Raw genomic sequence first — 144,179 nt, 5'->3', positions numbered from 1 at the left:
AATCAGACTGAGGAAGGGTGATGGGGAGTTCACAAGAAACGACCGAGAGGTATGTCAGGAGCTCAACACGAGATTTAAAGAAGTATTTACAGTGGAAACCAGTAGGACTCCAGGTAATCAGAACAGGGGGGTACACCAGCAAGTGCTGGATGAGGTACATATAACCAAGGAGGAGGTGAAGAAGCTGCTATGCGAACTTGACACCTCAAAGGCGGTGGGACCAGACAACATCTCTCCGTGGGTCATTAAAGAGGGAGCAGAGATACTGTGTGTGCCATTAACGAAGATCTTCAACACATCATTTGAAACTGGGCAACTCCCTGAGGTATGGAAGATGGCAAATGTAGTCCCAATTTTTAAAAAGGGAGACAGACATGAGGCACTAAACTACAGACATGTATTTTATGCAAGGTCATGGAGAAGATCATCAGGAGGAGAGTGGTGGGGCACCTGGAAAGAAACAAGTGTATAATTGACAACCAGCACGGTTTCAGGGAAGGAAAATCCTGTGTCACAAACCTACTAGAGTTTTATGACAAGGCGACAGAAGTAAGACAAGAGAGAGAGGGGTGGATCGACTGCATTTTTTTGGACTGCAAGAAGGCCTTCGACACAGTTCCTCACAAGAGGTTACTGCAAAAGCTAGAGGATCAGGCACACATAACAGGGAAGGCACTGCAGTGGATCAGTGAATACCTGACAGGGAGACAACAACGAGTCATGGTACGTGACGAGGTGTTAGAGTGGGCGCCTGTGACAAGCGGGGTTCCACAGGGGTCAGTCCTAGGACCTGTGCTGTTCGTGGTATATGTGAACGACATAACGGAAGGGATAGACTCAGAAGTGTCCTTGTTTGCAGATGATGTGAAGTTAATGAGAAAAATCAAATCGGATGAGGATCAGGCAGGGCTACAAAGAGACCTGGACAGGCTACAAGCCTGGTCCAGCAACTGGCTCCTTGAGTTTAACCCTGCCAAATGCAAAGTCATGAAGATTGGGGAAGGGCAAAGAAGACCGCAGACACAATATAGTTTAGATGGCCAAAGACTGCAAACCACCACTCAAGGAAAAAGATCTGGGGGTGAGTATAACACCGAGCATATCTCCTGAGGCGCACATCAATCAGATAACTGCTGCAGCATACTTGCGCCTGGCAAACTTACGGATAGCGTTCCGATACCTCAGTAAGGATTCGTTTAAGACTCTGTATACCATTTACGTCAGGCCCATACTGGAGTATGCAGCACCAGTTTGGAATCCACACCTAGTCAAGCACGTCAAGAAATTAGAGAAAGTGCAAAGGTTTGCAACAAGACTAGTCTCAGAGCCACGGGGATTGTCCTGCGAAGAAAGGTTAAGGGAAATCGGCCTGACGACACTGGAGGACAGGAGGGTCAGGGGAGACATGATAAAGACATATAAAATACTGCGCGGAATAGACAAGGTGGACAAAGACGGGATGTTCCCGAGAAGGGACACAGAAACAATGGGTCACAATTGGAAGTTGAAGACTCAGATGAATCAAGGGGATTTTAGGAAGTATTTCTTCAGTCACAGAGTTGTCAGGCCGTGGAATAGCCTAGAAAGTGACGTAGTGGAGGTGGGAACCATACATAGTTTTAAGGCGAGGTATGATAAAGCTCATGGGGCAGGGAGAGAGAGGACCTAGTAGCTACCAGTAAAGAGGCGGGGCCAGGAGCTGTGACTCGACGCTTGCAACCACAACTAGGTGAGTACACACACACACACACACACAGGAAGGAAACAACGAGTATTGGTAAGTGATGAAGTGTCAGAGTGGGCGCATATGTCGAGTGGGTCTCCACAAGGGTAACTCCTAGGTCAGCTGCTGTTTCTTGTATACGTGAATGACGTGATGGAAGGAATAGATTCAGAAGTGTCGCTGTTCGCTGATGTTGTGAAACAGATGAGAAAAATACAATCATACATGCTACAAGTTTGGTTTGACAACTGGCACCTGGAGTTTAACCACAGCTAGTGCAAAGTCATGAAGACTGGGGAAGGCCAAAGAAGACAGCAGACGAAGTACAGGTTAAGGGATCAAAGTCTGCAAACTTCACTTAAACAAAATGATCTTGGGGTAAGCATTATAACGAACATGTTCCCTGAGGCACATATCAATCAAATAACTCCTGCAGCACATGGGCGCTTGGCAAATCTGAGAATAGCCTTTCGACATCTGAGTAAGAAGTCATTCACGACATTGTACACCGTGAAGGTCAGGCCTATACTGGAGTATGCAGCACCAGTATGGAACCCACACTTAGTCAAACACGTCATGAAATTGGAGAAAGTGCAAAAGTTTGCAACAAGATTAGTCCCTGAACTGAGGGGTATGTCTTACGAGGAGAGGTTAAGGGAACTCAACCTGATGTCACTATAGGAGGGTTAGGGGGGACATGATAACGACGTATAAAACACTGATAGGAATTAACGAGGTGGACAGGGATCGAATGTTTCAGAGGTGGGACACAGGAAGAAGGAGTCACAATTGGAAATTGAAAACCAAGATAAGTCATAGGGATGTAAGGAAGTATTTCTTTAGCCTTAGGGTTGTCAGGAAGTGGAATAATCTGGAGAGTGAAGTAGTGGAGGCAAATTTCATACATAGCTTTAAGAAGAGGTATGATAAAGCTAGTGGAGCAGGGTGAGAATGAATTAGTGTCGACCAGAGAAGAGGTGGGGCCAGGAGCTATGAATCGATCCCTGAAACCTCATATAGGTGAGTACACACACACGCACACACACACAAGTCATGAAGATAGGAGAAAGGCAAAGAAGACCGCAGATAGAGTACAGACTAAGGGGCCAAAGATTGCAATACTCACTCAAGGAAAAGGATCTTGGGGTGAGTATAATACTGAGCATATCTCCTGAGGCGCACATTAACCAAATTAATATTGCTGCATATGGACGCCTGGACACACTAAGAATAGCGTTCCGACTTCCCAGTAAGGAATCGTTCAGGGCTCTGTACACCGTGTACGTCAGGCCCATATTGGAGTATGCAGCACCATTTTGGAACGCACACCTGGTCAAGCACGTCAAGAAACTAGAAAGAGTGCAAAGATTTGCAAGAAGACTGATACAGGAGCTAAGGGACATATCCTACGAGAAGTTAAGGAAATCGATCTGACAACACTAGTCTCATATATGCTTATTCTGAGTCTCATACAGTCTCACACAAACCCAAAAAAAAAAAAAAAAAAAAACGCACTCAGACAATAAGAAGAACTAGCAAACGTAAGAGTGTAAATTAGATGTCAAATAAACTGGACATCAATGCTGGTAACGTTGAATCAAAAAGTTTGTGGTCACAAAGGTATATATTGTTGGCTGGACTCTAAGATGAATGAAGTATTTAAGGCAGTCAGTGCACAGGAGAGAAGGACTACTGTTAATAAGAATGTTCATAAAATAAATAAAGATCTCAGAAAGTTGATAAATTAGACACATGTGCAACTCTTGGGTATCTTCATTAAGGAAACGTTTCGCCACACAGTGGCTTCATCAGTCCATAACAAAGGAGAACGGGGAAGAACACAGCAACATCTTGGGATCTTAATACTTGGGAATTCTTCACTTGCCTAACACTTGGACACGACCTTGGGCACGACCTACTTCCACATTGGACAAATGTGACACCACCTACGACTGCTGCACCTCTCCTGCCTACAGTATATAAGCTACTTCATCGCACATATGCTGTATTCTTTTCAACATTGATGGACTGACTACATCGACTCAAGGCTGAGGGACTGATTATCTCAAACTCCTCCTGTTCTTCCCCGTTCTCCTTTGTTATGGACTGATGAAGCCACTGTGTGGCGAAACGTTTCCTTAATAAAGATACCCAAGTGTTGCACATGTGTCTAATTCATCAACTTGTCGGTTCTGTGAACCATTCGTCTACATCTCAGAAAGATGAAGACGAATGGCAGGAAGTATCAGGGAAAGATATTTCCAAAAGAACAAGTGGAAAGTCATAACGAAGGAGGGGGAGGTTAAGGAAGACCTTCGTGGAAATGCTTTCAGTAAACCAGGAGATGAAGAAGGTAATATAGGGAGAATCAAAGTAAATGAAAACAAAGACAATAAACATCGAAGTGAAAGAAGGAGAAGAGGAGAACTTCGCTTATTATCTGTTGCCTAATGTGAGGATGAGGGGATGACAAGTGATGAGATATTGGAAACAAATTAACAGGAGATTCATAAAGTGATTCTTCAGACAGGTGGTGAGCCTGTGTGAAGATAAACAAATAATTCCTCTCTCTAAATATGTTCTCTTAATATCCATCTAAACATCTGCATATAATACCCATCTATAAAGATTCCCACTGAACCAGCTCATTGTCCGTAAGACTTTACACAAAACTAGTCAAGTACCGAGACAAATGTAACAAGGTACCATAATAATCCACCACCATTATCCAATCAGAAAACTAATAACTAAGCTGACTGTAAATTCATCTGAACAAAAACTCCGGTAGCGTGGCTTTTAAATCATATTTGCATAAAACCCTTAGTAATATGGAACAATAATTCCAAATTAATGTTCAAAGGTATGTGAAATACGCCTGTCCAGGCAATAATCACTGAGCAAAAATGTGATTTGTATAACAGTAACTTGGAAACAATGTAGTGTTGGCATGCAGAAGTGAGTATAACACCTCACAGGCTGCAGCTGCTGGGCGATGCCCTGAACACATGTGTCCATTAAGGAACAAAGTCTCTGTCACAAGCCCTGACTGACTCTCTAACGTGCAACGTGACCTCTTACATTGTTGGTGCTTGTGGATATTGTGCAGCAGAAACACCCCTGTTGTAGTGAGTGTAGGTGTATATTATGCAGCAGAAACACTCACTCTTGTTGTAGTGAGTGTAGATGTATATTATGAAGCAGAAACACTCACGCTTGTTGTAGTGAGTGTAGGTGTATATTATGCAGCAGAAACACTTACTCTTGTTGTAGTGAGTGTAGATGTACATTATGAAGCAAAAACACTCTTGTTGTAGTGAGTGTAGATGTATATTATGCAGCAGAAACACTCACTCCTGTTGTAGTGAGTGTAGGTGTATATTATGCAGCAGACACACTCGTTTTGGTGTTGTAGTGAGTGTAGGTGTATATTATGAGGCAGAAACACTCGTTCTGGTGTTGCAGTGAGTGTAGGTGTATATTATGAGGCAGAAACACTCGTGCTGGTGTTGTAGTGAGTGTAGGTGTACAATACAGCTGCAGAAGGACTTACTGATGCTGTTATCGAAGTGGGTATGGGTGTAAATTATACCATGTGGAACGCTCGTGATGCTGGTGTTGTTGTGGTGGGTAGAAAATGAATATCAACGCAGCAAAATAAACTCATGCTGGTGTTATTAACCATGAGTAATTCTTGCTCAGCACAGTTCAAGGCAACTCCCCACAGCAGAACTTTGATAAACAACAAACTCTTCACAGCAACAAAGCTGACACAGCAGACTGCGTCAGCTTAACACAGCATCACATGTCATTATATCTCCTCACGCCACAATGAAAATAATCGCATTATATGTCGTAAATTGGTTGCCTTAGGTTAGATTTTAACTAATTTACTAAATTATCCCACTGCACAATTTTAAAATAATATTAATCATTTACTAACACCTATGACCTGCACAACACACAGATGCACTCCAGTATATGGCACTCAAGACAAAGCTACAGAGATGATGATTACCACTATGGCACCTTACAAGGTGCTTTACAAGGACCTGAAATAGCATATATACCTCGTAAAACTCTTCTTAAATAAAAAGTTTATAGTTAAATAATTAAGAATGAAGTTTTTTTTTGTTTAATGGGAAAAAAGTCATTTATAGTTGAGTAATAATAAAAGATTTTAGGAGCATAATGCTCAAATTACCAGATAATGAATTTAAGAATTAAACTTAGATACATAAGTAGAGAGCTGTTACATTATACAGTAGTGCTTATATGCACAGAGTGATTGTCCTCACAGTGATTGCCTGTTTAGTGGGTCAGAGCTGCCAGGTTCCCAGGGGGCTCAGACTTCCCCACTCCCACTCCCACTCCCACTCCCACTCCCACTCCCACTCTGGGAGTGGGAGTGGGGAACTAACCCCCACATATACAGATTCACTCAGCCAGGATGAATTTCACTGTCCAGTGCTCACTCGGTCATCTCAGCATCATGTTTGCCAGGTCATCTCAGCGTCATGTTTGCCAGGTCATCTCAGCGTCATGTTTGCCCGGTCATCCCAGCATGATGCTCACCCCGTCATCTCAGCTTGATGCTCGTCAGGTCATCTCAGCTTGATGCTCATCAAGTCATCTCAGCTTGATGCTCGTCAGGTCATCTCAGCTTGATGCTCGCCAGGTCATCTCAGCTTGATGCTCGCCAGGTCATCTCAGCCAGCCAGCAGTTTGCTCAGGCGGCAGACATTTCCGCTGGTGATGCTGCCATTCCCTCTCCACTCCATTTACTTCTCTATCTTTATTATTTTTTTTTTTCATTTATTTGTGTTTATTTCTCCCTCATTTAATTCATTGTTGATATTTTGTAAATAATCATCCGCTACACACTCTCACCTCTCCACCACACACACTCTCACCTCTCCACCACACACACTCTCACCTCTCCACCACACACACTCTCACCTCTCCACCACACACACTCTCACCTCTCCACCACACACACTCTCACCTCTCCACCACACACACCATCACCTCTCCACCACACACACTCTCACCTCTCCACCACACACACTCTCACCTCTCCACCACACACACTCTCACCTCTCCACCACACACACTCTCACCTCTCCACCACACACCACACCTCTCCACCACACACACTCTCACCTCTCCACCACACACACTCTCACCTCTCCACCACACACACTCTCACCTCTCCACCACACACACCATCACCTCTCCACCACACACACTCTCACCTCTCCACCACACACACTCTCACCTCTCCACCACACACACTCTCACCTCTCCACCACACACACTCTCACCTCTCCACCACACACACTCTCACCTCTCCACCACACACACTCTCACCTCTCCACCACACACACTCTCACCTCTCCACCACACACACTCTCACCTCTCCACCACACACACTCTCACCTCTCCACCACACACACTCTCACCTCTCCACCACACACACTCTCACCTCTCCACCACACACACTCTCACCTCTCCACCACACACACTCTCACCTCTCCACCACACACACTCTCACCTCTCCACCACACACACTCTCACCTCTCCACCACACACACTCTCACCTCTCCACCACACACACTCTCACCTCTCCACCACACACACTCTCACCTCTCCACCACACACACTCTCACCTCTCCACCACACACACTCTCACCTCTCCACCACACACACTCTCACCTCTCCACCACACACACTCTCACCTCTCCACCACACACACTCTCACCTCTCCACCACACACACTCTCACCTCTCCACCACACACACTCTCACCTCTCCACCACACACACCATAACAACCACACGCTCTCACCTCTCCACCACACACACTCTCACCTCTCCACCACACACACCATCACAACCACACACTCTCACCTCTCCACCACACACACCATCACAACCACATACTCTCACCTCTCCACCACACACACCATCACAACCACACACTCTCACCTCTCCACCACACACACCATCACAACCACACACTCTCACCTCTCCACCACACACACCATCACAACCACACACTCTCACCTCCCCACCACACACCACCATCACAACCACACACTCTCACCTCTCCACCACACACACCATCACAACCACACACTCTCACCTCTCCACCACACACACCATCACAACCACACACTCTCACCTCTCCACCACACACACCATCACAACCACACACTCTCACCTCTCCACCACACACACCATCACAACCACACACTCTCACCTCTCCACCACACACACCATCACAACCACACACTCTCACCTCTCCACCACACACACCATCACAATCACACACTCTCACCTCTCCACCACACACACCATCACAACCACACACACCTCTCATCACCTCACCACTCCACACACACCACACCTCTCCCCTCTCCACCACACACACTCTCACCTCTCCACCACACACACTCTCACCTCTCCACCACACACACTCTCACCTCTCCACCACACACACTCTCACCTCTCCACCACACACACTCTCACCTCTCCACCACACACACTCTCACCTCTCCACCACACACACTCTCACCTCTCCACCACACACACTCTCACCTCTCCACCACACACACTCTCACCTCTCCACCACACACACTCTCACCTCTCCACCACACACACTCTCACCTCTCCACCACACACACTCTCACCTCTCCACCACACACACTCTCACCTCTCCACCACACACACTCTCACCTCTCCACCACACACACTCTCACCTCTCCACCACACACACTCTCACCTCTCCACCACACACACTCTCACCTCTCCACCACACACACTCTCACCTCTCCACCACACACACTCTCACCTCTCCACCACACACACTCTCACCTCTCCACCACACACACTCTCACCTCTCCACCACACACACTCTCACCTCTCCACCACACACACTCTCACCTCTCCACCACACACACTCTCACCTCTCCACCACACACACTCTCACCTCTCCACCACACACACTCTCACCTCTCCACCACACACACTCTCACCTCTCCACCACACACACTCTCACCTCTCCACCACACACACTCTCACCTCTCCACCACACACACTCTCACCTCTCCACCACACACACTCTCACCTCTCCACCACACACACTCTCACCTGTCCACCACACACACCATCACAACCACACACTCTCACCTCTCCACCACACACACCATCACAACCACACACTCTCACCTCTCCACCACACACACCATCACAACCACACACTTTCACCTCTCCAACACACACACCATCACAACCACACACTCTCACCTCTCCACCACACACACCATCACAACCACACACTCTCACCTCTCCACCACACACACCATCACAACCACACACTCTCACCTCTCCACCACACACACCATCACAACCACACACTCTCACCTCTCCACCACACACACCATCACAACCACACACTCTCACCTCTCCACCACACACACCATCACAACCACACACTCTCACCTCTCCACCACACACACCATCACAACCACACACTCTCACCTCTCCACCACACACACCATCACAACCACACACTCTCACCTCTCCACCACACACACCATCACAACCACACACTCTCACCTCTCCACCACACACACCATCACAACCAAACACTCTCACCTCCCCACCACACACACCATCACAACCACTCACTCTCACCTCTCCACCACACACACCATCACAACAACACACTCTCACCTCTCCACCACACACACCATCACAACCACACACTCTCACCTCTCCAACACACACACCATCACAACCACACACTCTCACCTCTCCACCACACACACCATCACAACCACACACTCTCACTTCACCACACACACCATCACAACCACACACTCTCACCTCTCCACCACACACACACCATCACAACCACACACTTTCACCTCTCCACCACACACACCATCACAACCACACACTCTCACCTCTCCACCACACACACACCATCACAACCACGCACTCTCACCTCCCCAACACACACACCATCACAACCACACACTCTCATCTCCCCAACACACACACCATCACAACCACACACTCTCACCTCTCCACCACACACACACACCATCACAACCACACACTCTTACCTCTCCAACACACACACCATCACAACCACACACTCTCACCTCTCCACCACACACACCATCACAACCACACACTCTCACCTCTCCACCACACACACCATCACAACCACACACTCTCACCTCTCCACCACACACACCATCACAACCACACACTCTCACCTCTCCACCACACACACCATCACAACCACACACTCTCACCTCTACACCACACACACCATCACAACCACACACTCTCACCTCTCCACCACACACAGCAACACCACTAGGTTACCACCCACGCTCCTTACTGAAGCTTCTCTCCCTCACAGCACTACGTCATCACCCACTGTAACATGCCACACACTCTCACCTACACACTGCTATCCCATCTCTCCACCACTACCCTTCCTTCTCACACCCTATGACATCCGTCTTTATCTTCCTGTTCCCTTTTCATTTTACTAATCCTCTTTTATATAATTTCTCATGCGTTTGTTCAAGGATGCTGGAGATATTGGATAGGCCATCCTGAGAGGTGGCACTTCCCAAGTGATAGTAACTGCAGCTCTGCTGGAAAGCCAACTTTGAAGGTGTTGTAAGCTGATAAACCCTCGCTAAAACGCTTGACGATATCTTCATTAGCCTTACCAGCCCTATCAGCTCATGCAGTCAGATTCAGCACCATCCTTGCGTGATGGAATAATGGCAGGGAAACACGGCTAACTTTTATTCCCGCTTGGTTGTTATTACATAGAAATGGTAGCAACACACTGCGGATGTATCCAACTTTGATGGAAAAGATATTGTCTCACACTGTCTCTCTCTATCTCTCTCTCTCTCTCTCTCTCTCTCTCTCTCTCTCTCTCTCTCTCTCTCTCTCTCTCTCTCTCTCTCTCTCTCTCTCTCTCTCTCTCTCTCTCTCTCTGTCTCTCTCTCTCTCTCTCTCTCTCTCTACGGTTTTCGTGTAGTTGTTAACATATATTGATGATGAGAAATATTTAATATTTCTCTGGGGTTAATATTCCTCTGGGGTTAATATTTTTCTGGGGCTAATATTCCTCTGGGGTTAATATTTCTCTGGTGTTAATATTCCTCTGGGGTTAATATTTCTCTGGTGTTAATATTCCTCTGGGGTTAATATTTCTCTGGTGTTAATATTCCTCTGGGGTTAATAATCCTCTGGAGTTAATATTCCTTTGGGGTTAATAATTCTCTGGAGTTAATATTTCTCTGGGGTTAATAATATTCTCCTGGGGTTAATATTTCTCTGGGATTAATAATCCTCTGGAGTTAATATTCCTCTGGGGTTAATAATCCTCTGGAGTTAATATTCCTCTGGGGTTAATAATCCTCTGGAGTTAATATTCCTCTGGGGTTAATAATACTCTGGAGTTAATATTTCTCTGGGGATAATATTCTTCTGGGATTAATATTTCTCTGGGGTTAATAATCCTCTGGAGTTAATATTCCTCTGGGGTTAATAATCCTCTGTAGTTAATATTTCTCTGGGGTTAATATTCTTCTTGGGTTAATATTCCTTTGTGGTTAACATTTCTCTGGGGTTAATATTCTTCTGGGGTTAATAATCCTCTGGAGTTAATATCCCTCTTGGGTTAATAATCCTCTGGAGTTAATATTTCTCTGGGGTTAAAATTCCTTTGGGGTTAATGTTTCTCTGGGGGTTAATACTTCTCTGGGGTTAATATTTCTCTGGGGTTAATATTTCTCTGGGGTTAATAATCCTCTGGAGTTAATATTCCTCTGGGGTTAATATTTCTCTGGAGTTAATATTTCTCTGGGGTTAATATTCTCCTGGGGTTAATATTTCTCTGGGGTTAATATTCCTCTGGGGTTAATATTTCTCTGGGGTTATTATTCCTCTGGGGTTAATATTTCTCCGGGGTTAATATTCCTCTGAGGTTAATAATCCTCTGGAGTTAATATTCCTCTGGGGTTAATAATCCTCTGGAGTTAATATTTATCTGGGGTTAATATTCTCCTGGGGTTAATATTTCTATGGGGTTAATATTTCTATGGGGTTAATATTTCTCTGGGGTTATTATTCCTCTGAGGTTAGCAATTCTTTGGGGTTAATATTCCTCTGGGGTCAATATTTCTCTGGGGTTAATACTTCTCTGGGGTTACATTTCTCTGGTGTTAATATTCCTCTGGGGTTAATAATCCTCTGGAGTTAATATTCCTCTGGGGTTAATAATCCTTTGGAGTTAATATTCCTCTGGGGTTAATAATTCTCTGGAGTTAATGTTTCTCTGGGGTTAATATTCTCCTGGGGTTAATATTTCTAAGGGGTTAATATTTCTCTGGGGTTATTATTCCTCTGGGGTTAATATTTCTCTGGGGATATTATCCCTATGGGAGTTAATATTTCTTTAGGATTAATATTCCTCTGAGGTTAACATTCCTCTGGGGTTAATATTTCTCTGGGGGTTAATATTCCACTGGGGATAATAATCCTCTGGGTTAATATTCCTCTGGGATGAGAAAATATTTTTCTCTACAACCTCTGTCATTACGTTTATGCAGCTCCAAGTCTACGAATATTACAAAAGAAATAAAGAGAATCTTCTGTATTTCCTATCAACTTGAACTGTATTTAATATCTCAGTAAATTTTCCAAAAACTTAAGTTTTCGGAAAACTTCCAATGTAATATTAGTTTCAGAGAAAATTTCTTCTATATATAAAAAAAATTGCTTTATAGAAGATATTATCTTAATTTAGATAGATCTCTCCCACCGAAAATAAATATTACTTAAATTTCGTAAGGTGGGATTTTTCCCAGTGTTATTGAAACAGTTTTTTGAAGAGATTATGTCAAGGTGGGTTTTATAAGACTCCAGAGTCCGTCCACCTGAAGACATTAATGGAGTATATACCAAGATAATATTTCTCTGGGAATGTTATCAAATTGTTGAGGAGGTTGATGACAAAGTCTCCAGGAACTGAATAAGAAGTTAGTGTCAGACTAGGTGTCCAAATTAATGTTTTAGGCAGTAAATGTTTCAGTGGAGAGTAACCATTACTGGTTGGTCATATATCCCGCCTCCCCCTCAACCCCCCATTCAAAAAAACGTGTTTTCGGAGAAATTTAAGCTTTGCAATGGTGTCGCGTTTTTTTTCACACATTAGCGATTAAGACAATGAGAATAGGATTGTCATTTAAAGAGAGATTACAATTATATTCTGTTATCTATTAACACACCGGCCGTCTCCCACCAAGGCAGGGTGGCTCGAAAAAGAAAAACTTTCACCATCATTCACTCCATCACTGTCTTGCCAGAGGTATGCTCCACACTACAGTTATAAAACTGCAACATTAACACCCCTCTTTCAAAGTGCAGACACTGCACTTCCCACCTCCAGGACTCAAGTCCGGCCTGCCGGTTTTCTTGCAAATAGTCCTAGAAGAACCACTCCTGCAAATAGTCCTTGGAGAACCACTCCTGCAAATAGTCCTAGAAGAACCGCTCCTGCATATAATCCTAGAAGAACCACTCCTGCAAATAGTCCTAGAAGAACCACTCCTGCAAATAGTCCCAGAAGAACCACTTCTGCAAATAGTCCTAGAAGACCCACTCCTGCAAATAGTCCTAGAAGAACCGCGCCTGCAAATAGTCCTAGAAGAACCACTCCCGCAAATAGTCCTAGAAGACCCACTCCTGCATATAGTCCTAGAAGAACCGCGCATGCAAATAGTCCTAGAAGAACCACTCCCGCAAATAGTCCTAGAAGAACCACGCCTGGAAATAGTCCTAGAAAAACCACTCCTGCAAATAGTCTTAGAAGAACCACTCCTGCAAATAGTCCTAGAAGAACCACTCCTGCAAATAGTCAAAGAAGAACAACTCCTGCAAATAGTCCCAGAAGAACCACTCCTGCAAATAGACCTAGAAGAACCAATCCTGCAAATAGTCCTAGAAGAACCACTCCTGCAAATAGTCCTAGAAGAACCACTCCTGCAAATAGTCCTAGAAGAACCACTCCTGCAAATAGTCCTAGAAGAACCACTCCTGCAAATAGTCCTAGAAGAACCACTCCTGCAAATAGTCCTAGAAGAACCACTCCTGCAAATAGTCCTAGGAGAACCACTCCTGCAAATAGTCCCAGAACAACCACTCCTACAAATAGTCCTTGAAGAACCACTCCTGCAAATAGTCCTAGAAGAAACACTCCTGCAAATAGTCCTTGAAGAACCACTCCTGCAGATAGTCCTAGAAGAACCACTCCTGCAAATAGTCCTTGAAGAACCACTCCTGCAAATAGTCCTTGAAGAACCACTCCTGAAAATATTCCTAGAAGAACCGCTCCTGCAAATAGTCCTAGAAGAAACGCTCCTGCAAATAGTCCAAGAAGAGCCACTCCTGCAAATAGTCCTTGAAGAACCACTCCTGCAGATAGCCCTAGAAGAACCACTCCTGCAAATAGTCCTTGAAGAACCACTCCTGCAAATAGTCCTTGGAGAACCACTCCTGCAAATATTCCTAGAAGAACCGCTCCTGCAAATAGTCCTAGAAGAACCACTCCTGCAAATATTCCTAGAAGAACCACTCCTGCAAATAGTCCCAGAAGAACCACTTCTGCAAATAGTCCTAGAAGACCCACTCCTGCAAATAGCCCTAGAAGAACCACGCCTGCAAATAGTCCTAGAAAAACCACTCCCGCAAATAGTCCCAGAAGAGCCACGCCTGCAAATAGTCCTAGAAGAACCACTCCTGCAAATAGTCTTAAAAGAACCACTCCTGCAAATAGTCCTAGAAGAACCACTCCTGCAAATAGTCCCAGAAGAACCACTCCTGCAAATAGTCCCAGAAGAACCACTCCTGCAAATAGACCTAGAAGAACCAATCCTGCAAATAGTTCTAGAAGAACCACTTCTGCAAACAGTCCTAGAAGAACCACTCCTGCAAATAGTCCTAGAAGAACCACTCCTGCAAATAGTCCTAGAAGAACCACTCCTGCAAATAGTCCTAGAAGAACCAATCCTGCAAATAGTTCTAGAAGAACCACTTCTGCAAACAGTCCTAGAAGAACCACTCCTGCAAATAGTCCTAGAAGAACCACTCCTGCAAATAGTCCTAGAAGAGCCACTCCTGCAAATAGTCCTAGAAGAACCACTCCTGCAAATAGTCCTAGAAGAACCACTCCTGCAAATAGTCCTAGAAGAACCACTCCTGCAAATAGTCCTAGGAGTCCTGCAAATAGTCCCAGAAGAACCACTCCTGCAAATAGTCCTAGAAGAACCACTCCTGCAAATAGTCCTAGAAGAACCACTCCTGCAAATAGTCCTAGAAGAACCACTCCTGCAAATAGTCCTAGGAGAACCACTCCTGCAAATAGTCCCAGAAGAACCACTCCTGCAAATAGTCCTTGAAGAACCACTCCTGCAAATAGTCCTAGAAGAACCACTCCTGAAAATAGTTCTTGAAGAACCACTCCTGCAAATAGTCCCAGAAGAACAACTCCTGCAAATAGTCCTTGAAGAACCACTCCTGCAAATAGTCCTTGAAGAACCACTCCTGAAAATATTCCTAGAAGAACCGCTCCTGCAAAAGTCCTACCGCTCCTGCAAATAGTCCTAGAAGAACCACTCCTGCAAATAGTCCCAAAAGAACCACTCCTGCAAATAGTCCTAGAAGAACCACTCCTGCAAATAGTCCTAGAAGAACCACTCCTGCAAATAGTCCAGAAGAACCACTCCTGCAAATAGTCCTAGAAGAACCACTCCTGCAAATAGTCCCAGAAGAACCACTCTTGCAAATAGTCCCAGAAGAACATAAGAACATAAGAAAGGAGGAACACTGCAGCAGGCCTGTTGGCCCATACTAGGCAGGTCCTTTACAATTCATCCCACTAACAACATTTGACCAACCCAATTTTCAATGCCACCCAAGAAACAAGCTCCGATGTGCAAGTCCCTCTCAAATCCAACCCCTCCCACTCATGTACTTATCCAACCTAAATTTGAAACTACCCAAAGTCCCAGCCTCAATAACCCAAAGAACCACTCCTGCAAATAGTCCCAGAAGAACCACTCCTCCAAATAGTCCCAGGAGAACCACTCCTGCAAATAATCCTAGAAGAACCACTCCTGCAAATAGTCCAGAAGAACCACTCCTGCAAATAGTCCTAGAAGAACCACTCCTGCAAATAGTCCCAGAAGAACCACTCCTGCAAATAATCCTAGAAGAATCACTCCTGCAAATAGTCCCAGAAGAACCACTCCTGCAAATAGTCCCAGGAGAACCACTCCTGCAAATAGTCCCAGGAGAACCACTCCTGCAAATAGTCCTAGAAGAACCACTCCTGCAAATAGTCCCAGGAGAACCACTCCTGCAAATAGTCCCAGGAGAACCACTCCTGCAAATAGTCCCAGGAGAACCACTCCTGCAAATAGTCCCAGAAGAACCACTCCTGCAAATAGTCCCAGAAGAACCACTCCTGCAAATAGTCCCAGAAGAACCACTCCTGCAAATAGTCCCAGAAGAACCACTCCTGCAAATAGTCCCAGAAGAACCACTCCTGCAAATAGTCCCAGAAGAACCACTCTTGCAAATAATCCTAGAAGAACCACTCCTGCAAATAGTCCTTGAAGAACTACTCCTGCAAATAGTCCCATAAGAACCACTCCTGCAAATAGTCCCAGGAGAACCACTCCTGCAAATAGTCCTAGAAGAACCACTCCTGCAAATAGTCCTTGGAGAACCACTCCTGCAAATAGTCCTAGAAGAACCACTCCTGCAAATAGTCCTTGAAGAACCACTCCTGCAAATAGTCCTAGAAGAACCACTCCTGCAAATAGTCCTTGAAGAACCACTCCTGCAAATAGTCCTAGAAGAACCACTCCTGCAAATAGTCCTAGAAGAACCACTCCTGCAAATAGTCCTAGAAGAACCACTCCTGCAAATAGTCCCAGAAGAACCACTCCTGCAAATAGTCCCAGAAGAACCACTCCTGCAAATAGTCCCAGGAGAACCACTCCTGCAAATAGTCCCTTGAATCTTGCTTAAAATACATTACACATTACACATTACATTTTAGGTTGATTTAACATGACGTTCTCGAGTGATAAACGAAAATTTGGGCTCAAGTAAGAGAAATATATTATGAAAAATGTTGTGAAAACTAGTTAAGTCTGTCCTCGTTAATAAACTTAAAACTAGTTACGTCTGTCCTCCTTATACTTAAAACTAGTTAAGTCTGTCCTCGTTAAACTTAAAACTTATTAAGTCTGTCCTCGTTAAACTTAAAGTAATTAAGTCTGTCCTCGTTAAACTTAAAACTAATTAAGTCTGTCCTCATTAAACTTAAAACTAATTAAGTCTGTCCTCCTTATACTTAAAACTAGTTAAGTCTGTCCTCGTTAAACTTAAAACTAATTAAGTCTGTCCTCGTTAAACTTAAAACTAATTAAGTCTGTCCTCGTTAAACTTGAAACTAATTAAGTCTGTCCTCGTTAAACTTAAAACTAATTAAGTCTGTCCTCATTAAACTTAAAACTAATTAAGTCTGTCCTCCTTATACTTAAAACTAGTTAAGTCTGTCCTCGTTAAACTTAAAACTAATTAAGTCTGTCCTCGTTAAACTTAAAACTAATTAAGTCTGTCCTCATTAAACTTAAAACTAATTAAGTCTGTCCTCGTTAAACTTAAAACAGCCACAAAACCAACTATATATATATATATATTTTTTTTTTTACTTTCTCATATTTACGTTTTATTTTAAATTATGTTCAGTCCTGTTTCGAGAAAATATTTTATTTAGATGTTTTGATGAACTTAATTTAAAAAAATTTTGAAAAAGATGGCAAATTGGCTCTCACACAGATCAGATTCAATATAAAAATATTTTTAATTAAGATACGCCATCGTTTATGGTTTGAAGCTGAGCTGAAGAGACATTCTCTAGTAATTATACGGGAAAATTATTAATAATATTGGAAATTAACACTGCTCAATAATATTAATATTAAGACCTGATTCCAAGGAGTTCAAGTTTTTGATTTTTTCATTAAAATTTGTAATTTGCGCTGTTCTGACTTAACTGTGAGTGTTATTATCGTTATTATAGACGACACCGTTAAGAAAAGTTTGAAGCCAGTCAGGAGAATCATTCCTTAGTTATTTAATTAATAATAATTATCTCTATATATTTAATAAAGTTAGCAAGTTAGGACTTGTGTTACCAAATGTTAGTATGAAACTTGTGTTCAGGAAACCATAACAGTTGTGAAAATTTGAAACCGATCGGATGTGTCATTCTCCAGTTATGGCGAGGATTCCAACGGCTACCTGTTTTGATTGTTTTATATTAACAAATTTACCAGCAGGTAAAGGAAAATTAACATTTACTAACCTGGTTTTAAGATGCATTAGCCATTAAATATGGTAACCTCAGATTTATTTAACGTGAGAATATTTAACGTGAGAATATAAATTCCACTTAAGAACATAAGAATATAAGAAAGAACACTGCAGCAGGCCTACTGTCCCATGCGGGACAGGTCTATGTCAACCCCCTGCTTAGACCATTGGCCCACCCAGTCAGGTCACCTCCACTTAAGGAAGGAGCACGGCTACTGACGAAGTAGCACCAGCTAGTCAGGTCCAACTCACACCCACCCACACCCACTCTCAGTTGTCGAACTTTTTGGCACCGTTTTTTGGACGTTTGAAACACCGCCACTCAGCGTGTGGAAGTTATCTGAGCCATTCCAGGATGTTGGGGATTGTTGAGCAGCTGTAGGGAACGTCTACATGAAAAGTTTTCCAAGCGTTTTCTTCTCTTTACCCTACACAAGTTTGGAAAATTTGAATGCTATTTTACGAGGCGTTCTTGAATTATGAGCAAAATACAATCGATAAGTTTGAGCAAGAAAAAATATCAGACAACCTCTTAAAGGTATCCATTCGGGGATACCTAAATCTGTATCCCTTCGGGGATACCTAACAATGAATATAATACAGGGTTATGCTAAGTTAACAATCACGTTTATGTTTCAAGATAATCTGTCCTAAAGATAAATAGTATATTATGTATCATATGGTTCAACATTATACTTTTTGGGAGCATTTCAAAGAATTCTCAGAATTACCTCTCGACACATATTTCATTGATCTATAATTTCATATGGAGGAAATTTCAAGATGATACAACCCAAAGTAAGATATTTGAGAACAGACGCCACATTTTGCACTAAATGATACTACTCTTAACACTGCATGAAGTTTTGTTAACTGCAACATTATGAAAAGATTCCAAAAAGCCTCTACATGACAAACATCAATATTTTGGAACATGCACATAAATACCTATAGATGCTTTGTTTATCCCGCGACATCTGACTCATGGGAAGATTTTTCGTTAATCCTTGAGAGACTCACACGTCTTGTCAGCATTTCAGAAATTCTTCTCTGGAAAGAAAAAAATCCTATTCCGCTCATTGAATCGCTCACATGCACCTCTCAAAGAAATTTTTATCTTATTAGTAGAAATACAACCTAAAATTAGAGACGTTTTTACTTAAAAATCGGGGGAGCGTGAAAAGGAATATTATGGTGTCACTTTTCTCTCTCTCTCTAACTCTAATTATTTTTCACGTCTCACAAAGCTGCAGATGTAAAAATAATTTAATTAGCGAAATTTTGGGTGATAACGATTACTTTAACGTAAGATCACTAGTATTATAATGTAAGGTCCGTGTACTTGACCTTCCATGTGTTGGACCTTCCATGTGTTGGACCTTCCATGTGTTGGACTTTCCATGTGTTGGACCTTCCATATGTTGGACCTTCCATGTGTTGGACCTTCCATGTGTTGGACTTTCCATGTGTTGGACCTTCCATGTGTTGGACCTTCCATGTGTTGGACCTTCCATGTGTTGGACCTTCCATGTGTTGGACCTTCCATGTGTTGGACCTTCCATGTGTTGGACTTTCCATGTGTTGGACCTTCCATGTGTTGGACCTTCCATGTGTTGGACCTTCCATGTGTTGGACCTTCCATGTGTTGGACCTTCCATGTGTTGGACCTTCCATGTGTTGGACCTTCCATGTGTTGGACTTTCCATGTGTTGGACCTTCCATGTGTTGGACCTTCCATGTGTTGGACCTTCCATGTGTTGGACCTTCCATGTGTTGGACCTTCCATGTGTTGGACCTTCCATGTGTTGGACCTTCCATATGTTGGACCTTCCATGTGTTGGACCTTCCATGTGTTTCACCTTCCATGTGTTGGACCTTCCATATGTTGGACCTTCCATGTGTTGGACCTTCCATGTGTTGGACCTTCCATGTGTTGGACCTTCCATGTGTTGGACCTTCCATGTGTTGGACCTTCCATGTGTTGGACCTTCCATGTGTTGGACCTTCCATGTGTTGGACCTTCCATATTTTGGACCTTCCATGTGTTGGACCTTCCATGTGTTGGACCTTCCATGTGTTGGACCTTCCATGTGTTGGACCTTCCATGTGTTGGACCTTCCATGTGTTGGACCTTCCATGTGACCTTCCATATTTTGGACCTTCCATGTGTTGGACCTTCCATGTGTTGGACCTTCCATGTGTTGGACCTTCCATGTGTTGGTGGACCTTCCATGGACCTTCCATGTGTTGGACCTTCCATGTGTTGGACCTTCCATGTGTTGGACCTTCCATGTGTTGGACCTTCCATGTGTTGGACCTTCCATATGTTGGACCTTCCATGTGTTGGACCTTCCATGTGTTGGACCTTCCATGTGTTGGACCTTCCATGTGTTGGACCTTCCATGTGTTTGACCTTCCATGTGTTTGACCTTCCATGTGTTGGACCTTCCATGTGTTGGACCTTCCATGTGTTGGACCTTCCATGTGTTGGACCTTCCATGTGTTGGACCTTCCATATGTTGGACCTTCCATGTGCTTGACCTTCCATGTTCTGGACCTTCCATGTGTTGGACCTTCCATGTGTTGGGCCTTCCATGTGTTGGACCTTCCATGTGTTGGACCTTCCATGTGTTGGACCTTCCATGTGTTGGACCTTCCATGTATTGGGCCTTCCATGTGTTGGACCTTCCATGTGTTGGACCTTCCATGTGTTGGACCTTCCATGTGTTGGACCTTCCATATGTTGGACCTTCCATGTGTTGGACCTTCCATGTGTTGGACCTTCCATATGTTGGACCTTCCATGTGTTGGACCTTCCATGTGTTGGACCTTCCATGTGTTGGACCTTCCATGTGTTGGACCTTCCATGTGTTGGACCTTCCATGTGTTGGACCTTCCATGTGTTGGACCTTCCATGTGTTGGACCTTCCATGTGTTGGACCTTCCATGTGTTGGACCTTCCATGTGTTGGACCTTCCATGTGTTGGACCTTCCATTCCATGTATTGGACCTTCCATGTGTTGGACCTTCCATGTATTGGACCTTCCATATGTTGGACCTTCCATGTGTTGGACCTTCCATGTGTTGGACCTTCCATGTATTGGACCTTCCATGTGTTGGACCTTCCATGTATTGGACCTTCCATGTGTTGGACCTTCCATGTATTGGACCTTCCATATGTTGGACCTTCCATGTGTTGGACCTTCCATGTGTTGGACCTTCCATATGTTGGACCTTCCATGTGTTGGACCTTCCATGTGTTGGACCTTCCATATGTTGGACCTTCCATGTGCTTGACCTTTCATGTTCTGGACCTTCCATGTGTCTGTTAAATATAACTTAATCAATTATGATGATTCATTAATTCATCTCTTAATATTCAAATATAATTTCACTTCCAGTAATTATTTCATTGTGTCAACCAACCAGTTATTGTAATTTACTTTGCAGGTTCTCTCACGATGGTCTATGTGATGAATTAGACACATGTGTCTAATTTATCAACATGTCGGTTCTCTGAACCATTCATCTACATGGTCTATGTGATGCAGGAGTGAGCCTTAGCTGTGCTTGTGTTGCAGACGTAGAACTCTACGCTCACACAAGTTCACTCTCACGGAAAAATAGTGAGGATTTTTATGCTCTGCACTATCCTACTTATTTCAGCCAGACAGCCAGCTTGTTCAGGTAGGCAGACAGTACTTCTCACTTCCATCTGTACTCCAATCTTTTCTCTGTCTTTAATTATCTTTGATTGCCACGTAAAATATACTCCTAAAAAGACTATACGCATGGCTTTAAGTTGGAATATATTATATGACATGTTATTTGTATCATGTTATAAATAACTAACTAAGAACTATATCTTATTTTTTATATCATGTATACTAGATATAATAAAGTGATAAATGATACAGTAAATTACATCTCATTTAATGGAAGTTTAATTCTATTTTTCTATTATTCTATTCTGAAATATTTTCTGTCTTGTCTCAACGAGACATTGGGCATTTCGCGTAGTGAATTTCTACGCCGGGAGAATAATGAAGATGGTGGGTTTCGGGGGCGAAAGACAGGTATGTATACACGAGAAAATGGTCTGGACGGAGGTGATCCAGGGCTATCAGTTATTTTCTTGATGAAAACTAGACACTTGTGCAACATCTGGGTATCTTTATTGTAGACGTTTCGCCCTCCAGTGGTTTCATCAATACAAATTCAATGACGTAATTGGAAGACAGTAGAACTATATACAAAAGTTGAGGTAATCAGTGAAGAGCACCGTAGTTATGATGAGTCTGGAGCACAGGCAGGAAGACTGGAGCTTATATAGTGGCGTCAGGCGGTGAGAGATGGGTAGCAAACGAAGACTTTGTCACTGGTAAGCGGGATTCCCTAGTGGAAGTAGGACATACCCGAGAGACGGGTTAGTAGTGATGAAGAAGGTTGTGGAGATGTTAACTGAATCATGTGTCTAATTTTTATCTTGAAGATCTTGTGTCTTCATCAATGTTCATCTCATCTTCTGTTCGCTGTTCATGTGCCCCATTGAAAAGTTTGGGTTTTTAAGATCACAGTTTTTGACATATTTATCAGGTCTCACACTCATCACCTACTGCCCTCGTTCAGACGATCCATCATTCATTTAAAACTGTCTTGAGATCCCTCTTGATCTTCCATTTGGTGGGGGGATGGAAGTGCGTCAACACTTGGAGATTTCTGTAGTAGCAGCCACCTGTTACAGCATCCAGGCTGCAGACTGAGATCTGAAGGTCGATACTTCATTTCCTGAACGGTAAAGTTAACCTTGCTCAACCTCACTACATCTTCGCCAAACTCGTGGGGAATACTTGGCGGCATATCGGATGTGGATGAGTTATTCCCCGAGTGTCCTGTGTCAGAGTGAGAGCACTCGGCGCTTCCTCTCACACTTCCTGCGTTAATTCATGTGGCTTGTCACTCACAAGAGAGTCATACGTCACTTCCTCTGTCACTGCAACAACGGGAGCTCTGTTAACTTGTGGTGGATCATTCCGTCTCATCACACTTATTAAAATATTGTGTGACAGTTCTACGTTGCTCACATTATGCAACATGATTTTTCAAAACTTGTAACATAACCAGTGTATTCCACACTTCCTGGAATATATATTAAACCCAACTTGTTTGTTATTACTCACTGTGGACACTAATTTATTCACTTTTCGCTCCTAGCGATTAATCCTGGTTGAGAGTGAGGGTAAGAATGGAGTTGAGGCATCAACTTGCACTTGCAATGAACTCCATTTATAAAAATATTAGTTTCATATATCAGTTTTATTTCTCTCACATACATGGAAACGTTCTTACTCCAAACTGCTGCAGGGAACCTTGAAGACGTACTGCTGCAGGGAACCTTGAAGACGTACTGCTGCAGGGAACCTTGAAGACGTACTGCTGCAGGGAACCTTGAAGACGTACTGCTGCAGGGAACCTTGAAGACGTACTGCTGCAGGGAACCTTGAAGACGTACTGCTGCAGGGAACCATGAAGACGTACTGCTGCAGGGAACCTTGAAGACGTACTGCTGCAGGGAACCTTGAAGACGTACTGCTGCAGGGAACCTTGAAGACGTACTGCTGCGGGGAACCTTGAAGACGTACTGCTGCAGGGAACCTTGAAGACGTACTGCTGCAGGGAACCTTGAAGACGTACTGCTGCAGGGAACCTTGAAGACGTACTGCTGCAGGGAACCTTGAAGACGTACTGCTGCAGGGAACCTTGAAGACGTACTGCTGCAGGGAACCTTGAAGACGTACTGCTGCAGGGAACCTTGAAGACGTACGGCTGCAGGGAACCTTGGTGGCTGTGGCGAGGCGTAGCACTCTTGAGTCTATGCGGGGAACCAACCAGTGTCAACAATTAACTCAGCAATCTTTTCACAGAATCCCTGAGCAGTAATGTTGAAGCTAACAGAATCCTCAACAAACCCAGGAGCAGTATAATTGACAGAGTTCATGGCAGTGGTGGTGTTGGTGGTAATGAGCATCTCATGAAAAGAATACACAGGACGCTATCACAGTTGTAATTCGTTTTCAGCTCCACCCACATCCATTACTCTCCAACACCGTCACAGATCTCCGGTCTCCAGCGGATATCCTGTCACCTCCGGCCTCCCGCGGGTATGACGTTACCTCCGGCCTCCCGCGGGTATGACGTTACCTCCGGCCTCCCGCGGGTATGACGTTACCTCTGGCCTCCCGCGGGTATGACGTCACCTCTGGCCTCCCGCGGGTATGACGTTACCTCCGGCCTCCCGCGGGTATGACGTTACCTCCGGCCTCCCGCGGGTATGACGTTACCTCCGGCCTCCCGCGGGTATGACGTTACCTCCGGCCTCCCGCGGGTATGACGTTACCTCCGGCCTCCCGCGGGTATGACGTTACTGAGAATTTAATGAATTTCCAATACATTAATCTTATTATGTCTATTAATAATAGAAATGTTCTTATGCAGAGTCGGCGGAATTCCTGACTTAAATCCTCATATTTGTAAGATAACATTGGTGGTTCTGGTGGCTTCTTGGAGGTCGCTGAGGAGGTTCCAGGGAGGTCACTGTAGATGTTCCATGGCTTCTTGGAGGTCGCTGAGGAGGTTCCAGGGAGGTCACTGTAGATGTTCCATGGCTTCTTGGAGGTCGCTGAGGAGGTTCTGGTGGCTTCTTGGAGGTCACTGAGAAGGTTCCAGGGAGGTCACTGTAGAGGTTCCATGGCTTCTTGGAGGTCGCTGAGGAGGTTCTGGTGGCTTCTTGGAGGTCACTGAGGAGGTTCCATGGAGTCACTGAGGAGGTTCCAGGGAGGTCACTGTGGAGGTTCCATGGAGGTCACTGAGGAGGTTCCAGGGAGGTCACTGTGGAGGTTCCATAGAGGTCACTGTAGAGGTTTCATGGAGGTCAGTGTGGAGGTTCTCTGAAGGTCACTGTAGAGGTTCCATGGAGTCACTGAGGAGGCTTCATGGAGGTCACTGAGGAGTTTTCATGGAGGTCACTGTGGAGGTTCTATGAAGGTCACTGCGGAGGTTCCATGAAGGTCACTGTAGAGGTTCCATGGAGGTCACTGTTGAGGTTCCATGGAGGTCACTGTGGAGGTTCCATGGAGGTCACTGTTGATGTTCCAGAGGTCACTGTTGAGGTTCCATGGAGTCATTGAGGAGGTTTCATGAGGGTCACTGTGGAGGTTCCATGGGGGTCATTGTGGAGGTTCCATGAGGGTCACTGTGGAGGTTCCATGAGGGTCACTGTGGAGGTTCCATGGGGGTCACTGTGGAGGTTCCATGAGGGTCATTGTGGAGGTTCCATGAGGGTCACTGTGGAGGTTCCATGGGGGTCACTGTGGAAGTTCCATGAGGGTCACTGTGGAAGTTCCATGAGGGTCACTGTGGTTCCATGAGGGTCACTGTGGAAGTTCCATGAGGGTCACTGTGGAGGTTCCATGAGGGTCACTGTGGAGGTTCCATGAGGGTCACTGCGGGTTTCACTCTATAGGTGTTCTGCCACTTTAATTGCTTCACATTTCATTCCTCCTGTCGTGTTTTCTTAATGGTTAACTTCCGGAACCTGGCAACACAAGTCTTAGGCATTCCACCGCCACGTTTGGTTATCTTCGGTATTCCACCCCCCACGTTTGGTTATCTTCGGTATTCCACCCCCCACGTTTGGTTATCTTAGGTATTCCACCCCCACGTTTGGTTATCTTAGGTATTCCACCGCCACGTTTGGCTATCTTAGGTATTCCACCGCCACGTTTGGTTATCTTAGGTATTCCACCGCCACGTTTGGTTATCTTAGGTATTCCACCGCCACGTTTGGTTATCTTAGGTATTCCACCCCCACGTTTGGTTATCTTAGGTATTCCACCGCCACGTTTGGTTATCTTAGGTATTCCACCGCCACGTTTGGTTATCTTCGGTATTCCACCCCCCACGTTTGGTTATTTTCGGTATTCCACCCCCCACGTTTGGTTATCTTAGGTATTCCACCCCCACGTTTGGTTATCTTAGGTATTCCACCGCCACGTTTGGCTATCTTAGGTATTCCACCGCCACGTTTGGTTATCTTAGGTATTCCACCGCCACGTTTGGTTATCTTAGGTATTCCACCGCCATGTTTGGTTATCTTAGGTATTCCACCCCCACGTTTGGTTATCTTAGGTATTCCACCGCCACGTTTGGTTATCTTAGGTATTCCACCGCCACGTTTGGTTATCTTAGGTATTCCACCCCCACGTTTGGGTATCTTAGGTATTCCACCCCCACGTGTGGTTATCTTAGGTATTCCACCCCCACGTTTGGTTATCTTAGGTATTCCACCGCCACGATTGGTTATCTTAGGTATTCCACCCCCACGTTTGGTTATCTTAGGTATTCCACCGCCACGTTTGGTTATCTTAGATATTCCACCCCCACGTTTGGTTATCTTAGGTATTCCACCGCCACGATTGGTTATCTTAGGTATTCCACCCCCACGTTTGGTTATCTTAGGTATTCCACCGCCACGTTTGGTTATCTTAGATATTCCACCCCCACGTTTGGTTATCTTAGGTATTCCACCGCCACGTTTGGCTATCTTAGGTATTCCACCCCCACGTTTGGATATCTTAGGTATTCCACTCCCACGTTTGGTTATCTTGGGTATTCCACCCCCACGTTTGGTTATCTTAGGTATTCCACCGCCACGTTTGGCTATCTTAGGTATTCCACCCCCACGTTTGGATATCTTAGGTATTCCACCCCCACGTTTGGTTATCTTGGGTATTCCACCCCCACGTTTGGTTATCTTAGGTATTCCACCGCCACGTTTGGTTATCTTCGGTATTCCACCGCCACGATTGGTTATCTTAGGTATTCCACCCCCACGTTTGGTTATCTTAGGTATTCCACCGCCACGTTTGGTTATCTTAGATATTCCACCCCCACGTTTGGTTATCTTAGGTATTCCACCGCCACGTTTGGCTATCTTAGGTATTCCACCCCCACGTTTGGTTATCTTAGGTATTCCACCCCCACGTTTGGATATCTTGGGTATTCCACCCCCACGTTTGGTTATCTTAGGTATTTCACCCCCACGTTTGGTTATCTTAGGTATTCCACCCCCACGTTTGGTTATCTTAGGTATTCCACCGCCACGTTTGGTTATCTTAGGTATTCCACCCCCACGTTTGGTTATCTTAGGTATTCCACCCCCACGTTTGGTTATCTTAGGTATTCCACCGCCACGTTTGGTTATCTTAGGTATTCCACCCCCACGTTTGGTTATCTTAGGTATTCCACCGCCACGTTTGGTTATCTTAGGTATTCCACCCCCACGTTTGGTTATCTTAGGTATTCCACCGCCACGTTTGGTTATCTTAGGTATTCCACCCCCACGTTTGGTTATCTTAGGTATTCCACCCCCACGTTTGGTTATCTTAGGTATTCCACCGCCACGTTTGGTTATCTTAGGTATTCCACCCCCACGTTTGGTTATCTTAGGTATTCCACCCCCACGTTTGGTTATCTTAGGTATTCCACCCCCACGTTTGGTTATCTTAGGTATTCCACCCCACGTTTGGTTATCTTAGGTATTCCACCCCCACGTTTGGTTATCTTAGGTATTCCACCGCCACGTTTGGTTATCTTAGGTATTCCACCCCCACGTTTGGTTATCTTAGGTATTCCACCCCCACGTTTGGTTATCTTAGGTATTCCACCCCCACGTTTGGTTATCTTAGGTATTCCACCCCCACGTTTGGTTATCTTAGGTATTCCAACCCCACGTTTGGTTATCTTAGGTATCCCACCCCCACGTTTGGTTATCTTAGGTATTCCACCCCCACGTTTGGGTATCTTAGGTATTCCACACCCCCACGTTTGGTTATCTTAGGTATTCCACCCCCACGTTTGGTTATCTTAGGTATTCCACCCCCACGTTTGGTTATCTTAGGTATTCCACCCCCACATTTGGTTATCTTAGGTATTCCACCCCCACGTTTGGTTATCTTAGGTATTCCACCCCCACGTTTGGTTATCTTAGGTATTCCACCCCCACGGTTGGTTATCTTAGGTATTACACCCCCACGTTTGGTTATCTTAGGTATTCCACCCCCACGTTTGGTTATCTTAGGTATTCCACCCCCACGTTTGGTTATCTTAGGTATTCCACCCCCACGTTTGGTTATCTTAGGTATTCCACCCCCACGTTTGGTTATCTTAGGTATTCCACCCCCACGTTTGGTTATCTTAGGTATTCCACCCCCACGTTTGGTTATCTTAGGTATTCCACCCCCACGTTTGGTTATCTTAGGTATTCCACCCCCACGTTTGGTTATCTTAGGTATTCCACCCCCACGTTTGGTTATCTTAGGTATTCCACCGCCACGTTTGGTTATCTTAGGTATTCCACCCCCACGTTTGGTTATCTTAGGTATTCCACCGCCACGTTTGGTTATCTTAGGTATTCCACCCCCACGTTTGGTTATCTTAGGTATTCCACCCCCACGTTTGGTTATCTTAGGTATCCCACCCCCACGTTTGGTTATCTTAGGTATTCCACCCCCACGTTTGGTTATCTTAGGCATTCCACCCCCACGTTTGGTTATCTTAGGTATTCCACCCCCACGTTTGGTTATCTTAGGTATTCCACCCCCACGTTTGGTTATCTTAGGTATTCCACCCCCACGTTTGGTTATCTTAGGTATTCCACCCCCACGTTTGGTTATCTTAGGTATTCCACCCCCACGTTTGGTTATCTTAGGTATTCCACCCCCACGTTTGGTTATCTTAGGTATTCCACCCCCACGTTTGGTTATCTTAGTTATTCCACCCCCACGTTTGGTTATCTTAGGTATTCCACCCCCACGTTTGGTTATCTTAGGTATTCCACCCCCACGTTTGGTTATCTTAGGTATTCCACCCCCACGTTTGGTTATCTTAGGTATTCCACCCCCACGTTTAGTTATCTTAGGTATTCCACCCCCACGTTTGGTTATCTTAGGTATTCCACCCCCACGTTTGGTTATCTTAGGTATTCCACCCCCACGTTTGGTTATCTTAGGTATTCCACCCCCACGTTTGGTTATCTTAGGTATTCCACCCCCACGTTTGGTTATCTTAGGTATTCCACCGCCACGTTTGGTTATCTTAGGTATTCCACCCCCACGTTTGGTTATCTTAGGTATCCCACCCCCACGTTTGGTTATCTTAGGTATTCCACCCCCACGTTTGGTTATCTTAGGTATTCCACCCACACGTTTGGTTATCTTAGGTATTCCACCCCCACGTTTGGTTATCTTAGGTATTCCACCCCCACGTTTGGTTATCTTAGGTATTCCACCCCCACGTTTGGTTATCTTAGGTATTCCACCCCCACGTTTGGTTATCTTAGGTATTCCACCCCCACGTTTGGTTATCTTAGGTATTCCACCCCCACGTTTGGTTATCTTAGGTATTCCACCGCCACGTTTGGTTATCTTAGGTATTCCACCCCCACGTTTGGTTATCTTAGGTATTCCACCGCCACGTTTGGTTATCTTAGGTATTCCACCCCCACGTTTGGTTATCTTAGGTATTCCTCCCCCACGTTTGGTTATCTTAGGTATTCCACCCCCACGTTTGGTTATCTTAGGTATTCCACCCCCACGTTTGGTTATCTTAGGTATTCCACCCCCACGTTTGGTTATCTTAGGTATTCCACCGCCACGTTTGGTTATCTTAGGTATTCCACCCCCACGTTTGGTTATCTTAGGTATTCCACCGCCACGTTTGGTTATCTTAGGTATTCCACCCCCACGTTTGGTTATCTTAGGTATTCCACCGCCACGTTTGGTTATCTTAGGTATTCCACCCCCACGTTTGGTTATCTTAGGTATTCCACCGCCACGTTTGGTTATCTTAGGTATTCCACCCCCACGTTTGGTTATCTTAGGTATTCCACCCCCACGTTTGGTTATCTTAGGTATTCCACCCCCACGTTTGGTTATCTTAGGTATTCCACCCCCACGTTTGGTTATCTTAGGTATTCCACCCCCACGTTTGGTTATCTTAGGTATTTCACCGCCACGTTTGGTTATCTTAGGTATTCCACCCCCACGTTTGGTTATCTTAGGTATTCCACCGCCACGTTTGGTTATCTTAGGTATTCCACCCACACGTTTGGTTATCTTAGGTATTCCACCGCCACGTTTGGTTATCTTAGGTATTCCACCCACACGTTTGGTTATCTTAGGTATTTCACCGCCACGTTTGGTTATCTTAGGTATTCCACCCCCACGTTTGGTTATCTTAGGTATTCCACCCCCACGTTTGGTTATCTTAGGTATTCCACCCCCACGTTTGGTTATCTTAGGTATTCCACCCCCCACGTTTGGTTATCTTAGGTATTCCACCCCCACGTTTGGTTATCTTAGGTATTCCACCCCCACGTTTGGTTATCTTAGGTATTCCTCCCCCACGTTTGGTTATCTTAGGTATTCCACCGCCACGTTTGGTTATCTTAGGTATTCCACCCCCACGTTTGGTTATCTTAGGTATTCCACCCCCACGTTTGGTTATCTTAGGTATTCTACCCCCACGTTTGGTTATCTTAGGTATTCCACCCCCACGTTTGGTTATCTTAGGTATTCCACCCCCACGTTTGGTTATCTTAGGTATTCCTCCCCCACGTTTGGTTATCTTAGGTATTCCACCCCCACGTTTGGTTATCTTAGGTATTCCACCGCCACGTTTGGTTATCTTAGGTATTCCACCGCCACGTTTGGTTATCTTAGGTATTCAATCGCCACGTTTAGTTATCTTAGGTATTCCACCCCCACGTTTGCTTATCTTAGGTATTCCACCCCCACGTTTGGTTATCTTAGGTATTCCACCCCCATGTTTGGTTATCTTAGGTATTCCTCCCCCACGTTTGGTTATCTTAGGTATTTCACCCCCACGTTTGGTTATCTTAGGTATTCCACCCCCACGTTTGGTTATCTTAGGTATTCCACCGCCACGTTTGGTTATCTTAGGTATTCCACCCCCACGTTTGGTTATCTTAGGTATTCCACCCCCACGTTTGGTTATCTTAGGTATTCCACCGCCACGTTTGGTTATCTTAGGTATTCCACCCCCAACGTTTGGTTATCTTAGGTATTCCACCCCCACGTTTGGTTATCTTAGGTATTCCACCGCAACGTTTGGTTATCTTAGGTATTCCACCGCAACGTTTGGTTATCTTAGGTATTCCACCGCAACGTTTGGTTATCTTAGGTATTCCACCCCCACGTTTGGTTATCTTAGGTATTCCACCGCCACGTTTGGTTATCTTAGGTATTCCACCGCCACGTTTGGTTATCTTAGGTATTCCACCGCCACGTTTGGTTATCTTAGGTATTCCACCGCCACGTTTGGTTATCTTAGGTATTCCACCGCAACGTTTGGTTATCTTAGGTATTCCACCCCCACGTTTGGTTATCTTAGGTATTCCACCGCCACGTTTGGTTATCTTAGGTATTCCACCGCCACGTTTGGTTATCTTAGGTATTCCACCGCCACGTTTGGTTATCTTAGGTATTCCACCGCAACGTTTGGTTATCTTAGGTATTCCACCCCCACGTTTGGTTATCTTAGGTATTCCACCGCCACGTTTGGTTATCTTAGGTATTCTACCCCCACGTTTGGTTATCTTAGGTATTCCACCCCCCACGTTTGGTTATCTTAGGTATTCCACCGCCACGTTTGGTTATCTTAGGTATTCCACCCCCACGTTTGGTTATCTTAGGTATTCCACCCCCCACGTTTGGTTATCTTAGGTATTCTACCCTCACGTTTGGTTATCTTAGGTATTCCACCCCCCACGTTTGGTTATCTTAGGTATTCCACCCACACGTTTGGTTATCTTAGGTATTCCACCCCCACGTTTGGTTATCTTAGGTATTCCTCCCCCACGTTTGGTTATCTTAGGTATTCCACCCCCACGTTTGGTTATCTTAGGTATTCCACCGCCACGTTTGGTTATCTTAGGTATTCCACCGCCACGTTTGGTTATCTTAGGTATTCCACCGCCACGTTTGGTTATCTTAGGTATTCCACCCCCACGTTTGGTTATCTTAGGTATTCCACCCCCACGTTTGGTTATCTTAGGTATTCCACCGCCACGTTTGGTTATCTTAGGTATTCAATCGCCACGTTTAGTTATCTTAGGTATTCCACCCCCACGTTTGGTTATCTTAGGTATTCCACCCCCACGTTTGGTTATCTTAGGTATTCAATCGCCACGTTTAGTTATCTTAGGTATTCCACCCCCACGTTTGGTTATCTTAGGTATTTCACCCCCACGTTTGGTTATCTTAGGTATTCCACCGCCACGTTTGGTTATCTTAGGTATTCCACCGCCACGTTTGGTTATCTTAGGTATTCCACCCCCACGTTTGGTTATCTTAGGTATTCGTTTGGTTATCACCCCCACGTTTGGTTACCTTAGGTATTCCACCCCCACGTTTGGTTATCTTAGGTATTCCACCCCCACGTTTGGTTATCTTAGGTATTCCACCCCCACGTTTGGTTATCTTAGGTATTCCACCCCCACGTTTGGTTATCTTAGGTATTCCACCCCCACGTTTGGTTATCTTAGGTATTCCACCCCCACGTTTGGTTATCTTAGGTATTCCACCGCCACGTTTGGTTATCTTAGGTATTCCACCCCCACGTTTGGTTATCTTAGGTATTCCACCGCCACGTTTGGTTATCTTAGGTATTCCACCCCCACGTTTGGTTATCTTAGGTATTCCACCGCCACGTTTGGTTATCTTAGGTATTCCACCGCCACGTTTGGTTATCTTAGGCCACGTTTGGTTATCTTAGGTACGTTTGGTTATCTTAGGTATTCCACCCCCACGTTTGGTTATCTTAGGTATTCCACCCCCACGTTTGGTTATCTTAGGTATTCCACCCCCACGTTTGGTTATCTTAGGTATTCCACCCCCACGTTTGGTTATCTTAGGTATTCCACCCCCACGTTTGGTTATCTTAGGTATTCCACCCCCACGTTTGGTTATCTTAGGTATTCCACCCCCACGTTTGGTTATCTTAGGTATTCCACCCCCACGTTTGGTTATCTTAGGTATTCCACCCCCACGTTTGGTTATCTTAGGTATTCCACCCCCACGTTTGGTTATCTTAGGTATTCCACCCCCACGTTTGGTTATCTTAGGTATTCCACCCCCACGTTTGGTTATCTTAGGTATTCCACCCCCACGTTTGGTTATCTTAGGTATTCCACCCCCACGTTTGGTTATCTTAGGTATTCCACCCCCACGTTTGGTTATCTTAGGTATTCCACCCCCACGTTTGGTTATCTTAGGTATTCCACCCCCACGTTTGGTTATCTTAGGTATTCCACCCCCACGTTTGGTTATCTTAGGTATTCCACCCCCACGTTTGGTTATCTTAGGTATTCCACCGCCACGTTTGGTTATCTTAGGTATTCCACCCCCACGTTTGGTTATCTTAGGTATTCCACCCCCACGTTTGGTTATCTTAGGTATTCCACCCCCACGTTTGGTTATCTTAGGTATTCCACCCCCACGTTTGGTTATCTTAGGTATTCCACCCCCACGTTTGGTTATCTTAGGTATTCCACCCTTACGTTTGGTTATCTTAGGTATTCCACCCCCACGTTTGGTTATCTTAGGTATTCCACCCCCACGTTTGGTTATCTTAGGTATTCCACCCCCACGTTTGGTTATCTTAGGTATTCCACCCCCACGTTTGGTTATCTTAGGTATTCCACCCCCACGTTTGGTTATCTTAGGTATTCAACCCCCACGTGTGGTTATCTTAGGTATTCCACCCCCACGTTTGGTTATCTTAGGTATTCCACCCCCACGTTTGGTTATCTTAGGTATTCCACCCCCACGTTTGGTTATCTTAGGTATTCCATCCCCACGTTTGGTTATCTTAGGTATTCCACCCCCACGTTTGGTTATCTTAGGTATTACGTTTGGTTATCCACCCCCACGTTTGGTTATCTTAGGTATTCCACCCCCCACGTTTGGTTATCTTAGGTATTCCACCGCCACGTTTGGTTATCTTAGGTATTCCACCCCCACGTTTGGTTATCTTAGGTATTCCACCCCCCACGTTTGGTTATCTTAGGTATTCTACCCTCACGTTTGGTTATCTTATTTATTCCACCCCCCACGTTTGGTTATCTTAGGTATTCCACCCACACGTTTGGTTATCTTAGGTATTCCACCCCCACGTTTGGTTATCTTAGGTATTCCTCCCCCACGTTTGGTTATCTTAGGTATTCCACCCCCACGTTTGGTTATCTTAGGTATTCCACCGCCACGTTTGGTTATCTTAGGTATTCCACCGCCACGTTTGGTTATCTTAGGTATTCCACCGCCACGTTTGGTTATCTTAGGTATTCCACCCCGACGTTTGGTTATCTTAGGTATTCCACCCCCACGTTTGGTTATCTTAGGTATTCCACCGCCACGTTTGGTTATCTTAGGTATTCAATCGCCACGTTTAGTTATCTTAGGTATTCCACCCCCACGTTTGGTTATCTTAGGTATTCCACCCCCACGTTTGGTTATCTTAGGTATTCAATCGCCACGTTTAGTTATCTTAGGTATTCCACCCCCACGTTTGGTTATCTTAGGTATTTCACCCCCACGTTTGGTTATCTTAGGTATTCCACCGCCACGTTTGGTTATCTTAGGTATTCCACCGCCACGTTTGGTTATCTTAGGTATTCCACCCCCACGTTTGGTTATCTTAGGTATTCCACCCCCACGTTTGGTTATCTTAGGTATTCCACCCCCACGTTTGGTTATCTTAGGTATTCCACCCCCACGTTTGGTTATCTTAGGTATTTCACCCCCACGTTTGGTTATCTTAGGTATTGCACCGCCACGTTTGGTTATCTTAGGTATTCCACCTCCACGTTTGGTTATCTTAGGTATTCCACCGCCACGTTTGGTTATCTTAGGTATTCCACCGCCACGTTTGGTTATCTTAGGTATTCCACCCCCACGTTTGGTTATCTTGGGTATTCCTCCCCCACGTTTGGTTATCTTAGGTATTCCACCCCCACGTTTGGTTATCTTAGGTATTCCACCGCCACGTTTGGTTATCTTAGGTATTCCACCGCCACGTTTGGTTATCTTAGGTATTCCACCCCCACGTTATGTTATCTTAGGTATTCCACCCCCACGTTCGGTTATCTTAGATATTCCACCCCCACGTTTGGTTATCTTAGGTATTCCACCCCCACGTTTGGTTATCTTAGGTATTCCACCCCCACGTTTGGTTATCTTAGGTATTCCACCCCCACGTTTGGTTATCTTAGGTATTCCACCCCCACGTTTGGTTATCTTAGGTATTCCACCCCCCACGTTTGGTTATCTTAGGTATTCCACCCCCACGTTTGGTTATCTTAGGTATTCCACCCCCACGTTTGGTTATCTTAGGTATTCCACCCCCACGTTTGGTTATCTTAGGTATTCCACCCCCACGTTTTGTTATCTTAGGTATTCCACCCCCACGTTTGGTTATCTTAGGTATTCCACCCCCACGTTTGGTTATCTTAGGTATTCCACCCCCACGTTTGGTTATCTTAGGTATTCCACCCCCACGTTTGGTTATCTTAGGTATTCCACCCCCACGTTTGGTTATCTTAGGTATTCCACCCCCACGTTTGGTTATCTTAGGTATTCCACCCCCACGTTTGGTTATCTTAGGTATTCCACCCCCACGTTTGGTTATCTTAGGTATTCCACCGCCACGTTTGGTTATCTTAGGTATTCCACCGCCACGTTTGGTTATCTTAGGTATTCCACCCCCCACGTTTGGTTATCTTAGGTATTCCACCCCCCACGTTTGGTTATCTTAGGTATTCCACCGCCACGTTTGGTTATCTTAGGTATTCCACCCCCACGTTTGGTTATCTTAGGTATTCCACCGCCACGTTTGGTTATCTTAGGTATTCCACCCCCACGTTTGGTTATCTTAGGTATTCCACCCCCACGGTTGGTTAGCTTAGGTATTCCACCGCCACGTTTGGTTATCTTAGGTATTCCACCCCCCACGTTTGGTTATCTTAGGTCACGTTTGGTTATCTTAGGTATTCCTCCGCCACGTTTGGTTATCTTAGGTATTCCACCCCCACGTTTGGTTATCTTAGGTATTCCACCCCCACGTTTGGTTATCTTAGGTATTCCACCCCCACGTTTGGTTATCTTAGGTATTCCATTCCCCCCACGTTTGGTTATCTTAGGTATTCCACCCCCACGTTTGGTTATCTTAGGTATTCCACCCCCCACGTTTGGTTATCTTAGGTATTCCACCCCCACGTTTGGTTATCTTAGGTATTCCACCCCCACGTTTGGTTATCTTAGGTATTCCACCGCCACGTTTGGTTATCTTAGGTATTCCACCCTTACGTTTGGTTATCTTAGGTATTCCACCGCCACGTTTGGTTATCTTAGGTATTCCACCGCCACGTTTGGTTATCTTAGGTATTCCACCCTTACGTTTGGTTATCTTAGGTATTCCACCGCCACGTTTGGTTATCTTAGGTATTCCACCCCCCACGTTTGGTTATCTTAGGTATTCCACCGCCACGTTTGGTTATCTTAGGTATTCCACCGCCACGTTTGGTTATCTTAGGTATTCCACCCCCACGTTTGGTTATCTTAGGTATTCCTCCCCCACGTTTGGTTATCTTAGGTATTCCACCCCCACGTTTGGTTATCTTAGGTATTCCACCCCCACGTTTGGTTATCTTAGGTATTCCACCGCCACGTTTGGTTATCTTAGGTATTCCACCTCCCACGTTTGGTTATCTTAGGTATTCCACCGCCACGTTTGGTTATCTTAGGTATTCCACCCCCCACGTTTGGTTATCTTAGGTATTCCACCCCCCACGTTTGGTTATCTTAGGTATTCCACCCCCCACGTTTGGTTATCTTAGGTATTCCACCGCCACGTTTGGTTATCTTAGGTATTCCACCCCCACGTTTGGTTATCTTAGGTATTCCACCCCCACGTTTGGTTATCTTAGGTATTCCACCCCCCACGTTTGGTTATCTTAGGTATTCCACCCCCACGTTTGGTTATCTCCACCAGTGACACTCGTGGGCTGGACTAAGGCAAAACATTGCTATGGATAATGGGTGCAAGAAAATGTTCTTTCATTTGTTCATATTTAAATCTGAAGTTGCAGCTATGGATAATGGGAAATTATAATACTTTTATTTTTCTCACTTGCAAAAATCTTTTTTTTTTTTTTTTTTTTTTTTTTGTCATCAGAAATATCTCTGGAAGCCAGTGATGTGATTCTTGATAAAATTAATTAATTTTTCTAATTGTGAAAGCTTTGAACATTAATTTCCTCCCTAGAAACTGAATTTATATATAGTTAATTAAATTTAATTAATAATGCATTTTAACCTAGCCAAGATTATTACTATTCCTTTTATGTATGTCAATTACTGGTCTCTTAATAATGTATGTAAATTATTTTTATTCAACGTCAAGTAATGAATTTTCCCGTTTTCTTTTGTCTACTCTATGACATTACTGATGAGATGAATGTTTCTAGAGGGGTGACTGATTTATCAGATCATTATTTAATGGTAACCACACTGTGAGTAAGAGGCAGATAAGGCGCAAGGAGAATGTCGTTGGTGACTAAGTGAAATTTAATACATTAAAGGAGATAATTGTGGTAAGATATAAGCAACTAGTGGGAGAAATGTGAGGTAGAGAGAGAACAGTTGGTGAAGATGGGGGTTGAGGAAATGTGGGTTAGATTCCCCTCAAGGAAGGTTCCTTGATGTTGGTGAGGGGCTCTTGATTTAGGGAATTGGATCTGTGCTCCAGTTCCCCGAATTAAGCCTGAATGCCTTCCACATCCCCCCCCCCCCCAGGGGCAGTATAATCCTCCGGGTTTAGCGCTTTCCCTTGATTATAATAATAATAATAACAATGTGGGTTAAATTTAAAAAGCAATGTTTGAGTGTGCCGCAAAAATTTGTGGGTATCGTTAGGCGGGTACAGAAGGAGAGAGGAGATAATGTAGTTTGATGAGGTGCAGGTAATGGAAAGACAGAAAGAGTTGGTATGAGATATTTTTACAATGTAAAGGTTATATACGAAGGGTGGAGCATATGGATACAAGAAGAAAGATTAAAGCAGTTGTGAAGGGGTGTCTAAAAGGAGAACTAATGACAGAGTGTGTTTTATCAACAAATTTTGTTAAGAATATGAAAAAGTTTTGGAGATCAATAAACTTAGAAAGCCTAAGGAACAAATGGATTTAACGGAAGAAACAAAAGATGGGAGCCATTAAATGGGGAGGTGAAGGTACTGGAAACATACTAGATGGAATGTTTTAAAGAGTTGTTGAAGACATGGAGGTGCGTGAGACTGGGTAGAATGAGAGTACAGCAGATTAGACAGATGGGATTAGGTCAGAAATGATAAAGCAGGTTGTGATATAGCTCTGGAGTTGTTGATGCCTCTGTTATTTATTTGCAAGAAAGAGGAAAATTATACCTTGGGATTGAGAGAGATGATGCATACTTTAGTTCCTATATGTAAGGGAAAATAGGACAAAAGAGAGTGTATACTGGGTAAAGTGAAAGAAATAATTATGAATGAAATATTTATGAGAATCACAGACAGTAGGATTGCAGAGGAACAAGAATGTTTTAGGACAAGTAGGGGATGTGTAGACCATGTGTTTAAAAATAAATAACAAAAAGGCACAATACCGTGACTGGAACAATACACAAATAACCCGCACATAAAAGAGAGAAGCTTACGACGACGTTTCGGTCCGACTTGGACCATTGACAAAGTCACACTAACAGAGGTGGAGCAGGACGGCTATATATAGGAAGGAAGAGGTGGAGGTAGTAGTAGTAGTGGTGGTAGTAGTAGTACAAGAATTGTTTACGTTGTAACACATAAGCGTACAATACTTATGTAATGGTAGGGAACTTTTCATTGCATCTGCGGATTTAGAAAAGGAGTATGATAAGGTGTATGGGGGATCAATTTGGCAAATGATGTACATGGAATAGGTGGAAGGTTACTTAAAGCAATAAATAATTTTATGTGGATTACGCGATTCAGAATAAGGTAAGTAGGAGAGAGGAAGATAATTTACCAGTAAAGATAGGTCTTTCACAAGTATGTATAATGTCACCAAGGTTGTCTAACTTAGTTATAGATGGTGCTGGGGAGAAGTGTGGGATTGAAAGATAGTGAATATAGTACAAAGTGAAAGCTATTTCAATTGACTTTTTTGCCAATCACGCTATTCTTTCGTAAGACTCTGAAGAAGAAGGGTAAAGGTTAATAGACGATTTTGGAAGGGTATGTATATCAAAAGTGAATATAGGAAAGAGCAAGGTGATGGGAGTAACTAAAACTATCGGCAGTGAGAGATTAGGTATCAGATTGGAGGGAGGAAATGTTCAGATATTTCGGTCCACACTGAATCAATGTAAAGTTCCAAGTTGACACTGACATTGATCATTGATTTGACAGTTATTGGTGAACTGGTAGTTTGTTGGATATGTTAATGGAGTATGTAGGTGACGTTCTCCAAGTTTCAATCCAGCAATGGTATATCCTTATTGCATATCTATGCATTATTTTACCTTGATGCTGGTGAACGGTACTAAATTATGATCTGAATACAACACTTTCCACAGGTGCTGTACATCACAACACTGAAAACTGTAATATATTATAGGTGCGCATTTTGTTGGATTCTGTGAAATAACTAGAGAATGCCTCTTCTGATAGGCTCTAAACTTTAAGTGCTATTTTATGTTCCTCAATAGAATCTTTGCCTTGATTTTAGATTATATAACCTTTAATATGCCAAATTTATTAGTCAAATTTGTTTCTGTACAAAAACTGGTTTATTCTTCGTTAACTCAATATAATGTGTGTTTAATAAATCTCACATAATTACTTATATATTTGAATAATTACTTAAACCTTAAATTCTGGTAAATCCTACTTAAAGAAAAGTTGGACATATTCTGGTGTGTGTCCGAATGTGTTTTTGTCACAGAAAAAACTGGCAAAAATAAAATACTGATTTTTAAGCGATAATTTCTAAGTGGGCGATCAAATTTCCCTTACTGTCAATGCATTTAGCTTGGTAACACAAATTCTGATCGGCTTCAAACTTATTGTGTTCAGGACATTGGTACCTCTAAGCTGGTACCTCTAAGCTTGACATACCATTTAATTTGGCTTTAAAGCTGGCGATTCCTAGTTCAAGCATTAAAATCATTTATATCCTAATTTGTTATTTTTATTGAAAAAAAAAAGAAAAATTAGAGTCAATGTGATAACCTGAGAATACTAAATCTGTTTCTCTTCGGATTTTCACCGATAATATTGAAATGCATTATAAACTTATGCCACACTCTGCACTAACATTTCTCATACATTAACGCACATGGGTCCGGTAATACGAGGTTTCCTTTCTCGGACTGCGTAGTTACCGAAATATCAGATTATTTATTATAGTTAGAACAGTTAAACTAGAAGAAAAACAGTTTCTAGGTTCTTTCCCGCCGAGCTGGAGATATAACTACTAAAGAAGGTGTTGTTATTATAATCATGGGGGAGCGCTAAACCCGTAAGATTATACAGCGCATGTGAGGGGGGGGGGGACGGAAGGTATTCAGGCTCAATTCAGGGAACCGGAGCACAGATCCAATTCCCTAGATCAAGAGCCCGTCACCAGCGTCAAGGAACCTTCCCAGAGGGGAAGGAAGGTGTTACAACTTACTCAAGGGACGGGGGGTATATGGAGAATATCATGTCATTATTATCATTGCATAATAAGAATTTTATGTGTTGTATTCACGTTTTGCTTACCAGTATATGGTAGATGTCTCAAGGAAGTCATACACGACTCGCTGATGTCTTATACATTGCAGTTAGTACTCAGGTTAAGCATTGTGACGAGATTGCGTTTTATGTGCCTTGAATTATAGTGTTATGAGAGTCGGCCTTCTGAAAAAAATCACGTTAAGGTCAGTCTTAATTCCATTTTATTTAACATAAACAAGGATAACTTATTGTATTAAATAAATTATAGAAGTCATCTAATCATGAATTGTTTTGCTTCATATAATGTTAAGTTTACGTTCTTCAGCACGGGTGGCCGGAGGTCCCCACCACACCAGACACATTGTTGTTCTTCAGCACGGGTGGCCGGAGGTCCCCACCACACCAGACACATTGTTGTTCTTCAGCACGGGTGGCCGGAGGTCCCCACCACACCAGACACATTGTTGTTCTTCAGCACGGGTGGCCGGAGGTCCCCACCACACCAGACACATTGTTGTTCTTCAGCACGGGTGGCCGGAGGTCCCCACCACACCAGACACATTGTTGTTCTTCAGCACGGGTGGCCGAAGGTCCCCACCACACCAGACACATTGTTGTTCTTCAGCACGGGTGGCCGAAGGTCCCCACCACACCAGTCACATTGTTGTTCTTCAGCACGGGTGGCCGGAGGTCCCCACCACACCAGTCACATTGTTGTTCTTCAGCACGGGTGGCCGGAGGTCCCCACCACACCAGTCACATTGTTGTTCTTCAGCACGGGTGGCCGGAGGTCCCCACCACACCAGTCACATTGTTGTTCTTCAGCACGGGTGGCCGGAGGTCCCCACCACACCAGTCACATTGTTGTTCTTCAGCACGGGTGGCCGGAGGTCCCCACCACACCAGTCACATTGTTGTTCTTCAGCACGGGTGGCCGGAGGTCCCCACCACACCAGTCACATTGTTGTTCTTCAGCACGGGTGGCCGGAGGTCCCCACCACACCAGACACATTGTTGTTCTTCAGCACGGGTGGCCGAAGGTCCCCAACACACCAGACACATTGTTGTTCTTCAGCACGGGTGGCCGGAGGTCCCCACCACACCAGTCACATTGTTGTTCTTCAGCACGGGTGGCCGGAGGTCCCCACCACACCAGTCACATTGTTGTTCTTCAGCACGGGTGGCCGGAGGTTCCCACCACACCAGACACATTGTTGTTCTTCAGCACGGGTGGCCGGAGGTCCCCACCACACCAGTCACATTGTTGTTCTTCAGCACGGGTGGCCGGAGGTCCCCACCACACCAGTCACATTGTTGTTCTTCAGCACGGGTGGCCGGAGGTCCCCACCACACCAGTCACATTGTTGTTCTTCAGCACGGGTGGCCGGAGGTCCCCACCACACCAGACACATTGTTGTTCTTCAGTACGGGTGGCCGGAGGTCCCCACCACACCAGACACATTGTTGTTCTCCAGCACGGGTGGCCGGAGGTCCCCAACACACCAGACACATTGTTGTTCTTCAGTACGGGTGGCCGGAGGTCCCCACCACACCAGACACATTGTTGTTCTTCAGCACGGGTGGTCGGAGGTCCCCACCACACCAGACACATTGTTGTTCTTCAGCACGGGTGGCCGGAGGTCCCCACCACACCAGACACATTGTTGTTCTCCAGCACGGGTGGCCGGAGGTCCCCAACACACCAGACACATTGTTGTTCTTCAGTACGGGTGGCCGGAGGTCCCCACCACACCAGACACATTGTTGTTCTTCAGCACGGGTGGTCGGAGGTCCCCACCACACCAGACACATTGTTGTTCTTCAGCACGGGTGGCCGGAGGTCCCCACCACACCAGACACATTGTTGTTCTTCAGCACGGGTGGCCGGAGGTCCCCACCACACCAGACACATTGTTGTTCTTCAGTACGGGTGGCCGGAGGTCCCCACCACACCAGACACATTGTTGTTCTCCAGCACGGGTGGCCGGAGGTCCCCAACACACCAGACACATTGTTGTTCTTCAGTACGGGTGGCCGGAGGTCCCCACCACACCAGACACATTGTTGTTCTTCAGTACGGGTGGCCGGAGGTCCCCACCACACCAGACACATTGTTGTTCTCCAGCACGGGTGGCCGGAGGTCCCCAACACACCAGACACATTGTTGTTCTTCAGTACGGGTGGCCGGAGGTCCCCACCACACCAGACACATTGTTGTTCTTCAGTACGGGTGGTCGGAGGTCCCCACCACACCAGACACATTGTTGTTCTTCAGCACGGGTGGCCGGAGGTCCCCACCACACCAGACACATTGTTGTTCTTCAGCACGGGTGGCCGGAGGTCCCCACCACACCAGACACATTGTTGTTCTTCAGCACGGGTGGCCGGAGGTCCCCACCACACCAGACACATTGTTGTTCTTCAGTACGGGTGGCCGGAGGTCCCCACCACACCAGACACATTGTTGTTCTCCAGCACGGGTGGCCGGAGGTCCTCAACACACCAGACACATTGTTGTTCTTCAGCACGGGTGGTCGGAGGTCCCCACCACACCAGACACATTGTTGTTCTTCAGCACGGGTGGCCGGAGGTCCCCACCACACCAGACACATTGTTGTTCTTCAGCACGGGTGGCCGGAGGTCCCCACCACACCAGACACAATGTTGTTCTTCAGTACGGGTGGTCGGAGGTCCCCACCACACCAGACACATTGTTGTTCTCCAGCACGGGTGGCCGGAGGTCCCCAACACACCAGACACATTGTTGTTCTTCAGTACGGGTGGCCGGAGGTCCCCACCACACCAGACACATTGTTGTTCTTCAGCACGGGTGGCCGGAGGTCCCCACCACACCAGACACATTGTTGTTCTTCAGCACGGGTGGCCGGAGGTCCCCACCACACCAGACACATTGTTGTTCTTCAGCACGGGTGGCCGGAGGTCCCCAACACACCAGACACATTGTTGTTCTTCAGCACGGGTGGCCGGAGGTCCCCAACACACCAGACACATTGTTGTTCTTCAGCACGGGTGGCCGGAGGTCCCCACCACACCAGACACATTGTTGTTCTTCAGCACGGGTGGCCGGAGGTCCCCACCACACCAGACACATTGTTGTTCTTCAGCACGGGTGGCCGGAGGTCCCCACCACACCAGACACATTGTTGTTCTTCAGCACGGGTGGCCGGAGGTCCCCACCACACCAGACACATTGTTGTTCTTCAGCACGGGTGGCCGGAGGTCCCCACCACACCAGACACATTGTTGTTCTTCAGCACGGGTGGCCGAAGGTCCCCAACACACCAGACACATTGTTGTTCTTCAGCACGGGTGGCCGGAGGTCCCCACCACACCAGACACATTGTTGTTCTTCAGCACGGGTGGCCGAAGGTCCCCAACACACCAGACACATTGTTGTTCTTCAGCACGGGTGGCCGGAGGTCCCCACCACACCAGACACATTGTTGTTCTTCAGCACGGGTGGCCGGAGGTCCCCACCACACCAGACACATTGTTGTTCTTCAGCACGGGTGGCCGGAGGTCCCCACCACACCAGACACATTGTTGTTCTTCAGCACGGGTGGCCGGAGGTCCCCACCACACCAGACACATTGTTGTTCTTCATCACGGGTGGCCGGAGGTCCCCACCACACCAGTCACATTGTTGTTCTTCAGCACGGGTGGCCGGAGGTCCCCACCACACCAGACACATTGATGTTCTTCAGCACGGGTGGCCGGAGGTCCCCACCACACCAGACACATTGTTGTTCTTCAGCACGGGTGGCCGGAGGTCCCCACCACACCAGTCACATTGTTGTTCTTCAGCACTGGTGGCCGGAGGTCCCCACCACACCAGACACATTGTTGTTCTTCAGCACGGGTGGCCGGAGGTCCCCACCACACCAGACACATTGTTGTTCTTCAGCACGGGTGGCCGGAGGTCCCCACCACACCAGTCACATTGTTGTTCTTCAGCACGGGTGGCCGGAGGTCCCCACCACACCAGACACATTGATGTTCTTCAGCACGGGTGGCCGGAGGTCCCCACCACACCAGACACATTGTTGTTCTTCAGCACGGGTGGCCGGAGGTCCCCACCACACCAGACACATTGATGTTCTTCAGCACGGGTGGCCGGAGGTCCCCACCACACCAGACACATTGATGTTCTTCAGCACGGGTGGTCGGAGGTCCCCAACACACCAGACACATTGATGTTCTTCAGCACGGGTGGCCGGAGGTCCCCAACACACCAGACACATTGATGTTCTTCAGCACGGGTGGCCGGAGGTCCCCAACACACCAGACACATTGATGTTCTTCAGCACGGGTGGTCGGAGGTCCCCAACACACCAGACACATTGATGTTCTTCAGCACGGGTGGTCGGAGGTCCCCAACACACCAGACACTTTGTTGTTCTTCAGCACGGGTGGCCGGAGGTCCCCAACACACCAGACACATTGATGTTCTTCAGCACGGGTGGTCGGAGGTCCCCACCTCACCAGACACATTGATGACTCCATGAATCCAATTGAGTTTCACAGCTAACACAGCTAACAAGGAGAAGCAGCGCCCTCATCACTTCAGAAAGTGACAAGTTATAGGGACGGTATTATTGCTTGTTACTGAGAAAAGTGCTAACATTGACATTGTCATTAACTTTGTCATCTGAATTATATTAGCATTGACATATGGAGATTATTATTACCTACTGCTAATTACCATAATTAATAAACCTTAAGCACTTAAATACATATGAATACATAAACGTAATTTCACCGAGGCTAAAAAAATATCTTATTTGCCAAGAACAAAAGACTGACAAATTTTTGAAAATAAGTCAATGAAAGTTCGCAGCCATTTTGGCATGACGTTACCTACGAATATTAGTCGAGAAATTATCTTCATTTCGTATTTATTGGTTACAAAATCCATATAGATTTTAAAGGCCGCAGAGAAAAAAAATTAGACAGGAGAGTGAATGCTGTCAAAATATAGAAGTCTGTCAAAACACAATTTTCCTGCCTCATGGCATGTCATGCAGTCATTAAAACCCAATAACAAAGGCATGGTGGACTTATTCATGACGTCTTCCATCCCAACTCAATACATAAAAGAAGGAATGTATGTATATATAGAATAAAAGTTCACGTAACGTCTGTCAAATCATCTGCCACAATGATTTTAATCAGAATAAACAAAAGGATGGAATAAAATTATGGCTATACCTACTCTTACAATCGTCAATATTTACCTCTCTCAAAATTGTTTATTGTTTAAGTACATTATGGAATATGGCGTAAGCAACGTTCAGGTCGTCCAAAAACTGCAACTTTTGCTTCATAAAAGTCGTTCAGCTGCACAGATGTTTGTGGAGGTAACGCCTGGAAGAAACCCTAAGCTTATTTAAACTTTTGGGTTAGATCTTTCGCTTCTGTGCCGAAGTTTTGGTACCATTTGATACTGACAATACTTGCTGCCTGACACCAGTCACTCAGGAAACACCGACTCTCTCCCAGAAGTTATTTTGTATGTTTTCCTGCGTTGGGAAGGTGGTATTGTTGACAACTTTGTGCAGACTCAGGAAGAACTCGTATATTATACCACCACACAACTAGCACTAACACTATCACAACCACCTGTCAAACTACCACAACCACCTGTCACACTACCACTCACAATACCACACAAGCAAAATTTATACCACCACACAACCACCACTCACACTACAAGACTACCACCACTCACATTACAAGACTACCACCACTCACACTTGTGAGTGTTGTATGTATCTTAGACTACTGGTATTACTGTCCCGCCACTCACAGAACCTAAACTAATTAAGTATGTAACTAAGTTTTTCAGGTATACACAAATACATAACAGCATATGTGTAGAGAACCTTTGGTTCTTTTCCTGGTTATCACCAGTTACGTCACAACATGTCACCCCGGAGGGACCATAGCAAGACATCCACATAGGACACAAGAAAAAGATGAGCGACACCCGCCACCCGAGGGACCAACGCTGGATTGCCGGGACAAGACAGACGAACCTTCTACAGTACAGTACCACAACCCTAGACGCTTATCATTACTGCTGTTTTTGACTCTGTTGCCTTCTTGTCAACAGACTGTCCTGCTGACTTGACAGTGCTCAGTCAACTGACTGTCCTGCTGACTTGACAGTGCTCAGTCAACTGACTGTCCTGCTGACTTGACAGTGCTCAGTCAATCGCATGTATATGATGATTTGCATGGGTTTAATGTTGAGTGACTGATGGTTTACATGGGTTTAGTGTTGGTTGAGTGACTGATGGTTTACATGGGTTTAGTGTTGGTTGAGTTACTGTTGGTTTACATGGGTTTAGTGTTGGTTGAGTTACTGTTGGTTTACATGGGTTTAGTGTTGGTTGAGTTACTGTTGGTTTACATGGGTTTAGTGTTGGTTGAGTTACTGTTGGTTTACATGGGTTTAGTGTTGGTTGAGTAACTACCGGTTTACATGGGTTTAGTGTTGGTTGAGTAACTGGGTGACAGCGAGAGTTTACAGCAACATCTGGCTCCTGTTCTCTCTCACTATTCCTCTCTACCTTCCTGGTCAATCTCACATTTATCACGTTTATTGGATTTGTGAAACATTTTGTTCTGACCCGACAATCTTGACTGATAGATATACACTGAACATTTGGCTTGACTGATAGATGTACACTGAACACTTGGCTCTGAGAGCTCCTGCAACTTCTCCCACTAGGAGATTATGTATCAAGTCTAATCTTACACTTACAAAGTTGCTGACCAGCTGGTGCTTCAATGGCAGTTTTGTCTTTTTACTTATAATGTTAACTGGGAGTTTGTGTCTTTCAGCTGCAATTCTTTTTTTCAAAGAAATGTTGCATACATTTGTGTTGTTCCCTCTGCCTTGTAGTTTCATTCCAGTGTTTCATGTTATGGATTCCTTAGCACTTCAAAGTGTTCTTCTCGTTTTAGTGTGTCGAAGCTATTTATTATCACTAAACCATGTGTGTGGTTTACTAACAGACGTTTGGTTTAGTGTTTCAAGATTTTTTCTTCATTAGGTTTGTTTCTGAATGCTGTTAATAGTTAGGAAAGTCTTGTCTGTACCCAGGAAAATGTTTTATTCTGATTGGTTTCAAATGTTCAATATTTGTAGTATTTATGTGGAGAAAATTTGACTTTTTCTGTGATGTATTTAAATTGCTAATTTACAGTTTTATAAAATTATTTTCTTATTTAATAAGTAACGTCTCTACTGATCAACTTCAAACATAAAACTCACATAAAACACTAAATAAACACAATAAACACAAAATAATATTAATCTTCTAAGTGGAACTTTTAAGTTGTTGTCCGAATGTCTTTTCTTAATTTTTTCCACAAGTTTTTATTGTTCTCTCGTTCATAACATTAGAAGATTTCAATTGATCTGCTTCAAATTATCGTGCTCCTGTGAATGGTAAATAGGAACCATTGGTAAGTGTAGGTGTTTTGTCACCAGAGTTCTTAAACCCATTCTCAACATTCTCAGCAATTGTTCCGATACCTTCCAAAACCCTCTGCAGTATATCTCCAAACATTATTAAAAGGATTCTAATTAGACAATGGGGAGAGTGAAAGTGAAATTGTGCAAATTTTCCAGGTTTTTGTGTAAAATGATGAAAAAAATTGATCCCTGTAATATCGTTTTCAATATATTTGAGTCTGGCTCTTCTGCATGGCTTCAGTATTTAATATATATTGCATCTTAAAGAGGATACCTGCCATAAGTTCAGTTTGTGTGTCGGCAGATTTTTCAAGACTAGACTTTTTATATAATAAATTTTGAAATCCTTGAAATCCATCCAATAACTGAAGAATGCCTCTTCTTATCGCCTTCAAACTTTCATTCCTGATGTTTCCTCGGTAGAACAAGACTGCCACTGTTACCGGCATGCAATAAGTCCCAATTTGCCAATTTTTATAATACTGTGATACTTATTTCCAGTCTTTTCGACTTGGCTACACTGAGGATGATGTATTCCATGAGGAGGACAAACTACATGTTTAAAATGTTCAGTTGATAATTGGAAATTTTTATGAAATTGTTACAAACATGGAATCATTGGACTCAGAGAAAACATTCTCTAGAATGCCGTCTCTAATGCTCTTCAGACTTTCAGTGTTGATTGGCATAATTTAAAAACAATTTGGCTTTCACTCAGCAATCTACTTTTTTTTTTTTTTTGTAATTTTCAATTTTTTTCAATAACTTTGTATGCTATAAAATACCTCTCCTAGTCAGCTTCACATAAACTTCACATAAACAATGAGCAAATATACCATGACACCATCTTTGATTGTGGAGAGAAGCTGATATTTACAGTCCAAGACACAGAACGGGTGGGGCTCGAACCCCATGGTAAGTAAGTACTAAAACTCACAGGGCAGTGTGTTAACACTGACCTGTTAGTTTTAGGATTCACTATGGAATCAAACCCCGCCTGTTCCGTGATTTGTTTGCAATTGTATTTCATGGGTCATTTACAGGCCTCTATATACAGCCTGGTTAGTTGACTGATAGCATTTCTAGGGAATGATGTAGGGAAATTATCAAGCTTCTCTTCAAGGTAAACTAATAATTCCGGGTGTGAGAGTAAACTATTCACCAGAGTCCACATCCCAGACTTATAAATGCACCATGAACACATACTTGATAATTATGCCTGGCGATTCCTACGAATATTATCAGTGAACCGATTACACTGTGCAGTGGATGGTAGATTTGTTTTCGGTGAGAAAGCAAGTTACACATTCACATACCTTGCTTTTGCCCGAAGCATAGTATGGAAATGTGTAATTTGCTTTCTCCTGTGTTGAGTAACTTGTATATGGGATTTTCAACCACTTTGCTACTGAAAGATAATCTCAGTAGTTTAGTTCAAAACCTGGACGATTTTACACCGAGAATCAATGATTTAATTTCTCAACTGAAACGATACAAGTTTTCTTTCTAAGATATCTTGATCATCTCAGATGATAGGAGCTTAAAATTTTTTTAGGTATCTGAAGGTTCAGACATCCACTACTGAAAGTACAGAGGAGAGTTTTTCTTAATATGACTTTACTTACTTGTTGCCCTGAGCTTTTGGATGATGTAATCGTGAAAGTTTTTTATATAGTCTCTTGATTACGGTTCCTTAGTGTTTGCGGATTATTATTATAATCATAACTATGTACTAAACTCATGAGGGTCATACACAGCTATAGAGTTTGTGGAAGAAGCGTTATTAGCTGCTTAAAAAAATATTACACAGATAAGCCTAATAAATCTAGCCACTCTTTCTCGAGTATTAAAAAGATTTAATATAATCACTGTGTTTAAGAATACTGGCATGATCAGGTTCTTATTAATCTGGAACACACCTGCCAGTGCATTTGGAAGTGTACAAAAAGTTCCAGGTGCAGAATGTGACTTGTTTTATGTTGGAAAGTTAGGGAAATCAACAGAAGATTGGCTGGCTCAGCACTAATATGTTATACAGACAACACAGCAATCAAGTTATTTTTCAGTTACGTTGAGTCAGCAGTCACCAGCAAATTGGACTGGAGCTTCGGTATACAACACCTGCAAGTTGATGAATTGGACACACACTGGCTTAATCAATACAAAATAGGGACATAAAACGGTAAACTGTCAAAGAGGAGTAATCAGACAATCAAGTTTACTGAAGCACTGTACACACAGAAGACGGTAGACGAAATTATCAGTCGCTGAGCCTAGGAGCAGCAGATGCTGAGCATAATGAACATAATGAAGCCAACGATACCATCAAGAGAACCCTTGATACAGCCCTGTGCTAGCCTTGATATACCTAGAAAATGGCCTACACACAATCAGACAATTTTATATACACCCAAAAGAGCCAGATATCTAGTATTTGTTAATCAGATGGTAGCAGATGAGAAAGTGGCCACCAAGGCTGTATCTAGTTACAAGTTAAGCTAGATTGGAACTAACCCCCCTCTTTCTGATTGCTTGACCTTAACAAATGGTAACTATCCAAGGGTGTGAACGAGGCTCCTACATTCACATCAGTAATAGGCTATCTTGCCTCATCCTGATAATGGATGGTAGGCAGGATATGTGATTTCATATGAAAAATGATATATACAAGACAAAAAGCCACTCCCACCTGTTATAATATTTCACTCATTATCTCATTTGGGCCAGCTGCTTCACCCTCATTCATTTTACTCATTTATACACTTTCCTTACACTAACCTCTGGCTCTTAAGTCATTTTCCTGACGAACGCTGGAAATCACTGCCTCTATTTCATCAACAACATTTAAGAAGTCCTTAAAATATTCTCTATCTAGTACCTCCATCTCTCCATTTAAAAATTTCCCTCTGTCGTTTTTAAAAGCCAAGGCCATTTGCTCTCATGTTTTCTCATTTTGTTAATAGCTCTCCAAAATCTTTTATTAGCCACAGAAAAAAGTGCTGATAAACGCTCACTCATTCTTTTGTTGACTCGCATTTTGCACTTATCTAGTTTAGCCTCTGTTTTTCTTCATATACTTTGCTTTTCATATATCATTTTATAATACAAAAACGTCTAATACTAACATTTTTTATCTCTTACTGCCCTCTGTACCTCATGAAGAACAAAGTCACAATACCGTGACTGGAACAATACATAAATAACCCGAGACAGGAGCTTACGACCAAATATTAGAGCACGAAACTGGGTTCGTAATGTGTTAATACAGTGCTACTGTTAACTTATAAGTGACTTCCATTAACTGAAGTTAATAAACAAAGCATAAGTTATAATAATAAACCTTTCCAAAATATTAACATGTCAGCTGACTGAATCTGATTAGGTTCTTCAATACCCGTAACTCAGCTGAGCAGTAAACAATGAATTACCAAACGATATTTAAAATATACAGCTGGACACATAAATATACAGCTGGACACATAAATATACAGCTGGACACATAAATATACAGCTGGACACATAAATATACAGCTGGACACATAAATATACAGCTGGACACATAAATATACAGCTGGACACATAAATATACAGCTGGACACATAAATATACAGCTGGACACATAAATATACAGCTGGACACATAAATATACAGCTGGACACATAAATATACAGCTGGACACATAAATATACAGCTGGACACATAAATATACAGCTGGACACATAAATATACAGCTGGACACATAAATATACAGCTGGACACATAAATATACAGCTGGACACATAAATATACAGCTGGACACATAAATATAAAGCTAGACACATAAATATACAGTTGGACACATAAATATACAGCTTGACATATATATACCTGGACACATAATTATACACCTGGACACATAAATATACACCTGGACATATAAATATGCAGCTGCATACTCAAATATACAGCAGGGCACACAAATATACAGCTGGACACACACACACACACACACACACACACACACACACACACACACACACACACACACACACACACACACACACACACACACACACACAGTCAAAGACCAGGTGATCAGATTAAGGACAGAAGGTGGAGAACTCACAAGAAATGATCAGGAGGTATGTGAGGAGCTGAACAGGAGATTTAAGGAAGTTTTTACAGTAGAGACAGGAAGGGCTGTGGGAAGACAGCACAGAAGGGAACATCAAGAGGGAATATACCAACAAGTGTTGGATGACATACGAACAACTGAGGAGGAGGTGAAGAAGCTCTTAAGTGACCTTGACACCTCAAAGGCGATGGGACCGGACAACATCTCCCCATGGGTCCTTAGAGAAGGAGCAGAGATGCTGTGTGTGCCTCTAACCACAATCTTCAACACATCCCTTGAAACTGGGCAACTACCTGAGAAATGGAAGACAGCTAATGTAGTCCCCATATTTAAGAAAGGAAACAGAAACGAGGCACTAAACTACAGACCTGTGTCTCTGACATGTATTGTGTGCAAAGTCATGGAGAAGATTATCAGGAGGAGAGTGGTCGAACACCTGGAAAGGAACAAGATTATAAATGAAAACCAGCATGGGTTCATGGAAGGCAAATCTTGTATCACAAACCTCCTGGAGTTTTATGACAAGGTAACAGAAGTAAGACACGAGAGAGAGGGTTGGGTAGATTGCGTTTTCCTAGACTGCAGGAAGGCCTTTGACACAGTTCCCCACAAGAGATTAGTGCAGAAGCTGGAGGATCAGGCACACATAAAAGGAAGGGCACTGCAATGGATAAGGGAATACCTGACAGGGAGGCAGCAACGAGTCATGGTACGTGAAGAGGTATCACAGTGGGCGCCTGTTACGAGCGGGGTCCCACAGGGGTCAGTTCTAGGACCAGTGCTATTTTTGATATATGTGAACGACATGATGGAAGGAATAGACTCTGAAGTGTCCCTGTTCGCAGATGACGTGAAGTTGATGAGAAGAATTAAATCGGACGAGGATGAGGCAGGACTGCAAAGAGACCTGGAGAGGCTGGACATGTGGTCCAGTAACTGGCTCCTCGAATTCAATCCAGCCAAATGCAAAGTCATGAAGATTGGGGAGGGGCAAAGAAGACCGCAGACAGAATATAGGCTAGGTGGACAAAGACTACAGACCTCACTCAGGGAGAAAGACCTTGGGGTGACCATAACACCGAGTACATCACCGGAGGCACACATCAACCAAATAACCGCTGCAGCATACGGGCGCCTGGCAAACCTGAGAATAGCGTTCCGATACCTCAATAAGGAATCGTTCAAGACACTGTACACTGTGTATGTTAGGCCCATACTGGAGTATGCAGCACCAGTCTGGAACCCACACCTGGTCAAGCACGTCAAGAAGTTAGAGAAAGTACAAAGGTTTGCAACAAGGCTAGTCCCAGAGCTCAAGGGAATGTCGTACGAGGAAAGGTTAAGGGAAATCGGACTGACGACACTGGAGGACAGAAGGGTCAGGGGAGACATGATAACGACATACAAGATACTGCGGGGAATAGACAAGGTGGACAGAGATAGGATGTTCCAGAGAGGGGACACAGGGACAAGGGGTCACAACTGGAAGCTGAAGACTCAGACGAGTCACAGGGACGTTAGGAAGTATTTCTTCAGTCATAGAGTTGTCAGCAAGTGGAATAGCCTAGCAAGTGAAGTAGTGGAGGCAGGAACCATACATAGTTTTAAGAAGAGGTATGACAAAGCTCAGGAAGCAGAGAGAGAGAGGATCCAGTTGCGATCAGTGAAGAGGCGGGGCCAGGAGCTGAGTCTCGACCCCTGCAACCACAATTAGGTGAGTACAATTAGGTGAGTACACATATATACATATATATATATATATATATATATATATATATATATATATATATATATACAGCTGGACACTCAGATCTACAACTGGGCACATAAATATACAACTGGGCACATAAATATACAGCTGAGCATAAAAATATACAGCTAGACACTCAAATATACAGATGAACACACATACAGCTGGATAAACAAATATGGCATATTACATTATATATACCTATATAAAATAAAAACTAAAATATATATTACACAGACTTGGGCAGACTAATGCTTAAATTATTTTGAGATTATCAGTAACTAGAAAGCTGTTTATTAGTCAAAACTATATTCCCTTAAAGCGTTACGTTACTTTACTGTATTGTCAATTCTTGAGTGATTTAAATTCACTCACTACAAAATATTAATAATCTGAAACTGCATCGTGATACTAAACAAAAATATTCACAAACCAAAACAAAAATATAGGAGAAAACAAGGAAAAACAATGTGCCTATGTAAATCAAGTGATGGTGGGAGAGTTGTGTTTACCTTTTTCCAGGCGGGTGAGTCGTCAAAGGTAAACAAAAGGTATAAATCTTGTTCTGTTAGCGTGTGCACTTCTTGGAGCAGTTAAAGGTGTGTTCTCAGTACTGTGCACAACAGACAGATCTTACATACACTCCTTGGACCAGTTAAAGGTGTGTTCTCAGTACTGTGCACAACAGACAGATCTTACATACACTCCTTGGACCAGTTAAAGGTGTGTTCTCAGTACTGTGCACAACAGACAGATCTTACATACACTCCTTGGACCAGTTAAAGGTGTGTTCTCAGTACTGTGCACAACAGACAGATCTTACATACACTCCTTGGACCAGTTAAAGGTGTGTTCTCAGTACTGTGCACAACAGACAGATCTTACATACACTCCTTGGACCAGTTAAAGGTGTGTTCTCAGTACTGTGCACAACAGACAGATCTTACATACACTCCTTGGACCAGTTAAAGGTGTGTTCTCAGTACTGTGCACAACAGACAGATCTTACATACACTCCTTGGACCAGTTAAAGGTGTGTTCTCAGTACTGTGCACAACAGACAGATCTTATATACACTCCTTGGACCAGTTAAAGGTGTGTTCTCAGTACTGTGCACAACAGACAGATCTTACATATACTCCTTGGACCAGTTAAACATGTGTTCTCAATACGCCAGAAAAAAAATTAACATACAGATCTTTAACAAGAGAAGAAAGGTAACAATTCACATGAATGAGAGAAAATGTAAAAGTTACCAATAAAATATATTGAGAAACCAACGTCAAAATGAGAGACCCAAAACTATTTAACCTTTCACCACAAAATACAAATAATTGTTTTAATTAAGTTACAGATCTTTATAAGGATCCTACAGGCAGAGTTTTACAGATATAAAGGGAACACCCAGGATGTGAAACCCCTGCGTACTACCAAGCTCCCTCAGACTTAACCATAAAGACTCTTGAAGTCCATCACACATGAAGCACAGCTGCTTCACCACTCTCTTATATTTACCACAATGTCTGTACATTTTCCAGTGAGAATATCCTGCAATTCTTTTTTTCCTGTACCTCAGATTTTTTCAGAACTTTCTTAAGGCATACAATAACTTAACTTTCTCAAACTTTAACTTTGTTAACCTGCTATGTGAAGAGCTGTGTATCTCATGATATATATATATATATATATATATATATATATATATATATATATATATATATATATATATATATATATATATATATATATATATATATATATATATATATATATATATATATATATATATATATATGTATATATATAGGTACCACCTCTTGAACTGTCCTAGGGACCCTCATCCTCAGAGAAAAGAATAAACTTTCTTCAGGGAAAACTCAAGGTTCTCCCTGAAGCTGTTTGAGAATTTTCTCCTACCACCCCCTATATTTAATGTATATTTTATTTAAAGACAAAATACATTAACACAACATTCACAAAAATACAATAGAAAGTAAAACAGCATAAGTAACTCAGAGCTACATCTCGAATAGTTCGTCCAGCTCCCCGGAGGTGGGCCGAGTGTCCAGAATGCTGCAGGCATTTCCTCTCAGGATCACAACGCTGAGTCTCTGAAAGAGGAAGCTGGTCGCCCTGTGGTCCTTGGTTTCTATGATGAGCTTTTCACCCAGCTCTTTGAGGAACTTATGTGGCGACACAGGTGTAGTCCCAGGCAATCTGCTTTCCATCCTTCCAGGGTAGCAGAGTGACTCCATCAGGACGCTTTTGACTTCCGTCAGACCTCTGCACTTGGGGTTCCCGTTGAACTGGGCAACGGGCTGTGGCGAGGCTTCTCTTTATGATGTCATTGACCTCCTCATGTCTAGCATACTTCCCTTCTGCTGTGTGACACACAAGACCATGAAGTCCGAATTGAAGTCCGAATTGATCAGCTGTCGCCCTGCCGCAAATACACCTATGTTCGGTGAGGATGGGGGCGGCTAGGCGAAGAGCAACACCAATCCGAATGGCCTGGGGGTCGAGACGGGTGCCCAGGGAGGAACTGGGATCAGCTAAAAGGAAATCTCCTGAGTGTGGTGCCTTCACTGCCAGGAGACGAGCTTTGTCCTTTCCTGAGGCGTTGGAGCATTGTGTTGGCGATTTTTTCCAAGATCGGTTTGTCCCAGTGGGACTCTACACAAGTCGGGAAGACTCAAACCCAGTTAACTGTTAACCTCCTCATTTATGAAAAAAAGCACATCCATATTCTGATATCTCATTATTAGTGCAACGCCTTAAAATCCCAAGATGCTGCTAAGATGTTCTTGAAACAGGACATTCGAGGTTGAGATAATTCACTGCCTAAATACGTCTTGCATTCTGTAACTTGCTCAACATTTCACTTCCACTGCCAAACTTTACCCACACATCAACAGTGAGCTACGGCACACCATCATGCTTCCTCTAATTACCATGTTGTGTTGCTGACCACCTCACTCAAAATACATATATCAATTTAACCGAAAAAAAATGATGTGGTTCCCGCTGTGATCTGAGTTTTTTGTTAAAAGTGTTTTTTGTAATACAGGAAAAACAAACTTATATTTATTTTGAATACATTTTACACCCCGACAGGAAATCTAATTCTTCCGGTCTGCCTCAGAAATATTATTATAAATGTTCTAACATTTAAATTTCCTCTTACATTTATCAAACATATATTTTGTCTCATTTCTTCAGTGCTCATAATTGTTTAATTTTTTAATTAAAATTCTCTGGCAAAAGCCATGAAAAATTTTCCTGGTGTCCTTGTACATGACACCTGAGGAACTTAACAAGAGATGTTTTTATAACGTCTCCGTACGTAATAATAACAGAAAAAGTGGAGGTATTTAAGTTAGAATATTTAGTGAGCAATGTTGGAGCAGCTGTAAAAATGCTGGGGCATCTGTATCAATGTTGGAGCATCTGTATCAATGTTGGAGCATCTGTATCAATGTTGGAGCGTCTGTATCAATGTTGGAGCGTCTGTATCAATGTTGGAGCGTCTGTATCAATGTTGGAGCGTCTGTATCAATGTTGGAGCGTCTGTATCAATGCTGGAGCCTCTGTATCAATGTTGGAGCATCTGTATCAATGTTGGAGCAGCTGTAAAAATGTTGCAGCATTTTTATCAATGTTGGAGCGTCTGTATCAATGTTGGAGCATTTGTATCAATGTTGGAGCATCTGTATCAATGTTGGAGCATCTGTATCAATGCTGGAGCATCTGTATCAATGTTGGAGCGCCTGTATCAATGTTGGAGCATGTGTATCAATGTTGGAGCATCTGTATCAATGTTGGAGCGTCTGTATTAATGATGGAGCATCTGTATCAATGTTGGAGCATCTGTATCAATGTTGGAGCATCTGTATCAATGTTGGAGCATCTGTATCAATGTTGGAGCATTTGTATCAATGTTGGAGCATCTGTATCAATGTTGGAGCGTCTGTATCAATGTTGGAGCATCTGTATCAATGTTGGAGCATCTGTATCAATGTTGGAGCGTCTGTATCAATGTTGGAGCGTCTGTATCAATGTTGGAGCATCTGTATCAATGTTGGAGCGTCTGTATCAATGTTGGAGCATCTGTATCAATGTTGGAGCATCTGTATCAATGTTGGAGCATCTGTATCAATGTTGGAGCATCTGTATCAATATTGGAGCATTTGTATCAATGTTGGAGCGTCTGTATCAATGTTGGAGCATGTGTATCAATGTTGGAGCATCTATATCAATGTTGGAGCGTCTGTATCAATGTTGGAGCATCTGTATCAATGTTGGAGCGTCTGTATCAATGTTGGGGCATCTGTATCAATGTTGGAGCATCTGTATCAATGTTGGAGCATCTGTATCAATATTGGAGCATTTGTATCAATGTTGGAGCGTCTGTATCAATGTTGGAGCATGTGTATCAATGTTGGAGCATCTATATCAATGTTGGAGCGTCTGTATCAATGTTGGAGCATCTGTATCAATGTTGGAGCGTCTGTATCAATGTTGGAGCATCTGCATCAATGTTGGAGCATCTGTATCAATGTTGGAGCATTTGTATCAATTTTGGAGCATCTGTATCAATGTTGGAGCATCTGTATCAATGTTGTAGCATCTGTACCAATGTTGGAGCATTTGTATCAATGTTGGAGCATCTGTATCAATGTTGGAGCATCTGTATCAATGTTGGAGCATCTGTATCAATGTTGGAGCATCTGTATCAATGTTGGAGCATCTGTATCAATGATGTAGCATCTGTATCAATGTTGGAGCATCTGTATCATGTTGGAGCATCTGTATCAATGTTGGAGCATCTGTATCAATGATGGAGCATCTGTATCAATGTTGGAGTATCTGTATCATGTTGGAGCATCTGTATCAATGTTGGAGCATCTATATCAATGTTGGAGCATCTGTATCAATGTTGGAGCATCTGTATCAATGTTGGAGCATCTGTATCATGTTGGAGCGTCTGTATCAATGTTGGAGCGTCTGTATCAGTGTTGGAGCATCTGTATTAATGTTGGAGCATCTGTATCAATGTTGGAGCATCTGTATCAATGTTGGAGCATCTGTATTAATGTTGGAGCATCTGTATCAATGTTGGAGCATCTGTATCAATGTTGGAGCATCTGTATCAATGTTGGAGCATCTGTATCAATGTTGGAGCATCTGTATCAATGTTGGTGGAGCGTCTGTATCAATGTTGGAGCATCTGTATCAATGTTGGAGTATCTGTATCAATGTTGGAGCATCTGTATCAATGTTGGTGTATCTGTATCAATGTTGGAGCATCTGTATCAATGTTGGAGTATCTGTATCAATGTTGGAGTATCTGTATCAATGTTGGAGTATCTGTATCAATGTTGGAGCATCTGTATCAATGTTGGAGTATCTGTATCTGTTAGCGTCTGTATCAATGTTGGAGCATCTGTATCAGTGTTGGAACATCTGTATCAATGTTGGAGCATCTGTATTGATGTTGGAGCATCTGTATAAATGTTGGAGCGTCTGTAACAATGTTGGAGTATCTGTATCAATGTTGGAGCATCTGTTTCAATGTTGGAGCATCTGTATCAATGTTAGAGCATCTGTATCAATGTTAGAGCATCTGTATCAATGTTAGAGCATCTGTATCAATGTTAGAGCGTCTACGAGAGTGTCAGCAACACTCTCTACATTTCTGCGAGTGTCAGCAACACTCTCTACATTTCTGCGAGTGTCAGCAACACTCTACATTTCTGCGAGTGTCAGCAACGCTCTCTACACTTCTGCGAGAGTGTCAGCAACACTGTCTACACTTCTGCGAGAGTGTCAGCAACACTTCCTACACTTCTGCGAGAGTGTCAGCAACACTTCCTACACTTCACTCCCAAGCCTTTGTCAGTAAATCTGCTGAAGAGGGGCTCTGTCTAAAGCCGAAATACACAGAGCACGGTTGTTCTGCGTCGATCAGTGTTTGTGAGAGTTTAAGTGAAGTTAGTGTGTACAGTCATTTGAGAATGTCAGACGTTTAGTGGTACCTTGTGTACTGGTTCATTGGTACCTTGTGTACCACTGTACCAATGGTCCAGGTCCAGTGATACTTAGTGTTCCTGGTTCAGTGGTACTTTTTGTACCTGGTCCAGTGGTACTTTGTGTACCTGGTCCAGTAATACTTTGTGTACCTGGTCCAGTAATACTTTGTGTACCTGGTCCAGTGGTACTTTGTGTACCTGGTCCAGTGGTACTTTGTGTACCTGGTCCAGTGGTACTTTGTGTACCTGGTCCAGTGGTACTTTGTGTACCTGGTCCAGTAGTACCTTCTGTGCCTGTGGGTTATTAAGAACAAAGTGTAGTGGAGCCTTGATCCATCGTTCGTTTATCAAAACCTGATTTTTGAACAGCCAGGCTGTTGGTGCTCCAGCGAGAAGCGTTCAAGAATGATCAAGACCCTGAAGTTCATACTTTTGCAGATAACTTCTGATGGAATAAATTTCAGTTTCGAGGCTTAACAACTCCATAATTGAAATTCGTTTATATTTGGTCCCATAAAAATTAATTTTAAGTATTACTTGCAAAATCTCATGTAATATTTGGATAATATTTGCTCTAACCGATATTACCTTTGAACAAGCTCAAATGTTATAATTAATATTTTTAAAGTGTATTTTGGTAGCGAATTAATGTTGACACTCGCCAGATTTAGCTGTATAGAGGAACATATTACTACTGTAATAACTGGTCATTATCACCGAAATTTAATATATATGTGATTTGATATTTTAATAACATAAATAGAACATAGGAAAAAGTTGATGATATTCAATGAAGACAAATTCCAACTACTCAGTTATGGAAAACTGAAGGAGATAATAACTGGAACTGAGTATACTACAAACTCTGGCCATACAATAGAGCGGAAAAGTAATGTAAGGGACCTGGGAGTAGTAATGTCTGAAGATCTCACTTTCAAGGATCACAACAGTGCCACGATCACAACTGCAGAGAAAATGATAGGATGGATAATGAGAACGTTAAAGACAAGGGATGCCAAGCCATTGATGATCCTTTTCAAATCAATTGTTCTCTATATGCTGGAATATTGCTGTACATTAACATCCCCATTCAAGGCAGGTGAAACTGCAGTTCTAGAGAATGTACAGAGAACCTTTACTGCACACATAAGTTCTATCAAACACCTCAATTACTGGGAATGCTTGGAAGTACTTGACTTGTACTCGCTGGAATTCAGGCGAAAGAGATACATCATAATCTGAGGAAATGCTATGATGATAACGACAAGATGTGGAAAAAGACACTTATGTCCTGAACTGTACATAAGTGACTTTTTTAAATCAAATCAAATCAAGTTTATTCTCTATAAGGGTTACAATGTGGGGTTTACAGGATTTGGGTATTGTGTGGCTTACATGTTATAAAATACTAATTACAGAGGGGGCCACTAGGACACCTAGCATGGCTAGGCATTTCTGGCAGACTTAGATTAATTCTTAACATTAAATCCTTACAGATTATGGTATTAAGGCTAAGTGACTACATCATAATTTGTGAGTTTAGCAACGTGAATGCTTTTGTTTTAACACAATACAAAGTGTCTATATTGGAGTATCATAGGCAAACTTATGACTAGTTAGGATTCATTATTTTAAGATTAAGATTAGTATTTCTGTGTTTATAGTCAGTGGGTGAGTGAGTGCAAGTGTGAACCACCAGGTGGTTATCATGTAGTTAGTTGTCGGGGTGGATCAGGGAGATAAGATGTTTTCTAACTGTAGTTTTGAAAGTGATGAATGTGTCTGCAGTTCTAGAGTTTTCAGGTAGGGTGTTCCAGATTTTAGGTCCTTTGAAATACATTGAATTTTTGTAAAGGTTTAGTCGAACACGGGGAATGTCATAGAGATGTTTGTGTCTGGTGTTATGCCTGTGGGTTCTGTCACAACTATCAAAAAAGTGTTTTAGGTCAAGGTTAATATTGGAATTTTAGGTCCTGTAGATGTAGACTGCACAGTAGTAAGTATGGATGTTCTGAACAGGGAGTAAGTTTAGATCTATGAAGAGTGGGGGGGGGGTGTTGGCAGGGATGGGATTTAGTGATTATTCTTACTGCGGCTTTTTGTTGGGTTATTATTGGCTTCAGGTGTGTTGCTGCAGTTAAACCCCAAGCACAGATAGCATAGGTGAGGTATGGATATATAAGTGAGTGGTATAGTGTGAGAAGGGCAGTTTGCGGCACGTAGTATCGTATCTTGGAGAGGATCCCCACCGTTTTGGATGCTTTTTTTGTTATGTGTTGGATATGGGTGCTGAATTTGCCCTCATTATGTCTGGCAATTAGAGGGTTGTCGATCTTAATGTTAAGTTGCGCAGCTCCTGCTCTGCTACCAAACATAATATAGTAGGTTTTGTCAGTGTTAAGTGTAAGTTTATTGGCTGTCATCCAAGTCGATATTTTGAGCAGCTCCTCGTTAACAATGGTTTTGAGGGTGGCAAGATTAGGGTGAGAGATGACGTAAGTCGTGTCGTCAGCAAAGAGAATGGGTTTCAGGTGTTGGGGTATGTTTGGAAGATCATTGATGTAAATGAGGAAGAGCAGGGGTCCAAGGACACTTCCCTGCGGAACTCCAGTATCAAGTGTCCGTATTGATGAGGCTGTGTCTTTAATGGTGACATACTGATACCTATTAGAAAGGTAGGATTTGAAATATGCAAGCTCGTGGCCTCTTATACCATAGTGGTCAAGTTTTTGGAGTAGGATGCCGTGGTCAACTGTGACAAACGCTTTTTTTAGGTCAATAAAAATTCCTAGCGGATATTCCTTGTTTCAATGTTGTGTAAAGCAGGTCTAGCATTTTTATAATTGCATCATTAGTGCTTTTATTTTTCCTGAATCCAAACTGGCAGGGGTTGAGTATGTGTTGTGCCGTTATAAACGAATACAGTCTCCTGTGCACGAGTTTCTCGAATATTTTGGATAGCAATTGTAAGTTTGATATTGGCCTATAGTTGTTTACATCTGTAGGGTCACCACCTTTATGTACTGGTGTAACCCTTGCTGTCTTGAGTAGTGTCGGGAAGGTGCTAGTTTCTAGTGACTTGTTAAAAAGTAATGTAATAGCATGCGAAATGACATGGGTCGCTCGCTTGTACAGTAATGGTGGGACGTGAGACAGATTCCCCGAGTTATTTTTAAGCAACTTTATGATCGCGGTGACTTCCGTGAGCTCAGTTGGTACAAAATAGAAGGAATTTGGGAAATTCCCATGTAGGTAGCCCACGGCACGGGCATTGGTACGTGGAATTTTACTGGTTAGATTAGATCCTATGTTTGAGAAGAAGTCGTTTGTCTTGTTAGCTGTATCAGTGGGATGCAGTGGTGTTTCATGAGGTTTAGTTAGAACAATATTCTTGGGCTTTTTCAGTTTGTGGGTCCCCAGAATCTGGGAAAGTGTTTTCCAGGTCTTTTTATATCTCCTCTAGTGTCAGTGAATCTACTGGAGTAGTATAGTTGTTTGGCTTTCTTTATTACTTTGGTGAGAACTGATGAATAGTGTTTAAGAATATCTTTGTGTATCAAGCCCTGTCTATACTGCTTTTCATATTGGTGTTTCTTATCAATGGATTTCAGAATGCTGCTGGTTAGCCATGGGCAACCGAGCCGTTTATTTGTGATCTATTTCGTTTTTATGGGACAATGTTTGTTGTATAGTCTAAGTATTTTGTTAAGAAAAATGTCTGTCCAATCGTCAATACCATTGGCATTGGAGAATTCTGTAGGCCAGTCAACAGTCTCTAGGTCTGCTGTGAAATTCCTTATTGAGGCCTCGTCATGGAGTCTAAATGAAACTTTGTTGTATTCGAGTAGTGGCTTACTAATGTTTGTTAAGAGGAAGGTTGGGTAGTGGTCTGTAGTGCTGTCTGTGATTATGCCTGATTTAAGGGGGGTCTAGTATATTGGTCCATATGTGGTCTGTTATGGTTGCACTTGTCTCAGTCAGCCTGGTTGGTTTAGTTACTGTTGGTATGAGAAGTGTGTTGTTCATATTGTTGATGAAATCAGTTACAGTCTGATCATCTGGTAGGCCAAGGTTGATATTAAAGTCTCCAGCTAAGAGAAGGTGGTGCTTATTCATTTGTCTGTTTGTTATTAGTGCCTTGAGATTATCACTAAAGTTTGGGATAAACCATACCACGGGCGGGGATAGAACCCGCGATCAGAGAGTTTGTTTGCAATCGTGTCATTACGATTTCGTGAGTCAAGTTTGGGATGTTTGTGTGGGGGATCCGGTAAATGGCACCGATTGTTATACGCGTCTTGAGGTTTTTTACAGTAAAATTAGCAAAAATGTATTCCCCATATTCATCACTAAAGCAAGTGGTGCTAATACAAGATAGTTGGTTAGAGTAATAGATTGCAATACCACCCCCAACTTGGTATGGTCTGCAGTTGTGGATTGCTGTGTATCCTGATAGAGGGTAGATATCTATTTTGTCCTGCTTAAGCCAGGTCTCTGTAAGAATATTGCAGGAGAAGGGTGTCTTTAGCGACTCAAGGAGTGCCAGGAGGTCATCATAGTGTTTGCTTAAGGACCTGATGTTGTAGTTAAGAACTGATAGACTTTGAGCAGTGTTCAGGATAGTGCTGACTTGTGATGCTGTGTAATAACGGCAGTTACTTTCCAATAAGTTTTGATTGTGTGTTAGATTATGGAGGTTTAGATCAGGGTCAACGTGATCATTCATCTTTTAAGCTTAAATAGTGGATGTTTATATCCTGTATTATGTGGTGAGTTCTAATACTCATTTCTGTAGGAAATGGGAAGTTTGGACAAGTATATAGCTAAAGCACTTTGGTCATATAGAGTATAGTCACAAATAAACATAATGAAGTTGATATTGTCAATGTGTTGTACTAGAATGAGCTAAAGTACAACTAGGTATAAACTAATACTATAAAAAAAAACTTAAAACAATTTACAAGTGCCACCAGACTCACTCTTGTAACTGCACTAAGGTCTAATATAATGAATTTAGTGTTGTCTAAGTATTGAGCTAGAATGAGCTAAAGTACAACTAGGTATAAACTTATAATATAAAAATACAAATTAAAATGGTACTTGCAATTGCACTAGGGTCTGGTATAGGTTGTTAACAAGAACAATTGCACTAGGGTCTGGTATAGGTTGTTAACAAGAACAATTGCACTAGGGTCTGGTATAGGTTGTTAACAAGAACAATTGCACTAGGGTCTGATATAGGTTGTTAACAAGAACAATTGCACTACGGTCTGGTATAGGTTGTTAACAAGAACAATTGCACTAGGGTCTGGTATAGGTTGTAAACAAGAACAATTGCACTAGGGTCTGATATAGGTTGTTAACAAGAACAATTGCACTAGGGTCTGGTATAGGTTGTTAACAAGAACAATTGCACTAGGGTCTGGTATAGGTTGTTAACAAGAACAATTGCACTAGGGTCTGGTATAGGTTGTTAACAAGAACAATTGCACTAGGGTCTGATATAGGTTGTTAACAAGAACAATTGCACTAGGGTCTGGTATAGGTTGTTAACAAGAACAATTGCACTAGGGTCTGATATAGGTTGTTAACAAGAACAATTGCACTAGGGTCTGGTATAGGTTGTTAACAAGAACAATTACACTAGGGTCTGGTATAGGTTGTTAACAAGAACAATTGCACTAGGGTCTGATATAAGTTGTTAACAAGAACAATTGCACTAGGGTGCACAGGTGCACAGGTACTCAGGTACACTGGTACACAGGTGCACAGGTGCACAGGTACTCAGGTACACTGGTACACAGGTGCACAGGTGCACAGGTACTCAGGTACACTGGTACACAGGTACACAGGTACACAGGTACACAGGCACACAGGTACACAGGTACACAGGTACACAGGTACACAGGCACACAGGTACACAGGTACACAGGCACACAGGTACACAGGTACACAGGCACACAGGTACACAGGTACACAGGTACACAGGTACACAGGATAATATACGGTTGGAGTTGCAAATATTATAATGTACACCTGGAAAATCCTAGAAGGAATGGTTCCGAATCTACACACAGAAATCAAACACTGCTAAAAGGTTGACGAGTCTTGGGCCCTTTACACTTACTGAGGGATGTGTTAGTATACTCTCCGTATTCTTGCTTTTTATTACAAAAATAATCCTCACATATGAGAACCAAATTTATGACGATGTTTCGGTCTGACTTGGACTATTATTAACTATTCCAAGCCAGTCCAAGTCGGAATGAAACGTCGTCATAAGTTTCCCTCTCTTGTTGAACCTGCCTCGCATGGGCCAGTAGGCCTGCTGCAGTGTTCCTTCTTTCTTAGGTTTTTATGTGCGGATTATTTGTGTATTTTTCCAGTCACGGTATTGTGCCTTTTTATTCTTATCTTGTCACTGAGGTCTACCATACCGTCTACCATACCGTCTACCATACCGTCTACCATACCGTCTACCATACCGTCTACCATACCGTCTACCATACCGTCTACCATACCATCTACCATACCGTCTACCATACCGTCTACCATACCGTCTACCATACCGTCTACCATACCATCTACCATACCGTCTACCATACCGTCTACCATACCGTCTACCATACCGTCTACCATACCGTCTACCATACCGTCTACCACACCGTCTACCATACCGTCTACCATACCGTCTACAATAGCATCTACCATACCGGCTACCATACCGTCTACCATACCGTCTACCATACCATCTACCACACCATCTATCATACCGTCTACCATACCGTCTACCATACCGTCTACCATACCGTCTACCATACCATCTACCATACCGTCTACCATACCGTCTACCATACCGTCTACCATACCATCTACCACACCGTCTATCATACCGTCTACCATACCGTCTACCATACCGTCTACCATACCGTCTACCATACCGTCTACCATACCGTCTACCATACCATCTACCATACCGTCTACCATACCGTCTACCATACCGTTTACCATACCGTCTACCATACCGTCTACCATACCGTCTACCATACCATCTACCATACCGTCTACCATACCGTCTACCATACCGTCTACCATACCGTCTACCATACCGTCTACCATACCGTCTACCATACCGTCTACCATACCGTCTACCATACCGTCTACCATACCGTCTACCATACCATCTACCATACCGTCTACCATACCATCTACCATACCGTCTACCATACCATCTACCATACCGTCTACCATACCATCTACCATACCGTCTACCATACCATCTACCATACCGTCTACCATACCGTCTACCATACCGTCTACCATACCATCTACCACACCGTCTATCATACGGTCTACTATACCGTCTACCATACCGTCTACCATACCATCTACCACACCGTCTATCATACCGTCTACTATACCGTCTACCATACCGTTTACCATACCGTCTACCATACCGTCTACCATACCGTCTACCATACCGTCTACCATACCGTCTACCATACCATCTACCATACCATCTACCATACCGTCTACCATACCGTCTACCATACCATCTACCATACCGTCTACCATACCGTCTACCATACCATCTACCATACCGTCTACCATACCGTCTACCATACCGTCTACCATACCATCTACCATACCGTCTACCATACCGTCTACCATACCGTCTACCATACCGTCTACCATACCATCTACCACACCGTCTATCATACCGTCCACTATACCGTCTACCATACCGTCTACCATACCGTCTACCATACCATCTACCACACCGTCTATCATACGGTCTACTATACCGTCTACCATACCGTCTACCATACCATCTACCACACCGTCTATCATACCGTCTACTATACCGTCTACCATACCGTCTACCATACCGTCTACTATACCGTCTACCATACCGTCTACCATACCGTCTACTGTACCGTCTACCATACCGTCTACCATACCGTCTACCATACCGTCTACCATACCATCTACCATACCATCTACCACACCGTCTATCATACCGTCTACCATACCGTCTACCATACCGTCTACCATACCGTCTACCATACAGTCTACCATACCGTCTACCATACCGTCTACCATACCGTCTACCATACCATCTACCATACCGTCTACCATACCATCTACCATACCGTCTACCATGCCGTCTACAATACCGTCTACCATACCGTCTACCATACCGTCTACCATACCGTCTACCATACCCCTTACTCTCACAGCCGCCACTTTCCACTTACTCAGTTGTCATGTGTCGCTACAGCAACACTGTCGCTACAGCAACACTGTCGCTACAGCAACACTGTCGCTACAGCAACACTGTCGCTACAGCAACACTGTCGCTACAGCAACACTGTCGCTACAGCAACACTGTCGCTACAGCAACACTGTCGCAACAGCAACACTGTCGCAACAGCAACACTGTCGCTACAGCAACACTGTCGCTACAGCAACACTGTCGCTACAGCAACACTGTCGCTACAGCAACACTGTCGCAACAGCAACACTGTCGCAACAGCAACACTGTCGCTACAGCAACACTGTCGCTACAGCAACACTGTCGCTACAGCAACACTGTCGCTACAGCAACACTGTCGCTACAGCAACACTGTCGCTACAGCAACACTGTCGCTACAGCAACACTGTCGCTACAGCAACACTGTCGCTACAGCAACACTGTCGCAACAGCAACACTGTCGCTACAGCAACACTGTCGCAACAGCAACACTGTCGCTACAGCAACACTGTCGCTACAGCAACTCTGTCGCTACAGCAACACTGTCGCTACAGCAACACTGTCGCTACAGCAACACTGTCGCTACAGCAACACTGTCGCTACAGCAACACTGTCGCTACAGCAACACTGTCGCTACAGCAACACTGTCGCTACAGCAACACTGTCGCTACAGCAACACTGTCGCTACAGCAACACTGTCGCTACAGCAACACTGTCGCTACAGCAACACTGTCGCAACAGCAACACTGTCGCTACAGCAACACTGTCGCAACAGCAACACTGTCGCTACAGCAACACTGTCGCTACAGCAACACTGTCGCTACAGCAACACTGTCGCTACAGCAACACTGTCGCTACAGCAACACTGTCGCTACAGCAACACTGTCGCTACAGCAACACTGTCGCTACAGCAACACTGTCGCTACAGCAACACTGTCGCTACAGCAACACTGTCGCTACAGCAACACTGTCGCAACAGCAACACTGTCGCTACAGCAACACTGTCGCAACAGCAACACTGTCGCTACAGCAACACTGTCGCTACAGCAACACTGTCGCTACAGCAACACTGTCGCTACAGCAACACTGTCGCTACAGCAACACTGTCGCTACAGCAACACTGTCGCTACAGCAACACTGTCGCTACAGCAACACTGTCGCTACAGCAACACTGTCGCTACAGCAACACTGTCGCTACAGCAACACTGTCGCAACAGCAACACTGTCGCTACAGCAACACTGTCGCAACAGCAACACTCGCTACAGCAACACTGTCGCTACAGCAACACTGTCGCTACAGCAACACTGTCGCTACAGCAACACTGTCGCTACAGCAACACTGTCGCTACAGCAACACTGTCGCTACAGCAACACTGTCGCTACAGCAACACTGTCGCTACAGCAACTCTGTCGCTACAGCAACACTGTCGCTACAGCAACACTGTCGCTACAGCAACACTGTCGCTACAGCAACACTGTCGCTACAGCAACACTGTCGCTACAGCAACACTGTCGCTACAGCAACACTGTCGCTACAGCAACACTGTCGCAACGGCAACACTGTCGCTACAGCAACACTGTCGCTACAGCAACACTGTCGCTACAGCAACACTGTCGCTACAGCAACACTGTCGCTACAGCAACACTGTCGCTACAGCAACACTCTCGCCAGTGTACCAGGAACTGTAGTCTGAGGGACAAGAGGCGTTACCAATAATTTAGGAGTTTGTTGTAAAAAATACATCACTTATATATAACATTCTCACTTACATGAACTGGCATATTGAACAACTGTTTACAATGTCACTTATAATACAGCTGATTTACAGTGTCACTGCCTTATAATACAACTGATTTACAATGTCACTGCCTTATAATACAGCTGATTTACAATGTCACTGCCTTATAATACAGCTGATTTACAATGTCACTGCCTTATAATACAGCTGATTTACAATGTCACTTATAATACAACTGATTTACAGTGTCACTGCCTTATAATACAACTGATTTACAATGTCACTGCCTTATAATACAGCTGATTTACAATGTCACTGCCTTATAATACTGCTGATTTACAATGTCACTTATAATACAGCTGATTTACAGTGTCACTGCCTTATAATACAACTGATTTACAATGTCACTGCCTTATAATACAGCTGATTTACAATGTCACTGCCTTATAATACAGCTGATTTACAATGTCACTGCCTTATAATACAGCTGATTTACAATGTCACTGCCTTATAATACAACTGATTTACAATGTCACTGCCTTATAATACAGCTGATTTACAATGTCACTTATAATACAACTGATTTACAATGTCACTGCCTTATAATACAGCTGATTTACAATGTCACTGCCTTATAATACAACTGATTTACAATGTCACTGCCTTATAATACAACTGATTTACAATGTCACTGCCTTATAATACAACTGATTTACAATGTCACTTATAATACAGCTGATTTACAATGTCACTTATAATACAGCTGATTTACAATGTCACTGCCTTATAATACAACTGATTTACAATGTCACTGCCTTATAATACAGCTGATTTACAATGTCACTTATAATACAGCTGATTTACAATGTAACTGCCTTATAATACAGCTGATTTACAATGTCACTTATAATACAACTGATTTACAATGTCACTTATAATACAACTGATTTACAATGTCACTGCCTTATAATACAGCTGATTTACAATGTCACTGCCTTATAATACAACTGATTTACAATGTCACTGCCTTATAATACAGCTGATTTACAATGTCACTTATGATACAGCTGATTTACAATGTCACTGCCTTATAATACAGCTGATTTACAATGTCACTTATAATACAACTGATTTACAATGTCACTGCCTTATAATACAGCTGATTTGCAATGTCACTTATAATACAGCTGATTTACAATGTCACTGCCTTATAATACAGCTGATTTACAATGTCACTTATAATACAACTGATTTACAATGTCACTGCCTTATAATACAACTGATTTACAATGTCACTGCCTTATAATACAGCTGATTTACAATGTCACTGCCTTATAATACAACTGATTTACAATGTCAATGCCTTATAATACAGCTGATTTACAATGTCACTTATAATACAACTGATTTACAATGTCACTGCCTTATAATACAACTGATTTTCAATGTCACTGCCTTATAATACAGCTGATTTACAATGTCACTTATAATACAGCTGATTTACAATGTCACTTATAATACAACTGATTTACAATGTCACTGCCTTATAATACAACTGATTTACAATGTCACTGCCTCATAATACAACTGATTTACAATGTCACTGTCTTTTAATACAACTGATTTACAATGTCACTTATAATACAACTGATTTACAATGTCACTGCCTTATAATACAACTGATTTACAATGTCACTGCCTTATAATACAGCTGATTTACAATGTCACTGCCTTATAATACAACTGATTTACAATAAAACTTCCTTATAATACAACTGATATACAACGTCAGTGTATTATGATACTGTCTTATAAAACAATTAGCGTACAGTATAACTTGTAGGAAATTCGATATATACTGTGAATCTGGCGGCTTGAAATACCACTGAATAACCATACCATTGGATTTTAAATGTAAATTTCCATATTGGTTATCATGCTGCAGGGTTACTGTAGAATACAACTGGCTTACAAAAAATATATATTTAAATTTGTCATTTACATATTTATTGAGCACAGATTAACATGTGCAGTTATTACTGTGTTCACAGATTAAATATGAGTGAATTCATCACTGAAGCTTCAGGATGACTCTTCACGTTATTAGTGATATTAAATCCTTAAGCAAATCGACTGTCCAGATAATGTGATTCTTGCCTCCTTAATTATTTTTCCTGTCAAACTTTTGACATTTTTCCCCAACGTCAAAAAACATTATACTGAGTAAATAACTAAGAGAATAAACTCCTGGAATAATTCCAAAAGTCGTAATAGTAGTAATAGTAGTAACAATAGTAGTAACAGTAAGTGTAACAGTAACAGTTGTTGAAATTGCAGCAGTACTAATGGAAGCAAAAATAGTAGTGGTGGTAATAGTAATTGGTAGTAGTGGTAGTAGTAAATGGTGTGATGATACCGAGAAACTGTGGAAAAGGTTACCTGAGTACAGATGTAGACACTTATTAAAGGAAAAGTTTCCTTTACTGAATGTCCTGAGGTGGAGGCAGGTGGTCTTTTCCACAGCAGTGGTAGTAGTAGTGGTAATGTGTCGTAGTAGTAGTGGTAATGTGTCGTAGTAGTAGTGGTAATGTGTCGTAGTAGTAGTGGTAATGTGTCGTAGTAGTAGTGGTAATGTGTCGTAGTAGTAGTGGTAATGTGTCGTAGTAGTAGTGGTAATGTGTCGTAGTAGTAGTGGTAATGTGTCGTAGTAGTAGTAGTGGTAATGTGTCGTAGTAGTAGTGGTAATGTGTCGTAGTAGTAGTGGTAATGTGTCGTAGTAGTAGTGGTAATGTGTCATAGTAGTGGTGGTAATGTGTCGTAGTAGTAGTGGTAATGTGTCGTAGTAGTAGTGGTAATGTGTCGTAGTAGTAGTGGTAATGTGTCGTAGTAGTAGTGGTAATGTGTCGTAGTAGTAGTGGTAATGTGTCGTAGTAGTAGTGGTAATGTGTCATAGTAGTGGTTATGTGTCGTAGTAGTAGTGGTAATGTGTCGTAGTAGTAGTGGTAATGTGTCATAGTAGTGGTGGTAAGTAGTAGTGGTAATGTGCCATAGTAGTAGTGGTAATGTGTCGTAGTAGTGATGGTAATGTGTCGTAGTAGTAGTGGTAATGTGCCATAGTAGTAGTGGTAATGTGTCGTAGTAGTGATGGTAATGTGTCGTGGTAGTAGTGGTAATGTGTCGTAGTAGTAGTGGTAATGTGTCGTAGTAGTAGTGGTAATGTGTCGTAGTAGTAGTGGTAATGTGTCATAGTAGTGGTGGTAATGTGTCGTAGTAGTAGTGGTAATGTGTCGTAGTAGTAGTGGTAATGTGTCGTAGTAGTAGTGGTAATGTGTCGTAGTAGTAGTGGTAATGTGTCGTAGTAGTAGTGGTAATGTGTCGTAGTAGTAGTGGTAATGTGTCGTAGTAGTAGTGGTAATGTGTCGTAGTAGTAGTGGTAATGTGTCGTAGTAGTAGTGGTAATGTGTCATAGTAGTGGTGGTAATGTGTCGTAGTAGTAGTGGTAATGTGTCGTAGTAGTAGTGGTAATGTGTCATAGTAGTGGTGGTAATGTGTCGTAGTAGTAGTGGTAATGTGTCGTAGTAGTAGTGGTAATGTGTCGTAGTAGTGATGGTAATGTGTCGCAGTAGTAGTGGTAATGTGTCGTAGTAGTAGTGGTAATGTGTCGTAGTAGTAGTGGTAATGTGTCGTGGTAGTAATGGTAATGTGTCGTAGTAGTAGTGGTAATGTGTCGTAGTAGTAGTGGTAATGTGTCGTAGTAGTAGTGGTAATGTGTCGTAGTAGTAGTGGTAATGTGTCGTGGTAGTAGTGGTAATGTGTCGTAGTAGTAGTGGTAATGTGTCGTAGTAGTAGTGGTAATGTGTCGTAGTAGTAGTGGTAATGTGTCGTGGTAGTAGTGGTAATGTGTCGTAGTAGTAGTGGTAATGTGTCGTGGTAGTAGTGGTAATGTGTCGTAGTAGTAGTGGTAATGTGTCGTAGTAGTAGTGGTAATGTGTCGTAGTAGTAGTGGTAATGTGTCGTAGTAGTAGTGGTAATGTGTCGTGGTAGTAGTGGTAATGTGTTGTAGTAGTAGTGGTAATGTGTCGTAGTAGTGGTGGTAATGAGTCGTAGTAGTAGCGGTAATGTGTCGTAGTAGTGGTGGTAATGAGTCGTAGTAGTAGTACTGGTTAATTAGTGATAGAACTAGCAGAAGAGTATATTAATTGTGAAATAAATAGTAGTAGTAGTAGCGTTAGTAGTAGTTGTAGTAGACACAGTAGTAGATGTCGTTCTTGTTGTAATCTTATTATTATCATCAGTAGTCGAAGTAGTGGTGGTGGTGATGGTAGTAGTAGTAGTACTAGAAATGCATAAGAATGAAAGAACGGGAAAGCACTGTGGAAGTCCTACTGGCCCACAGACGTAGGATAAAACCCCTATAATACATGACCCACTAGTTCACTATTCAAAGCAATATATTTCAGATTTTTTGTACTTTCTTGCTCGTGGTGCCTTATTCACTGTCTTGGTGAAACTGGCATCTCCATCCTGACAGTGAAACAATACAAAAGAAGTATTTGCGTAGCTAACAATATCAAATCTCTTCTCTCTCCAGTTAGAGGTCATATCAGCACCATAAACTGGGTTGTTGTTAAAGCTATCTACTCTTCCTCTAGGATTCACGGAAGTCATCTTCTTGGATGTACTCAACACTCATAACATGAGTCCTGATACAGACAATGTTGTTGCTGTTGCTTGCCTTTCTCAGTACATTTTCAAATGGCCTAGTTTTCAGAACAGTCGTGACATGACTAGACACTGTCTATACTTTGCCTGTCTCCTCACCTCTCTTAGTCTGACCTTTCGTGACTTCTAACCACTCCTGGTCTTACCATGCTTGTTACTAAACTCTCCTGGCCTGACCTGGCCTCTCCCCTAACCTCTCCTAGCCTGACCTGGCCTGTCTTCTCACGTACCTTAACCTGACCTGACTTCTACTTTTCTCTTCTCATTTTCTCGCTCACAACTTGAAAATGAACGAACTGAAACATCACCATTTGCAGTTGTGGGTCGTTGACTCTTCATTTCAGAAGTAAGTAATTAGATATCCTGGAAGGTGCACCTCTCAGTGGGAGAGTGAATTCCTTTGTCTTCTTCTTTTTCTACCCCATTTTTTATTATTATTTTGCTCATAAGACGACAAGTCTCCATCCGTTAAGCTTCATATTTCCAGTTCTGGCATGTTCAAGTGTTCCATGACCATAACTGTTGACTACATGACCACCATCATGGAATGGCGCTGGTAACTTCCATAACCTCCGCGGCGAGGCATCGTTCAAGAAAAGCTTCCTCGTAATTCGACAGCGGCGGAGACTAAAATTGAAGAGTTCAGGTACCGATTTTATGTTCAAAATAGAGTGAAATTTTTATTTCCGTTTAATCATAATAAAAATATTTGGGTCTATCTCTTTTGAATGACTTCAGTATTTAATGGCTGATGTATCCTAGACCCATCAAATTTTATTTGTGTTCAGATGAACATGTCGTAGCACTAAATTTTTTATTACAAAACTTGAAATCATTGGAATCAGTGCGATAACTGGAGAATGTGTCTTCCTAGCGACTTCAAACTTTCAGACTTGATGTGTTTTCCAGAAAGTCAAGTCCTCGTTTTCATTGGGCTCCATAAGTCCTAATTTGCCAATATGATAAATAAAAAATTAAAGTATTGATTTCGTTAAATAACTAAGAATGGTTCATCTTACTGGCTTCAAACTTTAACTCTGATGCTTTTCATAAGACTGTTTAGGTGAAAATTTTAAATTTTAAATATATTGATAATTTAATCTTAATTATTGGATTCAAAACAATTACTGGAGAATGCCTTGTCTGGTAGGCTTCACACTTTCAATGCTGATAAATTTTTATTTAAAACAGTTTTGTCTATAACTTTCAGCTTTATAAAATTAAATTGCCTAATTTTATTAAATAAATTAGTTTCAATTTTATGAATATAGAATAAATATTCTCTTATATTTTAAGCAGAAATATATTTCTATGGAATTGGATTTTTTCGCAAGATAATTTGCCATTTCTAGAACTGAAAAAAATAAGAAATACTGAAACCTTTCCTTTAAATATCACAATGTTAATGAACCTTTAAATACACAAATAACCCGAAATTCGGAGAGGGAACAAGAATGGGAACGTTTGGTCGAACTTGGAGCACTGACAAGTGTCACAGTGATTTATCAATGGTCGAAGTGATACCAAAACCTCGACATTAGTTTCTCTCTTACAGGTGTGAATTATTTTATAGACCGTGATGCCAGACCTGGTACATCATACTATAGACCGTGATGCCAGACCTGGTACATCATACTATAGACCGTGATGCCAGACCTGGCACATCATACTATAGACCGTGATGCCAGACCTGGTACATCATACTATAGACCGTCATGCCAGACCTGGTACATCATACTATAGACCGTGATGCCAGACCTGGCACATCATACTATAGACCGTGATGCCAGACCTGGTACATCATACTATAGACCGTGATGCCAGACCTGGTACATCATACTATAGACCGTGATGCCAGACCTGGCACATCATACTATAGACCGTGATGCCAGACCTGGTACATCATACTATAGACCGTCATGCCAGACCTGGCACACCATACTATAGACCGTGATTCCAGACCTGGCACATCATACTATAGACCGTGATGCCAGACCTGGTACATCATACTATAGACCGTGATGCCAGACCTGGTACATCATACTATAGACCGTGATGCCAGACCTGGCACACCATACTATAGACCGTGATTCCAGACCTGGCACATCATACTATAGACCGTGATGCCAGATCTGGTACATCATACTATAGACCGTGATGCCAGACCTGGTACATCATACTATAGACCGTGATGCCAGACCTGGCACATCATACTATAGACCGTGATGCCAGACCTGGCACATCATGCTATAGTCCGTGATGCCAGACCTGGCACATCATACTATAGACCGTGATGCCAGACCTGGTACATCATACTATAGACCGTGATGCCAGACCTGGTACATCATACTATAGACCGTGATGCCAGACCTGGTACATCATACTATAGACCATGATGCCAGACCTGGTACATCATACTACAGACCGTGATGCCAGACCTGGCACATCATACTATAGACCGTGATGCCAGACATGGTACATCATACTATAGACCGTGATGCCAGACCTGGTACATCATACTATAGACCGTAATGCCAGACATGGTACATCATACTATAGACCGTGATGCCAGACCTGGTACATCATACTATAGACCGTGATGCCAGACCTGGTACATCATACTATAGACCGTGATGTCAGACCTGGTACATCATACTATAGACCGTGATGCCAGACCTGGTACATCATACTATAGACCGTGATGCCAGACCTGGTACATCATACTATAGACCGTGATGCCAGACCTGGTACATCATACTATAGACCGTGATGCCAGACCTGGCACATCATACTATAGACCGTGATGCCAGACCTGGTACATCATACTATAGACCGTGATGCCAGACCTGGTACATCATACTATAGACCGTGATGCCAGACCTGGTACATCATACTATAGACCGTGATGCCAGACCTGGCACATCATACTATAGACCGTGATGCCAGACCTGGCACATCATACTATAGACCGTGATGCCAGACCTAGCACATCATACTATAGACCGTGATGCCAGACCTGGCACATCATACTATAGACCGTGATGCCAGACCTGGCACATCATACTATAGACCGTGATGCCAGACCTGGCACATCATACTATAGACCGTGATGCCAGACCTGGTACATCATACTATAGACCGTGATGCCAGACCTGGCACATCATACTATAGACCGTGATGCCAGACCTGGTACATCATACTATAGACCGTGATGCCAGACCTGGCACATCATACTATAGACCGTGATGCCAGACCTGGTACATCATACTATAGACCGTGATGCCAGACCTGGCACATCATACTATAGACCGTGATGCCAGACCTGGCACATCATACTATAGACCGTGATGCCAGACCTGGCAAATATTATATAGACCGTGATGCCAGACCTGGCACATCATACTATAGACCGTGATGCCAGACCTGGCACATCATACTATAGACCGTGATGCCAGACCTGGCACATCATACTATAGACCGTGATGCCAGACCTGGCACATCATACTATAGACCGTGATGCCAGACCTGGCACATCATACTATAGACCGTGATGCCAGACCTGGCACATCATACTATAGACCGTGATGCCAGACCTGGCACATCATACTATAGACCGTGATGCCAGACCTGGCACATCATACTATAGACCGTGTGATGCCTATAGACCTGGCACATCATACTATAGACCGTGATGCCATACCTGGCACATCATACTATAGACCGTGATGCCAGACTATAGACTGGCACATCATACTATAGACCGTGATGCCAGAGTACATCATACTATCTGGCACATCATACTATAGACCGTGATGCCAGACCTGGTACATCATACTATAGACTATGCCAGACCGTGATGCCAGACCTGGCACATCATACTATAGACCGTGATGCCAGACCTGGCACATCATACTATAGACCGTGATGCCAGACCTGGCACATCATACTATAGACCGTGATGCCAGACCTGGCACATCATACTATAGACCGTGATGCCAGACCTGGTACATCATACTATAGACCGTGATGCCAGACCTGGCACATCATACTATAGACCGTGATGCCAGACCTGGCACATCATACTATAGACCGTGATGCCAGACCTGGTACATCATACTATAGACCGTGATGCCAGACATGGCACATCATACTATAGACCGTGATGCCAGACCTGCCACATCATACTATAGACCGTGATGCCATACCTGGCACATCATACTATAGACCGTGATGCCAGACCTAGCACATCATACTATAGACTGTGATGCCAGACCTGGCACATCATACTATAGACCGTGATGCCAGACCTGGCACATCATACTATAGACCGTGATGCCAGATCTAGCACATCATACTATAGACCGTGATGCCAGACCTGGCACATCATACACTCCAGTGTTCTCATCTTCCACTAACTTACTCCAGGGTTTTTGTTTGTTTTCAGATAGCCTTATCGAGTAAACTTCCAATTTTCAACTTTTGTCAACTCTTACTGGATAAAGTTTGTTGTAACTATTTCATTATATGTAGAGCATTTCCATAACTGGATTCAGTTAGGTAACTTCATATAGCCTTTTCTCACTGGCTTCTAAATTTCAGCAGTCGTGTATACTACTTAGAAGTAGTTTGTTCATGCTAGTGGAGTGTTCTAGTGCAAAATGTACTAGTACAATTTTTGCAATTTTTAATCTCGACTATACTTATGGAAGGGAATTAAGGTGCACTGCTGGAGAGAGGCTCTGGTTCCAAGGAACTGAACTTATCCTCACTTTGTTTGAGTTAGAGCTGAATACCTTCCATTCCACAGACGATATATGACCCCTGTGGGTTGAGTGTTTTCACCTGTCCTACGAACACAGGTACAAAAGAAAGGACAGTTGTACCTGGACGTCAGTTAAGTCACTATCCAGATATCGAACCAGGAGAAATAATGGCGACTGAGAGACTGATTCAAGTCTAGGAGTTCAGATATTACGTAGGTTAGCATTGCGTCAGCCCCTCACACTGTCCGGCTGACATTCACAACAAGCAGCTATTCACAGCTCAGTGTTGGGTCCCTGGTACTGCAAGGTTTATAACTGCCACCTGATTATAGCAAATGCAAATTATTGTTTCATGCACGCCTAAAATAATTGTAATGTATTCAGAGTAGGCCACATCTCTTCCCGAGAGCACTGTTACAGCTGTGGCTTGATTACATTCCTCAGATGGGTAGTCTGCCGTCATTGCATGAATAAAAAACTTGTTAATGAGTCCACCTTCCCTCTCGTACCATCCAACCCAGCTGCCAGTACTCCACTCAAATATTTTTGCATAAGTGGTTATCTTGTTTTTCAAATATTAATAAATTATCGAAGACAAAAAAATTAACCAACAACATTAATTACACTAATTCACTAAGACTGAAGACGCCACCTGCTTTACACTTCAAAAAATAATTTTAATTGGAGCTTAGCAAGACGTATGTACAATAGCCCAGGGTAAAGACTATTCAATATATACTTACTTCTGTATTTAGCATGGTTGCTTGGGTATGCAGTAGCCTCGCAGTAGCCTCGCAGTAGCCTCGCAGTAGCCTCGCAGTAGCCTCGCAGTAGCCTCGCAGTAGCCTCGCAGTAGCCTCGCAGTAGCCTCGCAGTAGCCTCGCAGTGCCATAAATAATGGAAATACACTTCGGTGCCTTCCCATACACCTGTGTGTCAACAAGTGTTGCTCAATGCTTGACTGTCACTGTCACTGCCGTGACAGTGGCAGTCAAGCATTGAAAAATTCTTCAGGTCTGAGTCAGAGATGTGGCGTGAAAAGATACTAAGTTTAGCAGTTAAAAATTTTCATTACAATTAGAACGATACTGTCTTCTTTCTCCCTGTCATATTGTTACTAAGGAAAAGCAAAGTTTGCTCATCTACTCAAGGATAAGCTTCGACGATTCAATTAACAACGAAGACGGTGGATCCTGAGATAAACCAAGTGCACCTTCACTCTCCCTTACCACTGTCGGATTATTAGGTAAAGTTTCAGTACGATCAAGACCATTACGAGCAAAGAAATGAAGTGAATAGTGGAGCTTAGTTGTGGCATGCTAAGAGTGTGTTACAATTTATTCGGTGTATATATCACACCCATATAGGCATGCCCACCCGACCAGCGAACCAGATGCCAAGGTATAATGAGTGGGGCCCCCTCGTCATGCTAGCACCTTGGTTCAACCAGCCAATGACATGGAAGCCAGCCAAAGTAGTGAAGCAGTTTTGGAGACTCGAGAATCAACATAAGCAGACTTCTGAGTCTGGTCTAAGACGGTTCTTACCGTGTCTCTTGCTTGTATTACCTTACTGTACATACCATCTGTATATATTGTAGATGCAATGCTTGCTGCTTGTTGAAGGAAACAAAAATATGTACTCTCTCTGCCGCTTTTTTGCTCGTTCTTCGTTTCTACCTTGATTATCGTGCTACAACCAGGTGTGATCATAACAACATTGTGGCCATAACAACGGTGTGACCATAACAACAGTGTGGCCATAACAACGGTGTGACTATAACAACAGTGTGCCCTTAACAACAGTGTGACCATAACAACAGTGTGATCATAACAACAGTGTGGCCATAACAACAGTGTGATCGTAACAACAGTGTGGTCATAACAACGGTGTGACTATAATAACAGTGTGCCCTTAACAGCAGTGTGACCATAACACCAGTGTGATCATAACAGCAGTGTGACCATAACACCAGTGTGACCATAACAACTGTGTGACCATAACCACACTGTGCCCTTAACAGTGTGACCATAACAACAGTGTGACCATAACAACAGTGTGACCATAACCACACTGTGCCCTTAACAGTGTGACCATAACAACAGTGTGACCATAACAACAGTGTGACCATAACAGCAGTGTGACCATAACAACAGTGTGACCATAACAACTGTGTGACCATAACCACACTGTGCCCTTAACAGTGTGACCATAACAACAGTGTGACCATAACAACAGTGTGCCCTTAACAGTGTGACCATAACAACAGTGTGACCATAACAGCAGTGTAATCATAACAACAGTGTGAACATAACAGCAGTGTGAACATAACAGTGTAACCATAACAACAGTGTGACCATAAGAACAGTGTGATCCTAACAACATTGCGACCATAACAACTGTGTGACCACAAAAACAGTGTGACCATAACAACAGTGTGAACATAATAGTGTGACCATAACAACAGTGTGACCATAACAACTGTGTGATCATAACATCAGTGTGACCATAACAACTGTGTGACCATAACAACAGTGTGACCATAACAACAGTGTAACCATAACAACAGTGTAACCATAACAACAGTGTGACCATAACAACTGTGTGACCTTAACAAAAGTGTGAACATAACAGTGTGACCATAACAACAGTGTGAACATAACAGTGTGACCATAACAAAAGTGTAACCATAACAAGAGTGTGATCATAACAACAGTGTGACCATAACAACTGTGTGACCATAACAACTGTGTGACCATAACAACAGTGTGAACATAACAACAGTGTGACCATAACAACAGTGTAACCATAACAACAGTGTGATCATAACAACAGTGTGACCATAACAACTGTGTGACCATAACAACAGTGTGACCATAACAACATTGTGACCATAACAACAGTGTAACCATAACAACAGTGTGACCATAACGACAGTGTGACCATAACAACAGTGTGAGAACATAACAACGGTGTAACCATAACAACAGTGTGAACGTAACAACAGTGTGACCATAACAACAGTGTGAACATAACAACAGTGTGACCATAACAACAGTGTGAACATAGCAACAGTGTGACCATAACAGTGTGAACATAACAACAGTGTGACCATAACAACAATGTGATCATAACAACAGTGTGACCATAACAACAGTGTGACCATAACAACAGTGTGACCATAACAACAGTGTAACCTTAACAACAGTGTGACCATAACAACAGTGTGACCATAACAACAGTGTAACCATAACAACAGTGTAACCATAACAACAGTGTGACCATAACAACAGTGTGACCATAACAACAGTGTAACCATAACAACAGTGTAACCATAAGAACAGTGTGACCATAACAACAGTGTAACCATAACAACAGTGTAACCATAACAACAGTGTAACCATAACAACAGTGTGACCATAACAACAGTGTGACAATAACAACAGTGTAACCATAACAACAGTGTGACCATAATAACAGTGTGACCATAACAACAGTTTGACCATAACAACAGTGTGACCATAACAACAGTGTGACCATAACAACAGTGTAACCATAACAACCGTGTGACCATAACAACAGTTTGACCATAACAACAGTGTGACCATAACAACAGTGTGACCATAACAACAGTGTAACCATAACAACAGTGTGTCCATAACAACAGTTTGACCATAACAACAGTGTGACCATAACAACAGTGTGACCATAACAACAGTGTAACCATAACAACAGTGTAACCATAACAACAGTGTAACCATAACAACAGTGTGACCATAACATCATTGTAATACATAGTAAGCTATGTATCCTAAGCTTAAATAAAACTGTCTCCTTCACTCACTAACTTTCTCTAACCATAAACACTGACCAGTCTTTCTTAGAGAAAAAGTATCCATAGATTTTTCTTTGTACAGGTCCTAATTTATCATTTTATGAAAAACCTTTGTGTGTAATGCAATAATTTCTGGGGGAATCATCTGAGTGGCTACAACTGTTTATCCAGGATAGCTTAATATTGTAACTTCTATGCTGGTGAATTATCCTGGCCTCTCAGAGATAACATAAGCACATCTCTTCAGTTTACCTTCAACACTGGTGTTTCCTACTACAAATCTAAATTTAATTTGTACTGTGTATGTCCTAATTTGTTATTTTTAATACAGAAATTGCTATGGTTTCCATGTGATTCCTTGTGAATTCCTTTGCTGATTAACTTTAAATATGACTCACGATATCGTTATGACTTGAGCTAGAGTTCGTCACGGCCACGCTAGCGGGAGATTCGTCTGTTAAAACTTGCATTTGTGTTCACAGTGGTGGCCTATGCTAACCTTCCTATGGTGTAGAAATCTATCTAATTGGATGAATCTTATTGTAGCTAGCTGGTCCAGTGGCTAACGCGGCGATATGGAGTTTTGTAACTCTCTGATCGCGGGTTCTAACCCCACTCGTGGTATGGTTTAAATATGCAGTGCTAAGGTCTAGCTGCATTAGAAAGTTGTGCCTCACTTTGCACAGTTTCAGTGACGTGCATTGAGGTACATAAGGCTGGGGTTATGCAGTACAGGGATACGTCTCTTTATTTTTTTTTTTTTTTACACAGGGTTTGACAAGGTTAAGGATCCCTAGCTTTATTGACAGCTATATTACAGGTTAAGGATTCCTAACTTTATTGGCAAGCTAAGAGCTGTTACCTACATCAGCTCATTTGAAAGCACTTTTATTGTTATGAGACATACAAGTACGGAACAGGATGAAGTTGGAGCCATCTGTGGGCCAGCATTTTCATTTGATCAACAGACTTTATCTCGTTGACATCATTATGCTGTACGAATGTGTTCCATACTCGAGTCATCCTGGGTATGTATGATCTCAGACGGAGTGATGTTCTGGAGAAGGGTACAGCCAGAGTGAAGTTGCTGCTTTCTGCCCGTCTTGTGGCATAAAAGCTTGTTTCACGCTGTCCTCGAAGTGGATCCAAGTGTGGTATTTTGACAATATTGGCCTTGTACATAACAGTAAGGCCACCCACATCCCTCCTATGTTGAAGGCTCTGCTGAAATGACAGATCTATCCAGGATGGGTCCAGGCGAGAGATGTGACGTCTTGCATAGCGACCGAAATGTCTCTAGTTTATCAACCTGTTCTCTAATTCTGTTGTAAACAAGTTGAGGCTGCGACCTAAATAACTATATTTTAAACATGTTTTCCTTGTTAACAGGAATATTAATAATAACAATAATAATAATAATAATAATAATAATAATAATAATAATAATAATAATAATAGAGGGCTGAAGAGGGGATGTTGAGTTGGTTTGGTCATTTAGAGAGAATGGGTCAAAGTAGAATGAAGTGGAGAGCGTATAAATCTGTAGGGGAAGGAAGGCGGGGTAGGGGTCGTCCTCGAAAAGGTTGGAAGGAAGGGGTAAGGGAGGTTTTGTGGGCGAGGGGCTTGGACTTCCAGCAGGCATGCGTGAGCGTGTTAGATAGGAGTGAATGGAGACGAATGGTATTTGGGACCTGACGAGCTGTTGGAGTGTGAGCAGGGTAATATTTAGTGAAGGGATTCAGGGAAACCGGTTATTTTCATATAGTCGGACTTGAGTCCTGGAAATGGGAAGTACAATGCCTGCACTTTAAAGGAGGGGTTTGAGATATTGGCAGTTTGGAGGGATATGTTGTGTATCTTTATACGTATATGCTTCTAAACTGTTGTATTCTGAGCACCTCTGCAAAAACAGTGATAATGTGCGAGTGTGGTGAAAGTGTTGAATGATGATGAAAGTATTTTCTTTTGGGGGATTTTCATTCTTTTTGGGTCACCCTGCCTCGGTGGGAGACGGCCGACTTGTTAAAAAAATTGATAATAATAATAATAATAATAATAATAATAATAATAATAATAATAATAATAATAATAATAATAATAATAATAATAATAATAATAATAATAGTAAAAACAATAAAAATGAAATTATTATTAAGATTATTATTATTATTATTATTATTATTATTATTATTATTATCATCATCAACATTTTTGTTGTTATTGTTGTTTCTGTTGCTGTTATTATTGATTTTAATAACCACAATAATAATATTTTAATTTCTATTTTCTTTACTGTCATTAAAGAATAATAGTGAGAAGAGAGTGTCAGGTGCGAGTAACAAACAATGTTAAGTGCGGAAAACTTGAGAATTATCATTCATAAGATTCCTAACTACCAGAAAGTCACATTTGAGAGGAAATGGCACATTTGTTTGACAGATATGACGTTGTTTTTGTATCATGAATGTTGAGTATAATTTGGAAATTTGTAATAAATACTCCTCTGGAAGAGTGACTTATGTAACGAATATCCCTCTGGAAGAGTGACTTATGTAACGAATATCCCTCTGGAAGACTGACTTATGTAACGAATATTCCTCTGGAAGAGTGACTTATGTAACGAATATCCCTCTGGAAGAGTGACTTATGTAACGAATATCCCTCTGGAAGACTGACTTATGTAACGAATATTCCTCTGGAAGACTGACTTATGTAACGAATATCCCTCTGGAAGACTGACTTATGTAACGAATATTCCTCTGGAAGAGTGACTTATGTAACGAATATTCCTCTGGAAGACTGACTTATGTAACGAATATCCCTCTGGAAGAGTGACTTATGTAACGAATATTCCTCTGGAAGACTGACTTATGTAACGAATATCCCTCTGGAAGACTGACTTATGTAACGAATATTCCTCTGGAAGACTGACTTATGTAACGAATATTCCTCTGGAAGACTGACTTATGTAACGAATATCCCTCTGGAAGACTGACTTATGTAACGAATATTCCTCTGGAAGACTGACTTATGTAACGAATATCCCTCTGGAAGACTGACTTATGTAACGAATATTCCTCTGGAAGACTGACTTATGTAACGAATATTCCTCTGGAAGACTGACTTATGTAACGAATATCCCTCTGGAAGAGTGACTTATGTAACGAATATTCCTCTGGAAGACTGACTTATGTAACGAATATCCCTCTGGAAGACTGACTTATGTAACGAATATTCCTCTGGAAGACTGACTTATGTAACGAATATTCCTCTGGAAGACTGACTTATGTAACGAATATTCCTCTGGAAGACTGACTTATGTAACGAATATCCCTCTGGAAGACTGACTTATGTAACGAATATTCCTCTGGAAGACTGACTTATGTAACGAATATCCCTCTGGAAGACTGACTTATGTAACGAATATTCCTCTGGAAGACTGACTTATGTAACGAATATTCCTCTGGAAGACTGACTTATGTAACGAATATCCCTCTGGAAGAGTGACTTATGTAACGAATATTCCTCTGGAAGACTGACTTATGTAACGAATATCCCTCTGGAAGACTGACTTATGTAACGAATATTCCTCTGGAAGACTGACTTATGTAACGAATATTCCTCTGGAAGACTGACTTATGTAACGAATATCCCTCTGGAAGACTGACTTATGTAACGAATATTCCTCTGGAAGACTGACTTATGTAACGAATATCCCTCTGGAAGACTGACTTATGTAACGAATATCCCTCTGGAAGACTGACTTATGTAACGAATATTCCTCTGGAAGGCTGACTTATGTAACGAATATTCCTCTGGAAGACTGACTTATGTAACGAATATTCCTCTGGAAGACTGACTTATGTAACGAATATTCCTCTGGAAGACTGACTTATGTAACGAATATCCCTCTGGAAGACTGACTTATGTAACGAATATCCCTCTGGAAGACTGACTTATGTAACGAATATTCCTCTGGAAGACTGACTTATGTAACGAATATCCCTCTGGAAGACTGACTTATGTAACGAATATTCCTCTGGAAGACTGACTTATGTAACGAATATTCCTCTGGAAGACTGACTTATGTAACGAATATTCCTCTGGAAGACTGACTTATGTAACGAATATCCCTCTGGAAGACTGACTTATGTAACGAATATCCCTCTGGAAGACTGACTTATGTAACGAATATTCCTCTGGAAGACTGACTTATGTAACGAATATTCCTCTGGAAGACTGACTTATGTAACGAATATTCCTCTGGAAGACTGACTTATGTAACGAATATTCCTCTGGAAGACTGACTTATGTAACGAATATTCCTCTGGAAGAGTGACTTATGTAACGAATATCCCTCTGGAAGACTGACTTATGTAACGAATATTCCTCTAGAAGACTGACTTATGTAACGAATATCCCTCTGGAAGACTGACTTATGTAACGAATATCCCTCTGGAAGACTGGCTTTTGTAACGAATATTCCTCTGGAAGATTGACTATTGTAACGAATATTCCTCTGGAAGACTGACTTTCGTAACGAATATTCCCCTGGAAGACTGACTTTCGTAACGAATATTCCCCTGGAAGACTGACTTTCGTAACGAATATTCCCCTGGAAGACTGACTTTCGTAACGAATATTCCCCTGGAAGACTGACTTTCGTAACGAATATTCCCCTGGAAGACTGACTTTCGTAACGAATAGTCCTCTGGAAGACTGACTTTCACGCTGTTCGCTGTCAGGCCAAAACAACAGCCACACGTTCCATTCTAGATAGATTTATCATTGTAAAATTTATAACTCTGATAAATCAACAATCTTTTAATGCATTTCCATTCAAGTCATTTTAGTAATAACCTTATCAGCGCCTTGCTTGCTAGGGCAGGAGACGCCTGAGACAAATTGGTGGTCGCAAGTTGAGACATCTCAGATCCAAATTACAACGAACCCTGGAAGCTTCTCCACAACTTTACGTAATTAAGAGAGCAATTCTCCATCACGAAGTCACATTTACCCTTACATTACAGTCTAATTTTAACACATTGTAGCGAGACGCCATGTTTGAAGTTGTATTTAGGAAGGTTCATTAATTCATTATGAAGCCTCGTAGGAGGACATTGAAGAGCAAAAAGGCACAATATCGTGACTGGAACAGTATAAAAATGGCCCGTATATAGGAGAGAGGAGCTTGCGATGACTTTTCGGTCCGACTTGGACAATTTGCAGATTCACACTGAAGAACCAGCCGGATATTTTCTATGTCAAACCTTTCGTTTGTATGTCACTCTTAACTTTGGAACGGCTCATCCTATAGGTTTCAAATTTTTCAGCTTGTGTACCCTAACGAGGACGATATTCTTGAAGCCTTCGGCACGTTTCCCTGCGCTATAACCATAGTTGTTAAACCCATTTCCAGCATCTTGGGATGGCTGGAATAACTTCCAAAACACTCACAGGGTGACTACATACAAAAATTTTGTCTGCTGATTCATTGAAGGAGGAGAGTGAAGCTTAAGTCTGTAGCTGCTGGTGATTTCACCATTTTGCGTGTAAAATAACATGATTTATACCCGTTTAATCACGTTAAATATATTTCACTTTACCTCCGCTGAACGGTGTCCATATTTAACTATTGAGGCATCAAGGGGCCACAATATCCTGTTTAGTTATGTTTGTGTTCAGAAACATTTGCACAATTTGCTCCAATGATGTAGACTTCTGAACACAATGTTACGCTGTTACTGCTGGACACAACGTTACACTGTTACTGCTGAACACAATGAGCGGGGAAGCGTCACGAGCGGTGTTCCACAGGGGTCAGTGTTGGGCCCCCTGTTGTTCACAATCTACATAAACGACATAGATGAGGGCATAAAGAGCGACATCGGCAAGTTTGCCGATGACATCAAAATAGGCCGTCGAATTCATTCTGACGAGGACATTCGAGCACTCCAGGAAGATTTGAATAGACTGATGCAGTGGTCGGAGAAGTGGCAGATGCAGTATAATATAGACAAATGCAAAGTTCTAAATGTTGGACAGGACAATAACCATGCCACATATAAACTAAATAATGTAGATCTTAATATTACGGATTGCGAAAAAGATTTAGGAGTTCTAGTTAGCAGTAATCTGAAACCAAGACAACAGTGCATAAGTGTTCGCAATAAAGCTAATAGAATCCTTGGCTTCATATCAAGAAGCATAAATAATAGGAGTCCTCAGGTTGTTCTTGAACTCTATACATCCTTGGTTAGGCCTCATTTAGATTATGCTGCACAGTTTTGGTCACCGTATTACAGAATGGATATAAATTCTCTGGAAAATGTACAAAGGAGGATGACAAAGTTGATCCCATGTATCAGAAACCTTCCCTATGAGGATAGACTAAGGGCCCTGAATCTGCACTCTCTAGAAAGACGAAGAATTAGGGGGGATATGATTGAGGTGTATAAATGGAAGACAGGAATAAATAAAGGGAATGTAAATAGTGTGCTGAAAATATCTAGCCTAGACAGGACCCGCAACAATGGTTTTAAGTTGGAAAAATTCAGATTCAGGAAGGATATGGGAAAGTACTGGTTTGGTAATAGAGTTGTGGATGAGTGGAACAAACTCCCGAGTACAGTTATAGAGGCCAGAACGTTGTGTAGCTTTAAAAATAGGTTGGATAAATACATGAGTGGATGTGGGTGGGTGTGAGTTGGACCTGATAGCTTGTGCTACCAGGTCGGTTGCCGTGTTCCTCCCTTAAGTCAATGTGACCTGACCTGACTAGGTTGGGTGCATTGGCTTAAGCCGGTAGGAGACTTGGACCTGCCTCGCATGGGCTAGTAGGCCGTCTGCAGTGTTCCTTCGTTCTTATGTTCTTATGTTCTTATGTACACTGTTACTGCTGAACACAACGTTACACTGTTACTGCTGAACACAACGTTACACTGTTACTGTTGAACACAATGTTACACTGTTACTGCTAAACACAACGTTACACTGTTACTGCTGAACACAATGTTACGCTGTTACTGCTGAACACAATGTTACAATATTACTGCTGAACACAATGTTACGCTGTTACTACTGAACACAATGTTACAATATTACTGCTGAACACAATGTTACGCTGTTACTGCTGAACACAATGTTACAATATTACTGCTGAACAAAACGTTACACTGTTACTGCTGAACACAATGTTACACTGTTAATGCTGAACACAGTGTTACACTGGTACTGCTGAACAGTGTTACACTGGTACTGCTGAACACAGTGTTACACTGGTACTGCTGGTATAGCTTCTAATCTGCCAACTTATCGAATAAATATTAATTTACATTGATATATATATATTAACAAGAGAGTGTTTCATCTGACTGTCAGCCTTCGTAACATTAGTCACAATATTTCCTACACTTTAAGGAGAATTATACGTCTTAAGTTTTAGGTATCTAATATATTTTAAGTTTAAGAAAGACAATAAATTATAATTTTAAAGAAGATAATACATAATAAGTTTTAGGAAGATAATACATAATAAGTTTTAGGAAGATAATACATAATAAGTTTAAGGAAGATAATACATAATAAGTTTAAGGAAGATAATACATAATAAGTTTAAGGAAGATAATACATAATAAGTTTAAGGAAGATAATACATAATAAGTTTAAGGAAGATAATACATAATAAGTTTAAGGAAGATAATACATAATAAGTTTAAGGAAGATAATACATAATAAGTTTAAGGAAGATAATACATAATAAGTTTAAGGAAGATAATCAGTCAAAGGATTACGTTAAAATATATATTAAGATAAATACAACTAATAATTACATTAAGAATGTGTGATGTCTTGATTAATGTTTGTAACTAAATCAGATCCACTTCAAAAATATTACTTAAGTCTCTGTGCGATGTTACAGAAAACATTCCTCCGAATGATGTTTATGTTTTACTGTAAAACAGTCGTGAAGCAGTGTTGGTGAAGCAGTGTTGGTGAAGCAGTGTTGGTGAAGCAGTGTTGGTGAAGTAGTGTTGGTGAAGCAGTGTTGGTGAAGTAGTGTTGGTGAAGCAGTGTTGGTGAAGCAGTGTTGGTGAAGCAGTGTTGGTGAAGCAGTGTTGGTGAAGTAGTGTTGGTGAAGCAGTGTTGGTGAAGTAGTGTTGGTGAAGCAGTGTTGGTGAAGCAGTGTTGGTGAAGCAGTGTTGGTGAAGCAGTGTTGGTGAAGTAGTGTTGGTGAAGCAGTGTTGGTGAAGTAGTGTTGGTGAAGCAGTGTTGGTGAAGCAGTGTTGGTGAAGCAGTGTTGGTGAAGCAGTGTTGGTGAAGCAGTGTTGGTGAAGCAGTGTTGGTGAAGCAGTGTTGGTGAAGCAGTGTTGGTGAAGCAGTGTTGGTGAAGCAGTGTTGGTGAAGCAGTGTTGGTGAAGTAGTGTTGGTGAAGCAGTGTTGGTGAAGAAGTGTTGGTGAAGCAGTGTTGGTGTGTTGGTGAAGCAGTGTTGGTGAAGCAGTGTTGGTGAAGCAGTGTTGGTGAAGCAGTGTTGGTGAAGCAGTGTTGGTGAAGCAGTGTTGGTGAAGCAGTGTTGGTGAAGCAGTGTTGGTGAAGCAGTGTTGGTGAAGCAGTGTTGGTGAAGCAGTGTTGGTGAAGCAGTGTTGGTGAAGTAGTGTTGGTGAAGCAGTGTTGGTGAAGCAGTGTTGGTGAAGTAGTGTTGGTGAAGCAGTGTTGGTGAAGTAGTGTTGGTGAAGCAGTGTTGGTGAAGCAGTGTTGGTGAAGCAGTGTTGGTGAAGCAGTGTTGGTGAAGCAGTGTTGGTGAAGCAGTGTTGGTGAAGCAGTGTTGGTGAAGCAGTGTTGGTGAAGTAGTGTTGGTGAAGCAGTGTTGGTGAAGCAGTGTTGGTGAAGCAGTGTTGGTGAAGCAGTGTTGGTGAAGTAGTGTTGGTGAAGCAGTGTTGGTGAAGTAGTGTTGGTGAAGCAGTGTTGGTGAAGTAGTGTTGGTGAAGCAGTGTTGGTGAAGCAGTGTTGGTGAAGCAGTGTTGGTGAAGCAGTGTTGGTGAAGCAGTGTTGGTGAAGCAGTGTTGGTGAAGCAGTATTGGTGAAGCAGTGTTGGTGAAGTAGTGTTGGTGAAGTAGTGTTGGTGAAGTAGTGTTAGTGAAGTAGTGTGTTGGTGAAGCAGTGTTGGTGAAGCAGTGTTGGTGAAGTAGTGTTGGTGAAGTAGTGTGTTGGTGAAGCAGTATTGGTGAAGTAGTGTTGGTGAAGTAGTGTTGGTGAAGCAGTGTTGGTGAAGCAGTGTTGGTGAAGCAGTGTTGGTGAAGCAGTGTTGGTGAAGCAGTGTTGGTGAAGTAGTGTTGGTGAAGCAGTGTTGGTGAAGCAGTGTTGGTGAAGCAGTGTTGGTGAAGCAGTGTTGGTGAAGCAGTGTTGGTGAAGTAGTGTTGGTGAAGCAGTGTTGGTGAAGCAGTGTTGGTGAAGCAGTGTTGGTGAAGCAGTGTTGGTGAAGCAGTGTTGGTGAAGTAGTGTTGGTGAAGCAGTGTTGGTGAAGCAGTGTTGGTGAAGCAGTGTTGGTGAAGTAGTGTTGGTGAAGTAGTGTTGGTGAAGCAGTGTTGGTGAAGCAGTGTTGGTGAAGCAGTGTTGGTGAAGCAGTGTTGGTGAAGCAGTGTTGGTGAAGCAGTGTTGGTGAAGAAGTGTTGGTGAAGCAGTGTTGGTGAAGTAGTGTTGGTGAAGTAGTGTGTTGGTGAAGCAGTGTTGGTGAAGCAGTGTTGGTGAAGTAGTGTTGGTGAAGTAGTGTGTTGGTGAAGCAGTATTGGTGAAGTAGTGTTGGTGAAGTAGTGTTGGTGAAGTAGTGTGTTGGTGAAGCAGTGTTGGTGAAGCAGTGTTGGTGAAGTAGTGTTGGTGAAGTAGTGTGTTGGTGAAGTAGTGTTGGTGAAGTAGTGTGTTGGTGAAGTAGTGTTGGTGAAGTAGTGTGTTGGTGAAGTAGTGTGTTGGTGAAGTAGTGTGTTGGTGAAGTAGTGTGTTGGTGACGCAGTGTTGGTGAAGTAGTGTGTTGGTGAAGTAGTGTGTTGGTGATGCAGTGTGTTGGTGAAGCAGTGTGCTGGTGAAGAAGTGTGTTGGTGAAGCAGTGTTGGTGAAGTAGTGTGTTGGTGAAGCAGTGTTGGTGAAGCAGTGTTAGTGAAGTAGTGTTGGTGAAGTAGTGTGTTGGTGAAGTAGTGTTGGTGAAGTAGTGTGTTGGTGAAGCAGTGTTGGTGAAGTAGTGTGTTGGTGAAGTAGTGTGTTGGTGAAGTAGTGTGTTGGTGAAGTAGTGTGTTGGTGAAGTAGTGTGTTGGTGACGCAGTGTTGGTGAAGTAGTGTGTTGGTGAAGTAGTGTGTTGGTGAAGCAGTGTGTTGGTGAAGCAGTGTGCTGGTGAAGTAGTGTGTTGGTGAAGTAGTGTGTTGGTGAAGCAGTGTTGGTGAAGTAGTGTGTTGGTGAAGCAGTGTTGGTGAAGTAGTGTGTTGGTGAAGCAGTGTTGGTGAAGTAGTGTGTTGGTGAAGCAGTGTTGGTGAAGTAGTGTGTTGGTGAAGCAGTGTGTTGGTGAAGCAGTGTGTTGGTGAAGCAGTGTACTGGTGAAGTAGTGTGTTGGTGAAGTAGTGTGTTGGTGAAGCAGTGTTGGTGAAGTAGTGTGTTGGTGAAGTAGTGTTGGTGAAGTAGTGTGTTGGTGAAGCAGTGTTGGTGAAGCAGTGTGTTGGTGAAGCAGTGTGTTGGTGAAGCAGTGTGTTGGTGAAGCAGTGTGTTGGTGAAGTAGTGTGTTGGTGAAGCAGTGTGTTGGTGAAGCAGTGTGTTGGTGAAGCAGTGTTGGTGAAGTAGTGTGCTGGTGAAGCAGTGTTGGTGAAGCAGTGTGTTGGTGAAGCAGTGTGTTGGTGAAGCAGTGTGTTGGTGAAGCAGTGTGTTGGTGAAGTAGTATGTTGGTGAAGCAGTGTGTTGGTGAAGTAGTGTGTTGGTTAAGCAGTGTGTTGGTGAAGCAGTGTGTTGGAGAAGTAGTGTGTTGGTGAAGTAGTGTGTTGGTGAAGCAGTGTGTTGGTGAAGTAGTGTGTTGGTGAAGTAGTGTGTTGGTGAAGCAGTGTGTTGGTGAAGTAGTGTGTTGGTGAAGTAGTGTGTTGGTGAAGCAGTGTGCTGGTGAAGTAGTGTGTTGGTGAAGTAGTGTGTTGGTGAAGCAGTGTGTTGGTGAAGCAGTGTGTTGGTGAAGCAGTGTTGGTGAAGTAGTGTGTTGGTGAAGCAGTGTGTTGGTGAAGCAGTGTGCTGGTGAAGCAGTGTTGGTGAAGAAGTATGTTGGTGAAGTAGTGTGTTGGTGAAGCAGTGTGTTGGTGAAGCAGTGTGCTGGTGAAGCAGTGTTGGTGAAGTAGTGTGTTGGTGAAGCAGTGTGTTGGTGAAGCAGTGTGTTGGTGAAACAGTGTGTTGGTGAAGCAGTGTGTTGGAGAAGTAGTGTGTTGGTGAAGCAGTGTGTTGGTGAAGCAGTGTGTTGGAGAGGTAGTGTGTTGGTGAAGCAGTGTATTGGTGAAGTAGTGTGTTGGTAAAGCAGTGTGTTGGTGAAGTAGTGTGTTGGTGAAGTAGTGTTGGTGAAGTAGTGTGTTGTTGAAGCAGTGTGTTGGTGAAGTAGTGTGTTGGTGAAGTAGTGTGTTGGTGAAGTAGTGTACTCACCTAGTTGTACTCACCTAGTTGAGGTTGCGGGGGTCGAGTCCGAGCTCCTGGCCCCGCCTCTTCACTGATCGCTACTAGGTCACTCTCCCTGAGCCGTGAGCTTTATCGTACCTCTGCTTAAAGCTATGTATGGATCCTGCCTCCACTACATCGCTTCCCAAACTATTCCACTTACTGACTACTCTGTGGCTGAAGAAATACTTCCTAACATCCCTGTGATTCATCTGTGTCTTTAGCTTCCAACTGTGTCCCCTTGTTACTGTGTCCAATCTCTGGAACATCCTGTTTTTGTCCACCTTGTCAATTCCTCTCAGTATTTTGTATGTCGTTATCATGTCCCCCCTATCTCTCCTGTCCTCCAGTGTCGTCAGGTTGATTTCCCTTAACCTCTCCTCGTAGGACATACCTCTTAGCTCTGGGACTAGTCTTGTTGCAAACCTTTGCACTTTCTCTAGTTTCTTTACGTGCTTGGCTAGGTGTGGGTTCCAAACTGGTGCCGCATACTCCAATATGGGCCTAACGTATACGGTGTACAGGGTCCTGAACGATTCCTTATTAAGATGTCGGAATGCTGTTCTGAGGTTTGCTAGGCGCCCATATGCTGCAGCAGTTATTTGGTTGATGTGCGCTTCAGGAGATGTGCCTGGTGTTATACTCACCCCAAGATCTTTTTCCTTGAGTGAGGTTTGTAGTCTCTGACCCCCTAGACTGTACTCCGTCTGCGGCCTTCTTTGCCCTTCCCCAATCTTCATGACTTTGCACTTGGTGGGATTGAACTCCAGGAGCCAATTGCTGGACCAGTTCTGCAGCCTGTCCAGATCCCTTTGTAGTTCTGCCTGGTCTTCGATCGAGTGTATTCTTCTCATCAACTTCACGTCATCTGCAAACAGGGACACCTCAGAGTCTATTCCTTCCGTCATGTCGTTCACAAATACCAGAAACAGCACTGGTCCTAGGACTGACCCCTGCGGGACCCCGCTGGTCACAGGTGCCCACTCTGACACCTCGCCACGTACCATGACTCGCTGCTGTCTTCCTGACAAGTATTCCCTGATCCATTGTAGTGCCTTCCCTGTTATCCCTGCTTGGTCCTCCAGTTTTTGCACCAATCTCTTGTGTGGAACTGTGTCAAACGCCTTCTTGCAGTCCAAGAAAATGCAATCCACCCACCCCTCTCTCTCTTGTCTTACTGCTGTCACCATGTTGGTGAAGCAGTGTTGGTGAAGTAGTGTGTTGGTGAAGTAGTGTGTTGGTGAAGTAGTGTGTTGGTGACGCAGTGTTGGTGAAGTAGTGTGTTGGTGAAGCAGTGTGTTGGTGAAGCAGTGTGCTGGTGAAGTAGTGTGTTGGTGAAATAGTGTGTTGGTGAAGCAGTGTTGGTGAAGTAGTGTGTTGGTGAAGCAGTGTTGGTGAAGTAGTGTATTGGTGAAGCAGTGTTGGTGAAGTAGTGTGTTGGTGAAGCAGTGTGTTGGTGAAGCAGTGTTGGTGAAGTAGTGTGTTGGTGAAGCAGTGTGTTGGTGAAGCAGTGTGTTGGTGAAGCAGTGTGTTGGTGAAGTAGTGACTTGGTGAAGCAGTGTGTTGGTGAAGCAGTGTGTTGGTGACGCAGTGTGTTGGTGAAGCAGTGTTGGTGAAGTAGTGTGTTGGTGAAGCAGAGTGTTGGTAAAGCAGTGTGTTGGTGAAGCAGTGTGTTGGTGAAGCAGTGTGTTGGTGAAGCAGTGTGTTGGTGAAGTAGTGTGTTGGTGAAGCAGTGTGTTGGTGAAGCAGTGTGTTGGTGAAGCAGTGTGTTGGTGAAGCAGTGTGTTGGTGAAGCAGTGTTGGTGAAGTAGTGTGTTGGTGAAGCAGTGTTGGTGAAGCAGTGTGTTGGTGAAGCAGTGTGTTGGTGAAGCAGTGTGTTGGTGAAGCAGTGTTGAAGTAGTGTGTTGGTGAAGTAGTGTTGGTGAAGCAGTGTGTTGGTGAAGTAGTGTGTTGGTGAAGCAGTGTGTTGGTGAAGTAGTGTGTTGGTGAAGCAGTGTGTTGGTGAAGCAGTGTTGGTGAAGTAGTGTGTTGGCGAAGCAGTGTTGGTGAAGTAGTGTGTTGGTGAAGTAGTGTGTTGGTGAAGCAGTGTGTTGGTGAAGTAGTGTGTTGGTGAAGTAGTGTGTTGGTGAAGTAGTGTGTTGGTGAAGCAATGTTGGTGAAGTAGTGTGTTGGTGAAGCAGTGTGTTGGAGAAGCAGTGTGCTGGTGAAGCAGTGTGTTGGTGAAGCAGTGTGCTGGTGAAGTAGTGTGTTGGTGAAGTAGTGTGTTGGTGAAGAAGTGTGTTGGTGAAGCAGTGTGCTCGTGAATTAGTGTGTTGGTGAAGTAGTGTGTTGGTGAAGTAGTGTGTTGGAGAAGAAGTGTGTTGGTGAAGTAGTGTGTTGGTGAAGTAGTGTGTTGGTGAAGTAGTGTGTTGGTGAAGTAGTGTGTTGGTGAAGAAGTTTGTTGGTGAAGCAGTGTGCTGGTGAAGTAGTGTGTTGGTGAAGTAGTGTGTTGGTGAAGTAGTGTGTTGGTGAAGCAGTGTGCTGGTGAAGTAGTGTGTTGGTGAAGTAGTGTGTTGGTGAAGCAGTGTGTTGGTGAAGCAGTGTGTTGGTGAAGCAGTGTTGGTGAAGTAGTGTGTTGGTGAAGCAGTGTGTTGGTGAAGCAGTGTGCTGGTGAAGCAGTGTTGGTGAAGTAGTGTGTTGGTGAAGTAGTGTATTGGTGAAGTAGTGTGTTGGTGAAGCAGTGTGTTGGTGAAGCAGTGTGTTGGTGAAGCAGTGTGTTGGTGAAGCAGTGTGTTGGTGAAGAAGTGTGCTGGTAAAGCAGTGTGTTGGTGACGAAGTGTGTTGGTGAAGCAGTGTGCTAGTGAAGTAGTGTGTTGTTGAAGTATAGTGTTGGTGAAGCAGTGTATTGGTGAAGTAGTGTGTTGGGGAAGTAGTGTGTTGGTGAAGCAGTGTGTTGGTGAAGTAGTGTGTTGGTGAAGTAGTGTGTTGGTGAAGCAGTGTGTTGGTGAAGCAATGTGTTGGTGAAGTAGTGTGTTGGTGAAGCAGAGTGTTGGTGAAGTAGTGTGTTGGTGAAGTAGTGTGTTGGTGAAGCAGTGTGTTGGTGAAGTAGTGTGTTGGTGAAGTAGTGTGTTGGTGAAGTAGTGTGTTGGTGAAGTAGTGTGTTGGTGAAGCAGTGTGTTGGTGAAGCAGTTTGTTGGTGAAGTAGTGTGTTGGTGAAGTAGTGTGTTGGTGAAGTAGTGTGTTGGTGAAGTAGTGTGTTGGTGAAGTAGTGTGTTGGTGAAGTAGTGTGTTGGTGAAGCAGTGTGTTGGTGAAGCAGTGTGTTGGTGAAGTAGTGTGTTGGTGAAGTAGTGTGTTGGTGAAGTAGTGTGTTGGTGAAGTAGTGTGTTGGTGAAGCAGTGTGTTGGTGAAGCAGTTTGTTGGTGAAGTAGTGTGTTGGTGAAGTAGTGTGTTGGTGAAGCAGTGTGTTGGTGAAGTAGTGTGTTGGTGAAGCAGTGTGTTGGTGAAGCAGTGTGTTGGTGAAGTAGTGTGTTGATGAAGCAGTGTGTTGGTGAAGCAGTGTGTTGGTGAAGCAGTGTGTTGGTGAAGTAGTTTGTTGGTGAAGTAGTGTGTTGGTGAAGCAGTGTGTTGGTGAAGCTGTGTGTTGGTGAAGCAGTGTGTTGGTGAAGTAGTGTATTGGTGAAGTAGTGTGTTGGTGAAGTAGTGTGTTGGTGAAGTAGTGTGTTGGTGAAGCAGTGTGTTGGTGAAGCAGTGTGTTGGTGAAGCAGTGTGTTGGTGAAGCAGTGTGTTGGTGAAGCAGTGTGTTGGTGAAGCAGTGTGTTGGTGAAGCAGTGTGTTGGTGAAGTAGTGTGTTGGTGAAGCAGTGTGTTGGTGAAGCAGTGTGTTGGTGAAGCAGTGTGTTGGTGAAACAGTGTGTTGGAGAAGTAATGTGTTGGTGAAGCAGTGTGTTGGTGAAGTATTGTGTTGGTGAAGCAGTGCTGGTGAAGTAGTGTGCTGGTGAAGTAGTGTGCTGGTGAAGCAGTGTGTTGGTGAAGTAGTGTGTTGGTGAAGCAGAGTGTTGGTGAAATAGTGTGTTGGTGAAGCAGAGTGTTGGTGAAGTAGTGTGTTGGTGAAGCAGAGTGTTGGTGAAGTAGTGTGTTGGTGAAGTAGTCTGTTGGTGAAGTAGTGTGTTGGTGAAGTAGTGTGTTGGTGAAGTAGTGTGTTGGTGAAGCAGTGTGTTGGTGAAGTAGTGTGTTGGTGAAGTATAGTGTTGGTGAAGTAGTGTGCTGGTGAAGTAGTGTGTTGTTGAAGCAGTGTGTTGGTGAAGCAGTGTGTTGGTGAAGTAGTGTGTTGGTGAAGTAGTGTGTTGGTGAAGTAGTGTGTTGGTGAAGTAGTGTGTTGGTGAAGCAGTGTGTTGGTGAAGTAGTGTGTTGGTGAAGCAGTGTGTTGGTGAAGTAGTGTGTTGGTAAAATAGTGTGTTGTTGAAGTAGTGTGTTGGTGAAGCAGTGTGTTGGTGAAGTATTGTGTTGGTGAAGTATTGTGTTGGTGACGCAGTGTGTTGGTGAAGTAGTGTGTTGGTGAAGCAGTGTGTTGGTGAAGTAGTGTGTTGGTGAAGTAGTGTGTTGGTGAAGTAGTGTGTTGGTGAAGCAGTGTGTTGGTGAAACAGTGCGTTGGTGAAGTGTGTTGGTGAAGCAGTGTGTTGGTGAAGTAGTGTGTTGGTGAAGCAGTCAGTTGGAGAAGTAATGCGTTGGAGAAGTAGTGTGTTGGTGAAGCAGTGTGTTGGTGAAGTAGTGTGTTGGTGAAGCAGTGTGTTGGTGAAGCAGTGTGTTGGAGAAGTAGTGTGTTGGAGAAGTAGTGTGTTGGAGAAGTAGTGTGTTGATGAAGTAGTGTGTTGAAGTAGTGTGTTGGTGAAATAGTGTGTTGGTGAAGCAGTGTGTTTGTGAAGCAGTCTGTTGGAGAAGTAGTGCGTTGGAGAAGTAGTGTGTTGGTGAAGCAGTGTGTTGGGGAAGTAGTGTGTTGGTGAAGCAGTGTGTTGGTGAAGCAGTGTGTTGGTGAAGTAGTGTGTTGGTGAAGTAGTGTGATGGTGAAGGAGTGTGTTGGTGAAGTAGTGTGTTGGTGAACTAGTGTTTGTGAAGCAGTGTGGTGGTGAAGCAGTGTGTTGGTGAAGTAGTGTGTTGGGGAAGTAGTGTGTTGGTTAAGCAGTGTGTTGGTGAAGCAGTGTGTTGGTGAAGCAGTGTGCTGGTGAAGCAGTGTGTTGGTGAAGCAGTGTGTTGGTGAAGCAGTGTGTTGGTGAAGTAGTGTGTTGGTTAAGCAGTGTGTTGGTGAAGTAGTGTGTTGGTGAAGTAGTGTGTTGGTGAAGTAGTGTGTTGGTGAAGCAATGTGTTGGTGAAGCAGTGTATTGGTGAAGCAGTGTGTTGGTGAAGTAGCGTGTTGGTGAAGCAGTGTGTTGGTGAAGCAGTGTGGTGGTGAAGCAGTGTGGTGGTGAAGCAGTGTGGTGGTGAAGCACTGTGCTGGTGAAGCAGTGTGGTGGTGAAGCAGTGTGGTGGTGAAGCAGTGTGGTGGTGAAGCAGTGTGGTGGTGAAGCAGTGTGGTGGTGAAGCAGTGTGGTGGTGAAGCAGTGTGGTGGTGAAGCAGTGTGCTGGTGAAGCAGTGTGGTGGTGAAGCAGTGTGCTGGTGAAGCAGTGTGCTGGTGAAGCAGTGTGCTGGTGAAGCACTGTGCTGGTGAAGCAGTGTGGTGGTGAAGCAGTGTGGTGGTGAAGCACTGTGCTGGTGATGCAGTGTGGTGGTGAAGCAGTGTGGTGGTGAAGCAGTGTGCTTGTGAAGCAGTGTGGTGGTGAAGCACTGTGCTGGTGATGCAGAGTGGTGGTGAAGCAGTGTGCTGGTGAAGCAGTGTGCTGGTGAAGAAGTGTGGTGGTGAAGCACTGTGCTGGGGATGCAGTGTGCTGGTGAAGCAGTGTGCTGGTGAAGCAGTGTGCTGGTAACAACACTCTGCTGGTGACAACACTCTCCTGGTGACAACACTGTGCTGGTGACAACACTCTGCTGGTGACAACACTGTGCTGGTGACAGCACTCTGCTGGTGACAGCACTGTGCTGGTGACAACACTCTGCTGGTGACAACACTCTGCTGGTGACAACACTCTGCTGGTGACAACAGTGCTTGTGTTTTCACCAGCTGGTGACAACACTGTGTTGGTAACAACACTGTGCTGGTGACAACACTGTGCTGGTAACAACACTGTGCTGGTGACAACATTTCTGGTGTTTTCACCAGCTGGTGACAACACTGTGTTGGTAACAACACTGTGCTGGTGACAACACTGTGCTGGTGACAACACTGTGTTGGTAACAACACTGTGCTGGTGACAACACTGTGTTGGTAACAACACTGTGCTGGTGACAACACTCTGCTTGTGACATCACTGTGCTGGTGACAACACTGTGCTGGTAACAACACTGTGCTGGTGACATCAGTGCTGGTGTTTTCACCAGCTGGTGACAACACTGTGTTGGTAACAACACTGTGCTGGTGACAACACTGTGCTGGTGTCAACACTCTGCTGGTGACAACATTGTGCTGGTGACAACACTGTGCTGGTAACAACACTCTGCTGGTAACAACATTGTGCTGGTGACAACACTGTGCTGGTGACAACACTGTGCTGGCGACAACACTGTGCTGTTAACAACACTGTGCTGGCAACAACACTGTGCTAGTGACAACAATGTGCTGGTGACAACACTGTGCTGGTGACAACACTGTGCTAGTGACAACAATGTGCTGATGACAACACTGTGCTGGTGACAACACTGTGCTGGTAACAACACTGTGCTGGTAACAACACTGTGCTGGCAACAACACTGTGCTAGTGACAACACTGTGCTGGTGACAAAACTGTGCTGCTGACAACATTGTGCTGGTAACAACACTGTGCTGGTGACAACACTGTGCTGGTGACAACACTGTGCTGGTGACAACACTGCGCTGATGACAACACTGTGCTGGTGACAACACTGTGCTGGTGACAACACTGTGCTGGTGACAACATTGTGCTGGTAACAACACTGTGCTGGTGACAACACTGTGCTGGTGACAACACTGTGCTGGTGACAACACTGTGCTGGTAACAACACTGTGCTGGCGACAACACTGTTCTGGTGACAACACTGTGCTGGTGACAACACTGTGCTGGTGACAACATTGTGCTTTTAACAACACTGTGCTGGTGACAACACTGTGCTGGTGACAACACTGTGCTGGTGACAACACTGTGCTGGTAACAACACTGTGCTCGTGACAACACTGTTCTGGTGACAACACTGTGCTGGTGACAACACTGTGCTGGCGAGAACACTGTACTGGTGACAACACTGTGCTGGTGACAACACTGTGCTGGTGACAACACTGTGCTAGTGACAACACTGTGCTAGTGACAACACTGTGCTGGTGACAACACTGTGCTGGTGACAACACTGTGCTGGTGACAACACTGTGCTGGTGACAACACTGTGCTGATAACAACACTGTGCTGGTGACAACACTATACTGGTGACAACATTGTGCTGGCGACAACACTGTGCTGGTGACAACACTGTACTGGTGACAACATTGTGTTGGTGACAACACTGTGCTGGTGACAACACTGTGCTGGTGACAACACTGTGCTGATAACAACACTGTGCTGGTGACAACACTGTACTGGTGACAACATTGTGCTGGCGACAACACTGTGCTGGTGACAACACTGTACTGGTGACAACATTGTGTTGGTGACAACACTGTGCTGGTGACAACACTGTGCTGGTGACAACACTGTGCTGGTGACAACACTGTGCTGATAACAACACTGTGCTGGTGACAACACTGTACTGGTGACAACATTGTGTTGGTGACAACACTGTGCTGGTAACAACACTGTGCTGGTAACAACACTGTGCTGGTAACAACACTGTGCTGGTGACAACACTGTGCTGGTAACAACACTGTGCTGGTAACAACACTGTGCTGGTGAAGCAGTGTGGTGGTGAAGCAGTGTGGTGGTGAAGCAGTGTGGTGGTGAAGCAGTGTGGTGGTGAAGCAGTGTGCTGGTGAAGCAGTGTGGTGGTGAAGCAGTGTGGTGGTGAAGCAGTGTGCTGGTGAAGCAGTGTGGTGGTGAAGCAGTGTGCTGGTGAAGCAGTGTGCTGGTGAAGCAGTGTGGTGGTGAAGCACTGTGCTGGTGAAGCAGTGTGGTGGTGAAGCAGTGTGGTGGTGAAGCACTGTGCTGGTGATGCAGTGTGGTGGTGAAGCAGTGTGGTGGTGAAGCAGTGTGCTTGTGAAGCAGTGTGGTGGTGAAGCACTGTGCTCGTGATGCAGAGTGGTGGTGAAGCAGTGTGCTGGTGAAGCAGTGTGCTGGTGAAGAAGTGTGGTGGTGAAGCACTGTGCTGGGGATGCAGTGTGCTGGTGAAGCAGTGTGCTGGTGAAGCAGTGTGCTGGTAACAACACTCTGCTGGTGACAACACTCTCCTGGTGACAACACTGTGCTGGTGACAACACTCTGCTGGTGACAACACTGTGCTGGTGACAGCACTCTGCTGGTGACAGCACTGTGCTGGTGACAACACTCTGCTGGTGACAGCACTGTGCTGGTGACAACACTCTGCTGGTGACAACACTCTGCTGGTGACAACAGTGCTTGTGTTCTCACCAGCTGGTGACAACACTGTGTTGGTAACAACACTGTGCTGGTGACAACACTGTGCTGGTAACAACACTGTGCTGGTGACAACATTTCTGGTGTTTTCACCAGCTGGTGACAACACTGTGTTGGTAACAACACTGTGCTGGTGACAACACTGTGCTGGTGACAACACTGTGTTGGTAACAACACTGTGCTGGTGACAACACTGTGTTGGTAACAACACTGTGCTGGTGACAACACTCTGCTGGTGACATCACTGTGCTGGTGACAACACTGTGCTGGTAACAACACTGTGCTGGTGACATCAGTGCTGGTGTTTTCACCAGCTGGTGACAACACTGTGTTGGTAACAACACTGTGCTGGTGACAACACTGTGCTGGTGTCAACACTCTGCTGGTGACAACATTGTGCTGGTGACAACACTGTGCTGGTAACAACACTCTGCTTGTAACAACATTGTGCTGGTGACAACACTGTGCTTGTGACAACACTGTGCTGGCGACAACACTGTGCTGTTAACAACACTGTGCTGGCAACAACACTGTGCTAGTGACAACAATGTACTGAAGACAACACTGTGCTGGTGACAACACTGTGCTGATGACAACACTGTGCTGGTGACAACACTGTGCTGGTAACAACACTGTGCTGGTAACAACACTGTGCTGGCAACAACACTGTGCTAGTGACAACACTGTGCTGGTGACAACACTGTGCTGGTGACAACATTGTGCTGGTAACAACACTGTGCTGGTGACAACACTGTGCTGGTGACAACACTGTGCTGGTGACAACACTGTGCTGGTGACAACACTGTGCTGGTGACAACATTGTACTGGTGACAACACTGTGCTGGTAACAACACTGTGCTGGTGACAACACTGTGCTGGTGACAACATTGTGCTGGTAACAACACTGTGCTGGTGACAACACTCTGCTGGTGACAACATTGTGCTGGTGACAACACTGTGCTGGTAACAACACTGTGCTGGTGAAAACACTGTGCTGGTGACGAAACTATTCTGGTGACAACACTGTGCTGGTGACAACACTGTGCTGGTGACAACACTCTGCTGGTGACAACACTGTGCTGGTGACAACACTGTGCTGGTGACAACACTGTGCTGGCGACAGCACTGTGCTGGCGACAACACTGTACTGGTGACAACACTGTGCTGGTGACAACACTGTGCTGGTGACAACACTGTGCTAGTGACAACACTCTGCTAGTGACAACACTGTGCTGGTGACAAAACTGTGCTGGTGACAACACTGTGCTGGTGACAACACTGTGCTGGTGACAACACTGTGCTGGTGACAACACTGTGCTGATAACACTGTGCTGGTGACAACACTGTGCTGGTGACAACATTGTGCTGGTGACAACACTGTGCTGGAGACAACAGGGCTGGTGTTTTCACCAGCTGGTGACAACACTGTGTTGGTAACAACACTGTGCTGGTGACAACACTGTGCTGGTGACAACACTGTGCTGGTGACAGCACTGTGCTGGTGACAACACTGTGCTGGTGACAACACTGTGCTGATAATAACACTGTGCTGGTGACAACACTACGCTGGTGACTACACTGTGCTGGTGACAACATTGTGCTGGTAACAACACTGTGCTGGTGACAACACTGTGCTGGTGACAACACTGTGATGGTGACAACACTGTGCTGGTGACAACACTGTACTGGTGACAAAACTGTGTTTGTAACAACACTGTGCTGGTGACAACACTGTGCTGGTGTCAACACTGTGCTGGTGACAACACTGTGCTGGTGACAACACTGTGATGGTGACAACACTGTGCTGGTGACAACACTGTACTGGTGACAAAACTGTGTTTGTAACAACACTGTGCTGGTGACAACACTGTGCTGGTGTCAACACTGTGCTGGTGACAACACTGTGCTGGTGACAACACTATGCTGGTGACAACACTGTACTGGTGACAAAACTGTGTTTGTAACAACACTCTGCTGGTAACAACATTGTGCTGGTGACAACACTGTGCTGGTGACAACACTGCGCTGGTGACTACACTGTGCTGGTGACAACATTGTGCTAATGACAACACTGTGCTGGTGACAACAGTGCTGGTGTTTTCACCAGCTGGTGACAACACTGTGTTGGTAACAACACTGTGCTGGTGTCAACACTCTGCTGGTGACAACACTGTGCTGGTGACAACACTGTGCTGGTAACAACACTGTGCTGGTAACAACTCTGTGCTGGCAACAACACTGTGCTAGTGACAACACTGTGCTGGTGACAACATTGTGCTGGTAACAACACTGTGCTGGTGACAACACTATGCTGGTAACAACACTGTGCTGGTGACAACACTGTGGCGGTGACAACACTGTGTTGGTGACAACACTGTGCTGGTGACAACACTGCGCTGATGACAACACTGTGCTGGTGACAACACTGTGCTGGTGACAACACTGTGCTGGTGACAACATTGTGCTGGTAACAACACTGAGCTGGTGACAACACTGTGCTGGTGACAACACTGTGCTGGTGACAACACTGTGCTGGTGACAACACTGCGCTGATGACAACACTGTGCTGGTGACAACACTGTGCTGGTGACAACACTGTGCTGGTGACAACATTGTGCTGGTAACAACACTGTGCTGGTGACAACACTGTGCTGGTGACAACACTGTGCTGGTGACAACACTGTGCTGGTAACAACACTGTGATGGCGACAACACTGTTCTGGTGACAACACTGTGATGGTGACAACACTGTGCTGGTGACAACATTGTGCTTTTAACAACACTGTGCTGGTGACAACACTGTGCTGGTGACAACACTGTGCTGGTGACAACACTGTGCTGGTAACAACACTGTGCTCGTGACAACACTGTTCTGGTGACAACACTGTGCTGGTGACAACACTGTGCTGGCGACAACACTGTACTGGTGACAACACTGTGCTGGTGACAACACTGTGCTGGTGACAACACTGTGCTAGTGACAACACTGTGCTAGTGACAACACTGTGCTGGTAACAACACTGTGCTGGTGACAACACTGTGCTGGTGACAACACTGTGCTGGTGACAACACTGTGCTGATAACAACACTGTGCTGGTGACAACACTATACTGGTGACAACATTGTGCTGGCGACAACACTGTGCTGGTGACAACACTGTACTGGTGACAACATTGTGTTGGTGACAACACTGTGCTGGTGACAACACTGTGCTGGTGACAACACTGTGCTGATAACAACACTGTGCTGGTGACAACACTGTACTGGTGACAACATTGTGCTGGCGACAACACTGTGCTGGTGACAACACTGTACTGGTGACAACATTGTGTTGGTGACAACACTGTGCTGGTGACAACACTGTGCTGGTGACAACACTGTGCTGGTGACAACACTGTGCTGATAACAACACTGTGCTGGTGACAACACTGTACTGGTGACAACATTGTGTTGGTGACAACACTGTGCTGGTAACAACACTGTGCTGGTAACAACACTGTGCTGGTAACAACACTGTGCTGGTGACAACACTGTGCTGGTAACAACACTGTGCTGGTAACAACACTGTGCTGGCAACAACTCTGTGCTGGCAACAACACTGTGCTGGCGACAACACTGTGCTGGTAACAACACTGTGCTGGTAACAACACTGTGCTGGAAACAACACTGTGCTGGTAACAACACTGTGCTGGTAACAACACTGTGCTGGAAACACCACTGTGCTGGTGACAACACTGTACTGGTGACAACATTGTGTTGGTGACAACACTGTGCTGGTAACAACACTGTGCTGGTAACAACACTGTGCTGGTAACAACAATGTGCTGGTAACAACACTGTGCTGGAAACACCACTGTGCTGGTAACAACACTGTGCTGGTAACAACACTGTGCTGGTAACAACACTGTGCTGGTAACAACACTGTGCTGGTAACAACACTGTGCTGGTAACAACACTGTGCTGGAAACACCACTGTGCTGGTAACAACACTGTGCTGGTAACAACACTGTGCTGGTAACAACACTGTGCTGGTGACAACATTGTGCTGGCGACAACACTGTGCTGGTGACAACACTGTACTGGTGACAACATTGTGTTGGTGACAACACTGTGCTGGTAACAACACTGTGCTGGTAACAACACTGTGCTGGTAACAACAATGTGCTGGTAACAACACTGTGCTGGAAACACCACTGTGCTGGTAACAACACTGTGCTGGTAACAACACTGTGCTGGTAACAACACTGTGCTGGTAACAACACTGTGCTGGTAACAACACTGTGCTGGTAACAACACTGTGCTGGAAACACCACTGTGCTGGTAACAACACTGTGCTGGTAACAACACTGTGCTGGTAACAACAATGTGCTGGTAACAACACTGTGCTGGAAACACCACTGTGCTGGTAACAACACTGTGCTGGTAACAACACTGTGCTGGTAACAACACTGTGCTGGTAACAACAATGTGCTGGTAACAACACTGTGCTGGTAACAACACTGTGCTGGTAACAACACTGTGCTGGGAACAACACTGTGCTGGCGACAACACTGTGCTGGTAACAACACTGTGCTGGCGACAACACTGTGCTGGCGACAACACTGTGCTGGTAACAACAATGTGCTGGTAACAACACTGTGCTGGGAACAACACTGTGCTGGCGACAACACTGTGCTGGTAACAACAATGTGCTGGTAACAACACTGTGCTGGGAACAACACTGTGCTGGCGACAACACTGTGCTGGTAACAACAATGTGCTGGTAACAACACTGTGCTGGGAACAACACTGTGCTGGCGACAACACTGTGCTGGTAACAACACTGTGCTGGTAACAACACTGAACAGAATTCTGCTAATTCTATGATATTTATCATAGTAAGTATGTGAACATTTGTATTTCGTCACTTAATATACTGCACACAGGCCTGGTCATGGACCGCGGGGGCGCAGACCCCCGGAATATCCCCCCCCCTCAGAAGGTAGATATATACACACATTCGTTTTGAGGGAACGAGGTGAAGACGTGTGTGCAAAAATTAATATTTAATCTCTTTGTCTCTCTCTCACTTTTGCCTGTCTCTTTCTCTGTCTCTCTGTTCGTCTGCCTTTCTGTCTGTCTCCTTTGTGTGTGTTCTCTTTCTCTCTCACTGTTTACCTGTCTCTACGTCTCACTCTGTGTCTGTCTCTGTTTCTCCGTCTCTCTCTCTCTCTCTCTCTCTCTCTCTCTCTCTCTCTCTCTCTCTCTCTCTCTCTCTCTCTCTCTCTCTCTCTCTCTCTCTCTCTCTCTCTCTCTCTCTCTCTCACTCTGTTTGTCTGCCTGCCTATCTGTCTGTCTGTCTGTCTGTCTGTCTGTCTGTCTCTGTATGTCTCTTTCACTCTGTCTCTGAACGTCTCACTCTGTCTGTCTGTCTGTATGTCTGTCTGTCTGTCTGTCTCTCTCTCTCTCTCTCTCTCTCTCTCTCTCTCTCTCTCTCTCTCTCTCTCTCTCTCTCTCTCTCTCTCTCTCTCTCCCTCTCTCTCACTGGCTCTCTTTCCTCTCAATGAGTTTCCATTTATCCTAGGAGAGAGAATGTCAACACTCAGGGTGATAGTGTCTGGGGTCACACGCTTCTCTTCCTTCACTTTTTAATCCCGAATATTTTGGTTGAATTCCGTGTAGAGTTGAACCAAATTTACAAATATTTAATTAACCTGTAATTAAAATGTCAATCATATGCATAACGCATTACTATTACCATCTGATCGGCTTGAAACTTACACGACTGTTGAGCTTTCTTGAACTTAAAGTTCACGTTCACACTGGCTGACATTAGCAACAGTTTTCCAAATTTCTTAAATAGAAAGAAAATTCAATATTTATTTAACATCTGACTAGTGCTTTTTCTGATTGGCTACAACATATTGTTAAAACTTTCTCAGATCAAAGTATTAACCTGTAAGTTAACTTCAAAAATATCAAATTTGAAATTTTATTGAATTATTAACAAAAATTTAATCAGTGTTATATCAATTATTAAAGAATGTTTTTTCTGGTCGAATTTAAAGAAAAAAAGGGTAGCACCAGGCAAACAAGGTAGCACCAGGCAAACAAGGTAGCACCAGGCAAACAAGGTAGCACCAGGCAAACAAGGTAGCACCAGACAAACAAGGTAGCACCAGGCAAACAAGGTAGCACCAGACAAACAAGGTAGCACCAGACAAACAAGGTAGCACCAGGCAAACAAGGTAGCACCAGGCAAACAAGGTAGCACCAGACAAACAAGGTAGCACCAGACAAACAAGGTAGCACCAGACAAAGAAGGTAGCACCAGGCAAACAAGGTAGCACCAGACAAACAAGGTAGCACCAGACAAACAAGGTAGCACCAGACAAACAAGGTAGCACCAGACAAACAAGGTAGCACCAGGCAAACAAGGTAGCACCAGGCAAACAAGGTAGCACCAGACAAACAAGGTAGCACCAGACAAACAAGGTAGCACCAGACAAACAAGGTAGCACCAGGCAAACAAGGTAGCACCAGGCAAACAAGGTAGCACCAGGCAAACAAGGTAGCACCAGGCAAACAAGGTAGCACCAGGCAAACAAGGTAGCACAAGACAAACAAGGTAGCACCAGACAAACAAGGTAGCACCAGACAAACAAGGTAGCACCAGGCAAACAAGGTAGCACCAGGCAAACAAGGTAGCACCAGACAAACAAGGTAGCACCAGGAAAACAAGGTAGCACCAGGCAAACAAGGTAGCACCAGGCAAACAAGGTAGCAACAGGCAAACAAGGTAGCACCAGGCAAACAAGGTAGCACCAGGCAAACAAGGTAGCACCAGGCAAACAAGGAAGCACCAGGCAAACAAGGTAGCACCAGGCAAACAAGGTAGCACCAGGCAAACAAGGTAGCACCAGGCAAACAAGGTAGCACCAGGCAAACAAGGTAGCACCAGGCAAACAAGGTAGCACCAGGCAAACACGGTAGCACCAGGCAAACAAGGTAGCACCAGGCAAACAAGGTAGCACTAGGCAAACAAGGTAGCACCAGGCAAACAAGGTACCACCGGACAAACAAGGTAGCACCAGAAACACAAGGTAGCACGGGACAAACAAGGTAGCACCAGGCAAACAAGGTAGCACCAGGCAAACAAGGTAGCACCGGACAAACAAGGTAGCACCAGACAAACAAGGTAGCACAAGGCAAACAAGGAAGCACCAGGCAAACAAGGTAGCACCGGACAAACAAGGTAGCACCAGACAAACAAGGTCGCACCGGACAAACAAGGTAGCACCAGGCAAACAAGGTAGCACCAGGCAAACAAGGTACCACCGGACAAACAAGGTAGCACCAGACAAACAAGGTAGCACCAGGCAAACAAGGAAGCACCAGGCAAACAAGGTAGCACCAGGCAAACAAGGTAGCACTAGGCAAACAAGGTAGCACCAGGCAAACAAGGTACCACCGGACAAACAAGGTAGCACCAGACAAACAAGGTAGCACCGGACAAACAAGGTAGCACCAGGCAAACAAGGTAGCACCAGGCAAACAAGGTAGCACCGGACAAACAAGGTAGCACAAGGCAAACAAGGTAGCACCAGGCAAACAAGGTAGCACCGGACAAACAAGGTAGCACCAGGCAAACAAGGTAGCACCAGACAAACAAGGTAGCACCGGACAAACAAGGTAGCACCGGGCAAACAAGGTAGCACCAGGCAAACAAGGTAGCACCGGACAAACAAGGTAGCACTAGACAAACAAGGTAGCACCAGGCAAACAAGGAAGCACCAGGCAAACAAGGTAGCACCGGACAAACAAGGTAGCACCAGACAAACAAGGTAGCACGTGACAAACAAGGTAGACCCAGGCAAACAAGGTAGCACCAGGCAAACAATGTAGCACCGGACAAACAAGGTAGCACCAGACAAACAAGGTAGCACCCGACAAACAAGGTAGCACCAGGCAAACAAGGTAGCACCAGGCAAACAAGGTAGCACCGAACAAACAAGGTAGCACCAGACAAACAAGGTAGCACAGGACAAACAAGGTAGCACCAGACAAACAAAGTAGCACCAGGCAAACAAGGTAGCACCAGGCAAACAAGGTAGCACCAGGCAAACAAGGTAGCACCAGGCAAACAAGGTAGCACCAGGCAAACAAGGTAGCACCGGACAAACAAGGTAGCACCAGACAAACAAGGTAGCACCGGAAAAACAAGGTAGCACCAGGCAAACAAGGTAGCACCAGGGAAACAAGGTAGCACCGGACAAACAAGGTAGCACCAGACAAACAAGGTAGCACCGGACAAACAAGGTAGCACCAGGCAAACAAGGTAGCACCAGGCAAACAAGGTAGCACCGGACAAACAAGGTACCACCAGACAAACAAGGTAGCACCGGACAAACAAGGTAGCACCAGGCAAACAAGGTAGCACCAGGCAAACAAGGTAGCACCAGGCAAACAAGGTAGCACCGAACAAACAAGGTAGCACCAGGAAAACAAGGTAGCACCAGGCAAACAAGGTAGCACCGGACAAACAAGGTAGCACCAGGCAAACAAGGTAGCACCAGGCAAACAAGGTAGCACCAGGCAAACAAGGTAGCTCCAGGCAAACAAGGTAGCACCAGGCAAACAAGGTAGCACCAGGCAAACAAGGTAGCACCAGGCAAACAAGGTAGCCCCAGGCAAACAATGTAGCACCAGGCAAACAAGGTAGCACCAGGCAAACAAGGTAACACCAGGCAAACAAGGTAGCACCGGACAAACAAGGTAGCACCAGACAAACAAGGTAGCACCGCACAAACAAGGTAGCACAAGGCAAACAAGGTAGCACCAGGCAAACAAGGTAGCACCGAACAAACAAGGTAGCACCAGACAAACAAGGTAGCACCGGACAAACAAGGTAACACCAGACAAACAAGGTAGCACCAGTCAAACAAGATAGCACCAGGCAAACAAGGTAGCACCGAACAAACAAGGTAGCACCAGACAAACAAGGTAGCACCGGACAAACAAGGTAGCACCAGACAAACAAGGTAGCACCAGGCAAACAAGGTAGCACCAGGCAAACAAGGTAGCACAAGGCAAACAAGGTAACACCAGGCAAACAAGGCAGCACCAGATAAATAAGGTAGCACCAGATAAACAAGGTAGCACAAGACAAACAAGGTAGCACCGGACAAACAAAGTAGCACCAGACAAACAAGGTAGCACCGGACAAACAAGGTAGCACCAGACAAAAAAGGTAGCACCGGACAAACAAGGTAGCACCAGACAAACAAGGTAGCACCGGACAAACAAGGTAGCACCAGGCAAACAAGGTAGCACCAGGCAAACAAGGTAGCACCAGGCAAACAAGGTAGCACCAGACAAACAAGGTAGCACCGGACAAACAAGGTAGCACCAGACAAACAAGGTAGCACCGGACAAACAAGGTAGCACCAGACAAACAAGGTAGCACCAGGCAAACAAGGTAGCACCAGGCAAACAAGGTAGCACCAGGCAAACAAGGTAGCACCAGGCAAACAAGGCAGCACCAGATAAATAAGGTAGCACCAGATAAACAAGGTAGCACAAGACAAACAAGGTAGCACCGGACAAACAAAGTAGCACCAGACAAACAAGGTAGCACCGGACAAACAAGGTAGCACCAGACAAAAAAGGTAGCACCGGACAAACAAGGTAGCACCAGACAAACAAGGTAGCACCGGACAAACAAGGTAGCACCAGGCAAACAAGGTAGCACCAGGCAAACAAGGTAGCACCAGGCAAACAAGGTAGCACCAGACAAACAAGGTAGCACCGGACAAACAAGGTAGCACCAGACAAAAAAGGTAGCACCGGACAAACAAGGTAGCACCAGACAAACAAGGTAGCACCGGACAAACAAGGTAGCACCAGGCAAACAAGGTAGCACCAGGCAAACAAGGTAGCACCAGGCAAACAAGGTAGCACCAGACAAACAAGGTAGCACCGGACAAACAAGGTAGCACCAGACAAACAAGGTAGCACCAGACAAACAAGGTAGCACCGGACAAACAAGGTAGCACCAGACAAACAAGGTAGCACCAGGCAAACAAGGTAGCACCAGACAAACAAGGTAGCACCAGACAAACAAGGTAGCACCGGACAAACAAGGTAGCACCAGACAAACAAGGTAGCACCAGACAAACAAGGTAGCACCAGACAAACAAGGTAGCACCAGGCAAACGAGGTAGCACCAGGCAAACAACGTAGCACCAGACAAGCAAGGTAGCACCGGACAAACAAGGTAGCACCAGACAAACAAGGTAGCACCGGACAAACAAGGTAGCACAAGACAAACAAGGTAGCACCAGGCAAACAAGGTAGCACCGGACAAACAAGGTAGCACCAGACAAACAAGGTAGCACCGAACAAACAAGGTAGCACCAGACAAACAAGGTAGCACAGGACAAACAAGGTAGCACCAGACAAACAAAGTAGCACCAGGCAAACAAGGTAGCACCAGGCAAACAAGGTAGCACCAGGCAAACAAGGTAGCACCAGGCAAACAAGGAAGCACCAGGCAAACAAAGTAGCACCAGGCAAACAAGGTAGCACCGGACAAACAAGGTAGCACTAGACAAACAAGGTAGCACCAGGCAAACAAGGAAGCACCAGGCAAAGAAGGTAGCACCGGACAAACAAGGTAGCACCAGACAAACAAGGTAGCACCGGACAAACAAGGTAGCACCAGGCAAACAAGGTAGCACCAGGCAAACAAGGTAGCACCGGACAAACAAGGTAGCACCAGAAAAACAAGGTAGCACCAGACAAACAAGGTAGCACCAGACAAACAAGGTAGCACCAGACAAACAAGGTAGCACCAGACAAACAAGGTAGCACCAGACAAACAAGGTAGCACCAGACAAACAAGGTAGCACCAGACAAACAAGGTAGCACCAGACAAACAAAGTACTACCAGATAAACAAGGTAGCATCAGACAAAAAAGGTAGATCCCAACAAACAAGGTAGCGCCAGACAAACAAGGTAGCACCAGACAAACAAGGTAGCACCAGACAAACAAGGTAGCACCAGACAAACAAGTTAACACCAGACAAAAAAGGTAGCACCAGACAAACAAGGTAGCACCAGACAAACAAGGTAGCACCAGAAAAACAAGGTAGCACCAGACAAACAAGGTAGCACCAGACAAACAAGGTAGCACCAGACAAACAAGGTAGCACCAGACAAACAAGGTAGCACCGGACAAACAAGGTAGCACCAGACAAACAAGGTAGCACCAGACAAACAAGGTAGCACCAGACAAACAAAGTAGCACCAGACAAACAAGGTAGCACCAGACAAACAAGGTAGCACCAGACAAACAAGGTAGCACCAGACAAACAAGGTAGCACCAGACAAACAAGTTAGCACCAGACAAACAAGGTAGCACCAGACAAACAAGGTAGCACCAGACAAACAAGGTAGCACCAGAAAAACAAGGTAGCACCAGACAAACAAGGTAGCACCAGACAAACAAGGTAGCACCAGACAAACAAGGTAGCACCAGACAAACAAGGTAGCACCAGACAAACAAGGTAGCACCAGACAAACAAGGTAGCACCAGACAAACAAGGTAGCACCAGACAAACAAGGTAGCACCAGACAAAGAAGGTACTACCAGACAAACAAGGTAGCACCAGACAAACAAGGTAGCACCAGACAAACAAGGTAGCACCAGACAAACAAGGTAGCACCAGACAAACAAGGTAGCACCAGACAAACAAGGTAGCATCAGACAAACAAGGTAGCACCAGGCAAACAAGGTAGCACCAGACAAACAAGGTAGCACCAGACAAACAAGGTAGCACCAGACAAACAAGGTAGCACCAGACAAACAAGGTAGCACCAGACAAACAAGGTAGCACCAGACAAACAAGTTAGCACCAGACAAACAAGGTAGCACCAGACAAACAAGGTAGCACCAGACAAACAAGGTAGCACCAGAAATACAAGGTAGCACCAGACAAACAAGGTAGCACCAGACAAACAAGGTAGCACCAGACAAACAAGGTAGCACCAGACAAACAAGGTAGCACCAGACAAACAAGGTAGCACCAGACAAACAAGGTAGCACCAGACAAACAAGGTAGCACCAGACAAACAAGGTAGCACCAGACAAACAAGGTACTACCAGACAAACAAGGTAGCACAAGACAAACAAGGTAGCACCAGACAAACAAGGTAGCACCAGACAAACAAGGTACTACCAGAAAAACAAGGTAGCACCAGACAAACAAGGTAGCACCAGACAAACAAGGTAGCACCAGACAAACAAGGTAGCACCAGACAAACAAGGTAGCACCAGACAAACAAGGTAGCTCCAGACAAACAAGGTAGCACCAGACAAACATGGTAGCACCAGACAAACAAGGTACTAACAGAAAAACAAGGTAGCACCAGACAAACAAGGTAGCACCAGACAAACAAGGTAGCACCAGACAAACAAGGTAGCACCAGACAAACAAGGTACTACCAGAAAAACAAGGTAGCACCAGACAAACAAGGTACTACCAGAAAAACAAGGTAGCACCAGGCAAACAAGGTAGCACCAGACAAACAAGGTAGCACCAGACAAACAAGGTACTACCAGACAAACAAGGTAGCACAAGACAAACAAGGTAGCACCAGACAAACAAGGTAGCACCAGACAAACAAGGTAGCACCAGACAAACAAGGTAGCACCAGACAAACAAGGTAGCACCAGACAAACAAGGTAGCCCCAGACAAACAAGGAAGCACCAGACAAACAAGGTAGCACCAGACAAACAAGGTAGCACCAGACAAACAAGGTAGCACCAGACAAACAAGGTACTACCAGAAAAACAAGGTAGCACCAGACAAACAAGGTAGCACCAGACAAACAAGGTAGCACCAGACAAACAAGGTAGCACCAGACAAACAAGGTACTACCAGACAAACAAGGTAGCACCAGACAAACAAGGTAGCACCAGACAAACAAGGTAGCACCAGACAAACAAGGTAGCACCAGACAAACAAGGTAGCACCAGACAAACAAGGTAGCTCCAGACAAACAAGGTAGCACCAGACAAACATGGTAGCACCAGACAAACAAGGTACTAACAGAAAAACAAGGTAGCACCAGACAAACAAGGTAGCACCAGACAAACAAGGTAGCACCAGACAAACAAGGTAGCACCAGACAAACAAGGTACTACCAGAAAAACAAGGTAGCACCAGACAAACAAGGTACTACCAGAAAAACAAGGTAGCACCAGGCAAACAAGGTAGCACCAGACAAACAAGGTAGCACCAGACAAACAAGGTACTACCAGACAAACAAGGTAGCACAAGACAAACAAGGTAGCACCAGACAAACAAGGTAGCACCAGACAAACAAGGTACTACCAGAAAAACAAGGTAGCACCAGACAAACAAGGTAGCACCAGACAAACAAGGTAGCACCAGACAAACAAGGTAGCACCAGACAAACAAGGTAGCACCAGACAAACAAGGTAGCACCAGACAAACAAGGTAGCACCAGACAAAGAAGGTACTACCAGACAAACAAGGTAGCACCAGACAAACAAGGTAGCACCAGACAAACAAGGTAGCACCAGACAAACAAGGTAGCACCAGACAAACAAGGTAGCACCAGACAAACAAGGTAGCACCAGACAAACAAGGTAGCACCAGACAAACAAGGTAGCACCAGACAAACAAGGTAGCACCAGACAAACAAGGTAGCACCAGACAAACAAGGTAGCACCAGACAAACAAGGTAGCACCAGGCAAACAAGGTAGCACCAGACAAACAAGGTAGCACCAGACAAACAAGGTAGCACCAGACAAACAAGGTAGCACCAGATAAACAAGGTAGCACCAGACAAACAAGGTACTACCAGACAAACAAGGTAGTACCAGACAAACAAGGTAGCTCCAGATAAACAAGGTGCTACCAGACAAACAAGGTAGCACTAGACAAACAAGGTAGCACCAGACAAACAAGGTAGTACCAGACAAACAAGGTAGCACCAGATAAACAAGGTACTACCAGACAAACAAGGTAGTACCAGACAAACAAGGTAGCACCAGATAAACAAGGTAGCACCAGACAAACAAGGTACTACCAGACAAACAAGGTAGTACCAGACAAACAAGGTAGCTCCAGATAAACAAGGTGCTACCAGACAAACAAGGTAGCACCAGACAAACAAGGTAGCACCAGACAAACAAGGTAGCACCAGACAAACAAGGTAGCACCAGGCAAACAAGGTAGCACCAGACAAACAAGGTACTACCAGACAAACAAGGTAGCACTTGACAAACAAGGTAGCACCAAACAAACAAGGTAGCACCAGACAAACAAGGTAGCACCAGACAAACAAGCTACTGCCAGACAAACAAGGTAGCACCAGACAAACAAGGTAGCACCAGACAAACAAGGTAGCACCAGACAAACAAGGTAGCACCAGACAAACAAGGTACTACCAGACAAACAAGGTTGCGCCAAACAAACAAGGTACTGCCAGACAAACAAGGTAGCACCAGACAAACAAGGTAGTACCAGATAAACGAGGTAGCACCAGACAAACAAGGTAGCACCAGACAAACAAGGTACTGCCAGACAAACAAGGTAGCACCAGACAAACAAAGTACTCCCAGATAAACAAGGCAGCACCAGACAAAAAAGGTAGCACCAGACAAACAAGGTAGCGCCAGACAAACAAGGTAGCACCAGACAAACAAGGTAGCACCAGACAAACAAGGTAGCACCAGACAAACAAGTTAGCACCAGACAAACAAGGTAGCACCAGACAAACAAGGTAGCACCAGACAAACAAGGTAGCACCAGAAAAACAAGGTAGCACCAGACAAACAAGGTAGCACCAGACAAACAAGGTAGCACCAGGCAAACAAGGTAGCACCAGACAAACAAGGTAGCACCGGACAAACAAGGTAGCACCAGACAAACAAGGTAGCACCAGACAAACAAGGTAGCACCAGACAAACAAGGTAGCACCAGACAAACAAGGTAGCACCAGACAAACAAGGTAGCACCAGACAAACAAGATAGCACCAGACAAACAAGGTAGCACCAGACAAACAAGTTAGCACCAGACAAACAAGGTAGCACCAGACAAACAAGGTAGCACCAGACAAACAAGGTAGCACCAGAAAAACAAGGTAGCACCAGACAAACAAGGTAGCACCAGACAAACAAGGTAGCACCAGACAAACAAGGTAGCACCAGACAAACAAGGTAGCACCAGACAAACAAGGTAGCACCGAACAAACAAGGTAGCACCAGACAAACAAGGTAGCACCAGACAAACAAGGTAGCACCAGACAAACAAGGTAGCACCAGACAAACAAGGTAGCACAAGACAAACAAGGTAGCACCAGACAAAGAAGGTACTACCAGACAAACAAGGTAGCACCAGACAAACAAGGTAGCACCAGACAAACAAGGTAGCACCAGACGAACAAGGTAGCACCAGACAAACAAGGTAGCACCAGACAAACAAGGTAGCACCAGACAAACAAGGTAGCACCAGACAAACAAGGTAGCACCAGACAAACAAGGTAGCACCAGACAAACAAGGTACTACCAGAAAAACAAGGTAGCACCAGACAAACAAGGTACTACCAGACAAACAAGGTAGCACCAGACAAACAAGGTAGCACCAGACAAACAACGTAGCACCAGACAAACAAGGTAGCACCAGACAAACAAGGTAGCACCAGGCAAACAAGGTAGCACCAGACAAACAAGGTAGCACCAGACAAACAAGGTACTAACAGACAAACAAGGTAGCACCAGATAAACAAGGTAGCACCAGACAAACAAGGTAGCACCAGACAAACAAGGTAGGACCAGACAAACAAGGTAGCACCAGACAAACAAGGTAGCACCAGACAAACAAGGTAGCACCAGACAAACAAGGTAGCACCAGACAAAAAAGGTAGCACCAGAAAAACAAGGTACTACCAGACAAACAAGGTAGCACCAGACAAACAAGGTAGCACCAGATAAACAAGGTAGCTTCAGACAAACAAGGTAGCACCAGACAAACAAGGTACTACCAGAAAAACAAGGTAGCACCAGACAAACAAGGTACTACCAGACAAACAAGGTAGCACAAGACAAACAAGGTAGCACCAGACAAACAAGGTAGCACGAGACAAACAAGGTACTACTAGAAAAACAAGGTAGCCCAAGACAAACAAGGTACTACCAGAAAAACAAGGTAGCACCAGACAAACAAGGTAGCACCAGACAAACAAGTTAGCACAAGACAAACAATGTAGCACCAGACAAACAGGGTAGCACCAGACAAACAAGGTAGCACCAGAAAAACAAGGTAGCACCGGACAAACAAGGTAGCACCAGACAAACAAGGTAGCACCAGACAAACAAGGTAGCACCAGACAAACAAGGTAGCACCAGACAAACAAGGTAGCACCAGACAAACAAGGTAGCACCAGACAAACAAGGTAGCACCAGACAAACAAGGTACTACCAGACAAACAAGGTAGCACCAGACAAACAAGGTAGCACCAGACAAACAAGGTAGCACCAGACAAACAAGGTAGCACCAGACAAACAAGGTAGCACCAGACAAACAAGGTAGCACCAGACAAACAAGGTAGCACCAGACAAACAAGGTAGCACAAGACAAACAAGGTAGCACCAGACAAACAAGGTAGCACCAGACAAACAAGGTAGCACCAGACAAACAAGGTAGCACCAGACAAACAAGGTACTACCAGAAAAACAAGGTAGCACCAGACAAACAAGGTACTACCAGACAAACAAGGTAGCACCAGACAAACAAGGTAGCACCAGACAAACAAGGTAGCACCAGACAAACAAGGTAGCACCAGACAAACAAGGTAGCACCAGGCAAACAAGGTAGCTCCAGACAAACAAGGTAGCACCAGACAAACAAGGTACTACCAGACAAACAAGGTGCACCAGACAAACAAGGTAGCACCAGACAAACAAGGTAGCACCAGACAAACAAGGTAGCACCAGACAAACAAGGTAGCACCAGACAAACAAGGTAGCACCAGACAAACAAGGTAACACCAGACAAACAAGGTACTACCAGAAAAACAAGGTAGCACCAGACAAACAAGGTAGCACCAGACAAACAAGGTAGCACCAGACAAACAAGGTACTACCAGACAAACAAGGTAGCACCAGACAAACAAGGTAGCACCAGACAAACAAGGTAGCACCAGACAAACAAGGTAGCACCAGACAAACAAGGTACTACCAGAAAAACAAGGTAGCACCAGACAAACAAGGTACTCCCAGACAAACAAGGTAGCACAAGACAAACAAGGTACTACCAGACAAACAAGGTAGCACAAGACAAACAAGGTAGCACCAGACAAACAAGGTAGCACCAGACAAACAAGGTACTACCAGAAAAACAAGGTAGCACCAGACAAACAAGGTACTACCAGAAAAACAAGGTAGCACCAGACAAACAAGGTACTACCAGAAAAACAAGGTAGCACCAGACAAACAAGGTAGCGGCAAACAAACAAACAATTTACTCCCGGATACTTCAACGTGTTGGCTAGAGTACTAACAACCAGAGTGAAGGCTAGAGTACCAACAACCAGAGTGAAGGCTAGAGTACCAACAACCAGAGTGAAGACTAGAGTACCAACATCCAGAGTGAAGGCTAGAGTACCAACAACCAGAGTGAAGGCTAGAGTACCAACAACCAGAGTGAAGACTAGAGTACCAACAACCAGAGTGAAGACTAGAGTACCAACAACCAGAGTGAAGGCTAGAGTACCAACAACCAGAGTGAAGGCTAGAGTACCAACAACCAGAGTGAAGGCTAGAGTACCAACAACCAGAGTGAAGGCTAGAGTACCAACAACCAGAGTGAAGGCTAGAGTACCAACAACCAGAGTGAAGACTAGAGTACCAACAACCAGAGTGAAGACTAGAGTACCAACAACCAGAGTGAAGGCTAGAGTACCAACAACCAGAGTGAAGGCTAGAGTACCAACAACCAGAGTGAAGGCTAGAGTACCAACAACCAGAGTGAAGGCTAGAGTACCAACAACCACAGTGAAGGCTAGAGTACCAACAACCAGAATGAAGGCTAGAGTACCAACAACCAGAGTGAAGGCTAGAGTACCAACAACCAGAGTGAAGCCTAGAGTACCAACAACCAGAGTGAAGGCTAGAGTACCAACAACCAGAGTGAAGGCTAGAGTACCAACAACCAGAGTGAAGGCTAGAGTACCAACAACCAGAGTGAAGGCTAGAGTACCAACAACCAGAGTGAAGACTAGAGTACCAACAACCAGAGTGAAGACTAGAGTACAAACAACCAGAGTGAAGGCTAGAGTACCAACAACCAGAGTGAAGGCTAGAGTACCAACAACCAAAGTGAAGGCTAGAGTACCAACAACCAGAGTGAAGGCTAGAGTACCAACAACCAGAGTGAAGGCTAGAGTACCAACAACCAGAGTGAAGGCTAGAGTACCAACAACCAGAGTGAAGGCTAGAGTACCAACAACCAGAGTGAAGACTAGAGTACCAACAACCAGAGTGAAGACTAGAGTACCAACAACCAGAGTGAAGGCTAGAGTACCAACAACCAGAGTGAAGGCTAGAGTACCAACAACCAGAGTGAAGGCTAGAGTACCAACAACCAGAGTGAAGGCTTGAGTAACAACAACCAGAGTGAAGGCTAGAGTACCAACAACCAGAGTGAAGGCTAGAGTACCAACAACCAGAGTGAAGGCTAGAGTACCAACAACCAGAGTGAAGGCTAGAGTACCAACAACCAGAGTGAAGGCTAGAGTACCAACAACCAGAGTGAAGGCTAGAGTACCAACAACCAGAGTGAAGGCTAGAGTACCAACAACCAGAGTGAAGGCTAGAGTACCAACAACCAGAGTGAAGGCTAGAGTACCAACAACCAGAGTGAAGGCTAGAGTACCAACAACCAGAGTGAAGGCTAGAGTACCAACAACCAGAGTGAAGGCTAGAGTACCAACAACCAGAGTGAAGGCTAGAGTACCAACAACCAGAGTGAAGGCTAGAGTACCAACAACCAGAGTGAAGGCTAGAGTACCAACAGCCAGAGTGAAGACTAGAGTACCAACAACCAGAGTGAAGACTAGAGTACCAACAACCAGAGTGAAGACTAGAGTACCAACAACTAGAGTGAAGACTAGACTACCAACAACCAGAGTGAACGCTAGAGTACCAACAACCAGAGTGAAGACTAGAGTACCAACAACCAGAGTGAAGACTAGAGTACCAACAACCAGAGTGAAGGCTAGAGTACCAACAATAAGAGTGAAGAATAGAGTACCAACAACCAGAGTGAAGGCTAGAGTACCAACAACCAGAGTGAAGGCTAGAGTACCAACAGCCAGAGTGAAGACTAGAGTACCAACAACCAGAGTGAAGACTAGAGTACCAACAACCAGAGTGAAGACTAGAGTACCAACAACCAGAGTGAAGACTAGAGTACCAACAACCAGAGTGAAGGCTAGAGTACCAACAACCAGAGTGAAGACTAGAGTACCAACAACCAGAGTGAAGACTAGAGTACCAACAACCAGAGTGAAGGCTAGAGTACCAACAACCAGAGTGAAGACTAGAGTACCAACAACCAGAGTGAAGGCTAGAGTACCAACAACCAGAGTGAAGGCTAGAGTACCAACAACCAGAGTGAAGACTAGAGTACCAACAACCAGAGTGAAGGCTAGAGTACCAACAACCAGAGTGAAGGCTAGAGTACCAACAAACAGAGTGAAGACTAGAGTACCAACAACCAGAGTGAAGGCTAGAGTACCAACAGCCAGAGTGAAGACTAGAGTACCAACAACCAGAGTGAAGGCAAGAGTACCAACAACCAGAGTGAAGGTTAGAGTACCAACAACCAGAGTGAAGACTAGAGTACCAACAACCAGAGTGAAGGCTAGAGTACCAACAGCCAGAGTGAAGACTAGAGTACCAACAACCAGAGTGAAGACTAGAGTACCAACAACCAGAGTGAAGGCTAGAGTACCAACAGCCAGAGTGAAGACTAGAGTACCAACAACCAGAGTGAAGACTAGAGTACCAACAACCAGAGTGAAGACTAGAGTACCAACAACCAGAGTGAAGGCTAGAGTACCAACAGCCAGAGTGAAGGCTAGAGTACCAACAACCAGAGTGAAGACTAGAGTACCAACAACCAGAGTGAAGACTAGAGTACCAACAGCCAGAGTGAAGACTACAGTACCAACAACCAGAGTGAAGACTAGAGTACCAACAACCAGAGTGAAGGCTAGAGTACCAACAGCCAGAGTGAAGACTAGAGTACCAACAACCAGAGTGAAGACTAGAGTACCAACAACCATAGTGAAGGCTAGAGTACCAACAACCAGAGTGAAGGCTAGAGTACCAACAACCAGAGTGAAGGCTAGAGTACCAACAGCCAGAGTGAAGACTAGAGTACCAACAACCAGAGTGAAGACTAGAGTACCAACAACCAGAGTGAAGACTAGAGTACCAACAACTAGAGTGAAGACTAGACTACCAACAACCAGAGTGAACGCTAGAGTACCAACAACCAGAGTGAAGACTAGAGTACCAACAACCAGAGTGAAGACTAGAGTACCAACAACCAGAGTGAAGGCTAGAGTACCAACAATAAGAGTGAAGAATAGAGTACCAACAACCAGAGTGAAGGCTAGAGTACCAACAACCAGAGTGAAGGCTAGAGTACCAACAGCCAGAGTGAAGACTAGAGTACCAACAACCAGAGTGAAGACTAGAGTACCAACAACCAGAGTGAAGACTAGAGTACCAACAACCAGAGTGAAGACTAGAGTACCAACAACCAGATTGAAGGCTAGAGTACCAACAACCAGAGTGAAGACTAGAGTACCAACAACCAGAGTGAAGACTAGAGTACCAAAAACCAGAGTGAAGGCTAGAGTACCAACAACCAGAGTGAAGACTAGAGTACCAACAACCAGAGTGAAGGCTAGAGTACCAACAACCAGAGTGAAGGCTAGAGTACCAACAACCAGAGTGAAGACTAGAGTACCAACAACCGGAGTGAAGGCTAGAGTACCAACAACCAGAGTGAAGGCTAGAGTACCAACAAACAGAGTGAAGACTAGAGTACCAACAACCAGAGTGAAGGCTAGAGTACCAACAGCCAGAGTGAAGACTAGAGTACCAACAACCAGAGTGAAGGCAAGAGTACCAACAACCAGAGTGAAGGTTAGAGTACCAACAACCAGAGTGAAGACTAGAGTACCAACAACCAGAGTGAAGGCTAGAGTACCAACAGCCAGAGTGAAGACTAGAGTACCAACAACCAGAGTGAAGGCTTGAGTACCAACAGCCAGAGTGAAGACTAGAGTACCAACAACCAGAGTGAAGACTAGAGTACCAACAGCCAGAGTGAAGGCTAGAGTACCAACAACCAGAGTGAAGACTAGAGTACCAACAACCAGAGTGAAGACTAGAGTACCAACAGCCAGAGTGAAGACTACAGTACCAACAACCAGAGTGAAGACTAGAGTACCAACAACCAGAGTGAAGGCTAGAGTACCAACAGCCAGAGTGAAGACTAGAGTACCAACAACCAGAGTGAAGACTAGAGTACCAACAACCAGGGTGAAGACTAGAGTACCAACAACCAGAGTGAAGGCTAGAGTACCAACTACCAGAGTGAAGGCTAGAGTACCAACAAAGAGAGTGAAAACTAGAGTACCAACAACCAGAGTGAAGACTAGAGTACCAACAACCAGAGTGAAGGCTAGAGTACCAACAACCAGAGTGAAGGCTAGAGTACCAACAACCAGAGTGAAGACTAGAGTACCAACAACCAGAGTGAAGACTAGAGAACCAACAACCAGAGTGAAGACTAGAGTACCAACAACCAGAGTGAAGGCTAGAGTACCAACAACCAGAGTGAAGGCTAGAGTACCAACAACCAGAGTGAAGACTATAGTACCAACAACCAGAGTGAAGACTAGAGTACCAACAGCCAGAGTGAAGACTAGAGTACCAACAACCAGAGTGAAGACTAGAGTACCAACAACCAGAGTGAAGGCTAGAGTACCAACAACCAGAGTGAAGACTAGAGTACCAACAACCAGGGTGAAGACTAGAGTACCAACAACCAGAGTGAAGACTAGAGTACCAACAACCAGAGTGAAGACTAGAGTACCAACAGCCAGAGTGAAGACTAGAGTACCAACAACCAGAGTGAAGACTAGAGTACCAACAACCAGAGTGAAGGATAGAGTACCAACAACCAGAGTGAAGACTAGAGTACCAACAACCAGGGTGAAGACTAGAGTACCAACAACCAGAGTGAAGACTAGAGTACCAACAACCAGGGTGAAGACTAGAGTGCCAACAACCAGAGTGAAGACTAGAGTACCAACAACCAGGGTGAAGACTAGAGTGCCAACAACCAGAGTGAAGACTAGAGTACCAACAACCAGGGTGAAGACTAGAGTGCCAACAACCAGAGTGAAGACTAGAGTACCAACAACAAGGGTGAAGACTAGAGTGCCAACAACCAGAGTGAAGACTAGAGTACCAACAACCAGAGTGAAGGCTAGAGTACCAACAACCAGAGTGAAGACTAGAGTACCAACAACCAGAGTGAAGACTAGAGTACCAACAGCCAGAGTGAAGGCTAGAGTACCAACAACCAGAGTGAAGACTAGAGTACCAACAGCCAGAGTGAAGACTAGAGTACCAACAACCAGAGTGAAGACTAGAGTACCAACAGCCAGAGTGAAGACTAGAGTACCAACAACCAGAGTGAAGACTAGAGTACCAACAGCCAGAGTGAAGCCTAGAGTACCAACAACCAGAGTGAAGACTAGAGTACCAACAACCAGAGTGAAGACTAGAGTACCAACAACCAGAGTGAAGGCTAGAGTACCAACAACCAGAGTGAAGAATAGAGTACCAACAACCAGAGTGAAGGCTAGAGTACCAACAACCAGAGTGAAGGCTAGAGTACCAACAGCCAGAGTGAAGACTAGAGTACCAACAACCAGAGTGAAGAGTAGAGTACCAACAACCAGAGTGAAGACTAGAGTACCAACAACCAGAGTGAAGACTAGAGTACCAACAACCAGAGTGAAGGCTAGAGTACCAACAACCAGAGTGAAGACTAGAGTACCAACAACCAGAGTGAAGACTAGAGTACCAACAACCAGAGTGAAGGCTAGAGTACCAACAACCAGAGTGAAGACTAGAGTACCAACAACCAGAGTGAAGACTAGAGTACCAACAACCAGAGTGAAGACTAGAGTACCAACAGCCAGAGTGAAGACTACAGTACCAACAACCAGAGTGAAGACTAGAGTACCAACAACCAGAGTGAAGGCTAGAGTACCAACAGCCAGAGTGAAGACTAGAGTACCAACAACCAGAGTGAAGACTAGAGTACCAACAACCAGGGTGAAGACTAGAGTACCAACAACCAGAGTGAAGGCTAGAGTACCAACTACCAGAGTGAAGGCTAGAGTACCAACAAAGAGAGTGAAGACTAGAGTACCAACAACCAGAGTGAAGACTAGAGTACCAACAACCAGAGTGAAGGCTAGAGTACCAACAACCAGAGTGAAGGCTAGAGTACCAACAACCAGAGTGAAGACTAGAGTACCAACAACCAGAGTGAAGACTAGAGTACCAACAACCAGAGTGAAGACTAGAGTACCAACAACCAGAGTTAAGGCTAGAGTACCAACAACCAGAGTGAAGGCTAGAGTACCAACAACCAGAGTGAAGACTAGAGTACCAACAACCAGAGTGAAGACTAGAGTACCAACAGCCAGAGTGAAGACTAGAGTACCAACAACCAGAGTGAAGACTAGAGTACCAACAACCAGAGTGAAGGCTAGAGTACCAACAACCAGAGTGAAGACTAGAGTACCAACAACCAGGGTGAAGACTAGAGTACCAACAACCAGAGTGAAGACTAGAGTACCAACAACCAGAGTGAAGACTAGAGTACCAACAGCCAGAGTGAAGACTAGACTACCAACAACCAGAGTGAAGACTAGAGTACCAACAACCAGAGTGAAGGCTAGAGTACCAACAACCAGAGTGAAGACTAGAGTACCAACAACCAGGGTGAAGACTAGAGTACCAACAACCAGAGTGAAGACTAGAGTACCAACAACCAGGGTGAAGACTAGAGTGCCAACAACCAGAGTGAAGACTAGAGTAGCAACAACCAGGGTGAAGACTAGAGTGCCAACAACCAGAGTGAAGACTAGAGTACCAACAACCAGGGTGAAGACTAGAGTGCCAACAACCAGAGTGAAGACTAGAGTACCAACAACAAGGGTGAAGACTAGAGTGCCAACAACCAGAGTGAAGACTAGAGTACCAACAACCAGAGTGAAGGCTAGAGTACCAACAACCAGAGTGAAGACTAGAGTACCAACAACCAGAGTGAAGACTAGAGTACCAACAGCCAGAGTGAAGGCTAGAGTACCAACAACCAGAGTGAAGACTAGAGTACCAACAGCCAGAGTGAAGACTAGAGTACCAACAACCAGAGTGAAGACTAGAGTACCAACAGCCAGAGTGAAGACTAGAGTACCAACAACCAGAGTGAAGACTAGAGTACCAACAGCCAGAGTGAAGCCTAGAGTACCAACAACCAGAGTGAAGACTAGAGTACCAACAACCAGAGTGAAGACTAGAGTACCAACAACCAGAGTGAAGGCTAGAGTACCAACAACCAGAGTGAAGAATAGAGTACCAACAACCAGAGTGAAGGCTAGAGTACCAACAACCAGAGTGAAGGCTAGAGTACCAACAGCCAGAGTGAAGACTAGAGTACCAACAACCAGAGTGAAGACTAGAGTACCAACAACCAGAGTGAAGACTAGAGTACCAACAACCAGAGTGAAGACTAGAGTACCAACAACCAGAGTGAAGGCTAGAGTACCAACAACCAGAGTGAAGACTAGAGTACCAACAACCAGAGTGAAGACTAGAGTACCAACAACCAGAGTGAAGGCTAGAGTACCAACAACCAGAGTGAAGACTAGAGTACCAACAACCAGAGTGAAGGCTAGAGTACCAACAACCAGAGTGAAGGCTAGAGTACCAACAACCAAAGTGAAGACTAGAGTACCAACAACCAGAGTGAAGGCTAGAGTACCAACAACCAGAGTGAAGGCTAGAGTACCAACAAACAGAGTGAAGACTAGAGTACCAACAACCAGAGTGAAGGCTAGAGTACCAACAGCCAGAGTGAAGACTAGAGTACCAACAACCAGAGTGAAGGCAAGAGTACCAACAACCAGAGTGAAGGTTAGAGTACCAACAACCAGAGTGAAGACTAGAGTACCAACAACCAGAGTGAAGGCTAGAGTACCAACAGCCAGAGTGAAGACTAGAGTACCAACAACCAGGGTGAAGACTAGAGTACCAACAACCAGAGCGAAGGCTAGAGTACCAACAGCCAGAGTGAAGACTAGAGTACCAACAACCAGAGTGAAGACTAGAGTACCAACAACCAGAGTGAAGACTAGAGTACCAACAACCAGAGTGAAGGCTAGAGTACCAACAGCCAGAGTGAAGGCTAGAGTACCAACAACCAGAGTGAAGACTAGAGTACCAACAACCAGAGTGAAGACTAGAGTACCAACAGCCAGAGTGAAGACTACAGTACCAACAGCCAGAGTGAAGACTAGAGTACCAACAACCAGAGTGAAGGCTAGAGTACCAACAGCCAGAGTGAAGACTAGAGTACCAACAACCAGAGTGAAGACTAGAGTACCAACAACCAGGGTGAAGACTAGAGTACCAACAACCAGAGTGAAGGCTAGAGTACCAACAGCCAGAGTGAAGACTAGAGTACCAACAACCAGAGAGTGAAGACTAGAGTACCAACAACCAGTACCAACAACCAGAGTGAAGACTAGAGTACCAACAACCAGAGTGAAGGCTAGAGTACTAACAACCAGAGTGAAGGCTAGAGTACCAGAGTGAAGGCTAGAGTACCAACAACCAAGTGAAGACTAGAGTACCAACAACCAGAGTGAAGACTAGAGTACCAACAGCCAGAGTGAAGACTAGAGTACCAACAACCAGAGTGAAGACTAGAGTACCAACAACCAGAGTGAAGGCTAGAGTACCAACAACCAGAGTGAAGACTAGAGTACCAACAACCAGAGTGAAGACTAGAGTACCAACAACCAGGGTGAAGACTAGAGTACCAACAACCAGAGTGAAGACTAGAGTACCAACAACCAGGGTGAAGACTAGAGTGCCAACAACCAGAGTGAAGGCTAGAGTACCAACAACCAGGGTGAAGACTAGAGTGCCAACAACCAGAGTGAAGACTAGAGTACCAACAACAAGGGTGAAGACTAGAGTACCAACAACCAGAGTGAAGACTAGAGTACCAACAACCAGAGTGAAGACTAGAGTACCAACGGCCAGAGTGAAGGCTAGAGTACCAACAACCAGAGTGAAGACTAGAGTACCAACAGCCAGAGTTAAGACTAGAGTACCAACAACCAGAGTGAAGACTAGAGTACCAACAGCCAGAGTGAAGGCTAGAGTACCAACAACCAGAGAGAAGACTAGAGTACCAACAGCCAGAGTGAAGCCTAGAGTACCAACAACCAGAGTGAAGACTAGAGTACCAACAGCCAGAGTGAAGGCTAGAGTACCAACAACCAGAGTGAAGACTAGAGTACCAACAACCAGAGTGAAGACTAGAGTACCAACAGCCAGAGTGAAGCCTAGAGTACCAACAACCAGAGTGAAGACTAGAGTACCAACAGCCAGAGTTAAGACTAGAGTACCAACAACCAGAGTGAAGACTAGAGTACCAACAGCCAGAGTGAAGACTAGAGTACCAACAACCAGAGTGAAGACTAGAGTACCAACAGCCATAGTGAAGCCTAGAGTACCAACAACCAGAGTGAAGACTAGAGTACCAACAGCCAGAGTGAAGGCTAGAGTACCAACAACCAGAGTGAAGGCTAGAGTACCAACAGCCAGATTGAAGGCTAGAGTACCAACAACCAGAGTGAAGACTAGAGTACCAACAACCAGAGTGAAGGCTAGAGTACCAACAGCCAGAGTGAAGGCAAGAATACCAACAACCAGAGTGAAGGCTAGAGTACCAACAACCAGAGTGAAGACTAGAGTACCAAAAACCAGGGTGAAGACTAGAGTACCAACAACCAGAGTGAAGGCTACAGTACCAACTACCAGAGTGAAGACTAGAGTACAAACAACCAGAGTGAAGACTAGAGTACCAACAACCAGAGTGAAGACTAGAGTACCAACAACCAGAGTGAAGGCTTGAGTACCAACAACCAGAGTGAAGAGTAGAGTACCAACAGCCAGACTGAAGACTAGAGTACCAACAGCCAGAGTGAAGACTAGAGTATCAACAGCCAGAGTGAAGACTAGAGTACCAACAACCAGAGTGAAGACTAGAGTACCAACAGCCAGAGTGAAGACTAGAGTACCAACAGCCAGAGTGAAGACTAGAGTACCAACAACCAGAGTGATGACTAGAGTACCAGCAGCCAGAGTGAAGACTAGAGTACCAACAACCAGAGTGAAGACTAGAGTACCAACAGCCAGAGTGAAGACTAGAGTACCAACAGCCAGAGTGAAGACTAGAGTACCAACAACCAGAGTGAAGACTAGAGTACCAACAGCCAGAGTGAAGACTAGAGAACCAACAACCAGAGTGAAGACTAGAGTACCAACATCCAGAGTGAAAGCTAGAGTACCAACAACCACAGTGAAGGCTAGAGTACCAACAACCAGAGTGAAGGATAGAGTACCAATAGCCAGAGTGAAGGCTAGAGTACCAACAACCAGAGTGAAGGCTAGAGTACCAACAACCAGAGTGAAGGCTTGAGTACCAACAACCAGAGTGAAGGCTAGAATTCCAACAGCCAGAGTGAAGGCTAGAGTACCAACAGCCAGAGTGAAGGCTTGAGTACCAACAGCCAGAGTGAAGGCTAGAGTACCAATAGCCAGAGTGAAGACTAGAGTACCAACAACCAGAGTGAAGGCTTGAGTACCAACAGCCAGAGTGAAGGCTAGAGTACCAACAACCAGAGTGAAGGCTAGAGTACCAACAACCAGAGTGAAGGCTTGAGTACCAACAGTCAGAGTGAAGGCTAGAGTACCAACAGCCAGAGTGATTCTAGAGTACCAACAACCACAATGAAGGCTTGAGTACCAACAACCAGAGTGAAGGCTTGAGTGCCAACAGCCAGAGTGAAGGCTAGAGTACCAACAACCACAGTGAAGGCTAGAGTACCAACAACCAAAGTGAAGGCTAGAGTACCAACAGCCAGAGTGAAGGCTAGAGTACCAACAGCCAGAGTGAAGTCTAGAGTACCAACAACCACAGTGAAGGCTAGAGTACCAAAAACCAGAGTGAAGGCTAGAGTACCAACAGCCAGAGTGAAGGCTAGAGTACCAACAGCCAGAGTGAAGGCTTGAGTACCAACAACCACAGTGAAGGCTAGAGTACCAACAGCCAGAGTGAAGGCTAGAGTTCCAACAGCCAGAGTGAAGGCTAGAATACCAACAGCCAGAGTGAAGGCTAGAGTACCAACAACCACAGTGAAAGCTAGAGTTCCAACAGCCAGAGTGAAGGCTAGAGTACCAATAGCCAGAGTGAAGGCTAGAGTACCAACATCCAGAGTGAAGGCTAGAGTACCAACAACCACAGTGAATTCTAGAGTACCAACAGCCAGAGCGAAGGCTAGAGTACCAACAGCCAGAGTGAGAACTAGACTACCAACAGCCAGAGTGAAGGCTAGAGTTCCAACAGCCAGAGTGAAGACTAGAGTACCAACAGCCAGAGTGAAGGCTAGTGTACCAACAGTCAGAGTGAATGCTAGAGTACCAACAGCCAGAATGAAGGCTAGATTACCAACAGCCAGAGTGAAGACTAGAGTACAAACAGCCAGAGTGAAGGCTAGAGTACCAACAGCCAGAGTGAAATCTAGGGTACCAACAGCCAGAGTGAAGGCTAGAGTACCAACAGCCAGAGTGAAGGCTAGAGTACCAACAGCCAGAGTAAAGGCTAGAGTACCAACAGCCTGAGTGAAGGCTAGAGTACCAACAACTAGAGTGAAGGCTAGAGTACCAACAGCCAGGGTGAAGGTTAGAGTACCTCTCTGACAGGGTGAAGGTTGGAGTACCTGTCTGCCAGGATGAAGGTTAGAGTACCTTTCTGCCAGGGTGAAGGTTAGAGTACCTCTTAGCCAGAGTGAAGGTTAGAGTACCTCTCTGGCAGTGTGAAGGTTAGAGTTCCTCTTAGCCAGAGTGAAGGTTAGAGTACCTCCTGCCAGGGTTAAGGCTAGAGTATCTCTCAGCAAGAGTGAATGCTAGAGTACCTCTCAGCCAGGGTGAAGGCTAGAGTTGAACATTAAAATGGTATAAAATACCGACATGTCGTTATGTAAGACACATGTGCAACAGTTAGGTATCTTTATTTCGAAACGTTTCGCCTACACATTAAACTTCTTCAGTCGAGTACAGAAAAGTTGATAGAAGCTGAAGAGACTTGAAGACGAAGTAATCAGTCCATCATCCTTGAAGTTTTGAGGTGGTCAGTCCCTCAGTCTGGAGAAGAGTATTGTTCCATAGTCTGAAACAATATGGAGTTGAAATGACACGATGGAGCCTTATAACTTGACTCACGAAATCGTAATGACACGATTGCAAACAAACCATACCACGGGGATAGAACCCGCCCGTGGTATGGTTTGGAGCCTTATATACCGCCGTATATACCTCCTGGCGGTATATAAGGCTCCATCCTGTCACTTCAACTCCATATTGTTTCAGACTATGGAACAATACTCTTCTCCAGACTGAGGGACTGACCACCTCAAAACTTCAAGGATGATGGACTGATTACTTCGTCTTCAAGTCTCTTCAGCTTCTATCAACTTTTCTGTACTCGACTGAAGAAGTTTAATGTGTAGGCGAAACGTTTCTAAACAAAGATACCTAACTGTTGCATATGTGTCTTACCTAACGAAGGCTAGAGTTCCTCTCAGCTAGAGCGAAGGCTAGAGTATCTCTCTGTCAGGGTGAAGGCTGGAGTACCTCTTAGTCAGAGTGAAGGTTAGAGTGCCTCTCTGCCAAGGTGAAAGCTGGAGTACCTCTATGCTAGGGCGAAGGCTAGAGTACCTTTCTGCCAGGGAAAAGGCTACAATACCTCTCAGCTAGAGTGATGGCTAGAGTACCCCTCAGCCAGGGTGAAGGTCAGAGTACCTAACAGCCAGGGTGAAGGCTAGAGAGGAAGTGCATCTTAAATAGGTACATAACAAGACAGGATGGTGCAAACTACCGCCCTACTTAACAAGACAGGATGGTGCAGATTACAGGATGGTGCAGACTACAGTCCTACATAACAAGGCAAGACGGTGCAGACTACAGCCCTGCATAACATGGCAGGATGATGCAGACTACAGCCCTGCATAACATGGCAGGATGATGCAGACTACAGCTCTACCTAACATGGCAGGATTGGGCAGACTCCAGCTCTAAATAACAAGGCAGGATGGTGCAGGCTTCAGCACTACATAACATGGCAGGATGGTGCAGACTACAGGTCTACTTAACATGGTAGGATGGTGCAGACTACAGACGTACATAACAAGGCAGGACGGTGCAGGCTACAGCACTTCATAACATAGCAGGATGATGCAGACTGCAGGTCTACCTCACATGGTAGAATGGTCAGGCTACATGACTACATAACAAGGCAGGACGGTGCAGGCTACAGCACTACATAACATGGCAGGATGGTGCGGGCTACAGTTCTACCTAACATGGTAGGATGGTGCAGACTACAGCACTACATAACAATGCAGGATGGTGTAGGCTACAGTACTACTCAATCGGTGCAGCTATACAGATTATGCATTCAGAGACGATATTGAATAATGTCATTAAGAAGGGAATTAGATCGCACTTCTCTCCCTTACGAACACCGGCAGCAGAATACTGCCTCTCTGGCGAAGCTTAATGGAGTCCTCAGACCAATAAGTGATTTGCACAGAAGAGCCTCTTGGGAAACTGCTGAATACCTGAGAGAGATAGAGATGAGGAAGGAGAGAAATTGACGTGTTAGTGACGGGAAGACTGAGAGGATGCCATGGAGAATGAACTGTTGCTGTATACAATGTATAGTGAAGATCTACTGGACGGAGGTGCCTATGAGTCTAAAGTCTGGATGAAATATATATATATATATATATATATATATATATATATATATATATATAAATTTACAAATATATATATATATATATATATATATATATATATATATTTGTATATATATATATATGTACCTGGATTACCTGGAGAGAGTTCCGGGGGTCAACGCCCCCGCGGCCCGGTCTGTGACCAGGCCTCCTTAGGTCAGTGTCCTAGGATGCGACCCACACCAGTCGACTAACACCCAGGTACCCATTTTACTGATGGGGAACATAGACAACAGGTGGAAAGAAACACGTCCAATGTTTCTACTCTGGCTGAAAATCGAACCCAGGCCCTCACCGTGTGAAGCGAGAGCGTTAACCACCAGGCCACCAGAGCCGAATAGGTAGAACTTGCGATCTTGGCTTAAATAGTAACGCTCATCTTGCCATATAGGACAAGCGAAAATTTGTGTATGCATTAATTTCGCCAAAATCATTCTGAACCTAACGAAAAAAATATATTTCACTGTGTTTGTTTAGTATTAAATTACTGTAAACAAATCTAAAATATATTTAGTTGGGTTAGGCTAAAATAAACTGTTTTTGTTATAATAAGGTTAGGTAAGTTTTCTAAGATTCTTTTGGAGCAAAATTAAAATTTTTTACATTAACGTTAATGAAAAAATTATATCTTTAAACGTATAAGAGAAAATTTTAGAAAGAACTTAATTTTAAATGAGTTCTTGCTAAATGACCAGTTTTACATATTCGGCACGACATATATATATATATATATATATATATATATATATATATATATATATATATATATATATATATATATATATATATATATATATGTATATATATATATATATATATATATATATATATATATATATATATATATATATATATATATATATATATATATATATATATATATATATATATATATATATATATGTATTGTAAACATCCCCTGATAAATAAAGATTTTCAGTTATCAGTGTTGGTGCGGCCGTTGGAGTGTTGGTGATAATGTTATCGTTATTATGAGAGTATTGGAGATAATGTTGGTGTTGCTGTGGAAGTATTTTTTGGTATATTCTCGCCAATGAGGGCTCACATTGGTTGAGTCTTAGCTCCTGGTCCATTCTTCTCTTCGCTGGACGCTTAGTTCACTCTATCGTGCTTCGAGAATGCTTTCGTACCTAATCCTAAAGCTATGTATGGGTCCTGTCTCTACCATTCCACTCTCCAGGTCTTTTTACTTCCTGACCACCCCAAGGCTGAAGAAATACCTCCTGACATCCATGTCACTCATCCGTCTGTTCATCTTCCAGCCTGTTGTCTGTTCATCTTTCAGACAATCTGTCCCAGTAGCTGTGTGAGTGTTGGTAATAATGTTGTAGTTACTGTGGAAGTGTTGGAGATAATGGTGATCTTGCAATACAAACACTATGAGAATGTTTGTATTGCTGTTGAACTGTTTGTGTTGCTGTGGCATTGTTGGAAATTATGTTGACGTTACTGTGGGTGAGTTGGTTATAATATTGGTGTTTCTGTAGAGGTGATGGTGACAATGTTGCTGTAACTGTGAGAGTGGTGGAGAAAATATTACTGCTCCTATGGATGTGATGGAGATAATGGTGTAGGGGTAGCAGTGTTGGAGTTGGAGCTGATATACCTGTACGGGGGGTTGGTGATAGGTGTTGCTGTGAGAGAACTGGTGTTGTGTGTTGCTGTGGGAGTATTAGTGTTGCTATTGTAGTGTTAATATTGTTGTGGTAGTATTAGTATTGTTATGTTAATACCTATCATCCACCTACAAACATAGATCATGTCTCTCCTCATTCTTCGTCTTACAAGTGAATGTAGTTTCAAGGTCTTCATTCTTTCTTCATAAGGAAGGTTTCTAATGCTATGTATTGATTTAGCCATTCTACGCTGAATGTTTTCTAACGAATTTATATCCATTCTGTAATATGGAGACCAGAACTGAGCTGCATAATCTAGGTGAGGCTTTACTAATGATGTATAAAGCTGCAGTATGACCTCTGGACTTCTGTTGCTTACACTTCTTGATATAAATCCCAGTAATCTGTTTGCCTTATTGCGCACGCTTAGGCATTGCTATTTAAGATTCCTGCTTACCATAACCCCCAAGTCCTTTCCGCAATCTGTATGGCTAAGTTCTATGTTACTGAACTTATAGGTACTAGGGTTATGGACACTCCCGAGCTTCAGAGCCTTGCATTTATCTACACTGAATTGCATCTGCCACTTTTCTGACCAGGTACTGAGTTTGACTAAATCCTCCTGAAGTTCCGTGACATCTAAGTTTGAATCATTATCCTACCTATCTTTGTGTCATCGGCGAATTTGCTCATATCACTAGTAATTCCCTCATCTAGCTCATTGATATATATTATAAACAACAACGAGCCCAAGACTCATCACTGTGGAACGCCACTTGTTACAGATCCCCACTCGGATTTAACTCCATTTATGCACACTCTCTGCTTCCTATTGGTGAGTTATGACTCGATTTATGATAGCACTTTTCCCCCCAATGCCATGATCTGCTATTTCTTTAACAGTCTCTGGTGCGGTACTCTATCAAAAGCCTTACTAAAACCTAAATAAACAATATCGAATTCTTTATCATGATCAACAGCCTCAAAAGCTTTACTGAGGAAGGTTAATAAATTAGTTAGACAGGAACGACCCTTCGTGAATCCATGCTGAGTATCATTAATTAAATTATGCTTATCAATATGGCTTCTTATAATATCAACTATAATTGACTCTAGTAATTTGCCTACAATTGAGGCAAGGCTTATCGGGCGGTAATTTGACGGTAACGACTTGTCTCCTGTTTTAAAAATAGGAATTACATTGACCATCTTCCACCTATCAGACACTACACCTGTTTGAAGAGATAAATTAAAAATATTAGTTAATGGTTCACAGAGTTCCATTTTGCATTCCTTAAGAACCCTTGAAAAAACCTCATCAGGACCCGGTGATTTATTTTGTTTCAGTCGGTCTATCTGCTTCACAACCATTTCACTAGTGACTGTGATGTTACATAATTTATCTTCTTCAGGCCCATTATAAAAGTTAATTACTGGGATATTGTTAGTGTTTTCCTGAGTGAAAACCGAGAGAAAATAATTATTAAGAATAGAACACATTTCATTCTTCTTGTCAGTAAGGTGCCCATAGTTATTTTTAAGGGGACCTATCTTATCTCTAACTTTTGTTCTATAAACCTGGAAAAAAATTTTGGATTAGTTTTCGAATCCCTAGCAACATTAATTTCATAATCGCTTTTAGCTTTTCTTATTCCCTTTTTAACGTCCCATTTAATTTATAAGATGACTCTCACCTCTTTTGATACGCCTATAAATTTATTTCTTCTACCGTAAAACATATTTGAGCCTATTATCCATCCATTTTGGGTCATTTCTATTCGATCTAATTTCTTTATACGGGATAAACGTTCTTTGGGCAGCATGTATAGTGTTTAGAAAGCTGTCATATTGATAGCTCTCTTCGTTACCCCAGTCAACAGATGATAAGTGTTCTCTAAGCCCATTGTAATCTGCTAAGAGAAAATCTGGGACCGTTACCGAGTTGTTCCTACTATCATACTTCCATTCAATTGTCGTCGCTTGTGTCGAGTTCCTCTGTAATTTCTAAATTATTAACAAGGGTTTCCTTGTTTTCCAGAACCAAGTCAAGCAGGTTATTTCCCCTTGTAGGTTCTGTCACAAACTGCTTCATAAAAACAATCCTGAACTACTTCTAAAATGTCGTTAGGTTCTAAATTTCCAGTCAAAAAATTCCAGTCAATCTGACTAAAGTTAAAGTCCCCTCGAATTACTACAGTATCGACCATTGTGGCCTTAACAATTTCCTTCCATAGTAGTCTCCCCTGGTCCTTATCTAAGGTTGGGGGACGGTATAGCATGCCTATTACAACCTAGGATTTCAAATGGCCTGTTATCCCAGGTGTAATGGGAGCAAATAAACACAGTAGAAAAAGTTTAGACTTATATTATCCTTCACCAATTATAACAGCAATATGTACACTATGTACAGTGATAAATATAGTGCACTCCACGGTAAGCAAGGCAGAAATAGAAGCCACAAGATAGCAGACCGTGCTTCAACCAGCTCTAGAGTGGGAATGACAAGGGCAGACAGGAGAGCGGTATCCACATAACCTCTGCGATTGTCAATCCCACCTTCTTATTGGCTAGAACCTGGTCACTAGTTGAACGATGGGGCCCCATCATCAACTCTTAGCAACCTGGTTCGCTGGTTGGGGGAGATAGCCTGTAAATGAGGGTGTGTCCATGCGCCGAATAAAGGTTACGTACTCTTTGCATGCCACACCCCCACCCCCGAGAAGGCTCAGGATGAGGCTGCCACCTCCCAGTGGTAACCGTGCCGCCATGGCACAAAATAATGGGACCGCCTATCCTCTCCACCATCCCACTCTTAGATAGAGCTCAGCTTTCCTAGTGACCAAAAGCCAAACCCTAAACTCAGTGTGAGACAGCAGTCAGATAGGCCAACATAGGTCCAAGATACAAGCGGACGGTAGCCCGTATCCCCTCACTAAAAAAAAACCCCCACATCAGGGGATAAAAAAAAAGAGCTTGAAAGGGGGATTACCACAAATACATCCTAACCTAAATAAAATATTAAACTAGACTCTTGACAAAGAGTCTGCCAACACATTTTCTTTGCCGGCAATGTAACGAATTTTGAAGTTATAGGGCTGCAGCCTGAGCGTCCAACGCATAAGCCTTGTGTTGTGATTCTTCATGGCTTGGAGATAGACTAACGGGTTGTGATCACTGTAGACTGTGACCACCTGCGATGTCTGGCCCACATAAACATCGAAATGCTCCAAAGCCATTACCAGCGCGAGGGCTTCTTTTTCAATGGTAGAGTAAGCTCTCTGATGTGGCTGGAACTTAGCTGAAAAGTATGCTACAGGCTGCAACTCCTTGTTCCCGATTTGTAATAGTACCGCCCCAACCCCAGACTCACAAGCATCAACCTGTAATGAAAAAGGTTTGGAGAAGTCTGGAGACAGGAGAATGGGTGCAGAGCACAATAATCTTTTTGCTTTATTAAAAGCAGTGTTACAATCTGACGTCCAATTAAAGGGAACTTTATGACTGGTAAGAGAGGTAAGAGGGGCTACAATATCTGAGAAATTCTTACAGAATCTTCTGTAAAATCCTATCATGCCTAGGAAACGTTGAAGAGATTTCCTATCATGAGGAACTGGATAATCTTTAATCGAAAGAACTTTAGCAAGTTTAGGTGCAACATTACCACTACCTACTTCATGGCCTAGAAAAGTGATAGTGGCCTGGCCAAAGGAAGATTTAGACAAATTAACTGTTAATTGGGAATTCTTAAAGGTCTCAAACAGAGCTTTAAGTCTAAGTAGGTGTTGATCCCAAGTATCAGACACCACAACAATATCATCTAGGTATGCTGCCGTGCCTTCAAGTCCTTTAATAGCCTGATGGATGAGTTTCTGGAATGAAGAGGGGGAATTTTTCATTCCGAAGGGGGTAACTGTATACTGATAATGACCTCCTGGAATTACGAAGGCAGAGATTTCCTTCGCCTTATCTGTCAAAGGTACCTGATAGTAACCTTTAAGGAGATCTAATTTGGACACAAAAGTAGCCTTACCCACAAAGTCAATTACGTCATCCAGACGAGGAAGAGGGTAAGCATCTGTAATTGTGACCTCGTTCACTTTACGGTAGTCTGTGCACATACGAAACCCTCCATCAGCCTTCTTTACTAGGATGCACGGTGAAGCCCATGGACTAGATGACTCCTCCACTAAACCATGTTCTAACAAGAAGTCTACTTCCTGCTGAAGTAGCCTTTGCTTTTCAGGATTAGCTCTGTAGGGGGAGAGTTTAATTGGTTTAGATTTTCCCACATCTACATCATGGTAACCTAACGTACATTTTTTCGGCACATCCGAAAAAATATTAGGATATGACTGTAGAAGCTCAGTTAAATTGGTTGCTTGTATTTCAGATAATCCAGCCATTAAAGGGCTAGGATCCTTGAGGAGGACAGAATTTGAAAGTTTAGTATTAATTTCAGAGATAGAGTGCAAAGAGTCAGAGTCGTCCTCAGAGGTAGAGGACAGAGTCATTACTGGGACTTTATCTGGTGTATGAAAGGCCTTGATTTGATTAATGTGGTAAGTTTTTGTTTTTGAGGTCTTATCAATGGGAGCTACCACATAATTTAAATCAGATAATCTACTTACTATCTGCATAGGTCCCGTAAATCTAGCTTTCAAGGTGTGGCCAGGTATAGGTTCCTGCACCAACACCTTGTCTCCTGGATGGAAGGAGCGGAATTGTGCACTTTTGTCATACCTCTGTTTCATCTTACTTTGAGCTGTCTTTAGGTTAGCCGTGGCCAACTCACGTGCCACCTGCAACCTTGAAGACGGGTTGTAGAGTGCTGAGCTTACGTCTTCTCCCATCCATCCTTCTTTGAGCACCCGAAGAGGACCTCGTACATTGTGCCCAAAGATCAGCTCAAACGGACTATACCCTGTAGACTCTTGCACCGTCTCCCGTACTGAGAACAGCAACAAAGGTAGAGATTCATCCCAATCTGTCGGAAAGTGCATGCAAAAACTTCTCATCATTGTTTTTAATGTTTGGTGGAATCTTTCCAAGGCGCCTTGGGACTGAGGGTGATAGGCAGTGGATAAGTTGTGAATTATCCCTAACCTAGTTAATACTTCCCTAAATGCTTTGGCAGTGAAGTTAGTACCTTGATCACTTTGTATAGTTTTAGGAATGCCAAAACAAGAAATGAATTTTGTTAAAGCTTTGAGAATAGCTTTAGTATTGATACTACGCATTGGGATCGCTTCAGGATATCTGGTTACTTTATCCATAATTGTAAATAAATACTGATTTCCAGACTTTGACTTAGGTAGTGGACCTACACAATCTATAATTAAATCTGCAAAAGGTTCTCCATCAGCAGGTATGGGTTGGAGAGGTGCAGGTTTAATAGAATGTCCAGGTTTTCCAACTTGCTGACATTCTCGGCAACACCTAATATGATTCTTCACATCTTTCTTTAATGTTGGCCAATAAAATTCTTTTGTGATTCTATACAAGGTTTTTGTAATTCCTAAGTGACCTCCTGATGACGTATTATGAGCTATATTTAATATCTGAGGTCTATACTTGGTTGGAACCACTAACCTGTCGTATAATTGCCGGCCCTCTGTCTCCTTACCAGTCTCAGTGCATACCAAATAATCATTTTTAACTTCATACTTGACTGGATGACCCAAAGAAGATTTACCCATGGCTGCCTCAAAAGTGAATTTTAACGAAGGGTCCTTACGTTGTTCCTCCCGGAAGGACAGTCCCTCGGGCATGGAAACAGAGACATCTGGCAATCCTGCAACCTGGGAATAGGAAGGCTTGATCGGGGTCTGTTCACTTGATTTACGAGACTCCGGCCGGTGTGTCTCATAAAACAACGTGGCTATTCCGAGATCGGAGTCGTCCAAGGATAGGTCAACATTCTCCCCAGACAACCCTTGGGATGTTGCCCGAGTTATGGCCAACACTGGAGAAGCATTAATCATTATAGGTTCAGGACACGAAGTAACAGTAGTAATGTTATTACCCAGTAATAACATGGCATTTTTCATGGGAAATCCTTTTGAGATACCTACAGTCAAGTAGCCAGTGTAATATTTGCACTGTACATAAATTTTATGCAAAGGAACTGAATATATAGCTCCTCCGTAAGCTTCCAATAAAACTGAGGAATTCAAGGAAGTATTCTCTGAAAGGGGTAATATTCCTTCTCTGACAAGTGAGCAATATGCTCCAGTATCTCTAAAGGTATTTACTTTAGTTGGTTCTGAGTTTTCCTGAAGGGAAATAAGACTTTCGCAATAATAAGGGGCCATACCTTTTTCTACTTCTCTAGGGGACATGTTACTAGGGATATTAGAGATTTTCCCGATGGGTTGAGGTTTTTGGGGGCAGTTGGAACTGATATGACCTACTTTATTACACCTGAAGCAGACGACAGGCTTGCCCTTTACTCCCTGATGACGTTGCAAGTGGTGTCGTTCTGGCTGGTGCCTCTCTGGATATTGTTGTCGAGATGCTCCATAAGTAGTTTGCCTCTCCGCAGGGGGACCATATGTTGAGAAGCGTGGCTCACCAGGTGACTTGGTTGGATGTCGTAGACGCTCTCCCTCCGGCTGGCACTTCATTCTCCAATGTTGTCGATCTCTGCTCACGCCAGACTGTTGAAAAGAGAGACGGGACCGCTCGGACAAGGAGCGGTTCGTTTCGAAGGTATCAGCCAACCTGGCCGCCTCCAATGCAGTGGTTAAGTCACGATCCTGCAGAAAGACACGAACCTCTGGTCCCACAGACTCCAGCAGGTTATCAATCAGAATAAGCTGCACCAGCTCCTCAAAGTTAGAGACACCACTCGCTTTATACCAGCTGGTAAAAGCTTTGGTTTGCTGTCTCACAAAGTCCACCAGGGATTGACCAAGCTGCCGCCTGTTCAATTTGAAGGTCTTACGATATTTAGCTGGGATACATGTATATGCTCCCAACACTGTGGTCTTCACTACTTGATAATCAGAGAATTCAGCGTCAGTTAATACCGACGTAAATTCCTGTGCCTTACCCAATAATGCTGTATGAACCAACGCTGCCCAGTGCTGTTCCGGCCACCTCAAGGCTCGAGCCTGATTTTCGAAGCTTTCGAAAAATTGCTCTGGTTCGGCCTCATTGAAGCGGGGAACAAGCTGTACTGCTTT

Source organism: Cherax quadricarinatus, chromosome 22 (assembly GCF_038502225.1).
Source record: "Cherax quadricarinatus isolate ZL_2023a chromosome 22, ASM3850222v1, whole genome shotgun sequence".
NCBI lineage: Eukaryota > Metazoa > Arthropoda > Malacostraca > Decapoda > Parastacidae > Cherax > Cherax quadricarinatus.
The sequence above is the reverse complement of the archived record's forward strand: the minus strand, read 5'-3'. Positions refer to the sequence as shown.